Here is a 123,002-nt window from a genome sequence, read left to right on the forward strand (position 1 = left end):
CCAGTGCGACTTCCCCAACTCACTATCCCCACCCCCGCCCCCCCTCTCTTTCTGTGAGTTGCGGAACCTCGCCCGAGAGTGCTTGCAATAAAGTTCATCTCTCGGATCCATTTGCCTCATAGCCTCTTTTCTTACCATCACCGGTGGGAGCAACTTTACAGAGGGGGGTCAGTTTTATTTACAGGCAAGGGCAAGGCAGGCACCTGGAGCCAACCTGTGCAGTCACACAGCATCCCCTCCCCCAGGTCCACACCTGCACTTTTCCTTGGTCACGGAAGTCCTCTCAACACTAGCAAGGACGTAAAAGAGAAGGAATTTATGATATGGGCACAGCAGGCAAAATCGGGGCTGAATCAGGCCTGAATTAGGGCAAAACCAGCCTGGCCTCAGGCTTGCTACCCATGGGAAGCTACCAGCATCCCATGTTTTGTCTTCATTACAGAGGGTGACCTGTCTCTTACTTTGTCTCCCTGGCCACTAACCCCTCCTCTCTGCTCCCCTTTGTCTCCTTTCTTCTGCCAGCATCTTCCATTTGCATAAAGCACAGCTTAACTGGGCTATTGCTCTCCACCAAAGGACTATCCTTCAAATTCTAATTCCCAGCCCTAGGAGAGCAATCGAATTGCTAATGCCGGGGTGGGGGGGAGTGGGGGGGTGGTCAGTAGGGGGGGTTCTACCCAGATCCACTGGGCTAGGACCACACAGGGAGGGAGTCATGTGGTAAAATTAGAGGCACAAGAGCGAGACTGACTCTGAGCAAAGCTGGCCATGAACTTTGTGGTTGGCAATAACGGAATAAAAGACTCATAACAACAAGAATCAGAGCAGACACACGTGGAGGATTTACTATGCAACAGAAGACCATTCTAAGGACTTTACATATAAGAACACATCTGATCCTCACTACAGCTTATAATGTAGCTATTATGTCTGTATGAACATTATTATTCCCACTTTACAGATGGGGAAACTGAGGTCTGGAGAGATTAACTTCCCTAAGTCACACAGATAATGAGTTTTTAGATGTACCTCTATTGAAACTCAGCCTTGGGCGAAAAGCACGGTTTCTCTGTGCTTCTGTTCCCTTCCCGTAAAATGCGGGTATAATTGTATCAACTGCCTGAGGTCAATGAGGGGGTTAAGTAAGAGGATACTGTAAACAAACAAACAAACAAACAAACACACAAACACACACACACAAAATTCAGTTGACTAAATTTGAAGATCTAATTGGCTTAATTAAATGATTCAAGAATCAGGCAGCACCCCATCTGGCAAAGAGAGGGGCATCAAGAGGGGTTGTACCAAATGGGGAGTTTTTATAGGAAGGAGTGTGGGGCAAAAGATTATAAGCAAAAGAAAAGAAAGAATTATTTCAGGCAAAATCACCTTCCCATGGTGGCAAGGCCAAGGGGTTTTACTATGCAGGTTACCTCATCTTCCGTGGGGGAAGGGAGAAGGCCCCTGCCCGCAGATGACCTCATTGGGGCTTATCAGAAAATTCCTGATTGACAGGTTGAGACTTATATTTCTGGGGGAGATTGAAACTGCAGTAAGGGGGTGCCTGAGTGGCTCAGTGGGTTAAGCCTCTGCCTTCGGCTCAGGTCATGATCTCAGGGTCCTGGGATCGAGCCACGGATCAAGCCCCGCATTGGGCTCTCTGCTCAGGGGGGAGCCTGCTTCCCCCTCTCTCTCTGCCTGCTTCTCTGCCTACTTGTGATCTCTCTCTGTCAAATAAATAAATTACATAAAATCTTAAAAAAAAAAAAAAAAGAAAAAAGAAAAGAAAAGAAACTGCAGTTAGGTTAGGTATTAAGCCCAGGTTTCATGACCTGACCTGGCCCAAGCACTGCCATTTGGGACCTGTGGTTTTCTTTTTAACAATGCACTTGGTGAATTGCCTGGTACGTTAGTCAGCTCAGACTGCCATAAAAAAGTACCACACGCCAGGTGGCTTAACCAATACAAATTAATTTTCTCAGGGCTCTGGAGGTTAGGAAGTCCAAGGGCAAGATGCCAGCTCTTCCTGGCTTGCTGTGTCCTCACCTGGTTTCGGGGTCGGGGATGGGGAGAGAAGTGTCTGGGAGGAGAGAAAGAGAGTGAGAGAGAGCCCCCTTTTCCTCTTATAAGGCAACAGCCCTAACAGATTAGGGCCCCACCCTTATGGTCTCATTTAAGTCAGTTATCCCCTAGTAGCCTGTCTATAAATACAGTCACACTAGGGGTTAGGGCTTCAGCGTATGGATTTTGTGTAAACACAATCCAGTCTGTAGTACATGGCAGTGGTGACCATGCTATTAGCAGCCATTATCATGAGGGTCATTACACAGAGCCAGAGCCTCTGAATGGCAGTGGCACTCCCCACCGTCCTCTGCAGGCGATGAGCCAGAACTCCAGCCCCTGCAAGGCCCACTCCCACATTCTCTGCATCGTTAGACCCAAGAGTGAGCTGGCACCTCACCAAGCCCAGCCTCTCTTCTTTCGGGGACAGAAAGCCAAGGCTGCGAGAGGTGAGGAGTTTGTCACCAGCTCGGACCGGAACTCAGGTCTCTTGGGTCCTGGCCCCCCAACTTCTCACCTCTCCTGTTGGGCTATAGCTCTACTTCTTGGGCTCCTTTGCTGTTGGTCACGACCACTGAGCACCTCCTGAGTGACCACAGGCTGACAGAGGCCCTCTCTGGCTTTTGGGTTCTCTGCTAGGAAACAAAGAGAGGGGCCCAGGCTTGACTCCATCAGGGAGGCTCCTAGAATGTGCCCGATTCCTCTACCCTGCAATTCTAACTGAGTATTGTTCCTCCTGCCCTGCTTGGTTGCTTTCCTAGAACTTGCCAGGGCTAAGGCGTTAAAGTCTGAAGCCAGACTGAGAGGTGATAGCCTGCGAGGTTTCAGTCACCGGGTTAGAAACCTGGCCTTCGTCATCAGTTTTTTTAATCCCCACTGGATTTGCAAAGCCTGGAAGGCTCCTGGGCTTCCTGGAGGCCACAGGACTGGGATAGGTCTAAACCCCCCCAGGCCTGCCCACCGTTCCTCAGTGAGAGCCACCTCACTGCCCCTCCAGCTGGGGTAGGACATGGCCCTGAGCGGAGCTTCCAGACTTTCCTCTGGCTCCTCTCCCCTGGCAATGTGTGCTGTGCCAGCTTCAGACACACCTGTCAAAACAGAGCCGGAGGCAAGGAGAGCAGGGAGCTGACAAACACCGTCTGACCCTGCCATGCTTTCCAGCAGGGCTGGGCTGGGCTAGGCTGGGGAGGGACGAGTGGGACACACAGGCAGGCCACTATGCGTGCAGCCTCCCAGGGTATGGCTTGACGTGCAGAAGCACAGTTTGTTTGTTTGTTTCCCTTGCCATCACCTATCCGGTCTCTCTGTTTTCTTTTGAATGCTTCAAAGTGCAAGGCTCTGTGTTTGATGTGGTAGGAGATGCACAAAGTTTCGGGCAGCGCTCTTAGAAAGGACCATCACACAGAAGGCCACCAAAGTGCAGACTGCTGGCCCCCACCCCAGCTTCAGAATCGCAGATGGGGTGGCATATGGATGGCATATGGATGATGGGAAAAAATCCCCAGGGAGTTCCGATGCCCCAAATAAAATTTGAGAACCACAGGTGTAAGAGATACAGAAAGTGAACTATGGGTTTGTTTGGGTTTTTTAAATTTATGTATAACATCTCTTCTAAGTCTCACAAATCAAAAGTATTTTTCATTTTATACATCAGAAAAGAAGGCTTAGAAAAGTCAAATCATTCACTCAAGGCCATGCAGACATTATGTGGATTTGAACCCAGAATTTACAGAAGCCAGCTATAGGGAGCTACTGCTTACAGAATGGTAGGATTGGGAATTTAGTCGGGCCTGTGCTTTGCAGTTGAGAAAGCTGAGACCCGCAGAAACAGACTTGTTCAAGGACCCAGAGCAAGCTATTGACAAAGCTGTAACAAGGCCCCAGAACTCAGGCCTCTCTGGCCCGGCTGCCTTGTCACTAAACACATCTAGGGATTAGGAAGAGCAGTGCAGGAATTAGAGATGGGCGCATGCTTTCTGCTGTGAAAGCTGGAGGCTTCGCTAAGGAGGCCAGGTGCCCGTCTTCAGCCAGGCCACCAGCCTCCCTGTGGCCTTTTCCCTAAGCCCAAGTTGTCCAAAATGGGCACCCAACTAAATCCTCTGGGGTGAGGAAAAAACTATTAAATATTAAAATGTCTACTAATTGTGTTTCATCTATTCTAAGTCACATTGTGTTTCCATGTAATCCGATCTGACATGAAGTCAGCCAGGAAGTTTGGAATGACCAAGAATATGATCTGAAAATGAATTTATATTCACTATCTTTAATAATAAACAGTGCTCTCAGTGCAATTATGCCTTGAGACATTAGCCAAGAATAAAACATAAAAAATAATTTACAAATAAATATTTTTACATATATTGGGACATTTTCAAAAATCCAAAAAATTTTTTCACTAAAGGGGATGTGATAAAAATATTTGAGCCCAACTGCCCTAAGTCAGCTCTGTTGCTTCTGACATTCTCCTTTGTGATAAAGCTGAGCTCTTGACTTAGAAAGAGAGAATCTCCACGTGATGATTTTGGATCTGTAGTCCAACAGTTCCTTCTTCTGAACTTCAAGAACTTCTAAATGCCCTAGACAAGCCTGATTCCTAAGTTTACAACCTAAAATTTGCTTGCTCCCCATCATCCATCATTGTCCTTATTTCAGCTTCCTAGAGCTCCTTCTTCCAGACATGGAAACATTTTTAGAAACGTAATAGGTAGTGTGGAGATCCCACTGAAGGTGTTCACTCATTCAACGAATAGTTCTTGAGCTGTAAGTAACTGCCACATATTGTACTTTGAAAAAAAAAAAAAAGAAAGAAAGAAAAAGAAAAAGAGGTGAGCTCCAGATTCATTTTAGCTTCCTGCCCAAGAACACTTTCCAAGGCACCTTACAGAGAAGTGGGGCCCATACAGAGAGTAGTGGTCTCACTGGCTGGAAGTAGTAGAAGTCAGACTTTGGGGCTGCCAAGGTAGCTGGAATTGGGTATGAAACAGGGCACTGGGCAGGAGGAAGTTGTGCACAGAGTTTCCTTGAATGGTGACTTGAATGTGTAAGGCAAAAATCACAGAGTTTATGAGCCGACTATGAACTGATTTTAGACACACAGTGACAAAGTCTTTCTCAATAATTGATAGAAAAATAAGCAGAAAAGCAGTAAGGATATAGAAAATTTGAACAATACTATCAACTAATTTGACCTAATAATAAGAGACCATTGCGCCCAGCAACAGGTGAATATCCATTCTTTTCAAAGGCAGATAAAAGATGTACCAAGACAGAGCGTACTGTAGCCCATAAAACAAGTATCAACAAAGTCAAAATAATTGAAACCACTCAGAGTATATTCTCTGACCACATGGGATTAAAATAGAAATGAACACAGAAAGGTATCTAAATCTCCAAATAAATGGAAACTAAACAATACACTTTTAATTGCCCAGGAGTCAAAGAAAAATATCATAAGAGAAATTAGAAAATATTTTGAACTTCATGAAAATGAAAACATAATGTAACAGAATTTGTGGGACATAACTAAAGCAGTGCTTTAGGGAAATCCATATCATTAAATACTTACATTAGAAAAGAAGAATGCTCTCTGGGTGCCTACGTGGCTCAGTCCCTTAAATGTTCAACTCTTGATCTCAGCTCAGGTCTTGATCTCAGAGTAGTCATTTCAGGCCCTGTGTTGGGCTCCATGCTGGGCATGGAGCCTACTTAAAAAAAGAAAAGAAAAGAAGAAAGCTCTCAATTCAGTGATCTAAACTTTGACCTTAAGAAACTAAAAAAAGAAAAGGAAATTAAGTAAACAAGAAAAGAGATAATAAAGATAACAAATAAAAGAAAAAAATACAAAGAAAAGTTCATAAAACAAAAAAAAAACTGGTTCTTTGAGAAGATCAAGCAATGGATAAGCCTCTAGTCATATGGATCAGAACTAAGAGAAGACACAAGTTACTAATATCAGCAACAATAGTGGGGCCATCACTACAGATCCTAAAGACATTACAATAATAATAATGACATATTGTGAACAATTTTAAACTAAGTTAAGCCAATAATATCTTAGATGAAATAAACAAATCTCTTGAAACACATAAACTACTACAGCTCACTCAAGGAGAAACTGATAATAATAAATGTGAACAACTCTATTAAATAAACACAATTTTAGTTAAAAAAAAAATTCCCACAAAGAAAACACTAGACTCAGCTGAGCCAAATGATGAATTCTGCCAAACATTTAAAGAAAACAATAATACAAATTCTGTACCAACTCTTCTGGAAAATAGAAGAGGAGGAAACATTTGCTAACTCATTCTATGAATCCAGCAACACCTTGATAACAAAACCTAATGCATATTACAGGAAAAGAAAACATTTTAAGAAAAGAAAACTGCAGATCAATATCTTTAGAATATAGAAGGAAAATTTCTTAAATTTTACCAAATTGAATCCAACAATATATAAAAAGGATAATTTATCATGAATGTTTTATCTCAAGAATACAAAGTTGTTTTAACTCTCAAAATTAAGATAATTCACCATGTTAATGGAAAATAAGCCAATATATTTATCTCTATAGATGCAGGAAAAGCATTTGAAAAAATCCAAAATTCATTTATTTAAAAAAAAAAAACCTCACACCATAGTATGAATTGAATGGCCCTTTCTCAATCTGATAAAAAAAATATCCTAAGACAAAGAAACAAATAAACAAACAACCTGCAGTTAACATCATGCTTAATGATAAAAGATTTAATACTTTTCCCTAAGAGCTGAAAAGAGTCAAGGATATATGCTTTTCTTACTTTGAGTTAACCATGTATTGGTGATCCATGGGACTCTCTCCCTTCCCCTGTACCCCCTTCCCTTACTTGCACACACTCTCCCCCCACCTCAAATAAATAAATAAATAAAATCTTAATAAAATAAAATAAAATGTATATAGGAATATAAATGACATAGAATAGCAAAAAAAAAATTCTTGAGAAAATAACCAATTTGAAGGACTTACATAGTCTGATTTCAGTGATTACTGTGAAGATTTGGTATTCAAGAAAGTATGGTATTGGCACAAAGATGAACAGACAAATGGAACAGAACAAAATCAGAAATTAGCTCAATATTAGTCAGTTGATTTTTTTTTTTTACAAAGGAGCCAAAAGAAAGCAATGAAAAAAAAGAAAGATTCTTCAAAAATGGTGCTGGTACAATTGGATATTCATAGGGAGAAAATATATCTTGACCCTTAACTCATACTACACATAAAAATTAATTCAAGATAAGATGAAGACCTAAATATAAATGTTAAAATTATGGCATTTCTAGAATAAAATACAGAAAAACACCTTCATCATATCTGGGTGACAAAAATTTCTCAGCTAGAACAAGAAAAGCACTAACCATCAAAGAAAACATTGATAAATTAAATTTCATAAAATTAAAATCTGCACATTAAGAGATCCAGTTAAGTAAATGATCAAATATGTTACACATTGGGAGAAAATACTTGACGAATAATTTACAAATAAAATATATAAATATCTCTTGCAATTCAGTAATAAGAAGATAAATAACCCAGAAAAATGGGTGGTGTTTCAGCGAACATCACAAAAGACATTTGTGCATAAAAAGATGGTCAACATCATTAGTGATCAGGGAAATGGAAATTAAAACCACAATGAGATACCACCATAAACCTATAAGAATAGCTAACACTAAAAAGACTGACCAGGCCAACTCTTGGTGAGGATGCAGTGAGGATGAGACTTTCATGGAAGGAATATAAAATAATACAACCACTTTGGAAGATAGTTTGGTAGTTTCCTAAAAAGTTAGACATACACTTTTCATATGGTTCAGCCATTCCACTCCTAGGAATTTATCCAAAAGAAATAAAACATATATAAGAAAATACATTTATTCACAATAGGCAAAAAGTAAAGGAAATCCAAATGTCCATCATCAGGACAATGGATAAATAAGTTTGGTACATCCATACAATAGAATGTCACTCAGCAATGAAAAGGGAAATGTTAATGTTGGACACAAAAATATGAGTGAATTTTAAAATAATTATGCTAAATGAAAGAAGCCATGCAAAAAAAGAGCACATAGTGTATGATTCCATTTATATGAAATTTCAGAATAGGCAAAACAAATGAAAAATGATAGAAATAAGATTAGTGGTTACTGGGGCAGAAGTGGGGTGACTAGAAAGGGCCAGGGAATTGTTCTATGTCTTGATTAGGGGTGGTGATTACACAGGTGTGTACATCTGTCAAAACTCGAGAAATCACACACTTAAAATGTTATTTTATTGTATATAAATTATACATCAGTAAAACTGATTATAAAAAAAAACTAGGATACCATATTTTACTCACTAGAATCATTAAAGTTGAAAAGACTGAAATATCCAGCAATAGTGGAGTGTGAGTGGTAGAACCTCTTTGGACAACCAGTTTGGCAGTTTCTTGTAAAGGTAAACATGCACTTACCCTATGACTCAACACTTCCACCCCTAGGTATTTACCCAAGAGAGATAAAAACATATTCCACAAAAAGACTCATACAAAAACATTCATAGCAGCTTTCATCATAATTGCCCCAAACTGGAACTAGCCCAAATATCCATCAACAGAGGAATGGGTAAATTGTTGTGTATGTTCATGCAATGGATGATGAAATATTCAAAAGAAGAAAGAGAAGAAGGGGAGGAGGATGAGGTTGAAGAATAAGAAAGAAATCAACAACCAAAAAAAAAAAAAAAAGAAATACAAGCAACAACATAAAAAAATACTCAAAAACACTATACTGAAGAAAAGCTACACACAAAAGAGTACATATGATATGGTTCCATTTCTATTACATTTCAGGAGAGGAAAAGCTACTCTATGATACTAGAGATCAGAACAGCTGCAGCCTCAAGGTGTGCAGGGGAAGCACAGGGATTGATGGAGAGGCTATAAGACAAGTTCCTGCTGTCACAGAAACGGTCTGTATGGTAAGAGCTGTGGACTTGTACAGAAAGATATGCATTTGGGGAAACTCATCAAACTATACACATGAGGTGTGCATTTCACTGAAGGAATGTAAAGTAACACTGAGTTTTTAAAAATTATTGAAAAAAAAAATAGAAATTCACTTCCAAGAGCTCATGAGTCAATTATAGGGATGTCTGGCTGGCTCAGTCAGTAGAGTTCACAGCTCTTGATCTTGAGGTCATGAATTCAAGCTTCATGTTGGGTGCTGAGGCTACTTACAAAAAAAAAAAATTGTAATAAAAATTAGGTTGAAATAGACATAGAAAATATTTTAAAGCTATTTTATAATGAAATGTTTAAATCTCAGGAGTTGAGGAATATAGCCAAGGCAGTGTTTGAGGAGAAAACTGGTGGTCTTAAATACTTATATTAGAAAAATATGAAAGGCTAAAAGAAATGAGCTACATGTTCCACTTGAAAAGTCTGAGGTACATCAGAACACACTGGGGGAGGGAAGAAGAAAATAATAAAGTCCCGAAATTAATGAAATAGGAAAAAGAAGTTTTGAATGGAGAGGATTGACCAAGCCAAAGTTGGTTCTTTTTTTTTTTTCTTAAAGATTTTATTTATTTATTTGAGAGAGAGAGAGAGAGAGAGAGAGCGCGCACAGTGGAGCAAACGGGGAGGGAGAAAGAACAGCAGACTCTGGGCTGAGTGCGAGCCCCACGCAAGACTCGATCTTGCCACCCTGAGATCATGACCTGAGCCAAGTATAAGAGTCGAACATTCAACCAATTGAGACACCCAGGGGCCCCAAAAGTTGGTTCTTTTAAAAGACTAACACAACTGATAAACTGTAGGCAATGCTGATCAAGACACATGAGAGAAAGCATCAATAAAAGATTAACTAAGAATAAAAAAGATGACATTAAAAGGAAATGTTATGAACATTTAGTGCCAGTCCCTTTGAAAACTTAAATGGACCAAACAAATTCATAGGAAAATGTAACTCATCAAAACTGACTCAGGAAATAGAAAACCTGAATATTCTGAAGCCATTAGAGACATTGAATCTGTGAGAAAGAAAAACCCACAAAGAAAACACCAGGTCCATGGGGAAAGATTTACAGGCAAATTCTACCAAAACATTCAAAGACGATTCTAATCCAACACAAACTCTTCCAGAGAACAGATAAAATAGGGTTATTTTATCCTATTCCATGAGGATAGAAAAGCTTGTTACCAGAATCAGAAAAGGAAATAGATGAATAGAAGCAGAAAAAATATTTCATAAACAAGGCATCTGCTCATGGTTTTTAAGACATCTTATCAAAGTATGGAACTTTTTTTTTTAAAGATTTTTTATTCATTTACTTGAGAAAGAGAGAGCGCAAGCAGGGGGAGGGGCAGAGGGATGGGAGAAGCACGCTCTCTGCTGAGAGCTCTGAGATCATGAGGCCAAGATGCTTAACTGACTGAGCCACCCAGGCTCCCCAGACTGGGAACTTTTAAACCTAAAATGTAGTATCAATTTAAAAAGTTCACAGCAAAAACCCTTCATAAAGTTGAAAAATGGAAGCTGTTCCCTTTAAGAGAACCAGACATCACATGCCTCCTGATATGATGTAATAGTACACAGCACCACCTGTTAAGTTGGCTTGCCAGAACAAAGAAAGAAAAGAAAAGAAATTTGCCCCTAATTGTAATCAAGCCTCTAGATCTATCTTCCAGTTCACGGCAGCTCCAAAGAAACACCTTAATGCCATCTTCATGATCATGAGTTGTCAACCCAGAATGATTCATTTTTCAACAAATAAATGGCATGGGAAAAGTAGAGTAGAGGAGATGCTGAGATTAAAAGAATCTTAAAATTAATGTTCAAGGAAAAGTTTATTAAAGAGAGAGACTTAAATATATCAACAAAGTGCAATGTTTGGACTTTGGATTTTAATTCAAACAATTCAAACAAATCGCTTTATAAAGATATTTTTTGAGAAAATCATGAAAATTTGAACACAGATTTGTTATTAGGCCATATTCAGAAATTATTAAGTGTCATAATGTACTGTGATTACTTAAAAAAAAAAAAAAAAACACCTCCATATGGGGTTGCCTGGGTGGCTCAGTTGGTTATTAAGCATCTGCCTTCGGCTCAGGCCAGGATCCCAGGGTCCCCGCAATCGAGCCCAACACTGGTCTCCCTGCTCAGCGGGGTGCCTCCCTCTCCCTCTGTTTCCTGCTCCCCCTGCTTGTGCTCTCTCTCTCTGTGTCAAATAAATACATAAAATCTTTTAAAACACAAAAACAAAAAAACCTCACTATGTTCAAGATACCTACCTTGAAATATTTAGAGCTGAACTGATTTGATGTCTGGGATTTGCTTTAAAATATGCCATGAGATAAGACAAATAAAACAAGTGGTCAAACATTGATAATTATAAAATTGGGTAATGGGTGGTACGTGGGTACACGGTGGGTACATTATCTACTCTTTGTCTTTGTTGGAAATCCCCTGTAATAACAACTTAAAAGAAAATAATGATGATGATGGTAACAACAATAAATGTTATTTTGAAAAAGAAAACAAAGAAGGCAAGAGGCTATCCTCCTCCTTTGCCATCCTGGGGCCTCCCAGGGAGACCAGGCTGCTGGTTAAACTGTCTCCAGAACACCTCCTGGCTTTTGCTTACACCATTTCTTCCTCCCAGAATTCCCTTTTTGCTTGTCTTTCCAGATCTAAGTCCTGCCTAACTTGCACACCCAGCTCACAGGCCACTATGGCAGATAGCTGTTGGAGTGACCGAACCCCCACTCCTTCTTCAAGTATCAACGCCTGTCTGTCTTTTCCTTTGGATAAACACCTTTAATCACTTCATGTGGTCCAAGTAGGGTTGACCCCAGTACCCACATTCCCTCAGAGACAGACCAGTGACTCAGGTCTGACCAGCGGGACTACCGCAGCTCTGTTCGCACTCGGTGCAGGAATGGACATGTTACCCAGGCAGGAGAGTCAGTCTCCACATTTTCACTGGAAATATTAGAAAAGAGGTGCTTTCTCTTTGCAAGGTAGCCAGGTCAGAAGACTGAAAGCTTGGAGTGGTTGTGGCCGTTTTCCGAAAAATAAGAGAAGATCCTGCCTAAGAAAGAAGCCACTCTAAGAAAGCAGAGACTAGGACCTGATGACAATTATAATCCCTGAATATAGCCACACCTCCTTCCCTCGATCTTCCAGTATATTCATTAATAAAATGCCCTTGCGTGTGTGTGTGTGTGCGTGTGCACATGCACATGCATACACACATGAGAAAGAGAGAAAATGCATTCTCTTTAGGATGGAGAACAAGGGTGTCTGCTATCACCACTTATACTCAACATTGAGCACCAGGTCCTATAAATTTCATTAAATTAAGAAAAAGAAAGGGTATGGTGTCTGAAGTATTTTTTGCCTTTTACTGTCTACTGATATGCTAACTGAGTCAATATCCTTCATTTTGCCATCGGCCCCTTACCATGAATTTCATGGCCTGACTGCCGCCTGATTCTATACCCACCAGTCTGCCGGCCAGTGACCAAACCAGTCAGTCAGAAAAGGTCTGAAAATCAGAGGCAGTGCCAGAAAGGAGTATGTCTTGGCAGCCTGAAAGGATCCTGGGAAAGAAGTTTGATAAACCGGTTCTGGAAGCATCCAGGGGATCCACAGTCTCAGTGTGGGGTCTATAGGCCCCACAGTTCTATCCAAGGGGTAGACTTGGGGAACAGTTGGAGCTTTTGTTTTCTCAGATTCTAGAAAGCTGAGAGAGAAAGGGCTTTGAGCTAAGCCGAGGGCGGAAGCTCCTGAGGAATGAGGAAGTGAAACAGGAGCTGCTGGTCCGAGTGTGACTACCCTGTGGCAGTTCCAAGCTAAACCAATGCCAAGTGGGTAATGCACTGAGCCGTGGCTGGTTTTTATCTCATGATCATCCCACATTACAGAGGAGGGACCCAGGTGGGTCAGGCCGGCTCCCCAAGTCCCTGTCTTTGGAAACGAAAATCCTATTGTGTTTGGATGTGGGTGTTTAGGCACTGAGAAGACACTCAATTTTTCTAGAACATGGAGGAACCCTAGGGTAGGGGGTTATCTTGTCCAGTCCTCTCAGGGCCCTGGCACGTTGCAGAACCTGGTGGGCCGAGAGCAGGCCCAGATGTGCTCTCTCAGCTCTGCTCAGGGTGAGCCAGATTCTGGGTGGACCCTAAGCGATCCCAGGCAACTCCCAAGACCAATTTGGGCCAGAAAGTTGATTTAGGTTATTTATCACAAAAGACACATACTTCTAGAGACCTGATATCTTTATCCTTTATCCAGAGAGATGTGACCTTTCCCAATATTAGGGCACCTGAGAGAATCCTCAGAAATTGTCCAAGTGCTTTGGAATTGCCAGCACTTTGCTGAGCTTGACTCCATGTTATTCAAGGATGTTTACTGTCCAGTATGTAATAGCAAAAGGCTAGAAATTAACCTGAATTCCCATTCATATTAGACTAGTTAAATTATGAGACATCTACACATAAAATTACAAGGCTGTTAAAAAAACACAGACTTTTAATAAGGCAGGCTGTTAATAAGGCCGTCCTCTAAACTGATAAAGAATAATTTCCAAAATATATTTAAAAAGTTAAAATTTGGGGGCACCTGGGTGGCTCAGTGGGTTAAGCCGCTGCCTTCGGCTCAGGTCATGATCCCAGGGTTCTGGGATCGAGTGCCGCTTCCGGCGCTCTGCTAAGCAGGGAGCCTGCTTCCCTTCCTCTCTCTCTCTCTCTGCCTGCCTCTCTGCCTACTTGTGATCTGTCTCTGTCAAATAAATAAATAAAATCTTTAAAAAAAAAAAGTTAAAATTTGTAAAAAGCAATGTGCAAAAGAACATGTACATTATGCTTTCATTTGTGTGAAAATATAAATAGATACATAGCTGTTTTTAAACATATCTTTGGAAGGATCCATAGGACCCTGATAATAGAAGCCTCTGGAAAGGGGAGCTCAGGAAATGGGCGAGAGAGGTAAGAGCTAGATCTGCCTTTCCCTTTATATTCTTTTGTACCTTTTGGATTTTGTGAATGTATCAAGCAATTGTTTTTACTTTAAAATATAAAAAAGTAAAGAAGCTAGGCTATCTTTCCAAAGCAAGGAATATTTACTTTTACTCCAGACTGGGAAGAGTTTAGCAAATCATCAGTGTGCATGCGGCTTTCTAGGGACCACGTATTTGAATCCCCTAGCTAAGTTTCTCTCCCTTGTCCAGCACAGCACAATCTCTGAGAGTCTTACTTCCCTTTACTGTTTTTTTCCTTTTTCAAACTCTCACCCCCTTCCCTTCTTTTTGCACTTGCCATGACACCATGATTCATTTCGATGTACTTTCATAGCATGCTAACATTTCCAACTAGACCATTCATTCATTCTGATTATAAATGGTGTTGTTACCCCTTGCTAAGAGTAGGGGAGGCTGATTGCACTTACCTGGTTCCTGTCACTCCACATGCCAGTGGCTTCTGGGAAGGCTCTCTGCTGTATTAATTCTGCCTCCTGTTGATTCCTGTAAGTTTCAGTGCCACACTCACCTGGTTCCTGTCACTCCACATGTGAGTGGCTTCTGGGAACACTCTCTGTCTGCTGCATTAATCTTGCCCCCTGTAGATTCCTGTAAATTTCAGGGCTGAATGGCCCTTTTGTTCCCTGAGTGTTCTATTCTTCCTGCTGACCTCATCCTCAATCCCTTCTCTGAGACCTTGGACCCATTCCTTTGTGTGATTCCCTTTCTGGAGTTTTCAATTAACTTTAATCTCTGATCTCCTCAGCTCAATTCTCCTACCCTTCTCATTCTCCTGTGCCTGATCACAAAACTTCCCAGATATACAGGTTTCAGATGGAGATTATAATCTTAGAAAACCCCTAAGATCTGACGATTTCCATCAAGGCAATGCTGGACCATTCCAACTCATGAATCAAGGAACTACATGCTTTTTGACCAAATTTCTTAACAGACACCTTTCTGGGTAGAAAGTACTGCACAGTGAAAAGAGTCCAGATCTGAGCCAGAGAGATGTTGTTTGAATCTTTGCTCTGTCCTTTGCCAGCTGTGTCTTAGGCAAATTACTCTTACTTCATAAACCCCACCTTTCTTTCTAAAACATAAATGTAAGAATCTTTACTTCACAGAGTAGTAAAGAAGATTACATGAATTTTGTATGTAAAGGGTATATTTCAGTGTCTTGGATCAGAACCAAGGTTTAGTGAGCATAGTTCTCTCCCCCTGGATATTTTCCAGCTTCATTTCATAGAAACTATGCCACATAAACTCTCCATAACATATGCAGGAATACCCTTAGTCAGGCATACATATGTAAATCAATTAATATAAGTAATATATGTAAGCCAATTCATAAAATAATATAGTATAAATTTTATAAATAATGTAATATAAATTGATTAACATATATAAACTGATTTACACAAAGATATATAGATCATATACATATGACCCAAGACACAATAATTTTTTTTTAATAAGAAAGCAAGTAGATGGAAAGCATGTTTAGAAGAAGGGAATGAGCAAACAGTTGGGGGAAAGGACAGCTGAGAAGGTGGTGAGGGAATGTGTGGAAATGAGAAACAAACAAAGCTCTGATCAATAAGAAGCTCACCTCCATGATAGTTTGCTAAGTATAAGATGTTTGTGACCTAATTTGTAAACTTAACCCACTCAGAATAACAGAAAACAGGAAGAGAAATGGAAGCTAGCCATAGAAAGAAAGATTTGTGCCTATTTGTGCCTGCTGAAAGGTAAGCCAAAGTAGTTAAGCACATCTGTGTGTCACCTCAGGTCTCAGCAAGATCAAATTACCAGAAGGCAGGGCTATCACTGGAAAAGGGAACAGTGATAAAGGAATACATGTAAATGGAGTGGAAAATATGGTAGGTTTAGGTAAAGTGATCCATCCTTATCAGAGTAGATCAAGGGTTTTCCAAGTAGTCTCCTTCAACACCTTAGCATAAGATACAGACTGAAGTGTTGTTGAGACTTCTTTATCTGAAATTCACTGCATGATTTCCACTTCTGGATATAACAGGGTAACTGATACCATACCAGCCTTCCTGTCATAAACAACCATAAAACTGGACAAAATATATGATACAACTGTTTTCAGACAGTGGATAACAGACAGTACAAGACTCCAGTCCCCAAGAGAGAAAAAACATGCAAGGTGAACTCACGAGCAGCTTGGGAACAATTTTGTAATAGACAGCAGAGGGTTACAGTCTAATCTAAGCAGAGAGTTAAGGTATAATCTAAGTATAGCAGTCCTACTGAGCTGAGGAGTCAGAATTCAGAGTTTGGGGTGGCTAAAGCAACTGGAAACTGCAAGGGCAAGGCAATGAATAAGAAAGAGACATGCATATAAAAGGCCCAAAAGTTGTGTTTGGATTACCCATGAGGCCTTGGATGAAGGCTGTACACACACAGGTAAAGACTAGAACGGATCACCTATGAGGCTAATACTGGGGAGGAGCACCTGCGTGGCTCAGTGGGTTAAAGCCTCTGCCTTTGGCTCAGGTCATGATCCCAGGGTCCTGGAATCGACCAAGGTCCTGGAATCGACCAAGGTCCTGGAATCGAGCCCCGCATCGGGCTCTCTGCTTGGCAGGGAGCTTGCTTCCCTTCCTCTCTCTTTCTGTGTGCCTCTCTGCCTACTTGTGATCTCTGTCTATCAAATAAATAAATTAAATCTTTAAAAAAAAGAAGAAGAAGAAGTCCTGGGGATATTGGAGATCCATAACAGCAGGTGATGAAATGTACAAATACTTTGTTAACATCTTGGGCATCAAGCTGAGACATTAGAAAATTGTACTTTAGGAGTAAGAATACACCCTAGAATAAGTTTTATCTTAGACTCATCCTAAACAAACAAACAAACAAACAAACAAAAACTAAAGCCAAGCTCTGGCAAATGTCTAAGAGACAAAGTTTGGAGGATGATTTCCATGATGTTAGGGAGCTGGGAATAACAAACACTGTAAAAAAGCATAAAATCAAGTCAAGTTTAAAGGAATCACCCAGTGATCGACCCGATTACTATAACAAAAATCAATACTCTACTGAGGATAATAACAGATTCTATAATCTCTAACATGTGGCATCAAGAATATCCAGAAATTACTAGAAGTGCCCCCTATGAAGAACAAAACAAGAAAAATGTGACTTTCGGGGTGCCTGGGTGGCTCAATTTGTTGTGCACCTGACTCTTGGTTTCAGCTCAAGTCATGATCTCAGGGTTATGACGTTAAACTCCATGTTGGGCTCCACACTGGGCATGGAGACTGCTTAAGATTCTCTCTCCCCCTCTGTCTCTCTCTTTCTCTCTAGCTCTTCCTCCCTCTCTAAAAAAAAAAGAAAAATGTGACCACTGTCAAGGAAAAAAATAAGCAATAGAAACTGACCCAGAGGTTACCCAAGTGTTAGCAGACAAAGATTAAAAATAGGACTTTTGACAACAGAAAAAGAAAAAGTCAGAAAAGCTTGAAGACAAATCAATAGAAATTATCCAAACTGAAGGGAAAAAATACAGCAGAAAAATAAACAGAACCTTAGGGACATGGGAAAATGTCAATTTTATATAAGAAATTGGAGAACAAGGAAAAAAAAAAAACTGAGAATAAATAGAAAGAAAACCATACCAACGTACTTATTAGTCAAACAGTTAAAAAACAAAGATATAGAGAAAACCTTTAAAAGAGCCAGAGAATAAAAGACACATTACTCACAGGGGGATAATGATATGAAATATCACTGATTGTTTAATCAGAAGCAGTAGACACAAGAAAAAATGGAATAAGATCTTTGAAGTTTTAAAAGAAAATATTGTCAACATGGAATTTTATATCCATTGAAAATATTCTTCAAAAGTGAGGAGAAAATAAAAATATTTCAGAAAAACAAAGGCTGGCAGAATTCAGGGTTGAATAGCTGCATACAAGAATTGCTAAAAGATATTTTTTCATGCTAATAGGCAATAGTACATAGAAACTTGTATCTATAAGAAGGAACAAGGAGCAGCAGAAATGGTAAATGAGTGGATAAATATTAAAATTTATAGAATTTTTATCTTCTCTAAATTTTCTTAAAAAAGAAACTAACTTCTTAAGGAAAATAATAATATTGTAGGACATTTATAATGTATTTGTAATATATTAGAAGATACAGCAATTGCACTTTGAACAAGGGGAAATGTGTAAATAAAACTGTGCTGTTATAAGGTTATTAAATTAGTGAAATGGGATGTGTGAAGCTGAAGTGTCAGGTGTGAAATAAGAAACAGGAAATGTGAAGTGGAAATTGTGAATTAAAAAGTATGGAGTGGTATAATATTGATTCTAAGTAAGTAGATTTTCATAAGTTAAAATGCTTATTTTTAACCCTAAGCAAGCATTAAAATACAATAGTAAGATGTATAGCCAAGAAGCCAAGAGAAAAAAATAAAACAGAATATTAAAAGTTATTTAATTAACCTTGAGAAGGCAGGAAAGCAGTAACAGAAGAATAGAAAACAGAAGGAATAGATGGAAAACAAATACAAGGTAGTAGAATTTCACCCTATCATAATAATAGTTATATTAAATGTCGAAGGACTAAGCACTCCAATTAAAATTCAGAGATTGTCGGGACACCTGGATGGCTTAGTGGGTTAAAGCCTCTGCCTTTGGCTCAGGTCATGATCCCAGGGTTCTGGGATCAAGCCCCACTTTGGGCTCTCTGCTCAGTGGGGAACCTGCTTCCCCCTCTCTGTCTGCCTGCCTGTCTGCCTACTTGTGATCTCTCTCTCTCTGTGTCAAATAAATAAATAAAATCTTAAAAAATAATAAAATAAAATTCAGAGATTGTCAGGCTAGGTTTTTTAAAAAGCCTAATTAGATGCTGTCTGTATAGAGGTACTTTATTTTTTTTTTATTAACATATAATGTATTATTAGTCCCAGGTGTACAGGTCTGTGAATTGCCAGGTTTACACACTTCACAGCACTGTATAGAGGTACTTTAAATGCAAAGATAGATTGGAAGTGATAAATGGCCAAAGATGTACCATGCCAAGAGTATGCATAGGAAAGCATGGTTATATTAATAACAGGTAAAGCGGACTTCAGACATTAAAGGAGATAAAGAGGAACATGTCAGAATGATAAAAGAGATAATTCACCAGGAAGACATAATACTGTTACACATGTATAAACTTAATAACAGAGCTTCAAAATTCATGAAGCAAAAATAAAAGAACCAAAGAAAGAAATAAACTCACAATCATAGTTGGGTATCTTAACACCCCTCCCTCAGGAATTGACAAATAAGTACACAAAAAAAACCCCTAGTAATTATATAGAAAATCTGAAGCAACTGGAACTAATTGGTAACTATAGAATGCCATGCCAAAAGAGAGCATAATGAACATTCCTTTCAAGGAAATATATGCCATCAAAATAAAACTTATCTTGGGTCATAAGTTAAGTCTCAATAAATTTTAAGAGATTGGAATCTTATATAAAATGTTCTCTGACTATAATGGAATTGTATTAGAAATCAATGAAAATAAGATATCCAGAAAATCCCCCAAATACTTATTAATAATTAATAATACTTATTAATTAAATATCATACTATTAAATAGGGGTCAAGAAGATATCATAAGAGAGATCAGAAAATACTTATTAATTGGTTGATTGATTTTTTAAAGATTTTACTTATTGATTTGAGAGAGAGAGAGAGAAAGTACACACACAAGTTGGGGGAAGGCCAAAGGGAGAGGGAGAAATAGATTCCCCACTGAGCAGGGAGCCCAACATGGGGCTCCATCCCAGGACTCTGAGATCATGACCTGAGCCAAAAGCAAACTCAACTGACCGAGCCACCCAGGCACTCTGAGAAAATATTTAAAGTGAATAAGAAAAATGCAACCTATATAAATTTATAGGATACAGCTAAGGCAGTTTTTAGAGGGAAATGTATAGTTTAAATAACTCTATTGGATAAGAAGAAAGCTGAAAATCAACTTTAAGAAACTAGATATAGGGGCGCCTAGGTGGATCAGTGGGTTAAAGCCTCTGCCTTCGGCTCGGGTCATGATCCCAGGGTCCTGGGATTGAGCCCCATATCGGGCTCTCTGCTCGGCAGGAAGCCTGCTTCCTCCTCTTGCTCTGCCTTCCTCTCTGCCTACTATTGATCTGTCTGTCAAATAAATAAATAAAATCTTAAAAAAAGAAAAAAGAAACTAGATATAGAAGAGCAAAGTCAATGTAAAGTAAGCAGAAGGAAAAGAATAATAAAAGAACAAGAAACAGAAGCCATACAAATAATAGAGTTAACAAAGCCAAAAATAGATTATTTGAACAAATTAATAAAATTGATAAACATCTAGAAAAATTAATAATAAACAAAAAAGAGGACACATAAATTCCAATATAAATGAAAAGAGACTATTACCACAGATCATAAAAACATTAAAAAATAATAAGGGAATATTATGAACAATTTTATGCCAATGCATTTGATTACTTAGATAAAACACACTTATTCCTTAAATAGTACAACTTATGAAAACTAATTCAAGAAGAAATTCAAATCTGAATAGTACTTACTATATGTGCTACAGAAATTGAATTTTTTCTTTTAAGTAGGCTTCACTCCCAACATAGAGCCCAATTCAGGGCTCAAACTCAGGACCTTGAGATCAAGACCCAAGCTGAGATGGAGTCAGACATCCAACTAACTGATACACACAGGTGCCCCAGAAACTGAATTTTTAATTAAAGAAAATTTCCCATAAAGTGAGCACCAGTCTCTGATGGTTTCACGGATGAATTCTATAAAATACTTAAGAAAGATATAATATCATTCTTACGCAAACTGTTTCAGAAAATAGAAGAGAAGAGGAAGCTTCTCAATTCAACTTGTGAGGCCAATACCATGGACTGAATAATTGTGTCCCCATCCCACCCCTCAATTTCATATGTTGAAATCCTAACCTACAAGGTAATGGTATTTGGGAGGTAATTGGTTCATAAGGAAATAGTCATCATAAATGAGATTTATGCCTTTATAAAAAAGACCTAAGAGAAACCCCTTACCCCTGTTACCACAGGAGGACACAGCAAAAAGAAGATTCTGAACCAGGAAATGGGCCCTCACCAGACACCAAATCTTCCAGCACCTTTATCTTAGACTTCCTAGGCTCTTGAACTGTGAGAAATAAATGTCTGTTGTTTATAAGCTACTCAGTCTGTGGTATTTTGTTATGGCAACCCAAATGGACTAAGACAGCTGGTATAAGTCTGATAACAAAACCAGAAAAGGGCATTACAGCAAAGAGAATTATAGACGCATAAACTTCATGAAATTCTTAACAACTGCCATTAGTAATATTAACAAATTCCTCAAAAGTACAATTAACAATATTATCAAATAAAATTCAATAATAGATTTTAAAAAATAATCCACCAAGACCAAGTGGGGTTTATCCTGGAAATGAGAGATTATTTTTAAAATCTGAAAACCGAATTTATAGAGCAAAGGAGGAAACTTATTTAACCTTTTCGAAAGATGAAGAAGAAGAGAAATTTAACAAATTTCAATAAGTGCCTGGTTGGCTCAGTCAGTTGGGTATCTACCTTTGGCTTAAGTCATGATCCCAGGGTTCTGGGATCGAGCCCCTCGTCAGGCTCTCTGCTCAGTGGGGAGCTTGCTTCCTCCTCTCTCTCTACCTGCCTCTCTGCCTACTTGTGATCTCTGTCTGTCAATTAAATAAATTAAATCTTTAAAAATATAATAAAGTTTAATTTCCCAATTATTTTCCTCCTGTTATGTATGTAGAAATGCAATGAGTTTTAGTGTATCAGCTATTTCTATTGGGACATTGATAAATTCACTTATTAATAATTGTCTTCTTGTAGATTCCTTGGGATTTTCTACATAAACAACTCTGCTATCTATGAACAAAGACAGCTTTACATTTTTCTTTCCAATATTTTTTTATTTGCCTTATTTCACTGGGAAGAAACTTCAGCAAAATATTGAATAGAAGAGTAAGAGATGAGATCCTGCCTTGTTCCTAATATTGGAGAAGGCCTTTAGTCTTTCATCATCAAATATAGGATTAGCTGTTGGACAGTTTTTATAGATGTTCTTTATCAAGTAGAAGAATTTTTCTTTCTATTTATAATTTGCTGGGAGTTACTTTTGTAAAATCACAAAAGCCTGTTTAATTTTTTTCAAGATTTTTATTTATTTGAGAAAAGGAGATAGTATGAGAGAACACAGCAGGGAGAGCAGTAGAGGAAGAAGCAGACTGCCCAGTGAGTGGGGAGCCCAACTTGGGACACTAAGCCAAAGGCAGAGGCCTTAACCCATTGAGCCACCCAGGCTCCCCGGGAAATTAAATTTTATTTTATTTTATTTATTTTTTTTAAAGATTTTATTTATTTATTTGACAGAGAGAGATCACAAGTAGACGGAGAGGCAGGCAGAGAGAGAGAGAGAGGGAGGGAAGCAGGCACCCTGCTGAGCAGAGAGCCCGATGTGGGACTCGATCCCAGGACCCTGAGATCATGACCTGAGCCGAAGGCAGTGGCTTAATCCACTGAGCCACCCAGGTGCCCCGGAAATTAAATTTTAAAATGTTACCTAGCAATAGGAATAAAAACATAAGATACATAGGAAAAAATTTATGAAAGGTGTGTGATCTTTATATTAAAAACTATAAGATATTGCTGAGAGAAATTTTAGAATATCTTTGCAAACAGAAATATATATCATGTTCATGGATAAGAAGGTTCAATGTTATTAAGACATCGATTCGCCCTATATTCATCCACAGATTCTATGCATTCCCAATACAATCCCAGCAGAATTTTTTTTTAATTGATAAACTGATCCAAAATATACATGTGAAAATGCGAAGGACTTAGAAAAAGCCAAAAGAATTTTAAATAGGAATTAAAGCTTTTACCATGTGACATCAAGCGTTATTCTAAAGTAACAGTAATCAAGACTGTGTGATAATAGTGTAAAGATAAACGTATAGGTCAATTAAACCAAATAGAAAATGCAGATAGACCCATGCATATATTATCAACTGATATTCCTCAAAGACACCAAAGAATTTCAGTAAGGAAAGAAAAGTCATTTCAACAAATGTTGTTGTTTTTTTTTTTATATTGAAAAAATTATGCTAGACATTACCTCATACCATACACAAAAATTTATCTTTTATGGACCATAGACCTAAATGTAAAAATTAAATCTATAAAACTTCTCAAAGGGAACATAAGAGATAATTTTCAATTATCTTTGCAAAGATTTCTTAGTAAACAAAATTCAGAAGCCATAAAAGAAAAATGTTGAAAAATTATATTTTATCAAAATTAATACCCTCTGTTCTTCAAAATATACCTTTAAGAAAATAAAAAGGCAAACCACAGAATGGGAGAAAATATTTACAATACATATATTAGGCAAAGGACTTTCATTCATAATATATAAAGAACTCTTATCAATTTAATTTTAAAAGGACTTACAGCCCAACTTATAAATAGGAAAAAGACTTTAACAGACGTTTTGGGAAAGAAGATATATGAATGACATGGAAGTACATGGAAAGTGTTCAACTTTACTAATCATCAGGGAAATGAAAATGCAACTCCACTGAGATTTCGCTAGAATGGCTTAGAATGGCTTAAATTTTAAAAACCAACAGTTACTAAATGTTGGTGAGGCTATGGAGCAACTCTCATACATTGATAGTGGGATGGTAAAATGATACAACCACTTTGGAAAAGTTAGGCAGTTTCCTATAAACTTGAGCATATACTTAACAAATAATCCAGTAATTCCACTTTTAGGTATATACTCAAGAGACAAAGATTTGTATGAATATTCAAAACAACATTATTCAGAATAGGAAAAAAACCTGGAAACAACTCAAATATTCATCAATAGGTAAAAGAATAAACATATTGCCATATATCCATATTCCAGAGTAAAAAAAAAAAAAAAAAAAAAGAAAGAAACTACTGATACATACAACATCTCTGGTGAAACTCAAAAACAACCCAAGCATGGGGCGCCTGGGTGGCTCAGTGGGTTAAAGCCTCTGCCTTCGGCTCAGGTCATGATCTCAGGGTCCTGGGATCGAGCCCCGCATCGGGCTCTCTGCTCAGCGGGGAGCCTGCTCCTCCCCCCTTCTCTGCCTGCCTCTCTGCCTACTTGTGATCTCTGTCTGTCAAATAAATAAAATCTTAAAAAAAAAAAAAAAAAAAACCCAAGCAAAGGAAATCAGACTCTAAAGAGCACAGACTATATGATTCCATTTATATGAAGTTCTAGAAGGTAAAAGTAATCTATAGTTACAGAAACCAGGTAAGTGGTTACCTGGTACAGGATGGTTATTGGGTAGGATTGGTTGCAAAGGAGCACTAGGGAAGTTTCTGGAGTGAGGCAAATATTCAGGTTGGTGTCGTTGTCACGTGGATATATGCATTTGTCAAAATTCATTGACCTGTGCCTTGAAGTACGTGCCTTCTATTCTTTATTAATTATGCCTCAATACAGTAGATTTAAAAAAAAAAAAAATCTACTCCTACCTTCTCATTGCCCACAGGTGTTGCTGCAGTGAAATTTCCCAGCCCCACTCCAAGAGCTGGTCTCTACCTTCACCAGGTCCCATGCCTTTATTAGATTACTCATCACATGCTATCATGTGTCTGTCACTCTTTCCAGATCATGAGCTGGTTGCGGTCTGGGACTGACATGACCAACTATCCACATTTTCATTATTAAAACCAGGAGACTCCCAGACAAATACAGGTATGGAGGGATCCCAAGGTTCTGCTTTGATGCTTTCATGCAAACAGGCCCCAAGAGGTGAAGCCAGAGGCAGTGGTAGATTCAGGCCCAGATGCCAAGTTCACTGTGTCCTGCCCATGGCTCTGGCCTCTCTACCATGACGTTGGGTGTTCTGGAAGGCAAATAAACAAGCCCTATTGAGATTTTATGGAGCGAAGACACCTTCCAGAGCTCCATCTCCAGGAAGCGCCACTGTCCGCCATCTGGACTGCCCGTTTCCCCACTCCTGAAAGTCATCTGACCCCAGGTAGACAACAGTTTCCTTTCTCCCCATACCTCCCAAACCTGCTGTCAAGTGCCAGCACTGTCTGAGCTTAGTGCTGACCTTTCAGGGAGCACTTTGGTTGGAAAGTGACTTTAGGTAAACAAAAATAGCCTTCAGGTTTTCCAGAAGCAGGCTTGTTTTCTTCTTCTTGTCCGGGGTAAAAAAATACCCAGTGGGAGGGAGGAGGGAGTGACTGAGGGAGTGACCCTCCCTCCCAGACCTTGGGCCTCTGTCCTCTCAGGCCTGTGCCTCAGGGCCTCCTTTGCCAGAACTCAGTTCTCAGTGGGGAGAGGGGATGGGGGGCTGGGCAGGCTGGGATTTCAACAATGCCACTGTGTCTGGCCACTGAACAGGATGCTTGACCTGATTAGGCTCCATGAGCCAGGAGAGAGGGAGGGAGCAAGGGCAGCCTTGAGAAACTGTTTCCATTCCCACCCAAGAGACTTTTCTTCCCTGTGTCTCTGCCAAGACCTCTTTCTTGGGTGGAAAAGTCTGTATCACCTCCTTTTGACAAAGTCATGATGGCGTTTCTCCCCTTAGCCTGGACAAAAGCTTTGACCTGCCTGTCCTCCCTCTCCTTTGTCTTTCCTTCCCACCAACGAGCTCCCAAACAGAGTGTTTTTCACACTTGCTGCCTCCCTCCTCAGGTCCTGCCAGGGCAAAGCGGCTCAGGAGTCCCCTGGCACCCACATGAAAGCCCTTCCTGTTGAGAACCCACATGGAACCCAAAGCTGCCCACACCCACAGCTCTGGCCCCGGGTCCCCGAGCACAGGGCCACGGAAACTTGGCCACGATGCTTCAGCGGAAAAAGCAGCCCTAAGCCACACAGGAGAGGAGCCTCCCGTGTCCTGCCAGGCAGGGTACATCAAGGGAGAAAGGAGCCATGCCCAGGAACCCTTAGCAGCCCATTCCGCAGCACCTGTGCCTGGGGGAGGACATTCAGATTGCGGGGGATAGTGCTTACGGCAGTGCTTTGAGTTTGTTAGTGCAGGTGGAGGGAAAACAGGAGCGTGCTGCAATTTCCAACACGTTAGCAGAAAAAGTGAAAAGTGAGAAGGTAGGGGTGAGGCCCAAAGGGAAGTGAAGGGGTGTGGAGCTGGGCTGAGAATCTAAGTCTGGTTCTCGAAACGGTGGCCAAAGGCACCCTGCTGGGGCTTCCTTGGGAGAAAAAATCTGGTCTCTCAACCTGGGTGTTGTTACCGGGTGGCACGGCCAGGCCTTACCCGGCAACACAGGTGTAGCCTGAGGAAACCGTAAGCCAGATGGGGGGCCGAGGGGTTGTGATTTGCTCCAGACGGAGTTTCAGCTGCAGACCCAGGGCTCCTGACTCCTAAAGAATCTCCCACTAGATTTTGAGGTGTTTATCCTCACAGGGAAATCTGGGAGAACATACACTCAGATGTCAACAGTATGACCATGGGGTGAACTTTAATTTTTGTTGTTTTTCTCTTGGGTTGTTGCTCACCTCTACTTTCTATTTTTTTTTTTTTTTTAAGCAAAAAGCAAGGGTTACTTGTGTAAAACATTCAAAGGGGAAAAAATAATTCCCACTAAATGACACAATACACATAACATATTTAGCAAAATGAGAGGCTGGCATCTCCTAATGGATATTTTTAGCTTAAGGTGGAAAGGGGTAAGAAAAGGAAGCAGAAGAAAAGAAAAAAGAAGAGAGAGGAACATCCGGAATGAGGAAAGAATCAAACAGAAAGAAAAGAAGTAAAAGAGGGAAGGGGGAAGAAGAAAAGACATGAAGAGTTAATGTTCTCCTGCCAGATTTCTGGGACTCCATGCTGGCCTCCCAGAGAGTAAGACATCAGGGACAGCAAAAGAAATTTTAGTCCATGCTCCTTTTGCTTTTCTTAGGGCCAATATGAAAAACCCTGGCCTGGGCTGGACTAGAAGGAAAGTTCCTGAACTAGCTGTGGTTCCAGGGAGGAGACAGTTAATAGAAGCATTTACAAAGATCCTGGTTTGTTACATGTCTCTGGTTTTTGGAACTGTCTCAGCCTATCTCTCTGTCTGTCTGTCTGTCTCTGTCACACACACACACACACACACACACACACACAAACACAAGCACACACTCACATAGCAGGAAAACACTGGGCCAACTTCCTTCAGAACATCAGTCCTGTTTTGAAATGAGTGCTCTCTTGTCTCTCTCCCAAAGGAGCATGAGCTGGAGATGAAGGACGGGTGTCTTTGCTGCCAGCACCCCACAGGGTAATGAAACCATCCTTGGTGACATCATGTTTTCTGAGTGGATGTTTGTTTCAAAAGCTGCAAAAATAATCTGAACTTTCAGCCCCAACTTCTCCCCAGAGGGCAGTGTCCTCTGAATTGGGCCAAAATAGAGCTCCTACCTCCGCTCATTAAGGAAGTAATTAAAGGGCACCAACAAACTCTCTCATACTTCCCACCCACTTCCCCCATAAAAATCCTCATAGTCTGAATTTCTGTGGATGCCAAGTTCTGGAAGAATGAGTGCAAGGGCGGTTAAGAGGGGAAGGGGAAAGGAAGCACAGGTCTAAAGAGCCTGGTACAGGATGGGGAATGACCCCCATCTGCGTGCCTCTGGGGCTGGTGTCTTTTATTATGGGCACTTGGCTAGCAGGAACCCCACTGCAGGGTGCTGGCAGACACAGGCAGGAGCAGCTGAAAATCAATGCTGACAGTAAAGCCACCCCAGAAGACATTGGAAATTTAATCTCTGGAGGGCCAAGGTTAACATATCTGAGCCAGAGGCCAGAGCCTAGGAAAGCAAGTACAGGTAGAAAGACTAGGTTCCTATCAAACAGGGGCTCCCAGGCCTTGGAACTAGAGAGAGCTTGATGCAGATCCCAGCTGGGTGAACTTGAATGATTTGCTTGGCTTCTCCAAACCTCATTTTCTGCAGAAGAATATGAGCATCCAATCATTTACTTATATGTTTATTTGTTCAACAGCTATTTATTGAGTGCCTACTATGTGCCAAATGCTGTGTTAGACACCAGGGATATAATGGTAATCAAACATTTGTCCCTGTTCCAAAGGAGCTTGGCGAGGATGGGTAGTGCTACTCTAGGGCTGTATATAGGAGCACATAGTAGTTTGGGGGCAAGGAACATCTTTCCCATGGATATGGCATCTAAGCCGAGTTTGGCAATATAGGAAAGAGTTTTTGAAAAGAAAAAAGAAAGCAAAGAGCAACACGTGCATGGGCATGGTAGTAAAAGAAAGCTTGGCTTATCAGAGGAACAGAAATAGCTCAGAATGGCCAGAAATGGAGCACATGTGGTAAGAAGGAGATCAGGGAGGAGAGAGGCTAAAGAAGACAGTGGAGATTTGCTATCTATGCTTGAGTTCAGATTTTATCCTAAGTCTATACTTTAATAGAGGTTTTCAGCAAGGAAATGAGATGTGGCGACAGGACGAAGAACTGACTAAAGGAGAAAAATACACAAGAAGGTGTATACATCTTCATGAGAAGGTGAAAAGACTGTTAGAAGAAGGCTGTTGGAGTGAATCAGACAGAAGACAACAAGAGATCTGACTGTGGAGGTGAAACTAAGGCAGAGAAGGGGCAAACAGAGAAGTTTGAGAGGTAATTTAGAGAAAAAAATCAATGGAACTTGAAGACCGACTGGATGTTTCAGGAATAGAAGAGGCTCTGATGTTGGGTGGAGTAGTAACTATTTTTAGCACTGAAAAGAAGAAATGTGTTAGTGGAGAATGATAATGATGAGGAAAGAGCCATAGACCATGCCGTAGACCCTTGAAGAAACTAAGAATTTAGTAAAGGCATCAGCTAGGGAGGATGGTAGCATGAGGCATGGGAGAAAAATGAGGACATATTTCGGAAACCTGTCTATCTTCAGAATTCTAGTAGCCAGATACTTACTTCTTAAGCAGGAGATAGTGTTTATTCTTGAAAGAAAGAAAACAGAAGAGGTTATGGACTTAGGGATCTAGGCACCAAATAATGAGGGTAAATTTCAGAGCTGGAAAAGAAGAATTAGTTGAAAGTCTGATTATAGAGAAGGCAGACCTCTAGCCTCTTTGTCTTGCCCTGCCTGCTAATGGGCATCTTTTTCCCAGGCAGAAAAATAGGATTCTTTAGAGGAACTGAATGGTGCCTAGGGAAAAAACTTCCAGATACTAATATTCTGGGGTGGCGTGTTCCAAAGAAATGGCCAAGTCTCATCCCATTCACCCTCAAGTGATAAGAAACACGGAGTTTACAGACAACATTTGTAATTTCTCATTCTTAAATATGAACAATCGATCTTACATATTCATAGAGGTATGAGGCCATAAAACAAGAACAAGGTGCTATGCAAAAAGAATAATCATTTGATGAGAAAGAGTTCTTAAAAATTAATAGATAAAAAGAAAACATTAAATAGAAGGGTTAGAAGATAGGATTGAGAACATTTCTGAGGAAGTTGAATATAGAAATAAGAGAAGAAAGATAAGGAAATTGAGGAATTGATTCAACAACTGACTAACAGAAATTTCAGAGAAAGAGAAAACAGAGAGGAAGAAATGATCAAATAAATAGTATAAGAAATGTTTTCAGAACTAAAGAGTACATGCCCTGGATTAAAAGAATCTGCCAGGAGCAGAACAAAGAATTTGAAAAGATCCGAACCTAAAAGTTTGATCCTAAGATTTCAGGACATCAAGCATAAAGCAAAGAGCTTACAAGCTTCCAGAGACAGAAGAAAGAAAAAAAAAAAAATACATACAAAATATAAGAATGGAATTGGATTCTTAAATGTATCTTAAAATTATGACAGAAAATTGTTTTCTATATCCAGTTAATCTATTAGCCTAGTGTGAGAGGAAAAGAGGAATGTTTTCTGAACATACCAAGATTCAGAAAATTTAGTTCCCATCAAACTGCCTTAGGAAACTATGGGAGAATGGGTGCCAGTAAAACAAAAAAGTAAACCCAGATAGGAGTCATAGATTCCAGGAAATGGGATTGCAACCTAGTGGAGTAGTGAAAAAAAGTCTCAGAGGACTTTACAGCAGAACTAGGATATGAACTCTCCAGACTGGAGAAATACTGAGTTCTCATAAAGGGAGTTCTCTAGAAAACAAAACAAAACAGAGACCCGACAATATAAATGATATGGAAGATTATATAGTGGAGCTTCCAGAAAGAAGTATGGAAATTCTGCAAGCAATAAAAGAGCAATTAGTAACTCCAGGAAAAACAAAAAACTATACAAGAAAGAGAATGCAATCATAGTGTGCTACTTGACTCTGCCACAAACAGTATTTACAAGATCTTAATGATGTAAACCTTGATTACTGATATAATAAAAGAAAAAATAGTAACTTAACTATATTAAAAAGATGGAGACACAACGAGTGGGAAAGGTATTAAGAGAGCCAATATTATATACTATCATAACAGAAATGGCAATAAATATATTGTGTCTAAAACTGACATAACAAAAAAAGCAGTATTATATTATTTTTATATTGTAGAATTAACTACCAATAGAAATGGGTGGAAGTGGTTGTCTAGGTGGTTGGTGAGGAAAAGGTTTTGGAATGTAGGGAGAAGTAAAACAGATGGTTACTGTTTTTCATTAGACTTTTAAAACCACATACAGATGTTTCTTTTATACAACTTTTAAAAAAATTTAAATGTAAATGAAATAGCAAAAAGGAAATGTGAATTCTCTTTCCCATCCCTCCTCACCACCCACCCCTCCTCACCACCCACCCACCCACACACATCCTTAGAATGTGATGAGACCCCAGCAAAGTCCCCTTGCATTTCAGAATCAGGAAAGGGGAGAAAGGCAAGTTGCTGAAAATGCTGACAGTCTATGATTGTCTTCTGGTCAGAGGGACAGAGATGAAGATGGTAAAGTACCCAGCACAAAAATCTCCTCAAGAAATGTCAGTTTTCCTTTCTCCCCACCCCTTGAATGAGCACTTGCCATATATTTGATTATTTAATTAAAGAACACAGTTCAGAGAAAGGCAAAAGATCAGGCAGAACAGACTCCAAAAAGCAGAAGCAGTCTTAGTGACCATGTGGTTTACCACATGGTTTCTAACCTGTGTGATCATCAGAATCACTTAAGGAGATTTTACAAGAAAAGATTTCCCTTCTCAAGACCTGGGGTCACTTGGACTCAGAAAAGAGGAGTAAGTGACCAGGCCAGGAAGAGGCAGGACTAGAACAAGATCCCATCTTCTTGGCCACAGTGCACACCCATCTGAGTTTCTATGCCACCCGGTTTTCTCTTTAATGGATCCCATTGGGTCCAGAAAGCTCCAACCATGCACTTCTTTGGATAATGTTACTGACATTCAGTGCTAGGGCAAGGGTAAGTTTTGGGGGATTGCTGCTTCAAGTCCCATGGACTTTAGCTCAGACTCACCTGCCTGCCCTGGAATTCCCCCAGACCCAGAGGAGCAGTGGAGCTCCCTTGCCAAGTAAACAGCTGTTTGACTTCCCAAAATGCCCTTTTCTACCCAGAAGCGTAGGATGCTGGCCCAGGGTTAGAGCCAGAAAATCCAGCTGTGCCATTTGCATGACCTAGTGCTAATGCATGGTTCCAGCCAACTCTGATTCATATATTTAACCACTTGGGCAAGATACCACCCACTGTCCCTCCTTTATTTTCTTTCTCTAGATCTCCCTCCGAGCAACTGGTTGGTGGGCTGGCTCAGCTAGCTGTAACCCAGGATGTTAGGATCCCCGGGTCAGCAAATTCAGTAGTATGTGGTTGCAGAAAATCAAAAAGAGATGTCTCTTCTCACATATCTTATCTCAGATATTTGAGCCTCACAAGCAATTTTTATGTTTGTCATTGGAGACTCTAAGTCCAAGACCCTACCTCATCAACCTCATCTCTTGTTTCTGCTCCCTTATTGTTGGGTGGAGAAAAAAGAAAGGTTTTCTGTTCAAGAAGATACCATTAACACAATATGACAGAGGATCTCCTGCTCCCCTCAGAAGTGGTAGGAGGCAGGCTAAAGGAGGTCCCAGAGCCAGAACAGGCTAGGCAGAAATCAATGGGTACATTGGGTTTAGTTACATTTAGATATGTTTATTATGGAAATTTATTTATTTATTTTTTAAGATTACTTATTTATTTATTTGACAGAGAGAGCACAATCATGGGGAGCAGCAGAAGGAAAGGGAGAAACAGGCTCCCTGCTGAGCAGAGAGCCCAATGCAGAGCTCGATCCCGAGACCCTGGTATCATGACCTGAGCCAAAGGCAGACTCTTAACTGACTGAGCCACCTAGGTGCCCTTATTATGGAAACTTAAAGCATAAAAAAAGTAGAGATCAGGGGCACCTGGGTGGCTCAGTCATTTAACTATCCAGCTGTTGATTTCAACTAAGGTCATTCTGGCAAGGTCGTGAGATCAAGCCTCACATAAGACTCCATGCTCAGCACAGAATTTGTCTAACATTCTCTCCCTCTCCCTATGCTCCTCCTCCTCCCCGCACTTGCACTCTTCTCTCAAAAAATAATAATAATAATAAAATATTAAAAATATAAGTAAAAAATTGAAGAACAATAAACTACTATGAATTTTGATTTTAATAAAAGAAATCAACTCATGGTCATACGTTTTTCAACTGTATCATTGCCCACTCCACTTCTCATCTCCACAAATGGATTGCTTTGAGGCAAATCCATCTTATCACAAGATTCAGTCAGTGTTCAAATTTTCCCCAAATGTTCACATCACATTTGGTTGATATGTCTCTTAAGTCTCTTTGAAACTACAGGTTCCTGCTCCCTTTTTTCCCTTCTGCACTTCATTTGTTGAAGAAACCAGGTCACTTTTCCTACATAGAGTTTCCCATATTCTCAATTATGCTGGTCACATTTTTTTTTAAAGATTTTATTTATTTATTTGACAGAGAGAGATCACAAGTAGACGGAGAGGCAGGCAGAGAGAGAGAGAGAGAGGGAAGCAGGCACCCTGCTGAGCAGAGAGCCCGATGTGGGACTCGATCCCAGGACCCTGAGATCATGACCTGAGCCGAAGGCAGCAGCTTAATCCACTGAGCCACCCAGGTGCCCCGCTGGTCACATTTTTAAAACCTGTTCTTCTGTCCCAGATGTTTCCTATAAACTGACAGATGCACACATATGAGGTATGATTTTTGAACAAAAATACTTCATAGGTGATATTGTACATTTAGAGGTACGTTATATCTACTGATCTTTTTGTGATGTTAGTGAACATGGATCATTATCTGGATCCACTAGCTCATATGGGCTTTGCAGAATGACGATTTTATTATTACATCTTCACTTACCAGCTGGAATCCTTACAGAGGGAAGACTTTATCTCAAATGATTATCCCCGATAATGGTATAAAATTCCTATGGGAAAGGCAGATTAAATTCTTTTTCTCCTTCCTCCTTTTTTTCCCTAGTATCCAGAATATGTTGATCCTCCCACTATATCATTCAAGGATGACTTATGAGTTCTTTTTATTGTTTTTGTTTATGTTTTTGTTTTTGTTTTTATGAACTCATGGGCTTCAACAATTTGGATGTGTTTCAACCTATTGCATTTATTATTCTTATTTGTGGTCAAATAGTCCCATCTTTAGCCTCTTCAATTTTGTTCCTGAATCCTTCTGACCCAAACTTACTAGTCATTGGTATGACTTTCTAGTCATTAGTATTGCTTTCAGGAATGATAAAAATTGTTCTTGGCTTATCTTGTATATTTCCAGTCTTGGACCTATATTCCAAGACTCTTTAAGGGATTTTGATTCCTTTTGGTGGAATATAGTATTTAGAATTCATAATCTGGGCACAGGAGGCACTCATTGCTATTGGTTGATCACCGTTTCTGAATATTTTAAAAGATTTATTTATTTATTTTAGAGAGAGAGTGAGAGCAGGAGGAAGGGGCAGAGGAAGAAGGAGAGAATCCTCAAGCAGACTCCCTGCTGAGTGTGGAGCCTGATGAGAGGGCTCGATCCCAAGACTCTGAAATCATGACCTGAGCTGAAGTCAAAAGTGGGCCACCCATGTGCCCCTACTATTTTTAATGGATAGAGCCAGAAAATACACATATTTTGGTGCTATTGCTTTTAGTTTTGAAAAAAAATTCAAACTTATGAAAAACTTGCAGGTAAACTATGAAGAACTCCACCCACCCCCAAAACTGAGAGTAAATTTCTGGCATGAATGTCCTATAACTCCCAAAAGTAGTATTTCCAACAAACAAAAACATTTTTCTCCATAAGCACAGTACAACCATGAAAATGAGATTGTTTCGTCATGGTCTCATTGTCTTTTATAACAAGAGATCCAGTATAAGATCACACACTGCAATCGGCTGTCATATTCCTTTAGTCTCTTCCAGTCTAGAAGAGTTCTCCATCTTTCCTTGAAATGCATGCCCTTGACATTTTTGAGGATTATAGAGCAGCCATTTTGTGGGATGTCTTACGGTTTGTATTAGTCTGATGTTCCCTCATGATTAGATTCAGGTTGTGCATCCAGGGCAAAAATATCACAGAAGTGACATCACTGCATCCTATTAGGCGACACATGATTTCAATTTGGTGAATTACAAATAATGTTTGTTTTGATCATTTGATTAATGATGGTCTCTGCTAGGTTTCTCCATAGTAAAGTAATTCTTTTCTCCTTTGTAATTAATACACATTTTATGGAGAGGTATTCTAAAAACTCCTTATCAAACTTTCAATTTAATCATTTATACATTTATATTGTATAGACTCAATTTCTTATTTTATTAAATGGGTTATAATCCATTGTAAACATTATTTAGTTTGGTGCTCAAATTGTCCCAGATATGGTCAGTAGATGCTCCTTCAGACTAGTTCTGTGTCTCTCTGACTTGTACCCATTATGTCCAGGTTCATCTTGTTTTTTGCCCATCCCAGCTGTGAAATAAAGCATTTCTCCAAAGAATCCAGTTTATTTTAGGGTAGAATCATATTTGGAAAACAAGATCAGGACCCTAGATGGGCTTATTGTTTTCTGGGGTGTCTGCATTCTCAGAACTTCTCTTGATGGACATAGCTAGGGAATACACACACACACACACACACACACACACACACACACACACACCTATATTTATTTCTATTTCCATAGAGTTCAATTCCAATCTAACACCACAGGGTCCATTCTGCTTTTTCCCTTTCTGTATTTGTGATATCTTTTTCCAATGGTTGGACAATTGCTCCATTATCCATAATGTATTTATTCATTGGGTCAATCCCCCACAATCTTCCATAGCAGCTGCCACTTCCTCTCCTATGAGGATCCCTCTGTCCACCCTACTGGGTGCCGTTGACTACCTGGACACCCTCTTCATCATGCCCAACTCCAATACCCAGTGTCGGGCTGCTCCTCTTCACAGGCAATCTCCTTGTCTCACTCAACTCTGACCTGGCACACTGGCAGCCCACCTGTCCACAGGGACACCCTCTGCACCCCCTGGGCTCCTCTGTCCCCAAGCCCCAGCGTGGACACCTATTTTACTCCTCAGCTCCGCATTATGGTTTTAGGAGTGAATTGTTCAAGAAAAGAAATGAAGGGAGGTGCCTGGGTGGCTCAGTCAGTTAAGTGTCTGCCTTCAGCTTCAGCCCAGATCCCAGGGTTCTGGGATCAAGTCCCACATCGGACTCCTTGTTCATCAGGGAGTCTGCTTCTCCCTCTGCCTCCCTGTCCCACCCTGGCTTGTGCTCTCTCTTGTTCACTCTCTCTGTGAAAGAAAGAAAGATGAAAGGAAAACAGAAGAAGACAAGGAAAAGGAGGGATCGCTATATTTTTTCTTTAAATAAAGAGAAAATACTTCTTGAGTATATATAACATTTCCAATTCAGATTTAGGGAGAGTACACAATTTTACTTAACTTCTTTGATTCTATATATTTATCTGTTTCTCTTAAGCCAAAAATCTTGATTCCTGACATCAAGATTATTAGTTTGTTTTTTTTTAAGATTTTATTTATTTGTCAGAGAGAGAGGGAGAGAGAGTGAGCACAGGCAGACAGAATGTCAGGCAGAGGCAGAGGGAGAAGCAGGCTCCCTGCCGAGCAAGGAGCCCGATTCGGGACTCGATCCCAGGATGCTGGGATCATGACCTGAGCCGAAGGCAGCTGCTTAACCAACTGAGCCACCCAGGCGTCCCAAGATTATTAGTTATTTATTCCACCTTACTAGATAGTTAGTAGTTTCAGAATAATCAAACCAATGCCATTACAAATAATATGGTGAAACAAGTTTAAGATCTTTCAGAGTTCTTTTTATCCTTAGGGCACTTCTGACTAAGAGCGTACAGACAAATTATTATGCTTTTTAGGTCAATTAAAATATTATACTCAGTGTGATTAAGCCTCTGACTCAAAATGTGGTTATGTTTCATTTGCCTTTGTATTTTAAGAATAATTAGAGGGAGAAAAGAGAACCGAGAGTGGTAAGAAATTTTGGCAGAAACATCTCTCTGAAGGAGGCTACTTCAGGATGGGTGCAGGATAGAGCAGAGACATTCAAAAAGTTGGATGGTCAGAAAAAAGGATTCAAGAGCCACAAAAACCCATATAAACTCTTTTAAGAGGATCTTAGCAATATCTACCAACATATACTTGAAACCTTACTACCATGTAATATTTTACTACTCAGTAGTCTTACCACATAAATCTCTATTTACATACAGAATTACCCTTTGACCCACAAACCCCACCTCTAGGAATCTATCCCAAAGACACAACACCAGCATAAATATGAAAAGATATGTATTCAAGACTATTTGTTGCAGCTCTGTTTGTAACAGTAAAAGATTAGGGATAAGATAAATGTCCATCAAGATGTTGAGACAGGGTAGCCTGGATGGCTCAGTTGGTTAAGCTCCCAGCTCTCGATTTCAGCTCAGGTCCTGATTTCAGGGTCTTGGGATCAAGCCTCATGTTGGGTCCCACAATCTGTGGGGAGTCTGCTTAAGGATTCTCTCTCTCCCTGCGCTTCCCCCTGCTCTCTCTCTCGAATCAATAAAAAAAAAAAAAAACTTTAAAAAAAAGATGTTGATACAGTCATGAGAACATGGAACCATGAGGAGTCATGATAAACCAAAGTTTGAAGAAGCAGAAACTGTGGGGAAACAGAATGATGGGGTAGAAATACGGGGAAAGAAGAGAAGAATTGGTTCAATTGGAAGTTCTGTGAAGCTAGTCAGGAACTGTTTTAAGTCATTACAGTATCTCAAACACCTAAAATGGCACTTGGCACAAAATCGGTGCTCAATAAATATTTACTGATAAATATATAAGTTAGCAAGGTAGGAAGAAAGAATGAACCTAACAGAGAGATGTGGTGACCAAAAACAAACAAACAAAAACAAAGAACAAAACAAAACAAACAAAGAAACCCAAACCAAACAACTATGCAAGCCACAAAAACAAGAAAAAGAAAGCAAGCTTTTCTTCCCTAGTCTACCGTGTTCTTAGCGTGCTTGATTCAAAACATCCTGGGATCCAAAGATCTAACTCAGGAGTCAAGATACTATCTGCCCTCTTATACTAGCCCCTGTCTTCTGCAATTATCAGAATCAAAATATGTCATCACACTTTTAGCTTTTTCCTGTTGAAGAGATAAGAAGTGACACCTCTGTGTAGTTTAAATTCGCATTTCTTTTATTATGAGTAAAGTTGATCATTTTTTTATATTGTTTTTTAAGTAGGTTCCACTCCTGAAGTGGGGCTTGAACTCACAACCCAGAGATTAAGTGTTGCATGTTCTACTGACTGAGCCAGTCACACACCCCTCTTTTCCTATGTTTAATGTCCATTTGTTCTTTTCTTTTTTGGCCCCTTACTTTTCTTTTTGACTTCCTGATTTGGGAGAGCTCTATATTGTCTTTGGGAACACGACAATCCTGTCTTAATTACTTTATGACCGATTGGAATCAATCCAAGTGCCTATCCAAATGGGACTGATTAAATAAACCATGGTACATCTACAGAATAGAATACTATGCAGTCTTTTTTAAAAGAAATATACTAATAAGAAAGATCTCCAAGACATTTTAGTGAAAAATCAAAATGCAGGCCCATATACATATACACACAGCAGACACTGGCTACTTACTTTCCAAAATGTTTCCCCTTTTCTCCTGGCACCGCTAAGCAGCAATTCTCAACCTCCATTGCAATATTGATTAAATTGTGGCCAGTAGAATGTAAGCAAAAGTGATTTAATGTCACTTGCAAGCCTTGCCCATAAAACTGTCCAGGGGGTCATTTGCCCTTGTTTCTCTTCTTATTTGACTGGTTAGATCCATAGGATCTTGAAGATTTTTCCAAAGCTTTAGTGGATGGTAGAGCTACTAACTAGAAGCAAAGTTCTTGAAGGCCTATATGATTGGCCAACCAATACCAGACTGTTGTGAGCAAAAATTAAATCTTTTTTGAGATGTAGGGACTATTTGTTATACCAGACAGCTCACACTGATTATAATTATGCTACCTAAGTAGTTCATTTTATGCATCAACTTGGGTAGGCCGGGGTCCTCGGTTAGCTTATCAAATAGCCATCTAGATATTGCTGTGCAGGTATTTTTTTAGATTGATTAACATTTAAATCGGTAGACTTTGAGTATAGGAGTTTACCCTGTATAGCTCAGGTAGGCCTCATCCAATCAGTTGATGGGCCTTAAAAGCAAAGACTGAAGTCCCCCAAAGAGGGAAGGCTTCTGCCACTAAACTCGAACACAGACATTTGCCTGAGTTTCCAGCCTACTGACTCATAATTGCAACATCAGCTCTTGCCTGGATTTCTAGCTTGCCAGACTGCTCCACAAGATTTCAGACTTGCCAGCCACACCCCACAATTGCATGAGCCAATTCCTTAAAAAAAAAAAAAAAAGGTGTGTGTGTGTGTGTGTGTGTTGGCTGAGATGGCCAGTAATAGGGAGCCACACAAACATCGCATTAGAGCAGGTGGGAGGCCCAGTGGTTGGCTACATGCATGAGATTGAACAAATAACTTAATAAATTGAGGACAATGGGAATCAGGTTTCTCATTGACAGAGACAATCGGTGTACATATGAAAACGAAGAAAGGAAGAATGAACCCTGCAGTATAGATTAAAATTAAAAGTATCAGTGTGAATTCATGGTTTAATAGATAGGTAGATAGATGATAGATAGATGATAGATAGATAGATAGATAGATAGGAAGAAAGACGATAAATGGATATGCTGAGAGGGCTTGAGAGCAGAATTCCCCAGCAGAAATGAGCATGTCTGGCTCAGACATCTCCATGGCCCTGACCTTTATTTTTTTTTTTTAATTTTATTTATTTATTTATTTGACAGAGAGAGAGATCACAAGTAGACAGAGAGGCAGGCAGAGAGAGAGAGAGAGGGAAGCAGGCTCCCTGCTGAGCAGAGAGCCCGATGCGGGACTCGATCCCAGGACCCTGAGATCATGACCTGAGCCGAAGGCAGCGGCTTAACCCACTGAGCCACCCAGGCGCCCTGGCCCTGACCTTTAAATACCACACTCTACTAAGAGGAACCAGGAATTCATGAAAAAATGACTGATTTCAGGGCTGGGGCAATGGAAGTACAAGATGAGCCTGGAACTTTTCTTTTTTCTTTTTCTTTTCTTCTTCCTCTTCATCTTTCCCTTCCCCTTCCCCTTCTTCTTCTCCTCCTTCCTCTCCTCCCTCCTCCTCCTCCTCCTCCTCTGCCTCCTCCTTCTTCTTCTTCTTCTTGTTCTTCTTCTTCTCCTCCTCCTCCTTCTTCTTCTTTTTCTTTTTGTAGTACCAGAAATTAAGGAAATTCTCAAAGAATGATAGTAGTATGTAAAAGGACATGGAAACTAGCTAGCAGGGGCTCCTGTGTGTCAAATCTGGAACACTTCAAGCATCAAAACCATGACATTAATAGATTTTTTTTAAGATTTTATTTATTTATTTGACAGAGAGAGAGAGAGATATCACAAGTAGCCAGAGGCAGGCAGAGAGAGATGGGGAAGCAGGCTCCCTGCTGAGCAGAGAGCCCGATGCGGGGCTCGATCCCAGGACCCTGAGATCATGACCTGAGCTGAAGGCAGAGGCTTAACCCACTGAGCCACCCAGGCACCCTGACATTAATAGATTTTAATCCATTTCTTAAAATAGGAAATCCACACTGATATATGTACACAAACTAATAAATAGATGGGAAGAAGAGAAAGCTCTTTCATATAATAAAAAGACCTAATAAATACAAAAGAACAATAAAGTTTAAAAAAAAAAAACCCAATTCACAACCACCAGAGGAATAATTAAATCAGACCAAAACAAAAATCGACAGAGGTTAAAACTAGTAGGTGAGAGCGGAATAAGAAATAGAATAATCACAGAGTCTCAAAGGATTGCCATACCAAGTACCTTTTTGGTACAAAGTAGGAAGAACATAGATTTCCAGTGGCAAAACCTGGCAGACCTCATCTTAATTAAGTGATTAAAGCTAATACCACTAGGAATGGAACAAGTCAAATCACGTGAAATCTAATAGGGTGTAACAAGAACACAGCATCGCTTCTGTGCTATTCCTGCCCCCCAAAATGCATAATCTGGGTCTAATTTCAAGGAAATATGACATGAATCCAAGTTGCAGGATCTCCTACAAAGGCTGGCCTTGTAATCCTAAAAATATATGTCTAGGGTCTGAATTTCAAAGAGGACCTGTTCTGGATTGAAGGAGATTAGACAGGTGTGGCAGCTGGGTGTGACGTGTACCCCAGGACTGCACTGGGGCCCATGCTAGAATATCTCCAGGGCATTTGGTGTAATGTAAGTGGGGGCTCTTGGTGAAGTTCTTTGTAGCATTTTCGCAACCCTTCTATAAGATCGAAATGGCTCCAAAATAAAATAGAGGTGTAGATGTAGCTACAGATAGATGTAGAGATGGAAGTGTAGATGTAAACATTAGAATGATACCAAAAAAATTAATTAAAAAGTAGTAAGCTAGGACACCAGCATATGGGAGAAGGGATGGTTGGAGTCAGGCATGAGGACAAGACTTCCAATGCATACCTTTTCACATAATTTTTATTTCAAACCATGCAAGTATTGCTTTACTCAAAAAATAAACCAATTTTAAGAAGTGCAAAACGCAACTCCGACCATGTCCCTGTTCCACCTAAACCTTATCGTGGCATTTAGTTCTGTCTGTCCTTCTGTCTCAAGCAAGCTTCCTTGCTGTACTCGTCTCTGTTCACACCCCTGCAACCTTGCCCCCGGCCCTGACCCTCCCTCAGGTTCTATTACTACTGTTAACATTTATGGGCACTCAAAGGCACTCAGGTTATGCCGAGCACTTGGCACATACCTCATCTAATCCATGTGCTTCCCCCGCTGTGGCCTTGATTCCACGGAAGACCCTTTACTGAGAATGTTCTTCCATACCCTGGTAGATTCCTTTGAAACCCAGCCCTCCTCACTTGTTTGAGCTTCTGCCACCAAAATGTCTTTGGGTTTAAATGATAAAAGGCACAGTCCTTGCCCTCTGGGGACAAATGATGGATTACCATTTACTTTGAGAAGTGCTAAATAGAGATCATTCCAGAAAACCAAGGAACACAGAGAAAGAGCAGGGGATCAGGGAGAGTAAAGCCTTCACAGGTCAGGCAGGGTCAAAGTAAGAGAGAGGACCAGGGATCCTCCCCAGGAGAGACCTACAGGTTGGGGTTATGGAGATTATAGGAGATGAGCCGTGCCCCACCGCTGGGTATCATCTGGGTGAGAAAGTGCGCCTAATTCCAGCAAACACTAATCAAGAGGTGCTGAGCAGCCCCAGTAATGGAGGCTGGGTCTCCAGCCTTGCTCAGTAGAGTCCAGGGGAGCCTGATGGTTCAGAGGCAGCAGAAGCAGGATGGAGCCAAGATCACATCCTCAGGCCCAGATTTCCTCCTTTGTTCCTCATGTGAGCTTGAAGGTCTGGTCTTCTCAGCACCATATTTGAGCGTGGAAGGAACAGAGGTAATAGGTGCCCTGGGCAGGACTCCATTCCCTCCCTGACTACCATCCCAGCCCACAGGATGGTTCGCTTGCCACAGACTGCCTTTTCCCTTCTTTCCAGCCATGCCAGAGCTCATCCAGGAAGAGGAGAGATTTCTCCCCCAAACGGCTCCATTTCTAACCTCTTGTGAATCTTGTCTCTCAACCAAGTTTGGGGTCTGGTGGGCCAGGGAGGTGGGTGGGTTAGTGGTTTAGGGATATGTATATGGGGTGGGAGTGGGGAGTGAGGGTAGGCCGTTCAGTCTGGGCCCAGGACTGGATGGATTCCCAGTTTTGGGGAGCCTGAAACTGATATGAGGAGGAGGAGACAGTTTTTAAGAAGAGGAACAGAACATAACAAATGCAAAAATATAGACCTTGGGTATAGGTCTGTGCAAGGACACAGGATGGAGGTTACAAAGATAGTACTGGCCAGGGAGTCAGGACCCTGTTCCAAACCTGCCTCTGCCACTCCCTAGATGGTGAAATTAGAGCACATTTCTGTCTAGCTCGTCTCTAAGGTCCTTTTCACCTTCCTTTCCTCCTTCATTCATTCAGTCGTTTCATGAACAAAGCTATTTAAAAGTCACCCAAGCCCCTATTACTTTTTTAAGAAGCCTCTTCCTGCCTCACATTAAATGCAACAAAATGCATTCGTATCAACCATTAAATATATACTCGTATGTGCTGTGTTCTTAAGCTTTTTTTAAACTTATAATAAGTTGAGGGGTGCCTAGGTGGCTCAGTGGGTTAAAGCCTCTGCCTTCAGCTCAGTTCATGATCCCAGAGTCCTGGGATCGAGCACCGCATCGGGCTCTCTGCTCGGCAGGGAGCCTGCTTCCCTTCCTCTCTCTGCCTGCCTCTCTGCCTACTTGTGATCTCTGTCTGTCAAATAAATAAAATAAAAATCTTAAAAAAAAATAAATAAACTTATAAGTTGAACTTCTTCAACTTCACTTTTGAAAATTTCATTCATTTGACAAATATTTCATTGAGCACCTAGTATGAGCCAAGCACTGTTCTAGATGTTGGGGTACAGAGTTAACTAAAATCCCTTCCCTTACAGAGCCTACATGGGGTCAAGCTCCACAAATAGATTAAAAAAATACATATATATATATAAAATGTATACACACACATATATATGTATATATATTTTTTGCTTATATATATATGTGTGTGTATATATATGTATATATATGTATGTATATATATATGTATGTGTATATATATGTATGTATATACATATATGTATATATATAAAACATATATATGTATGTGTATATATATGTGTATATATATGTATGTATATACATATATATATATATAAAACAGCAGATTGTGATAAATGCTAGGGAGAAAAATAAAGCAAGGGGGAAAAAAGCAAAAAAATAAATTTGAAAAATGAAGCCAGAATGGGGGTGAGGTTGGTTTATTGCCCATGAAGTTCCCTGGGTTTCAGCGGTTAGTTTTGGCCCGAGGCCAGTATTAATAAAGGATCCCTGAAGTTAGCCCTAGGAAGATAACATCGGTAAGACTGGAGTTCTTGCCAGGAACTCAGGATCCTGGAGCTGAGCCTTGACTCAGAGATAATTCAGATGTTGGTTGGCTCAGATAAACTCGATCCCTTTAGAGATGTGTATTGCTAAGTTACAAGCTTAGAATGGAATGTTTATGAATGCTAAATTTCAGCATAAGGATGGCATCCTAGAATAACATTTGTAGACCCAGTTAAGTATATGTATATTAGATTGTGTTGGTGCCTATTTCAATTTGGAAGCCCAGATGTGCTTTTAAAGGTGTCGCCGATTTCCTATGCCCTGGAAAGCTCGCGGGTATTGTGCCAAGTAAATTATCCTGTTAATGAACTTCTGACTTTGGGCAGAGGCTCCTGTGGGCATGGAGGTGAGTAAAGACCCAGGTAGGCCCTGCTCCAGGGTACTCATCATTTACCTTCCTATCGACTTTGGGCTTCTGCATTTAGAGATCTGCAAAGAGATCTCCACCCCATAGGGGGATCTGAGGCTGCAACAAGATCACTCCTGGTCCTCACACAGACCCCCCAACTCTTTGTACCTTCCTCTATATTATCCTCAGCATCTCTCCTTGAAACACGCCCCCCCCCCCCCCCCCGCCCACGGCCACCAGCTCCCCTGCTAGGTCCTGCAACTCTCCATTTGGCCTCAGCCCATTCCTGAAAGTCTGACTCCCAGAGCTGCTGTCCCTGAGCCCTGCCATTCCAGCTTCATTATTGCCAACTTCCATGCCTTCTCACTGCCTTTCTCTCTTTGGCCCCTCTCCTTCATAAAGTGGTTTCCACCCTGTCCTTTGGGGACATTTGGGAAACCCACTGCCATCGCATTCCAGGGCCATGCGGAAAACTGGCTTGTCCCCTGCTACAACATCCAGACCATTAACTCTTTGCTGTCCCCTGCTCCTCCTTGGAAGATCATGCCGACTGGCTCTAGTACGTTCCCTTTCAATCCTAAGGTGTGGGCCTGGTGCCCTGATAGTCAGCAGTGCTTACCCTCAGAGGGGTGCCCCACCTGAGCTTGTTCCCATATGCCCGACCTCTTCAGCCACAGGCAGCACCATTTTCTAGGACACATATCACCTTACTCCATGCATCTCCTACTCAGGGCCTTCCTTTCCTACCATAACCAAACTCACCTCTCATTAAACCCTCAGTCACATAACCTATCCATTTTCCCCACTCCCTTTGTTCTACCTGATTTCCTTCCCCTGGGACCTGGAGCCCCTCAGCCCCTTTGGTGTTGCCCCCACAAATGGCCTAAACTCCCCTAAATTTACCCCTTAGTTGGTGCACGCTCAGCCTGAGACTATTCTGCCTTCCTTCTCCTTTCCTGCTCCTTGGCTGGGAGTTGGCTGGTGGAGAGGGTTATCATTCCATGCTAAACGGACCAACTGCAAAGTCATCCTATCTCTACTCTTTCCTTTTGGCAATCTGATGCCTTTCTCATAAAAGCACACTTTCATGACTCCAGTCACTATCTCAATCCTGCTCCTTCACCCTCAAATTTTATTCCCACTCCTCTTGCCAATTTCTGAAAATGTCTTCATCTGCCACTTTCTGGAAGCCAATCATTAAGGGTTTTGTCCTCTTTGTGCTAAAAATGCCCTCCTTTTCCCAGCAGATTAATTTTGTTCCCTCCAAGTCATAACTGCCTGGCCCAGGCGAAGGACATTCCAGGTACTGAAACCTTGCCAAGGGAAGTCATGCAAGTGTTATTTGTGAACGCAGAACTCATGGAAGGCAATAGATTAGAAAGTGGAGTTCTGATTTTCTGAGGGTCAGTGGTGATGTCCTACAACTACAGGCTTGGTGAGCTTGCCATCATTCTCAGGGAGGATTACAAAAGGGCTGCTTTAGGTGATTTGGAAAATGTCACAGCAATTATTAGGAGCTAGTACAAGTTCTTTAAGTCTCATTTTGACAAGGTTGCTCAACAGGTAAATCAAATGCCATAAATCTATTTGATCTGGATTTCAAACAAGGTGTTTTCTGATACCCAAGTAAGCAAGGAGAAAAATATGGTCCGTATTAAAGTAAAATTAAGATGATTAGTTACTGGGAGAGTGTGCCCAAAGAGTGCTGAATAATTGATTAATCTATCAGAAAGGATGGTTCTAGAAGTTTGCTGGGAAGGTCCTAGCCTGAGACCATCTGCATTCAACGTTTTCCCAAATTTTTAAATTATAGTATAGAAGGAATATTTATAAATAGGTAGGTAATATTTGTAGAAGGGATTATTTTGGAGTAAATAATTAAAACCAGGATTAAGTTAATGAATTCAAACAAGACAACTTTAATAGGAAAAATTCATTAAAAATATATTAAGTGAAAAAAGCAAATCATTGAAAAAAATTTCAAGAAGATTCTAAGTGAACATATCTTTCTATACACTTCTTTGTGTATTTGTTACATTTTACAGAAAAAAAAAAAATCAATCCAACCATCCATCAGGCCAAAGTCCTCGAATCCCAAAAAACTCCCCCAAGCCCCAACAATCTAATCACCATGAGGTGTGGAAAAGACTTTGGGGTTGACAGTGTTAGTCAAAGAGTCAGCTGATCAAGGCTACATGCAGAGAAGACAGGTTTCAGCCCCGCTCTGCGCAAACCGCTGGGGTTGGGGCCAGGGACTGTGAATCTTTGGGGAGCTGCTCCTTCCCTGGGTGTTAGGCAAGTGACTGAGTGAGGGGCGCTGACCCCATGTGATGTGAGAGGTCATCTTCTGTCCTCAGAAACCTGTTTTTCTGCTAAGGGGACACTTAGGAGCAATCCCAGGGGGCAAAAGACAAAATGATGGGTAGAAGTCACTGAGACCTGTGTGGCTCCATAAGTAACTTTCTAACAGACACGTGGCTTTAGATTTTTTTTGAAGATTTATTTATTTATTTGAGAGAGAGAGAGAGAGCACCAGTGGGAGGCACAGAGGAAGGGAGGGAGAAAGAGAATCTCTAGCAGACTCCCAACATTGGACTCAACGTGGGGCTTGATCTCATGCCCCTGAGATCATGACCTGATCGGAAACCAAAAGTCAGGAACTTAACCGACGGAGCCATCCAGGTGCTCCTGGACAAACGGCTTTAGAAAGTACTGAGCTTCCTGTCTCTGAATGTTTTCATGCTGACACTGAAGGAGTTCTGTAAGAGGATGTCGTAAAGGGCACAAAGAGATCCATCGCCTTTGGTGACCTTCAAGGTCCCTTCCAAACTCCATGGCACGTTTCTATGAAAATCCATTATTCTATGAAATCTGTGCATGAATGCCCGTCCTTACGGGCTTTCCCTTAAAGCTAGAGGCTGAATCTGAAACAAAAGAAGTCTGTTTTTAAAGATAAGCATTATGTTTTGACAGCCATTTTCTTTTTAAATCAGTACATGGTATTGGTTTAGAAGATTTAGGCACCTTCTACCCCACATTTCTAAGATTTCAGTGGCAAAGAGCTTTGAGACCCCTCCCTCCCGCCCACCCAGACACCAAAGCAAAGCTTTTCCAGATGTGCTTCAAGATTCTTGGTGCTGGAGGGATACCTGAGGTCCTATCTTCCTCCCCCAATCCAAATACAAGACATCGATACAGACTCACGAGTTGACAGCTGGAACCACAACTGGACAGAAGCTGAGACCCGTGCTGTTCTCTCCTGCCACCTGCTGGCCCTTCCCTTCAGGTCTTGATTCTGCAGCGTTCTGGTGGTGTCCGTCCAGGAGAATTCATTTCCAGGAGGCCTAGAGGGGAACAGGAGTGTTCCCTGTCTCTAAGGGGAAAGCCTGGATGACTTCCAGTGGTTCCTCCTCATTCTAAGAAAATTGTAACTTTGCAGATGACAATGACTGGAAGAGACCTTCAAACCTGTTGTAAGTCAGCCCTCGATTGATATCCCACGGACAGGACTGATTTGGCGCAGGAGTGTTGGGTAATTTTGAGCTAACATACACAAACGACTTAAAAATCAGATTTGTGGTGTAATTTGCTATTGGATAGTCACGAAGTCGCAAAGCTGAGAGCAGCATGTAGGTGAGTACGCCCACATTTCAGTTGCAAGCCACGCCAATAACAAGAGGACAATAGCACCATCACAAAAGTCCCGCACCTGCCCTGTCTACTTTTCCAGTCTCTGCCCCGCCTCCTTCTAGAAGAGCTGGCCACTGGGGAAGAGGGAAGCATTGGGGGTGGTGGTCGGGGGGAGAACTGAAAGAAGCGGTGACCTAGCTGGTGGGCTGAAGTTTTGAATTATATTTGGGATTCAAATGTTTATTTAAATGGCAACACTTTTTAATACCTAAAAGGACGCTCTAATTTTAAAGGGAATCTGTTCCTATTTTGGACACTTGATCAGAAAGTCCCAGAATCTGATCTCTTGGCCCAAGACGTCATCAAAAGGTGGACAGGGGAATCCAGAGTTCTGCCAAAGAAAGACCTAGAAGGAAACAGCCACTTCTTTCTTCCTGTGCTATCAAGCTCAGCCCTTCTAATGAATCGGTTAATAAAACCTCGTTTCCCCATGGCAATTGTCCTGAGCTGAGAGGCAGCTGTCGCCTTTAGAAGCTCAAGCTTGGTCCGCCTCGCCGGCCCTCCTTCCCATTACCTGCCTAACCCCCACAGCACTGGAATTTACCTCACTTGTAGTCCATTTTCCAGTGGGCAAAAGGAAGCCCAGAGGGGACAGTCTTGTGCTAGTTCACATAGAAAAGGAGCTGAGTTTCATCCTAACATCCAAACTCTTAAAGGTAAAATCCATGGAAATGGTGTCTGGTGTATGGCTCCCTTTCCTTCACGTTCCTGTGCCTATCCTCAACCACACTAGACCTTTTCTCCCAACCCTTGGAAGGGGCGAAGGGGAGCTGGGGCATGGGGTAGCCAAGTTGCAGGGGTTTGGGGCGCGGACCTCCTGAGTCATTTGAGGCCAGTTCTGTCCCCAGCCCCTCCTCTCCCACCCCCAAGCACCAAACTTAGGTCAAAGCAAGCAGCTCTCTTCCTTCCTCGTGTTCCTTCTCCACTAAGCTCAGGCTGAACTGGTATACAGGAGATCCTCGAGAGGCAGCCTGTCCAAGCAGACATTGTTTTGTGGGTGGGGACACCGAGACACTCTTAACTCTTTTGTTCCTCTCTATTTCAGACCTCATTACCCACCCCAAAGCCCCAGGAACCCGGCGAGATGTCTGGGAAGTGGCTGGGCCTTTTCTTTGGGATTAGATGTCCCAGGAGGCAAACACAGAGAGAAGCCCCTCGCCCCTCCCTCCTTAGCTGAGCCTCTGCTACATCCAGGCCCAGCTCAGCTGAGTCCAGAGAGAGAAATTCTACCTTTGATAAAAAACCGTTAATACTTGTTGCCTCCAAAAAGGGGGAACTGGGAACATATCACTCTGTACCCTTTCCTTAAGTAGACTTTATTTTTTTAGAGCTGTTTTCTGTTTGCTGCATAATTGAGCAGAGCTACAGAGTGTGACCATTTACCATCTACCCCCGCCCCTACCTACACACAGCCTCCCCCAACATCAACTTCCCACCAGAGGTGTCCATTTGTTACCATTGATGCCTAGCCACTGACACGTCACCATCCCCTGGAGCCCAGTTTCCCTTAGGGTCTAATTCTCGGAGTCCATGATGTGGGTTTGGACGAATGTCTACTCACATGTGTCCACCAGGACAGTATCCTACAGAGAACTCTGTGCCCTCTGCCCTTTTATACATTTGGAATTCTGAACCAAGTGTCCCTAATTCATATAAGGGAAAACAGTTTGAACATTCTTCCCAACTCAGAATGACAGGAGATCCTGGGGTTGTGGGGGTTAGTCCTCCAGGGGAGCTCGTTTGCAGCACCTGGAGGCAGCCGTGGGCAAGATGAAGTGAGGGAGGTTTTGTGTCCCTGTACTCTCTTTAGTCCCTGCTATTCGAGTTGTCTGAATACGAGCAAGGAAGAAAAAGTCCAGCTAATCAATGTATTGTGTTGTTCACCAGGGTTTTACGATGTTACAAATCTTCAGTCGTTGTCTGGTTTTAAACATGGCGGATAACACTTTTTACCATGGCAGAAGAGAGACCGGGCAGGGCCTCACTTTGGGGGTGAGGGACAGGAACCTGGACCACCTTCTCCCTTCTTGTGGCAAAAGGAAACATTTTCTAACCATGGGCATCCATAAAGCTTTCTCTGGGACGAAATTTAAGCTTTGTCTATTTGAGACCTTCCACCCATTTCCAGACTTTTTTCCCCCCATGAAGCATGTTAATAACATCCTGGAAAAGGCCAGGGAGAAGGAATTTCACAGTCCCTGAGCAGACAGCTATAACTTTAACTTCTCATGCAGCAAAGGCGGTGGGAAGACCAGGCTGATCCTGGGCAAAGGCAGGAACAGGGGAGACCAGGCCTGGCAGGGTGGTCGGAGAGGCCACAAAACTTGCTTCCTACTAGAAGCTCTGGAAGCACCTGGGGGAGACTGGGGCATGATGGTGGATAGGGACTGCCCAGGGGATGCTTTCACATCCAACATTCAGCAGCCTTGGGAGGTCTCATGCCCATTTTGCAGATGAGAAATGAAGGCTCTCAGACGTGAGGTGGAGACCAGCAAACAGCAAAGGCAAGGCGAGCAGGGCCCAAGGTTTCACGTGAGGTCTGGAGCAGGACTGTCAGCACAGAGGTCCCCACGGTGACGTTCTCATACAAGCCAATGTATAGTGGCTGGCTGAAGATGGCAAGTTACCATTCTCATTCTTGGCAGAACCACGTGGTCAGACACACTCTCACTGGCAAAGAGGTCGAAGTCATAGCAGTCCATGGTCTCAGAGGCCAGGGGGATGGCCGCCTGGATATGAATGTCTAAACCCTACAGCACGGGAATTTACCTCGCCCTTGTCCTAGTCATTTTTCGGTGGGCAAAAGGAAGCCCAGAGGGGAAAACTGTCTTGTGCTAGTTCACATAGAAAAGGACAGAGGTAGGAGTAGGGGAGATAATGAAGTGCTGGGAATCACTCTCTACCTTGAACATCCTGTTCAGGCCCAAGTTCCATTACTCTGCACAATCCTCTTCCCATGGGCCATAGGGCAGGGATGAAGGAACACTGGAGCTTGGAAACTCCTCCAGAGGAAACAGGAATTCAGAGAGGTTAACTAAGGCACCCAAGGTCGCACAGGACACTGGAGGCCATGAAGATAAAAGTCCAGGCCCAGGTCCCAGGCTGGGCTGCCTTCCAGGCCAAGGGAAACAGGGTCAGGGCATCCCCCAATTGTCGCTCCAGTGTAACCTGAGCTACCAGAGCAAACAGAGTAAGGCTGAGCACTCCAGAGCCATATCCGAGTGAAGGCTGGCAAGTGAGGCCAAGCAGGGAGTTGCCCCGAGGAGGGGAGTTTTGAACTGGCTTTAGGAATGAAGGGAGAATGGACTAGAAGAGTTCCAAAGACTAGCAATTCTAGTTTTGAAATAAGTTATGGAAGCCTCGCTGATACAGAGGACATTTTTGATAAAATGAAAAAGTTGGAGTCTTGAAGTGACAGAACAGAGCTAAGGGCTTCACACCCGAAGAGAATTCTGGCAAGGCTGAGCTGGTGTAAAGGGCAGCCTCTAGCAGTATTTTTCTCTTGACCTTCTTCGGTCTGTAATTTTGACCCGTTGACCCTGGATTTGGCCGAGGAGCTAAAAAGGTTTAAGACTAACGACCAGCCTTTGACAGCTGAAAGATCCTATTCTCAGAAGCAGAATGCAGGAGTGAGAAGCACACATTAGCCTGCTCTCTACGAGGCAAACCCCAAAATACCAGCAGGCGCGCGGGCGCCTACGGCCTCAGGCAGGCAGGATGTGAAATGTCAGACCATTAGTCTTGTATTTTTACTGCAGTGGCTACAGGATGGGGTTGAGGTGGGAATGAAAATGCATGCTGACTTAAGAGAGTTCTTTTCTTTGAGCCTTAAATATCGCCACCCACTCACCAGGCTCGGGAACGAGTAATGGCTACGGAAGATACTGAGGCTGAGCCTTCGTTTCCCCTTGGCCTTCATTCCTTGGCTCTCAGCAAAGGCAGAAAATGCCAGGTCAGTGGCGACCGGTGCCTGCCAGCAGCAGAGAAGTTTCTTATTTCATCTGGCTCCGAGACAGAACTATAGTCACAACCACTAAGGTGGGAAGTTCCTGCCATAAGTGATACTGTGAGATCGGAAAGGCAGAGGAAGCCATCAACGTGAGCCAGAAAGAGAGGTTAAGTCAATTCTAACGGTAAACCATGGGGAGCATGTGCTGTGAGATTAGCTATTTGTATTTGTAGTGTATTCCAAATATATGCACAGGTCTCCACATTTTTGGTATGAAAATTCTGGTTTCAACCTATATTCCTTGTATCAGTTAATTTACTCAAATACTGAAATCCAAGAATTCTCATAGCTAAGGCAGTTCAAACCAAAAGGATCTAGGTTTCCCTGACTAGTGAGAAATAGGACTCAAAAACGTCTTCTAATAGTCATTGAAGAATTCAAGTATGCTTTTGCAGCTGGGAGACATCTGAAGGTTTCGGTGGCTCCCCTCTAACCCCAAGACCTCCCCCTGCAAAGGTACTCAGTTACAGAACAAGCACCACTACAAAAGGGGTGAATCTGTAAATAACACTGGTCCAAAGCCCCTACATTCATCAAGGATACTATTCCAAGGCACCTGGGTGACTCAGTCCGTTCAGTGTTCAGGTTATGATCTCAGGGTCATGGGCTCGAGCCCCGTGTTGGGCTCCTTACTCAGTGGGGAGTCTGCTTCTCCCTCTCCCCTTGCCCCTCCCCCCACTTGTGCTCTTTTTCTCTCTCTCAAATAAATAAATAAAATCTTAAAAAGAAAAAAAGGAGGAATACCATTCCAGCAAGTCTTCAGAAGTACAGCCTCATCCTGGTCAAAATCTCAGCAGAACCCCCTAGGAATTCTGGAAGGTCGGGTATCAAGTTGTAAACTTCAAATACTAGCACTTAAACATCATGGCCCTTGGGCTCCAGGCTTTTTGCTTCTCTTCCTGGAATTCTTGGGCAATCTTCCCTTCACCCTAATTTGCTCTTTTCCTCCTGCTAAGGAACAAAACTGACTGTTTGAAGGGCATCATTTTAGGCATCCAAGAACCTCCTTCTTCCTACTTGCCTAAAAGAAGTATGCACATCCCATCAGTGAGACAGAGGCTTGGGGAAGCAAGGTGAAAAGTAAAATCCCCCCCACACACTTGATTCTACTCAAAACTATAAGCTTTTATTATATTTTACATATCATTCATCCAGGACGCGATGAATATGCAGTTGGCATCTTCTCGCTTGTGAAATGACACAGTGCGAATAAAGCCTCCTGCCGTGTGCTGGGCCTGGGCAGGCAGAAGCTGGAATGGGGCCCTGCCTGGGCGCTGGCAGCGGCCTCATTTCTGAACTGTCACACTTACTGGATGGAGTTAGATGGGTTGAGACTGACATTGAGCTTGGAATTTCAGTTTCTAATTTTACACTTTGGATTGTAAGACAGTTTGTTTTATAGTCTACTTTAAAATCAAAAGGTTGCCCACTCACTTTGCCATCACTTTGAGTATGGGATTTGTTATTCACCAAGCTGTATTTGTAAATCAAACAGAGACAAAGCACACTTCAGTATCACAGCTCAGGAAAAACTGGGAAGGTGGTTCTATTTCCCTGTCGGGCACACTGTTCCCCAGAACCTGTTCCCACCCAGAGAACAAGGGCTTCGCCTCTCAGATGCAGAGGCGGCAGGGAGAGCTCTGGTCTCCAGCTGGAGGCTACAGCTGCATTCTTTCTCCTCCTGCTCTGTGTACGCCTGACACCTTCCTTCCTCAGTGGGGAGACTATTGGCACTGAGCAGTTAACAGGCTCACCAACAGCCATGTTTTGAGAAAGTGTTAAAAATAAAACAAGAGGGGCGCCTGGGTGGCTCAGTGGGTTGGGGCCTCTGCTTTCGGCTCGGGTCGTGGTCCCGGGGTCCTGGGATGGGGCCCCGTGTCGGGCTCTCTGCTCGGCGGGGGGCCTGCTTCCCTCTCTCTCTCTGCCTGCCTCTCTGCCTGCTTGTGATCTCTGCCTGTCAGGTAAATAAATAAAATTTTTAAAACAAAACAAAACAAAACAAAAAAACAACAAAATGAACAGGAGCTACTGACAGGGTTCAACCGAAGCTTATTGCCTATTCTGCTAATAACCACACCTTCCAGACTTCTGGAAGCTTCCCAACATGTGTTTTAGCACCGGCACTGTGACGGAGCTGCCTTGCCCAAAGATTGTGACCCCAGATCCACAAAGGCCATTAAGAAATGAATTCTAGGGACGCCTGGGTGGCTCAGTTGGTTAAGCAGCTGCCTTCGGCTCAGGTCATGATCCCGGCGTCCTGGGATCGAGTCCCACATCGGGCTCCTTGCTCGGCAGGGAGCCTTCTTCTCCCTCTGCCTCTGCCTGCCATTCTGTCTGCCTGTGCTCGCTCTCTCCCTCTCTCTCTCTCTCTGACAAATAAATAAATAAATAAAATCTTAAAAAAAAAAAAAAAAAAAGAAACGAATTCTAAAGCTGTGAGAATAAAAGAGCCGAGCTTGTGAAGCCAATTAAATAATGTGACCCTCACCAGCATGCCGCTTGGAGCACAGGGCAATGAGACACAGGTAAAAAGACACGCCCTTAGGATGCACGGATTTGATCAAGGGCACAGCTCATAAAAATAACGACCTGGAACTTTCCTAGAGGAAGTTTAGCGAACACGCCACTAGCAAGAAATGAGAGGGCTTCAGTGCCAGCAGCGTGACATGTCAGTCCCGAGCCAACATCCTCAAAAGAAGAGGTCCTTGTTCTTTCTGGGCTCATGGACGCTGGGGAAAAGACTGCCCCCTACCCGGAGGCAGGGGAGATCAGCACAGAGCAGCTCAGGAAGTTGAGAGAGCTAGGAAATCGATCTGGGACAATTCGGAGGAGAGGCTTTGACACTTTAAACCAGTGTGAGGTAAGAATGAGGACAGGTTTAAAATTTGGACCCCAGGATCTCGCACATTACACCAAATATAGATGTCTGCTTCAAAAGCTCTAATTCCTCCTGCTGTAACGGGGCATACACAGGAGTCCTTCAGAAGCACTGGCAGGCTAGAGTGACACAGTGAGGCCCATTCCAGATGTTGGCCACAGCGTGCAACGAGTGCCTGAGGTGCTAAACTGGAGCCCTACTAGCTCCCACAGAGGGTGGGAAAGGGCTTCCACCTTGGCCCCATGGTGGGCATGTGGGGGAGAGACACAAGGGGCAGCGAGGGAGGAAGAGGGTACCCTTCTAGAAGCTGCCATGTTGAGCCTCAGATGGACAAGGTTCTCTTACAGTCAGAGCAACCCAAAACCAGCATGGGGAAGGGGATAATGAGCAAATTCTGAGAGTTCATATATTAATGTCCTTCCAAATTAAAAAAATGATTTTTTATTTTTACATTTCTAAAATCACAGAACTCCAGGCTGAATGTTATCAGACACATGCATGCACACACACACACACACACACACACACACACAATCTCTGATTTCTGGAGTCATCTCCCATACCCTCTCTCAAAATCTGGCTGAGTTACGCCTCAGGGTAATTTTCCAGTTCAACCCTACACAATGATTTGGGATAAATAGAAACACTGAATTACCCACAGTTCCAAAGTGCTCTGACAGGATAACTTTTGCTGGGTTGGAATACAATTAACAAGAAAAAAGCTGCATGTGGAGTTCTTTCTGGGTGTGGTTAAAATGTGAATTTGTATGCCTCCTGACCCGCAGGCTTTGTTCTCCTCCCCTCTCGCTGTTTTGTCTTGTCTCTTCCTACCAGGATGGCAACAAAAATACACCTTCTATTCAGAATCCCACTGGAGAGTAGGTGGTTCAGATGAGCAGTCCTGTTACATATTAAGTTACTGGGCCTACAGCTGAGAAATCTGAACTCTGAGGATACAACTCAAAGTCAATATTATCTCAAGGTAAATAAACAAATTACTTAGCTGGCCCCTGAAATGCTTCGTTGTCTCTAAAATCATAACCCCAACACGGGACTTTTGCCTTCTGCTGTATCCCAAAACAAAAATCAGGTAACCTGACATCCTCAAAATGATTCAGATCATGCTGTCCTATTTCTCCCCTCAGTGCTGAGAAATGGCTCCAGAGCCTGGAAGTTGTCACGTATGTGGTCTGGGTTACTCGGTGCTCAGGTAAACACTGCCACATGCCTGACCTTGACTAACACAGACTGCCTCTCTAAGCATGATGGTAACTGGGGGGAGGCCCTCGCTCAGAGAAAGTATGAGGAAGGTAGAAGCCAGGATGAGGGGAGAGCTGAGGACAACGCTGCTAACACACTCACACGACATTGGGACAGGAGTACTGAAGCCGCCAGTCTTCTGAAAATGTCACTATCACCTTCGAAATGCATAAGCTTTTTTGTTCTAGTCAGGACATCAGGGCCAAGGGCAACACTCGCATATATTGCTCACCGATACATTCTTCTTAACAGAAGTGAAGCTATTTTAAGAATAGGAAAAGCTTTTCAAGACATCTGTTTTCAGGGACACACCAGAGTAACAAATACTTCTCAGGGCTGGTTTGTTCTAAAGTCTATCCCAAGAACGAGGGCAGCCAACTTTCATGAGGTACCAAGACAGGTTTCAGCAAAAATATTTTCACCTTCCTAAAGTTATATGCCGTTTTTCAAGTCCAAATATATTATAAATATCTGATCCTTTTCCGTCGGCAAAGAAGGAAACTTTTTTTTAGACGCCAACGTTGGTAATATTTGTGTAGAATAAAGGTAGAATTTTAGTTGTGTTTTTTTTTTTTATAACACCAAACACAGATGAAATCAAACCGTCTGCAACTGTCCCGAAATTCACATCTTTCAAAGGTCCTTTCCTCCATTCACATGAATTCATCTGAATCATTGCCATCCTGTAGGGAACAAAAAAGTGCAACTGTAAAAGCCTTCAACATAAACTACTCAAATTTTAAAAATATCTTAAGAAACAAGCTTCCTGATGTGTAACTGCAAAGTTCAGAAAATAAAAGTAAAAAGTAACATCATTAAGTTCACTCACCACTTCTCTACCTTAAAGTAGGAGTCGTTTAGACTAGCTGGATTTCTACGGTGTCATTATATGGCCTGAGTTACATAGCCACAAGTGACCAACAGTTTCTAAGTTATGAAGTAAAGGCCCACCCAACCCAGGATAGGACGGAACAGGTGTGACGAAAACAAAATGGGATTGCTCCAACAACAGCAAATTAGGAATCCAAACAGATCCTGCTTCATATCCTTTGCCAACGATGCTGCCAATAGGCAAACACATTTTTGGCTTAGACGCTATTATTCTGAGCCTCGAGGTTGTCACAAGATGGATTTTTTTTTTTTTTTTAATAGGAAAAATGATTAGGAAGTCATGGGCTAGGTACTAAATTAGGTGGCCTGCCAAGTTTTTGATTAAGAAACCTTATATGATGGTATACATTTGAAAGGCCCTTGTTTTATTGTGTGGCTTAAAGACATCATTGTGTGGCTTACAGACACGTCCTAAAGACCAAGGACAAGAGTAGAGCCTGACTCCTTTTTGATCTGTTGCACACCCTGAGAAAACTGCCCTGGATGCCACCATTCACTAAGTATCTAAGTTTGGGACATTTGCTTGAAAACGTCACAACCTCAATATATCACTTGCTGCAGCTTCTCCCTCCCCTGGCCTGACACCTGAGCTGTGAGAGAAGGGGAGGGCTCAGGCTTCCAGGTGTATATGCTCTACTCCCCCTTACTACCTCTTATTAAAAAAGGGCAAGGAAACAGGAAATACAGGCAGGAAACACTGGTTTCTGAGGCCCGCTCTGATCTCTGGTTTCATTCAGTAGTTCTCTCTGTGCTTCTCATCAATGAGCACAACAACCTGAGGCCATGGCAAAAAATGCCTTAAATAATTGTATGAAGAGCAAACTCATGTTGGCATTCTATGCACGAACTGGAATTGAGACTGCCTTAGTGTCCTACGCTGAAATCACAGCATTAGAGATGTTTGAAGAGTCACCATCTATCTTGGAAGGTCCATATTAGATTCCGAACACTGAGGTAGAAAAATGCTCTAAGATAATTTGGGTTGGTGACAATGAAAATGTGTCACTCCCAATAAAGGCTGTGAGTCAGATTTTCAGAGTGTCTGTCCCATGTGTCTGAGGATCTGTATTTGGGAATTACAATAACTTTTAAATATACATCTGAGATCTAAGACTTTATTTGGACAATTTAATTTTTTTTAGAGAGAATGAGAGAAATGGTGTGTACAAATGGGGCGGGGGATGGGGAGGGCAAAGGGAGATGGGGGAGAGAGAATCCCGAGCAGGCTCCAGTGCGGAGTCAAACGTGCGTTCAATCCCACCACGCTGAGGTCATGAGTTGAGCCAAAATCAGGAGTTGGACGCATGAACAACTGAATGACCCAGTTGCCCCTATTTGGCCAATTTTTATATTTAAGATTCCTTTTAAGAGTCAATATGGGGGCGCCTGGGTGGCTCAGTGGGTTAAAGCCTCTGCCTTCGGCTCAGGTCATGATCTCAGTGTCCTGGGATCAAGCCCTGCATCGGGCTCTCTGCTTGGTGGGGAGCCTGCTTCCCCCTCTCTCTCTCTGCCTGCCTCTCTGCCTACTTGTGATCTCTGTCTGTCAAATAAATAAATAAAATCTTTAAAAAAAAGAGTCAATGTTTTTCAATATAGCAAATAGATTTCCTGTCATCCACCTATAAAGTGATAAACAAATAAACTGAATTGAAAGGAACTGTTTACTGATACCAAATTTAAAAGATTAGGAAGAAATGACAGATTGACAAGGATTATACTAAATAGGAGAGCAAGAGCTCAAAATTAAAACCTTCAGAGTGGAGACTATTTTTTCCTGATAAATTTATATAAGCCACACAAAAACTCAAGTCCTATCTTATATAAACACAAAGCTTTAACTAAAGACCAACCGATCACGCGGCCAAACTGGATCACAAAAGGTCTGTATTCCCGCAAGAGGGTTACAAGGAGAATGGAAACCGCTTCTTCAGCAGTACTGGGAGAAAGATCTAAGAGTCCTTCCACTACAAGGCAGAATAAAAACACCCAGTACAAAACTTCCCTGGAAACACGAATCTGATTGAAACCTGGAGCTCAGCTCAGGGACAGGGGAGCAAACAACAGACAGACAGGAACAGCAGAGCAGTTAGAGGAGTCCTTTGTCTATAAATCCGCCTCACTAATCCTGGAGCTTTTAACATCAGCCACTACTCAGATCATGTCTGTGTATATATGTATATTTGCGTGTGCATGTGTATTAATTCCAAAATATCCAAAATTTAATAATCCACAATGATGGAAATGAAAATGCCTAAGATTAACATAATACAGGTGCCAGATTTCTGCTGGAAAGTAGTCTCTAAATCACAGAAAATTTTTAAGCAACAATAACCATGACAAAGACAATGGGCTGAGGGTATGTTAAAGACTTCTGTTTAACTGTTTAGCTGTTTTAAGGGTTCCAAGAAATCTAAGAGTAGTTTCCAGAAGGTATTAAATACATCTCATCATCATTAATACTGAAAGTCTGTGGGAAAAGAGCAATTAAGGACTATATTGATGAGAAGCAACAATGACCATTTATATTCAGAGACTAAGAAACAACTTTCACATATATGCCCTTGTTTGAATTCTAGTGCAGACGCAGGAAGTCATTAGGTCTCCCTTCCACTGCTGATGAATACTCCCTCAGAGAGGTTAAATAATTTTATTAGGCTTATCCACTTAGTAAATGACAGCTTAGGGCTCTAACCTTCAAGTTCAAGGCTGTATTTAACTACATACTACTACTCTTGAATTTTTCAGGAATAAATTACAAAGCTACAGCTCTGACTCATAAGAGAACCCCATAAATTTATTTCTTCACAGAGACAGGAATAAGAATATTGTTCTTACTCGTTTTTAGAAGGACACTGACATATGAACAAGGTATAAAATACTACTAACAAACCCAACTGGTGAACTAAATATGGGGTTTGACTCGCTGACCTTTAAGGGATCTTAAATTCTGTTAACTGTTTCTAAGCATCAAAGGAAGTAGTGTTTAATATTATTTTCTGTGATGGTGGAAATGTTCTATTTCTGTGCTGTCCAATATGGTGACCACTAGCAACACGTGGCTAGTATGACCAAGAAACTGAGTTTTTAAAGTACATTTTAATTAAGTTTATTTTTTATTTTAATTAAATTTAAATGGTAACATGTTAACTAGTGCCTACTATCCTGAACAATAAGATCTCAAGCATACATAGTTGACCCTGAACAACATGGGTTTGAACCACACAGGTCTACTTTTACACAGACCTTTTTCAATAAACACAGCTCAGGACAGTAAAAGTATTTTCTTCTCCCTATCACTTTATGGTCTTTTCTTCTGGTTTACTTTATTGTGTGACTACGGTATGTGATACATATGACATACAAAATATGTGTGTCAACTGACTATTTACGTTTATGGGTAAGGCTTCTGGTCAATAGTTAATTTCTAGGGGAGTCAAAAGTTACATGCAGATTTTCAACTGTGTAGGGGGACTGGTGTCCCTAACCCCCTTACTGCTCAAGAGTCAACTGTATTTGTAAATTATAAAATATGCAACATAGCAAATATATCCACCCAGTTTCGATTTTCTACAGCCTGGTAAGTGGTAGCTAAATTGAGCTATCTCCAGCCACTTCCAAATAAATTTTGGGAACAGAGTAGTCAGGGACAGTAAGTCCCTGACATAGTTCCAATAAAATCATTAGCTGCTGATGCTAAGAAAATTCTTTCTGTACTATAATCTGGATCTCCATTTCTCTTTATCTGAGGTCCTGAGGAACATGAAATCAACCAATGTTGTCACCTAGACTGCAGGAAAGATCTTGGGGTTAAGACTTTCCTTTTGTGGGGCGCCTGGGTGGCTCAGTGGGTTAAAGCCTCTGCCTTCGGCTCAGGTCATGGTCCCAGTGTCCTGGGATCGAGCCCCACATCGGGCTCTCTGCTCAGCGGGGAGCCTGCTTCCCCCTCTCTCTCTGGCTGCCTCTCTGCCTACTTGTGATCTCTGTCAAATAAATAAATAAAATCTTAAAAAAAAAAAAAAAGACTTTCCTTTTGTTTTTTAATTGAAGGTAAGGATTTTGTTTTCAGTTGTTAATATAGAAACAACAGTCACATTAATGTAGAATATTAATAAGGGCCCTTCCGCCTGCTACAACTAGGAAAGAGGGAAATGAGCAGGAAAGTTCCGAAACAGACCTGGACATCATAAAGAGTGCAACGATCTCTTTCCGTGAGGTGACCTACTTAAAAACACATTGCCCCGCTTGCCCTCTTGCTCCAGGGAAGAGGGGCAATGCCCAAAGAATGCACCTGAGTTGCCAAGTCATGTCAGGCCATCAGCAACATGTGACTCAATACTGGCTAGTCACCCGATTATTAAACAATTCTTTATTAAGGCACAACACTGAAACAAATAACTTGAACATACCTGATTTGAAGACATATTCTCAACTTTCATTAGTGATGAATAGCTCCTAGAAGAAAACAACACATTTAAAATAAGGTCATCCGGGGGCATGTGGGCAGCTCAGTCGATTAAGCGTCCTAATTCTTGATTTCAGCTCAGGTCATGATCTCAGGGTGGTGAGATCGAGCCCCAAGTCAGCTGGGTGTGGAGCCTGCTTACGATTCTCTCTCCCCTTCTCCCTCTGCCCCTCCCCACTTCTCTAAAAATAAAATAAAATACAATAGCGCTATCCAGTCAGTGAGTATTTCATGAACATTTACCATGTATCCCGCACTGCTGAGGGTCCTTCAGAGGAAAATATGATCCCTGACCTCAAGGAGATTGCAACAAAAAAAGGGTAGGTATCTTCGAACAGTAAATAAGATGTGCACAGCACTTTATAATTTACAGAGTGCTTGGTCATACTCATTTCATGTCACTTCCACACTAACTGTGAGGTGGGTGGCGTTAGTCAGATGAGGAAACCCGTCTATGGCCAAGAGCAGCTCAGACTCCTCGCTAGGGCAGACTGCGAGGGCTGTGGAGGCTGCAGGAACTCGGGAGGTGATGCATCCAAGTGGGCAGAGCAGGGCTGCTGAGAGGCTCTCTTCTCACGTGAGGCGGAACCCAAAGCGAGCCCAAGCCATACAGGTGAGCAGTGGAGGCAGATCCAGAGATGGCAGGAGCAAAGGCAAAGAGATGGGTTTTTATAACGACATTCCACGCCAATTCAAGTGGAGTCTGAGGACAAAGTAGGGGGAAAGTAGGCTGGATGTGTGGGGCCCAGTTATGTTGTCCAAACTGCATGAACTAACACAACGTGATCAGCAAGAAGCCACAACATGAGACGGGAGCAGAGGAGAGATGTATGAGAGTCAACAAGTATTTATTAAATATCCGTGATGTGTAAAGCCCTGTGCTAAGCCTGGTGGAGGATGGGATGGGAAGAAAACAGAACCTGATGAATAAGACAAAGCCTAGCCCCAAAGAGCTTACCAGGAGAGGAGATCTGACCTATTCAGCCATAAACATGCAATAAGTTCAGTTAAAAATACACAAAGAGACAAAGGAAAAATACAGAGACAAAAGGAAAAGGAAAGTGAGACCAGTGTTTTAAAAAGAGTAATCTGTAGCAGGCAGAAGAGAGGGAGAAGGGAAGTTAAGGCAAGGAGATGAGTTAATAATAACAACAGTATTTACAATTTACCAAGTATCCTTTGTTTGCGAGGACCTGCATTCTATGCCTCATAAATTACTGTCAATCGCCTCAACAACCTTATAAGGCAAGGGAGAGTCTCATGCCTACTGAAGACCTAGGAGGCAGAGCCGCGGACCTTAAGGAAGTCGTGCAAGGCCTCCCAGCTAACTAGGGGAGAAGCGAGCCTGAGAACCCACATCCGACTTCCGAGCTCACACTCCTGCCGTCATACTCCATTCAATCTGCTGCAATATCCCCCCAGCAAGGGCACGAATCCAGACTGTTCCAACAGCTGTCCTGATAAGAAGAGAAATCTGAGAGGAATCAATGATAACATCAAGGTTTCAAGCTTGGGTGACTTGAAGAAAATAATGCTACAGTTGAGAGAAATGGGCATATGTTGCAAAGAAGGTGTGCTTGGTGTGGGACATGTTGCACGTGAAGGGACGGAGAGACATCCAAGTAGAGAATACGCACTGTAGAAACGGAAAACTGAGAATGAGAGGGAAGAACAGTCCTGGTCAGTGACGACCACCTGGGAGACCTCTGGAGAGAGTGATCAGGTGAAGCTTGTTGGAGGAAGTAGTATCTCTAGGAAACACACAGGCAATACCGAGAAGCTGCATGAGCAGAAAGAGAGAGGCCCGCTGAGCATGAAGTGGGTAGAGCAGGGAATCTCAATCCTGGCTACATTTCAAAATCACCCAATGAAGATGGGCATCCACGAGCTGCGTTCAAGAACCACTGGGTCCGAAAGCCCACTTCGATGAAAGCGACACACAGATTTACCCTTCATAAGGCCACACCTGTCCTCTGAGCTCCACCCCATTCATCCATCTGCTTATCTGACATTTTTTTGGATACCTCAAGGTATTTTCAGATTCGTAGGTTCCTTGGCAGCTCATGGTCCAAAACCAGTTTGGTTCTTTCCCAGTATCCCCCGGCCCAGAGAACGGCACCGCCATCCATTCCAGCTCACACCCCAGAAACCAAGGACTCACTCTTTTCCCCTGCCCATCCTCTCCAGCCAATCTAGCTTCAAATCTTATAATTTTATCTACAAAATTACTTCTCCCCAGTCCCTTTCTCCGTATTTTCACAACACCCCTGTATTCCAAGCTACCATCATCTGTCGTGTGGCAATATGCCATAGTTTCCTAACCAGCCTAGTCACCCCCACCTGGATCCCCTTCCCTTCATGTCAGTAAAATGAGTTTTCCAAAACACAAACCTTATCATACAACCCCCTGCTTAAAAGTCTTGATAACCTCACGAACGTCTGATGAGGAATGAAGACAAACATGACCAACAGGCCCTGTGTGCATGGGCACTTCGATCCAGGCATTCGCTCACTCCTGCGCTCCACACATTTGGGCCCGCCTTTCTGGCCCTGTGTTTTGCCTTGCTCCCTCCCATACAGTCTTTGCACACCTAGTTCCCTCTGCTTAGAGCCCTCTTGCCACCCAATCCCCTTTTAATCAGCAAACATAGTTCTGATCTTAGCTCAAGGATCACTGTATCAGAGAAGTCAAATTCAGTTATTTATAAATCCATAATATATTAACCAACCACTCACTGCATATGCAAAGCACCAGGTCACACATAAGAGATACAAAGATGCATATCAGTGCCTCTTTGAAGGAGCTTATCATTAAAATGGAGAGCTATGGCACACAGAACATTATAGAAAGCAGTAGTGCTCATATGTGAGAAAGAAACAAAAGAAGGTACAATTAAAGCAGTCAATTCTACACTGGACTATATCATCTTTTAAATTAATGGTCTTGCTGTTGCCTCTTCTACATGTTGCCACTAAACTCATCCTACAGGTCTACTACTTCCTAATATCCTAGGACACCTATAATGGCTCCTTATCACTTACAACCTGAAATTCTGTACCATGCAAAACCTTTTAAAATCACTCTCTGATGTGCCTATTTTTTAAATTCTTTTATTTGCCTATATGACTTTGACTCTGGCCTAGCCAACCTGCTCCTTTCTTGCCTTACAGGCAGCACAGTGTGGACCTCAGGACTCTAGGCTTGAGTTAGAATTCCTGCTTTGCTACTTAATAGCTATAACCTTCCAAACATTGACCACCTTGCTAAAGTCATCTTTGTCCCCAAATCAAGTGCAGGTTACTGTTCAAACTGATGATCCATTCACCTGTGACTAACCATTTCACCCGGGTCTTGTACTTGTCTGACTTTGAGTACCCGAGCCTTGGATTCAAATTCGACCTCCCAGACTCCCAGTTTTTAAACTGGGACTGTAGCCACAGTCCCTACCTTTTTCTTTTCTGATCTGTTACTCAACTTATCCTCTATTAACTACCCTTCTCTATTATTTCCTCTGGTTTCAACAATCACATGGTAGAGCTTGACTTTGACATTGATGTTTTAACACCACAAAGCCCAAATAAGTGAATATAAGGCTGAAAGAGACCGGCGAGCTTTCATTTGCAGGCAACCATGCATTCCACTGCACAGATGAAACAACACTACTAGGACACACCGAAGGAAGCCAGCGATGCTCTTCCCCAGCACCTGCCAATAGATGATGGTATCTACTGGGAGACTCACAGGTAATCTGCCGAAAGATTTCTCCAAATGCCTGCTCTCTCAAACCAAATGTAGACTGAGTAGAAGCCAGTCTGCTTCTCTCACTCTCAAGGTCTCGTCTAAGACACTGACTACTCTGAAAGCCTGTGCTGAGTCTCTGCTGTCATCTCAGCTTGCTCAATGTATGGCTTATGGTGTAGTGGTCACGGAAAGGAAGGAACCTGTGAGAAGGCTTCTTCCTTACACCATACCCTACACAAAGATTCTCTAACCCCAAGCCCCATAAGCTTCTAGGCTCACGAGGCATGAGTCCAAGGAGCTAACGAGTAAGATGGGTAAGTGAGAATATGCAAAGTCTAAGGAAGGGGAAATTTTTCAAATGGTTTGGATGAAGAAAATAAATGGTGAGCAGAGGGTGTTAATATAGTGCCCTCCCAACAACCCAAATATTGCTAAAACCCATCTAAGAGGATGATCTTTATATAGACCTATTTACATTATCAGACCGTTCCAGGTTCTGCATGCTCAGTATAAAGAGTATAGGCTCATCGGCAAGAACAAGATGGAGTTCTGTCTCCAGGGGCTACCACTCTTCACTGTGGAGCAGGAAGTCGTGCCTTCCACAGGGTGGGCTGGGCTTTGTTCACTGCTGAGCTGAGGGCTGGACAGGATCCAGACTAGAGCTCAGAGAACTTGGAGCTGTATAATGGCAATTCCATCCTTTGCTTCTCCTGGTAGACATTGGAAAGGAGAAGCTTATTGCCATTCTTGTTCAACAAGTTGAGAAGAGAAAGGGACAAGAATCTAAATGGCTTTAGACTTGGAGGGAAGTGGGCTATCTCCGGATATGAGGCTGTTGAGTATTTCTTTGCTGCAATCATCTGGAAGCACTGGGGAGAACTTCCGGGAGAAGAATATCCCTTGGTTTCTCTGCAGAATCCCCTGCAGACTCTCAGTTTCTTAGGCAATCGCACCAACTGAAGTGGACATTCCCTACCAAAAGGTCCAAATAAAAGAACCATCTGCCAGTGAAAGCTCATGAAATTTTCATTGTCAGACAGCCAAGGGAAGGATGGAAGGGGAATGTCAGACAGCCAAGGGAAAGACTTGAGGATGAGATGATTCTGTAGGCCCACCACTAGAGCTCCTGGGTGGAAGAGTCAAAGGTAGAAACACAGGTCATGGATAAAGCACTATAATGTATAAAAACAGATTCTAAAGCAGGTCAGAAGCTTAGAGCTTATGGCTGGAATTTCACAAAAGCTGCAGGGCACAGCATGCAAACAGGCAGGGGCTTGGTGGGTTGCTGTGTTGGTTCCCTGCACAGCAGCCCTGCCTCACATCCTCCCAGCCTCGGCAGTTTGGAAAAGTAAGTCACTGTGGTAGCACAGGTTTCACGGGAACAAATATATCAGTCGTTTTTCGTCTTCTCAGAGCCACAATCATTCATTAAAAAAGAAAGCATCAGGGACAAAACTGTGTAGAAAAACATGGACTAGAAAAGTGATTTCCCCATTTCGTTCACTTACACTTTCCTTTTGATAAATACGGGCCAGAGCAATATATGATAAAAATCTGTGTCTGAGAAAACAAATGGAAAAATTACAGGTGACAAGGGATAGCTTAGAATATGGGACTGGTTAGATAAATTTGCTTTTGAGGCAAAAATTTCATTCAACAACGAGAATTTTTTTCCCCTCAACTTATGTATTTTATGGGTTGTTGATACTATAAAAGAAAATCTGGGAGATATGAACATTGTGTTTTAAACTAATAAAATCAAACATACAAAATCCCCTAAATTTTACTAGTACACAGCTTGATTTGAAACAAAAATGATATACATTTCAAGATAAATTCCCATATCTAGAAATTTCTTGATTCATATGCAATAAATTTTACTTTAAAGCTGAATAGACTGATCAGAGGCAGAAGAGAGTAGTAATAGCATGTTATGAGCTTGAGAATCAGAAAAACTAGCTATGTAACTTTGGGCAAGTTACTTAACTGCTTGTCAGACTCAATTTCCTCTTCTAGAAAATGCAATTAATAACAACATTTGCCTCATATCCGTTATTGTTAGGGTTCAATGAGATAATGGAGCTAAACATAGTACAGCGTTTGGCAGATGACAAGGGTCCCAAAATGCTAGCCATTCTTTCTCAAGTTTTCAGGTAAATTAAGTGATATTATATTCCTAACCTATTATGTTTCTAAACAAAATTGTTAGATTTAGAAAGGGTACCAGCAGGTGTGTTTTCAATCTTTTCCCCCCCTTCACATGAAAAACAAAAATGAATAAGCTGCTCTCAATCCCACATTGCTCAAAATCCCACACATTTTACTGCGCTGATCGAGCTGATAATTTTTCTTTCATTCACGACACAAAGCAGACTCCCAATCTAGGTCAAACCCAATCTGTGCATTTGTTTGTCTCATGTCAGCAGATTATAACTCAGGATAACACTTCTGGAGTTCTCCATTTGAGTATTATGTTTTCATTGAAGCCACTTATCCCACTTTAGCAGAACCCCCAAAAGGGGCACATGTAGGCAGATAACTAAGAAATACCAGTACTTGATCATTATACCTACTCCAGGACCCAACACTCTTTCTAATCATCCAGCGTATTGCAAGGAAACCGAGTCAGGACATGGCAAGACAGCTCATTTTGATCCTATACCTTTCGCAGAGGCACATCAGTATCCTTTCTTCCCCCCTTTCTTTTCGGTATACTTAACACAAATGGTATCTATGGAGAACTGTGGGAAAATCTAGAAATCCTGTGAGTAGAAGTTGTAGGATTAAATTCCCTCTTTGACAAAGAAAACCCAGTAGTCTCTTTAAGTATAAACTATACATCAATTATAGATTCAGAGTGGTGGGCAGAATAATGATCCCACCTGTAGATGTCCACATCCCAATCCCCAGGACCTGCAAATATGTCACCTGGCATATTATCTGGCAAAAGGGGCTAGGCAGATGAGGTTGGGTTAAGGATCCTGGATGCAGAGGCAATGGATTGTCTGGGTGGCCCCCATGTCATCACACTGGTCCTCAACAGTAGAGAAGGCTGTGCTCAGAGATGGGGCTACGACTGTGGGGGTGTGTTTCAGAGATGCCATGTGGCCGGCTTTGAAGATGGAGGAAGGGGCCACAAGCCACAGAATGTGGGTGGCCTCTAAGAGCTGGAAAAGGAAAAAGAGTCTTCCCTAGAGCTCCAGAAAGGAACACAGCCCTGTTGAACCTTGGTATTAGCCCACTGAGAACCATGTTGGATTTCGAACATATGAATGGATAGAACTGTAAGATAAGAAATCTCTGTTATTGGGGCACCTGGGTGGCTCAGTGGGTTAAGCCGCTGCCTTCGGCTCAGGTCATGATCCCAGGTCCTGGGTTCAAGCCCCATGTCGGGCTTTCTGCTCAGCAGGGAGCCTGCTTCCTCCTCTCTCTCTGCCTGCCTCTCTGCCTACTTGTGATTTCTCTCTGTCAAATAAATAAATAAAATCTTAAAAAAAAAAAAAGAAGAAAGAAATCTCTGTTATTTGAAACCACTGAATTTGTGATAATTTGTTACAGTAGCCACAGAAAACTAATACAGTCAGTATTCTCATACACTAGAATTTTAGGACCCAAGCTATATTTTAACTACTCCTTATCATTTTATTTACTCATTTTTATTTGTTTATTTTTTAAAGATTTTATGCCTAATTTTTTTTTAAAGATTTTATTTATTTATTTGTTAGAGAGAGAGAGAGAGCATGAGCACAGGCAGACAGAGTGGTAGGCAGAGGCAGAGGGAGAAGCAGGCTCCCCGCCGAGCAAGGAGCCCGATGTGGGACTCAATCCCAGGACGCTGGGATCATGACCTGAGCCGAAGGCAGCCGCTTAACCAACTGAGCCACCCAGGCATCCCTATGCCTTATTTTATTAGGTAGGCTCTACACCCAACATGGGGATTGAACTCAACCCCAAGATCAAGAGTCACATGCTCTACTTACTGAGCCAGCCAGGCACCCCGTACTATTTATCATTGTAAAATGTAGTGCTTTGGAGTAGGCCTCATTACATTAATCACTTCCAACTTTCAGAATGTTTTTCTTTCTTAAAAAAAGAAAGCTGAAGGCAGTGGCTTAACCCACTGAGCCACCCAGGCGTCCCAAAAAACAGATTTGAAGAATTACTAGCATTGGAGCACCTGGGTGGCTCCATGGGGTAAGTGTTTGCCTTCGGCTCAGGTCATGATCCCAGGGTCCTGGGATGGAGCCACATCTCAGGTTCCCTGCTCAGCTGGGGGCCTGTTTCTCCCTCTCCCCTCTGGCTCTCAACACCCTCACCCTACCACCCTTGCTTGTGCTCTCTCAAATAAACAAATAAAATCTTGAAAAAAAAAAAAAAAATTACTATCATTGGTCTTCAGACCTAAGACCATCTTACTCAACTACCACAGTGAGTCAATGTTAAACCCTTAACATAGCATCTTTTCTTTTCCTGAAGATGTTTACAAACCAAACTCTAAAGATAACCTATGACAGTTTAAGAATAAAATTAGCTCTTTTTATTTCACACACACTCATATCCTACCCCTATAAAAGGGAGCCATTTGACTACTGCATCAGCATAACTGCCCTTTCCTAGGCTGTTTCAGGCCCTGAGTCTGTCATCTGTCCTGCCCTCCACTGGTCTAACCTTCCTATGGGCTGGTCCCTGATGAAAATCAGCGGCGATGAATCTCCTCGTTTAACACCAATACTGCAGCTCCAACATACCTAAGTTCGTCCATTTCCCGCTTCTTCTTCATCTCTTCCTTCTCTCTCCTTTTCATTTCCTGAATTTGGGCTTTTTTCTCATTCCTCTCTTCTCGGTCTCTGCATTCCTTCTCTGCCGCGAGGTCTGGGAACCGCTCCATTTTGGTCTTTTCTAATCTGTTCAGGATTTCATTCACTTTCTTCTCCACAGTCACAATTTTCACCTTTGAGGGAGATTTGGGGGGGGGGGACAAAACGGAATCTTTATTGTAGGATCCCCCCGCAGAACAGAGGCGATGTTTTCAAGGAGCCGAGCAACCCAGCTGAAAGGGATCCAGAAGGCAGACATCATGCGGAGCCTTCAACCAAGGCAGGAGCCGGCAAAGCCCGGGCTCCACTCCGCCCCCCTCTGGCGGTGTGCAACACTTACATCCTTTTGCCTGTGAAAGCCTATCTGTCCCACGTCCATGTCAGCGGTTTTCTTCAGGTTAGACCATGGTGTATATACCACATTCACGTTGTTCATCTTGCAGCCTGCCAAGAGAGACTGTCTTCAACATGCAGGCCAGAGGATACTGAGCAATGCGCTCCCTCACCCACTGGCCAATTACCAAAGTCCAACAAAGGGAAAGGCAGCGCGAACGGCCATGGAGGGATTCAAACCACCAAATACTTTTTTCTTGAACGCGCCCATAATAGGCAAATGATAAAGGTGACCAACACGACTCAAGCAGAACTATTATGAAGGAAAGCAGGGGTCTGTGGCTCAGCTTCAGGGACTTCCGAGACTCCCAAATACTGATTGCGAAATCTAGGATACGCATTTTTTAAAAAGAGAAATGGACTAAACAGCTTTCCCTCAGATTCCCAATGGAGTCCTTGATTCAGCAAAGGCTGAACATTGAGATAAAGCAAAAAACCACGGTCTGAGATTCAAGAGACTGGCATGTGCCCCGGCAACAACACAAACTGTCTGTGTCCCCTAGAGAGCATGCCCATGGCTCCCGGAATCTCAGCTGAAACAGGAGGCGACTGGACTAGCAGAGTTGTTTGTTTGTTTCTCTTCACAGTGGCCCCCCTCTTTTACCAAAGAAAATGTATCAAAGGAATAAAAGCAGAGATGCTCTGGATGAAAGGGGTGCCGGGTACCCCATACCCCACTCATTCCTCCTACCACCTCCACCTCACATTTCCCCTCTGCCCGGGACTGCTTCTCAGGCATCTCGAAGAACCTCAGTTTAGTCACTGGTCTGGCACTCTTTAAGGCCCTCTTCAGTACATTACAGAGTTTATTAAATCACCATATACAATGGAGAAAACTGGTGCCCAACTGCTTAAGTGATCAAAATTAACCTCATCAAAAATGGAGCAAAATAGTACCATGTGCCTCCCAACTGTAACACACAAGATTTCACTTAAGTGATATTCCTGACTCAAGTGCAAGTATCAGACCAACACATATTACAGGATATCCTACAAGTGGTTTCCATTCAAAGGGTCAACATCTTGAAAGATAAAGAAGTGTCTTTAGAAGCAGGAAAAAATATACAGTGGAAAAAGACCATCTCTTCAATAAATGGTGCTGGGAAAATTGGACAGCTATGTATAGAAGAATGAAACTCGACCATTCTCTTACACCATACACAAAGATAAACTCGAAATGGATAAAAGACCTCAACGTGAGGCTGGAATCTATCAAAATCCTAGAGGAGAACATAGGCAGTAACCTCTTCGACAATGGCCACAGCAACTTCTTCCAAGATATGTCTCCAAAGACAAAGGAAACAAAAGCGAAAATGAACTTTTGGGACTTCATCAAGATCAAAGCTTCTGCACAACAAAGAAAACAGTCAACTAAACAAAGAGGCAACCCACAGAATAGGAGAAGATATTCGCAAATGACAATAAAGACAAAGGGCTGATATCCAAGATCTACAAAGAACTCCTCAAACTCAACACACTCAAAACAGATAATCACATCAAAAAATGGGCAGAAGACATGAACAGACATTTCTCCAAAGAAGACATACAAATGGCTAACAGACACATGTAAGAATGTTTATCATCATTAGCCATCAGGGAGATTCAAATCAAAACCACACTAAGATACCACCTTACACCAGTTAGAAAGGCCAAAATCAACAAGACAGTAAACAAGTGTTGGAGAGGATGTGGAGAAAGGGGAACCCTCTTACACTTTTGGTGGGAATGCAAGTTGGTACGTGTAGCCACTTTGGAAAACAATGTGGAGATTCCTTAAGAAATTAAAAATAGAGCTTCCCTATGACCCTGCATTGCACTACTGGCTATTTACTCCAAAGATACAGATGTAGTGAAAAGAAGGGCCACCTGTACCCCAAAGTTCATAGCAGCAATGGCCACAGTCGCCAAACTGTGGAAAGAGCCAAGATGCCCTTCAATAGACAAATGGATAAAGAAGATATGGTCCACATATACAATGGAGTATTATGCCTCCATCAGAAAGGATGAATACCCAACTTTTGTATCAACATGGACAGGACTGGTAGAGATTATGCTGAGTGAAGTAAGTCAAGCAGAGAGAGTCAATTATCAGATGGTTTCGCTTACCTGTGGAGCATAAGGAATAACACGGAGGACATGGGGAGATGGAGAGAAGGGAGTTGGGGGAAACTGGAGGAGGAGACAAACCATGAGAGACTGTGGACTCTAAGAAACACTGAGGGTTTTGGGGGTAAGGTTGGGGAGTTGGGTGAGCCTGGTGGTGGGTATTATGGAACACACATATTGTATGGAGCACTGCATGTGGTGCATAAACAATGAATTCTGGAACACCGAAAAAAATTAAATTAAATTAAAAAAATAAGTGTCGGGGTGCCTGGGTGGCTCAGTGGGTTGAGCCTCTGCCTTTGGCTCAGGTCATGTTCCCAGGGTCCTGGGATTGAGCCCCATGTTGGGCTCTCTGCTTAGCGGAGAGCCTGCTTCCCTCTCTCTCTCTCTCTCTCTGTCTGCCTCTCTGCCTACTTGTGATCTCTGTCTGTCAAATAAATAAATAAAATCTTTAAAAAAGAAAAGTTCTTTAAAAAAAAAAATTAGCGTCTTCAGGTTAAAAGAGACTAGAGATATGATGAATAACTATAACATATGATCTTGGGTCAGGAAAAAAAATGCTATAAAGGGATAGTAGTGGGACAACTGGGAAAACAACTGGGACTGTATATCAAATGATAGTATTCTATCCACATGAAATTTCCTGAATAAGGTTACAGTAATACAGTTACTTAAGACAATGTTCCTGTTCTTAGGGCATACTAAAGAGTTATGAGGTCTAGAATTTTTCCATCGAATGATTCAGCTAAAAAAACAAATAATTAGAACATTATAGAGAGAAAGCAAATACATATGGAAAAATTATTGAATCTAAGTGAAGGGCATATAGGAGTTGTATTTTTTTGGCAACGTTTCTGTAGCTTTGGAACTTTTTTTTCAAAATGAAGATTTAAAAAGATCTCCATGTGCATGGTGCTATGGGAGATCTAAACATGGATCAGACAATGGGTCTTGCCTTCCAAGACTAAAGGAAGGCAGGTAAGTATGTAAATCACTACTATGAAAAACAGAACTCACCACGGCGCCTGGGTGGCTCAGTCGGTTAAGTGTCTCCCTTTGGCTCAGTTCATGATCTCAGGGTCCTGGGATTGAGCCCCGTGTCAGACTTCCTGACTTCCTGCTTAGCAAGAAGTCTGCTTCTCTCCCTCTGCCTTCCCTGCAACAGACACCCCCTCCCCTGGTCCCCACTCTCTCTCTCTCTCTCTAAAATAAAGCAATCTAATCTCAAAAAAAAAAAAAAAAAAAAAGGGAAAGATAAGAAAAACAGAACTCATCAAATGCTACTTGAAAGGTAGAGGTAAAGTGCTCCAAGAGGGCAGTGATCACCCACGCTGGAAGAAGGCAAAGGCTCCACTGGATCAGTTAATACAGTTTAGTGGTTTAGACAGAAGACTTTTAGGTCAGACTGACTTCAAATGCACCTGCTGCCACACTTCAGAGCTCTGAGGACTTGGGCAGGTTCCTTAACTCCCTTAAGCTCAGCACCCTCATCTCTAGAATGAAAATAATAATGCATATCTCAGTAGAGTTGATAAATGAAATAATCTGTGAAGTTTTTAGCACAGTGCCAGGCATGTAATTAACGCTCAAGGTTAGCTATTAGTACCATTACTACAACCACTGGGTGGACCTTGAACCTTAGCTTGCATCTAGACATGAGATGACTGACAAGGCAGATAAAACTGAGGAAAGAGAAGACAACATAAGCAGAGGTGTAAGGGAAGAAAACAGCCAAGACATGCTTTGGCTGGAGGGTGAAATATGTGAAGGGAAAAAAAGCCTGTAGTCAGAGCATAGATGCTTAACTTCCAGCTTAAGAAGTCTGGACTTAACTGTGTAATTAAGGGGAGGCATGTCATAGAAAGTATCTAAGCTTTTAGAAAGTTTAATCTGGCAAAGGAGTCTACGAATAAACTGCCCAGATTCCATGATGACAAACAAGTTTAACTCAATTTCTTGGTCCCGAGAGCCAGAGGTGGTCAAGCAGGGGGTTGGGGGGTAGATATTTTAACCACACAGCGATGAAAATGGAGCAGCTCAGCATCCTCTGCTGTCAATTCCTGGGTGAGGTTCCTGGGCTCAGCTACTTGTTCTGCTAAGAGAGCTTTCACCGGGGAAAGCTGAAATGGAAAGCAGCGGAAGGAAGTGTCAGAACTCTTCTGTCTTTTCTGTCTTCTCTAAAACTAGTAAACTACAAAAAGAATAAGAAGAAAGAGGCCACGCCCAGAATAAAGAGTCCAAAGATCCCTTAATAAAGTCACATCTCCTCACCAGGGGCATGGAAAGGGGACAAGATCACGTGAAAGAGGTTGCAACACACAGGAGGATAATGATTGTTTTAATTTTATTATTTTTACTTTAATAACTGAAGCTCGTGACTGGAAATCTTAAGAACTCTGTTCTGCTCATAAAAATGGAATGTCCTAAGACTAACTGCAATTTAATGATTTATGGAGTTGAAAATCACTGGCTCTACAAGACCAGACTTCTACTTTCTTTGGCTCAGTATCTGACTCTGTAAAGCTGCCCAACTTAGATTTAGGAAACCCTGTCTAAGTGATGAGGAAAGGGTACACTGGCCAGCTCTTATCCTATAATCTCCAGCCCTGGTACCTGCTCTCAGTTATGTGTCCGCCCTCTATCCAAACCATATTACTTTCCAACCCTCTAGATCATCTCATAACCTCACATCTCACCAAACTTACCTCCACTCTATCTAACTCTATGTCCTACACCCCAAAATCCAACCTACTAGCTCAACCATTCTTAGCAGACTATCATCTCCTGGCTTCCTTTTTAAGTCCCACTTCCTCCCCCAAAATTATCCTTCTTGACCTGTACCGACTACTGACTGATTAAATCTACTATTGACAGAACTAAACAAGCACCAAACCCAGAATTGCAGGCCTCCCCTAAAACAGGCCAATTGTTCTCAACCCTCTGTGCACATTACAATCTCCTGGAAAACAATGGAAAAATATGGATACTTATGGATCACCCCAGACCACCTAAATGAGATTCTCTAGGAGATAAAAAGATCAACAGACTTGATATCTTCACAATATACAGGGAGAAGAAGGAATGAAAAAAGAGAAGGAAAGAGTAGGAAACAGGGATATAGAGGTTTGAGTTCTAGAATTTAAGTACAAATGATGAAAAGAAAGACATCACACAGCATTAAAAAATAAAGCCTTGAGACAATCTCTTGCTTAGCTATTAACCTAACCTCATTTCCAGAAGCTTTCTTTCTTTCCTTTTTTTTTTTTTAAGGATTTATTTATTTGTGTGTAAGAGAAAGAGCGAGTCACTAGTGTTAGGGCAAGGGCAGATGGAGAGACTATCCAAGCAGACTCCCACTGAATATGGAGTCCCACAAGGGACTTGATTTCACGAGCCATGAGATCAAGACCTGGGCCGAAACCAAGAATCAGATGCTTAACTGATTAAGCCACCCAGGCATCCCCAAAAGTCTTTCTACGAACAACACCAAGGATAGGCACGTCTAGACAAGCTTCCAGTCAAGGTAGTGAGAACACGGTAGAAAGAACTGAGAAAGGACTGGGAATATGAGAGTGGTGGAGAGATTAGTTTTCAAGTCTTGGACAGGTAGCAGAACTGCCACCTTAAAGAACAAAACAGGGGAAAGGTATATTACAGATTATTCGTTTGACTCATGCGAAGTCACTGACATGTTTTCTAAAATATATTCAATTTCAGACATAGACATTGGCATTAATTCTGAAAACACCTCTAGGAAAACTGACCTTGAATGCTATTGGCCTTCACAAGATGGGCACAGTCCATCAGGACTTCCTTTGGAATGTCTTCTATCTTCTCCCCCTGGAACATAAAAATAAACCAGATGGTTCACTACCTTGTGACTGATCAATACCAGAGCACTTAGAGGGCTTTAGTGCCTTACTAGGCACAATTAAAAGCAGAAGGTCTTCACTGTATCTCTGAACACTGAAAAGTGAAGTCTATATTATGGGAATGTTTGAGAGAAGGCAGTACAAGTAATATGGAAAATAATAATACTTAATAAGTGGGGGGAAAGGGTATAAAAGAAAACCACCAAAATACTAGCTGGAATTATGTCCCAGGTACTTTCTCCTCTCTCGTTACTTTCTTCTCTTCATTCTTACTTCTGGAAATATTGTAGGGAAATGGTGCCTATTTTTGATAATTAGAAGTCTTCTTGGCTGAGATCCCTACGACCTTCCTCTCACAGAGATATCTTATGGTCTTGGGTCTCAAATGTCATTTGAGGCAGGTCATCCACCAGCCTTAATTAGGAACCCAGCTCTTTGTGTGTTCGATAGAGCCACCCACCCTAACGGAAAAATAATATTGACTCATTTTTCTGTACAAATACTGTAACAAAGTCCAAGCTGAATAAGCAAAGTCATTCCAAAAGAACAAAAATATTTCAAAGGCAGAGCAAGCGGGAATCACCTCAGTGCTGGCTACAACTAGGCATGGGACTAAAGCACCACTTCTGTATGGGAATGAAATGTTCTACCCACCGAAATAACTTGAGATAAAGTTTATTCCAAGATGTTTCTGAATTTTGTTTTGTTTTGTTTTAAAGTGGGGATCACTCAAATAAATGAATTTTAACCAAAAAAATACATGATTTAAGTTTGCCACTACTTCAATGACATACCTCATGCTAAGCAATTCCCTGACCACTTAAAGAAAGGATTCTGAATTTAACATATTAATAATACAATGTCATTACTAAGACCACCAACCATTACACTAGGCCATTAAATGGTGATAGTGATGCCTTCAGAAGCTTCTAAAATGCACAGAAGGACATTCTGTTCTAAATAAATTCAAATGAGTAAGTAAAAAAAGAGCTACCACTTTTTAAGTAGCCACCATGTGCCAGGCACTAAGTAAACAGTCATATGAAATAGACAGCATTCACTTTAGCAATGATGAAAATGAACTTTAGCAAGGTTAAGTAACTGGGCCAGGGTCCCCCAAATCTAGTAAGTGACAGAGCTGAGAGACAGGCTCTCTTGGCTGAGACAGAGCTGAGACAGAGCTGAGACAGGCCTAAGCGTTGTAGCAACTGACCCCAGGGTACAGTGCTTTCAGAATTCTTGTGGAAACATAGGTTCTTGATCCTTGATGTTAGGCTACATCCTGATATCCCTTCTTATTATCTGTGTCTGTCACTATGGCTGAAGCGATCTCATCTTTCTGTTGGCTACTTCTAATATAATATGAGCGGACTTAAAACAATCTTTCAGCTTAGCATTATGCATAAAGTCAGAGTGAACTGACTGGAGAAGTCTGAGGTGCTCTCAATATGTAAATGTCAGAACTGTGACTGTGGGCTTTGTGCCATCTCTGACAACGAGATAAGAGACCTCTAGATAGGTGAGGGTTTTCTACAGGTTTCTGAAAGTCAAAGAAGCCGAGGAAAAAACACTGCTGAAAATCCATGATCTTCAAGGTCTGGGTTGAATTGAACTGAATTCAACAACCAAAAAGTTAACACATACGATGCTTAGCATGTGCTAGGCGTTATTCTAACTGCTTCAGTCATTATTCTAACTGCTCAGCTAATCCTCACAATGGCCCAGGAGGACAGGCACTGTTAGCTCCTTTTACAGATGAGAAAACGGGCATAACAAGGTGATCTCCTCAAAGTCACACAGCTAGAGAACCACGGCTCACCTCCAGCAATCTGGGTCCCCAACCACTTGGTCTGACTCCAGCTCCAACACTCACTTAGGACCTACTAAGTACAAAAGGCTATGCCATTTACTGCAGATTGACCAGGTAAACTTCCCTAAAGAGTATGTATTTTTATAGAACACATGACGTGCTTCCAAAAGAAAATGAAATTAAACTTCTTCTCAAACAAGGAGTAACTGGTGGTAAATGAACTTGGGGCTACCACTATTACTTCTATCTCCCGACAAAGCAGAGTCTAAAGGAAAAAAAAAATTAATCCAAACCAAAGGGAAACTTGGTAACACCATACTCTTACTCTAAAGTTAAAATAGTTCCAAAATGGCAAGAAGTTGCCAAGGAGAATCCAGACTTTTGTTCCATCACAGAGTTCAATCTTCCTCTTTTTCCTTTACAACACAGTTCTCAAAAACAAACAGTATAAATAAATATGTGGCACACTGTTTAACCTTGCTAATAAATTAAGAAGTAAATATTATTATAATCATAATGAAATAGCATCTTAAATTTATTAAAAAATTGTCAAAAGATTGCTATTGTTTTTAAGCTATAAAATCCCAGGAAAGATTTGGAAAACCTGTATTTATCAGGTAGCATTTTAAACTAGTGCAATTATTTTTAGAGGGCAGTATCTTTTGGCTCAGTGATTCCATTTCTGAGAATCACTATAAAAAACTTAATTCAAAAGAAAAACAGAAAATGGTTCATTAAAAAAAAAATTTCTTGTTGGTAATTCATAACACCGAAAACCATAAAGAACTCATGTTCTGACAAGAGAGGTTCCGTATTAATTGTGGCACAACATCTATCAACTCAAAGCATCCAGTCAAAACAATAAATATGAAATACAGTAAGATGAAAAAGCTTATCAAACTGTCATTTTAAAGAGTAATATAATTAACTAGAGGAACTAACAATTGTTGCATAATACAACAGGATGGAATATAAACTGAGACAAAAAAAAATCTGAGTGCGTGGCATGACATCACTGAAAGGCATCGGGTAAAAAACGGAGCAGCTTACAAATAACTTTGGAAAACAGTATTTTGACTGGAAACTGTAAGGCAAAAAGATAAAAATAATTGCATATAAACACTCTACTTTAGTTGATAAAGTTGTTTTGCATGGGGAGGTATCTGAACAGATCTGAAACCACTTATACAAATAATGGAGTTGAGTAAGCAAATAGATGGTGGATCGTGGGAACCAGGCTTCTTGCTCTGGGAAGGAAGTAACAGAGAAGCAAGGAGAAAAGGCTAGAATGGCCTCTGTAATAACAGATTAGTCAGAGACATCAGTATGAGCTCATGTTTAGCTTAAAATAGATAAAAATGGAGACACAGAAACAAAGGTTTGTAGGAATTACTAACATGTGTTAGTATACACACATGTAGTTCCTAGCTCTGTAGCTGACATATACATACATGTAGTTCCCAGACCTCGGAGAGGGCCCAGAAGCAATGACACTCCTGGAGCAGTGAGCACACCACGTCCAGACTTGGCTTCTAAGTACCATTCCCCAATAGAAGGAATCAGCATTCCTTGGAGAAAGGGCTGATTCTAGGACTGTGCAGGGAAAATATAAGAGAAGTCCACAGAATCTTAGCGAGCCAGAAAGTAAGGAAGTGCTCAAAAACAAAAGGATGGGAGCATATCAAAGGAACACAGAAGCCAGGCTGAAAGAGCTCCAACCGAAGCTGGGACAATTTCAGCAACCAAATAACACAGAACTGGTTTATAACCCAGAGTATAAAATAAACATATGAGTCCACAGTGATACAAATAAATTACTGTATTAAATATACAGGGGAGAAGAGGTAAATCTTCCTTATATATGTAAATACTCCGCCCACTGCAAGAAGTAGAGCTTAATTCCATCCCTACCCCCTTGAGTGTGGGCTGGACTTGATGACTTGTTTCCAAATAACAGAGTATGAAAGGGGGGGGAGAAAAATAACACTCCAGTGGGCAAACCTCACAAACACTGGCCTGGCCAGGAGATGAAGGTTAGCCACGTCAGTGCTAAGTTCTATCAATGCATGTACCCTTGACATGATGTGATGAGGAGGGTGCTCCACCTTTGTGCTATTTCTTCCTCCAAAACCCAGAACTCCAGTCATGAGGAAAACATCAGATAAACTCAAACTGAGTGATATTCTGTCAAGAACCTGGCCAGTGCTTCTTAAATTGTCACGGTCATGAGAAATACGGAGAGTCTCACATTTGCAGTGTGAAACTGCCACGTATGAGAGCCTAGGCAGATGTGACCATTAAACACAGTGTGGGACACTGGGCTGCTTCCTGGGACAGAAGGAGGACATTAATGGAAAAACTGTGAAATCAAAACAGAGTCCAGAGTTTAGTTAATGGTAATGTACCAATGTTGGTTTCTTGGTTCTAACCAATCTGCCATAGTCATGTAAGATAATCACAATAGGGGAATAAAGGCATGGGGTCTAGGGGAACTCTGTGCTATCTCTGCAACTTCTCTCTAAATCTAAAATCATTCCAAAGTAAGACATTAAAAAAAAAAAGTAATACACACAGCAAGTATATATGCCCTATGATTCAACTGTATAAAATGTAATATATGAATGTAAAGATATTAGAAAACTAGCGCTTTTATGTTACTAGGAGACACTGCATTTTTTTTCCCTTTACTATTCTAATGCTGTTTTAAATGTCTCAAAGAAACCCCTAATAACTGGGAACATCAGTCCTCAGTGAGGCAGGAGAATCCCATGAGTGTGAGAAAAAGGAACCACATATGATCTCCACAGGAAAAGACAGAGGTCCAGAACTGTCAACTGAAATGAAAGGGAGAGGAAGCAGAGGTGACAAACCACACAGCTGAACTGGCAGGATAATTATGCCAGTCAGGGCAGTGGTTCTAGCTGGGGTATATGGACAATGCCCCCTTCCAAGTATCCAAAAATCACCAGACTTTCCCTTAAGTGATGTTCCAGGTCAGGGGTAACACATCTCTTCATTTGCTCATTTTTCAACTGTTATACATATTTATTACTTTAAGCAATTTAAACTGCAAAAAAAAAAAAAAAAGGACAGAGGACAAGATAGGATGTTCATCCCCAGAGAAAAAGTCATGAGTCTACGTTTAAATCCAGTTACCTTATGTAATCGAAGGTATACATGAGCCGAAGAGAGTTTGTCCACATGAAACCTACAAAGAATGAAAACCACTTTTAGCAAGAGGTATAAGACAACCATCTCCTCAGGCCCCTTGCATTTAAAGCATTCCAATCCAGAAAGTATTAACTCAGTGCTTACCACATGCCAAGCACCACAGGGAGTATAAAACACAACCACCGCCTCTAAAGGCACTATCAACTGGGAGAGGTAAGATAAACATGAAAAGTTCTGCAGCTGTGTGAGACGAAGTGCCAAGATGAATACCAGAGAAATGGAAATACCCTGGAAAGGGTGATTTTTCCAGTGAGAAAGAGCTACCCATGACCAAAGGCTTCTATGAAGGACTGAGGTTTAGAGAGTCCCTGAAGGAAGCAGAGGACTTAGAGAAACACAGGGAAAGGAATTTCAGGTGAGGAGAGAAGGGAATGAAAGACGTCATCAAGACTGCCGTGTTGCAAGCCTGGGAGACTGGTAGGACCACAGGGGGGAATACTTTCTGGTTGGAGAAGACACCAGCTTGGGAAAAAAGATGAGAGGTTTGGTTTGAGACATCCTAAGTTTCAAGGCATGGCAAAACAATCCAAAGAGAGGCACAGAGTAGAGTCATAAAATGGGTCAGACCAACAACTCATCCTACCTCACATCTGGCAATGGCCCTAATACAGGCCTTCTCAGAAAGCATGGGGCATACCCTTTATGATACTGCCCTAAAAGCATTTGGAATGTCCTCCCATCTCAATGTCCCAAATAAAACCTTACCTTTTATTAAGGCTCTATCACCCACCAATGTAATGAAATCTTTCTAAACTTAATCCCTTTCTCACCTAGTCTAGTGTTTAAGGTTTTCATATTAATAATTCACCAAATAAAGTTGACTTTCTCTCTTTTCAACATCCAGAGATGCCCCCAGGATTCTAGCACCAAACAACAGTAACACATGATGGTCACTTTGGGATTCTGTTAACTTGAATTGTCTCTTCCTTAGTCCATAACGTCCCGGGCTGTAGAGTTTTCAGTAAAAACCTAAGGAGGTTCCACTGCATCCCATTATGTATTTCTGAAGACATTTTCTTAGCATTAATGTATCTTTCAGAAGTGAAAACAGTCACACACTCACACCTAGTACAAGATGCAGATAGCATGATTCTACATAAATGTTAAGATTATGGTGTTCCTAATATTCTTTTCAACAAATTAAGCATCTTGTTAGTCACTGTGGATACAGAAAAATAGTACACATTTTTGGCAATCAATGATGACTCTAGGTTTGTTTTTTTTTTTACTTTTTATTTTTTTAAAGATTTTATTTATTTATTTGACAGAGAGAGAGAGAGCTCACAAGCAGGCAGAGAGGCAGGCAGAGGGGGAGGGGAAAGCAGGCTCCCTGCTGAGCAGAGAGCCTGATGCCTATGGATCCCTATGCTAGGCTCCATCCCAGGACTCTGAGATCATGACCTGAGCCAAAGGCAGAGGCTTAACCCATTGAGCCACCCAGGCGCCCTCTAGGTTTTATTTTTAACCATTACTGCTAGCCAGAAGTGGATATTGATTTTTCCCCAACTGGTTCATTTACTCATTTGCAGTCCCATATAAAAGATTGCTACTGATTATCGTCTTCAGCTTGGCCTTTTCCATTGGGAAAAAAATGTGTTTTTTGCAAATCTAGAAATTCTCTATCTCATTACTCTCTTTCAGAATCTTAGGAAAGACCCCATTAGGAAGCAAGTTCAGCTGAGAAGTAACTCCTCCCATTCCAACTTGTTTTAAACCACTTCTCCACTTACAACTTTTTCCCACATACACACAGTAGTTTAATTGTATTCTGATTTCCCTTAAGAAAAGGTCTCTGATATGGAATTTTGTCAAAAGAAGTACACAAATAATTCAATGTATATCTAATCCCAAAACCCACACGGGAATATATCACTGCTGATACACAGACCAATTCCATGCTGGTAGGTTAACCTCTATGAGGGCACAGGGAATGCAGGGAAATACAGGGCTTGGTTGAACCGTAAAAACGAACAAAAAACCCCCCAAAAAGCCAGCTCTACAAGTTTCCTTAAAAAAACCCTTCCAAACCTTCTAAAATGTTTACTCCAAAAAGTTTCAATTATGCCCCGTAGTTCCCTAGTTCCTTCTTGTCCTTGTTATCTTCCTCTCTCTTAACTTCATCCCTGTTTTCTTTACTGAATGCAAAGACTAGAAAGCTCCATAAATGAGTGTCAATGACTGGGAGATGCAGAGATGCAGACCCTCAGAACTGAGTCATTTAACTCCTCAAAGTGGGGTCCCTGGAAATAGTGTTCACTAGGGTGTCTGGAGGCAATCTATTTCTATTTTTCTATTTTCTTTTGTTTAAAGATAAACCCAGTTTCATTCTCATTTAGTCCCGGGAAAATCCTTTGCTAAAAGGTGCCTCAGAAGGTTTTCTGGTATAAACTCAGGTAAAGTTCCAAAGTGTACCTTGGAGAGACACAGGTTGGAAAAATCACCTTGGAATGCTGATCAACTGAATCATTCCTAACATGCCGAGGAATGTTCCCACGATTGCCAAAACAGTCCTGAAACTGAGGGCTGGCTATTCCACTTTACATTAAGCCCCGAATAGCTTCTGAACGTAAAAGTCCATCACTTCCAACAACAGTCATTAGTCTCAAGAGTTGGTCAAGATGGGTACCAAGGTATCTATAGACATTAATTTGGTTAAATGGCATTCCAGGAGAGAGTAAACCATAATGAAATAAAAAACTCAACTTAGAACACATAGGGCATAGAAATTTCTCTTCCATGTATTTAATTTTTTAAAAAATTAAGGTAAAAGGCTGTGGTAAATTGACTTCCGTGGTACATCTGAATACTCTGAATGTGGCACCTTTACTAGGCAAGTATTTACACCTCAAACGTGACATGTTAGAAATTCACAGCAGATAACTACATAACAGAGGCAGCCATTCTCATCTCCCTTGACGGGATCTGGAGCTCTTTGGGTTTTAAGGACAACTGAAATAAGCCAGCTCAGTGATACATCCTCAAAATGGAGATACCAGAATGCAGTTATTGCAGAGAAATGTCTAGTAGAGATGACTGCTAGAGAGGCAGAGAGTTAATCAAGAAGTTAATAAATATTTATAGGATACGTATCCAGGCCAGATGCGATGGTAGGTAATGGGACGGGATAGTAAGTAAAGTGATCATTGTCCTCATGAGGCATATAATCTAGAGTTCCAGGAAGGTAAGCAGTACTCAATCCAAAAGCCCCTTGGCAGTGCACACTGCCCACCTGAGGTAAGGGGGAACCAAGCAGTGTCTACCTTGAGGACCCCTAATTTTTGAGTTCAGAAGACAGGCCACTGTGCTGGAAGAGGGGGCAGATTGGGGGGGGGAAGACTTTAAAATTCCTCAGGTTTATAGTGCCTCCTGGCTCCTGGAGTTCGGACTTCAGAGAAGACAGACAGGAAAGCATTTCCTCTTAGTCATGAATTACCCCCTCCATCATGGGGTAGACTGAAGCAAGAGAGAAGGCGCCCTTTGGTGGGTACCTGCAGCTGGGCCTGGGGGTTCTGAGGATGGCTACCTCTGGGGGGAGCTTAAGTTAACCTCTGTGCAACAGTCTTCCTATTAAATGTCCAATGCTGTCCACTTTATTGAAACTGAAGCAGCCCTTCTAAAAAGTGTCTAACCTCTGTCTCTCTAGGGAATTGAGTGAAGGATCCAGGCCCACACTTAAGAGAAAGGAGGTCCAGAGAGAGCTGCAGCAATGGCCCGAGGGAGGAAGGAAGTCACCCTTAGCCAGAGAGCAGCAGCCGAAGGGAAGAAAAAAGTTGGTACTTCAGAACTCCAGCCAGCTGGGGAAACAGCAACAATCAGAGCACATCTGTTCAGTGTCCCAGAGCCTTAGTTTCTTCATCTGAAAATGGGTATAATACCAGTAACTCTTTTACAGGGTTACTGTGAAATTAAAGGTATTAATACAGTAAACACCTACCAGTACTTGGCATATAGTGAGGTATTCCATACATATTCGTTATTACTATCATTAAAGCAAATAGGATCTGTGTGCTTATCTTTAGGGACAGCACTGCGGGGAAGGGCAGTGTTTGTGGAGTTGTGGAGACCATATCCTGCTCTCTATATAGAATTAGGCTCCAGGAAGAATAAATGAAACAAGATGGGATTGGGAGGGAGACAAACCATAAGTGACTCTTAGAATCTCATAAAACAAACTGAGGGTTGCTGGGGTGAGGGGGGTCGGGAAAGGGGGTTGGGGTTATGTACATTGGGGAGAGCATGTGCTATGGTGAGTGCTGTGAAGTGTGTAAACTTGGCGATACACAGACCTGTACCCCTGAGGATAAAAATACATTATATGTTTATTAAAAAATAATAATAAATAAAAAATTAAAAAAAAAAAAAAAAAAGAATTAGGCTCCAGGAGAGACACATCACAAGAGTAGAAGCTGAAGACAGAAAAGGAATGCAAACTGAGCCCAACAGTGTTCTGTGAAAGTCATGGGAGTCCATGTCCTCCTAAAAGGTTCAAGGTCTGGGAGGTAGAAATGCCCATATGGCATTCTAAGGCAGTCAGAAAAAGAAAAGAATTCAACTAAAATGAAGGAGTTTTTTGATCATTGGTCATAGTCCTTTGGGCTGGGTTTTGTGAGCAGCAAAAATAATCCTGGAAGGGGGCAAAGAAAGTAATTATTATGTTTTAAATTTCCAGAAAATATTTTAGAGGGAGTAGAGGCTGGATCAAGATGGTACTAACCTCATGAGGGAGTTGGAAAGACAAAGGGAAGCCAGACTCTGTTTTCTTTAAAGCTGGACCTGGTCGGATGCTCTATCTATTCCATCTAGAGGGAAGCTTCTATTTTCCTCATTGCAACTTGTGAGGCCCTCACTGATCCTTTGTCCTTTCAGGAAGAATGGTCTGAGTGTGTGAGTGAGGTGGTCTCATTAGCCCACTATGAGAAGACACACATGAGGTTAAAGGAAAGCCTAGGTTCCAGAGGCCTCTGGGGTCATCCCTAGTTTACAAGGCAATTGTAAATGAGGGGAGCTGGCAGGCAGCTACTTACCACAGACCATTCATAAACAAAATGCAAAGCCTAAGTTCTAGGTTTCAACATAAAGATCAGGTGGGCTGGCCAAATCTAAAAAAGTAAACAAGGCATAGAAAGCAGAAGCAAAATTATTTCTTACCAAATATCTTCAGGCCAGCCATGCTTTATTAGATCTTCATCTATAGTGAGAAACAAGAAAACAAAGAAAAGGTTAAAAAAAAAACCTGTCAAATGAAAATATGCCAGAGTTTACAGTAAGCTGTGGAGTGGAGAAATACCAAGCCTTTCCACAACCGTTTCTCTCCCTTAATGGAGGAAAGAGTAATTCAGAGAGGCTCTGATGCTTGAAAACACAGGAAAAAGAAAAATTTGTAAAAATGGTTTTTACATTTGGGCCATGATAATTGTTATTATTTTTATAATAACACTTCTAAGAAACTTTAAAGATATTTCTATTAAAAGGTAGTAAAACTTCAAATCAGAGCACCGAAGAAGTTAGATGAGGTCTTACAAAACTGATGCACTGTAAGAAATTTATTTGTTAAAATGGTTTTACTAATCAGCGGACCGCATTTTACTTTTTTAAAAAAGACCTCTCAATTATAAAATTGTAGGACATTAGAAGATACAAAAACCACCAGAAGTATAAAAAAGGAAATAAAAATCATCTAAAATTCTGTCACATACAAAAGAAAAATAAAATCGAAGAAATAGCTAGAAATTAAAACTGTCTCTCTGGGATGGAACATGGGTGTTGGAAAGGATAGGGTGAAAAACAAATGTTTTTATGATACGCATTGTTACTATTTGAAGTTCTAAGCTATGTATTTGTTAGAGCAAAGTAAAATAAAAAATGAAAAAGTTCTTTGGAAACAATGACTACTTAATTCTATCATGTGAATAAACTTTTTACTGTTCACATTTGGACTGTTCTTAATAATAAATGCTTTAGTAAATATTTTTAAAATAAATATGTCCATATTCCTGATTATTTCCTTCAAGCATATTTATAAAAGGTCAATTATTCCTTCAAAATGTATACTTTAACATTTTTAAGGCTAATAATATATTATCACTACAGAAAAATAATATCAATATACACTTCCAAAAGCCACATTAATAATTAGAAACTAATTGTGTTTAATACAAAAGCATTACTTAAAGTATCAGACACAAGGCTAAAAACTGTAAGGTAAACAAAATGATTAATGTGATGATTTAAAATGTACTCAAGAAAGTATAATCTATCTAACTTGAAAGGGGTATTCATTTTCCAGAAAAACAAAGGGATGACAAATCTTGGATGAGGGTACTCTTAGATACTGCAGACACCATAAATTTTCTGAAGGGCTTCCTACTAGCTTAAATGGGAAGCTGAGCCAATAGCCAACAAGTAATCAAAAAAAGTAAAGGGAAATACAAAAACCTCTTTCCCTCAGCCAGGCCATGTTTGGCTCCCTGGTGACACCTGCTGGCTAATAAAAAGAAAACATCTGAAAGCTTTTCAGTAAAAGAAAATTATTCAATTAAAAATTCACTTGTGTTCCACGTAGTCACTTGTCTGAAGTCATCAAGGCTGTTAGAAATAAGTATGAAGTTCTAGGAGCACAAGAGAATGGGGTGTTTTAAAAAAAATTTAATATTTTCATACAAAGCTGACTAGGAAAACGGACACCTCCAAATATCTCCAAACGGTCATGGGGGAAAAATGTACTATACATAGATTTCTTTCTACAAACATTTTAAGGGCAGCAAAACACCACTCCAGTGGGTTCTGGAAAGAACCTAAATTTACATCTGTCGAATCTAAATTTATGTCTATAGATATAAATCTGTACATAAAAGTTTCTACAATGGACATTCCTTTAAATGGGCTACAATCAAGCCCATCCTAGCTCTTCCTTCTCCACGAAGCCTTTCTGGTTCTCTCCCAATCACACTTACTCTCTGCCTCTCTACTGCTACAGCACTTACTCATACCGCTTCAGTGAACCCATACTTTGTTTTTTTTTTTAAAGATTTTATTTATTTATTTGACAGACAGAGATCACAAGCAGGCAGAGAGGGAAGCAGAGAGAGAGAAGGGGAAGCAGGCTACCCACTGAGCAGAGAGCCCAAGGAGGGGCTTGATCCCAGAACCCTGGGATCATGACCTGAGCCGAAGGCAGAGGCTTTAATGCACTGAGCCACCCAGGAGCCCCTAACCCATACTTTTTAAAATAGGCTTCATTTTTAAGAGCAGTTTTTAGATTCACAGCAAAATGATCATTATTTTTTCGTGTGTGTACCTCTCCAGCTTTAATGCTGGGAAAGCACAGATTACATCTTCCCCTTTGGCTACTCAGAGAGGGTGGCATGTGGACCCACACAGATCAGCCCCAACAAATAGTAAACTAAAATGGAAGGAAAAGAGAGACATGGTGGGACTGTCCCTAGCACAGCTGCCTTGAGAGCTCGTCAATGAGAAGCAGTATCAATGCAGTCCTTCATTGTAAGAAATAAAGTTTCCTGCCCAGAGTCATACAGTGCAAAACCCACACAACCGTATGGAGCAGCTTTAGGTGCTTTAAAGCTCCTTTAGGTGCTTCTCAGTAACCTAAGTCTTGGGCTTGCATCCTCAATGTAGTAGAAAGAAAAGTAGATTTGATCAGGTATGGATCTATATCTAGTGTAGGTAACCAGGACTGGTTCTAACTGTTCCTCCTTGCTCAATGTACTACAAGGAGACAGCATCCTCTTCTCAGCCACATTCATCAGGAGGATGCTATGAAAAAAATACAAATTACCTATGATGATGTATGAGTTACTAAGAGAAAGAGAAAACTCAAGTATTAATATACAGCAGATTGCTTCTCCATAACTCACACCAGAGACAATGTCATAAATTCAATACAAGGAAAAACTGTTTAAAAATTATTTTATTCTGTTGTTTTCAGGGTTTTCTTTTGTCTTGGATGGGATGTAATAGTCTTGCTATTCTCATTCTGCTTTATACAACCAGTATTATTGCAAAGTTCTAAACCATTTATACAGATCTGATTAATAACTATATATATTTACACAGCTATTACATGTATCACATTATACATTTTATATATATTACATTGTATGTTATATTAGATATGTGTATATGTTAACTATACATATAGTTAACTATAGATGTAGAATTCTACATCTACATATACTATAGTAATATATAACATTACTGTTCTCTGACATTTTTTCATTTTTGGCTTTGTTAATTTCATTCATGTCAAATGTCTCATAGTGAAGAATGTTATACTTGCCTCTTTTAAAGAATCAAGTTTAAACTGTTCTCAGTTTCAAACTGCACCTGGAACAGACTGATGGTTTTAGGGGTGGCGGCGGGGGGGAAATAAAGCAATACGTGGAGGTTAAAGAAAAGCAATTGGAGGGAACTGGCCAGCTCTCAGAGTCCTGAGGTGGTCACCCAGCCATGGAACAGTCCCAGGAGCAAGAGGAGCTGGTTCTGGGGAGCTAAAGAAGCTCCATCGGTGACCCCTACCATTGCTGAGCGCCCACCCCAGGCCAGGTGCTTTACTCAGGCTCTTTATTTAACCCTCACACCCCTGCAAGGCAGCACTGGCCCATGATCCTCTTTGTACACCTCAGCAATGTGAGGTTCAGAGAGGTAAAGTGACTACAGCCAGTCTGCTAAGAGCTTGCATTTTAACCCACATGGGCCTGAATTCAGAGTGCTTTTTTCCAAAACATGACACAAACCCTGTGAGAAGAGCCACTGTGTATTCTCCAAGCTTGAAGAAGAGAGGTTCTGTCAGGTCTCCAAGCTCCCTTGCTGCATATCTTTTCTCCCTCAGCTCAGGGCTGTCAACTCCCTGCTCCACAGCAAGACAGCTCACCTTCGTTTTCGTCTCCCTCCTCACTCGGGCAATCAGAAGGCCACATCCCTAAAGCGGTTTTCCCTTTCAAACTTTAGTTTACATTGATTAGTGGGTCAAAAAATTAATATAGCTGGTTGAGTCTAGCTTTGTAAAAATCAAACAAAACAAAAAAGAGGGCACAGCAAAAAGTATGGGCATTTTTTGTAAATTTTTGTTTTAGTTACATCGATGTGTACAGTGTGGAATAATGTATTTCATTCTGAGCAGAGTGATCAACAAAGTTTGAAAAAATAATGTTAACATTTTGTAACTCAAAAAGAGCCATCTTCAGCCTCAAAAATCCTAAAAGTATGTTTCCTCTATTCTTAAATGTGGTAAAAACATACAGAAAATGATCTTTACAACTAAGTCACACATGATTTTTACTTGATACAAATTAGCACAGGTTAACCTCTGATTCATATCACCTTATATCAGATACCACAAAACTCTTAGTAAGAGTTAAGTTTCTAATCAGCAACAAGTGGTCCAATAGACCCCAATATTATTTGATATAATTAAATCCCAGGAAAGTTAACCCACTGGAATGCCTTATAATGGGCTTAATTAGTAGTAATTAGCTGAAAACTCATATCTGACTAACCAAGGGCGGGTAGGGGAGGAGGCAATTAACACTTACCTGCTGGAAATTTCAAAATCAAATGCTTTTGAAAACTTACTTTCATATTTATCCTTTCCCATGTAAATAGTGTAAGCAGATGAATTAACTAAGACAAAACAAAAATATAAAAAAGTTAGATAATTTCATCCCCAACAAAACTGCCTCATGGGAAAAATACGCAACAAATACTTTGATTAGGGGTTGGCAACACATGGCCCACAGGCCAGATTTGGCCCTTTTTTGGAAGCCTGTATGCTAAGAAATGACTTCTACGGGGCGCCTGGGTGGCTCAGTGGGTTAAAGCCTCTGCCTTCCGCTCGGGTCATGATCCCAGGGTCCTGGGATCGAGCCCCACATCGGGCTCTCTGCTCAGTGGGGAGCCTGCTTCCTCCTCTCTCTGCCTGCCTCTCTGACTACTTGTGATCTCTGTCTGTCAAATAAATGAATAAAATCTTTAAAAAAAAAAAAAAGAAATGACTTCTACATTTTTAAGGAGTTCAAAACACAAAATGAGGAAGAATAAAGCTAGAGACTGGATGTGGCTCACAAAGTCTAAAATATTTACTATGTGGCCCAAATAGGAAAATTTTATTGACCCTTATACAATGGATACTTCCCTACTTTCATCAGGGATAGAGTTCAATAGAATTCCAGTTCAGCCCTATACTTTTGCCTTCTTCAAAAGAGTAAAAAAACAAACAATTTAACCTTTGCCTCAACCATTTAAAAATGGGCTCCTATACTTAGCTGAGTTTTTTCATAATTTTATTTTGGCAATATTCTCTTCCAGGTGAGCTGCAAATTATAATGCACTATCCCATTCCAGGAAAAGACAGTTTGTCAATTATCTTCAAAATCAGTGACTGAGCCCTGATTACACATTAGAATCACCTAATTATGTCCCAGGTCCATTAAAACTAACCAAATCCAGATTTCTGGTGGATAAGCAATGGTGTATTTTTTTTTTTTTAAAGGATCTTCAACTATCTCCAATGTGAAATGAGTGTTAGGAAATACTGCCTTAAGCCAAACTGAATATTCTAGATATGGCTTACCTTAGAAATGACATTTGTTTTACTGAGCTAGTGACTTGCCGCAGGCATCTTCCATCTAGGGTCAAACAAAAATTTAAGTTTCCGAAATTGAAATTCTATCTGGGCACTGGGTTTCCAAGCTAGTCTACCAAAACTTGTTTGACCCCATCTGGATCTAAACTCCTGAGTTAATAGTCACTGGGCCCCCAGTCTGGGCAGCCTGTTGGCTGTCATTCCAAGGCACAAACTAGTACATATGAGTGGAGCTCCGAAGGCCAGAGGCAGCACTCTCATTTATATATATATTTTTTAAGATTTTTATTTATTTATTTGAGAGACAGAGATCACAAGTAGGCAGAGAGGCAGGCAGAGAAAGAGGAAGGAAAGGAGGCTCCCTGCTGAACAGAGAGCCCGATGTGGGGCTCGATCCCAGGACTCTGGGATCATGACCTGAGCTGAAGGCAGAGGCTTTAACCCACTGAGCCACCCACGTGCCCCTCATTTATAAATTTTTAAATAAATTGCCTGTACTTTCAGTAATGAGAAACTCCTTAAAATATCAATCATAGTTGCTCTCTTGGGGCGGGAAAATCCCATTTCCTTCAGTTAACTGTTATAAATACCATAACCCAAATTACCTGTAAGTAGTTGAGGGAACTATCTGGAAAAGAGAGAGTATTTGCATTGACTAGTTGACAGAAATACTCATCTATAATTGAGAATTACATTAGCTTGGTAAGACCTTAGCATAGCCAGAACAGCCATTATAACAAATGCCAGAAGTGCAGGAATAAAACCATTTCAGATTGTCTCTGTACAACCCAGTGTTATTGTACGTGTACACTCTTTGATCCTGTAATGTCACCACTAAGTATATACTATAATTACTCTATCAAGCAATGATGTTCGTTTTACAATCTAAATACCCATTAATTAAGACTGGCTAAACACGGTAGAACATACATAAACAAAATACCACGTACCCACTGAAAACAAAAGGCAGGAATTAAATAACAGTATTTTTGTATACATATGGCAAGATTCAATTTGTAAAAAATGAATATATAGTTGTATATTCAGGTTTACAACCATATGCTTAATATATGCATATATTTTCTTTATATGTATGAGAAGATATACATATAACTGTTACCAATACTTACCTTGGCTAGTTTGCCTACCAAATATATAGATGGTTTTTTATAATCAGAAGGAAAGTAATTTTTCAAATGATTAAAATAAAATAAAGCTGTTTGTGCAGGCTAAGCCACCTAAATTGTAGCCAAGAGAGTAACAGACAATTATTTGGATGGTTGACCTATAAAATGAGGTGATTAAGAACATAAGTCAAATGCAAACTGAGAGGCATTCTACAAAATAATTCTTCAACAAAAGCATCATGAAAGACAAAGACTAAGCAACTGCTCCAGATTAGAACAGGCTGAAGAGTAATGAATGACAACCAAATGCAACAATGATCTGTAATGTTCCTTTGTTATAAATGCATTATTAGGACACCAATGAAAACCAAAAAAAAGCTGATGAGTTAGTAGTATTGCTGCAATGTTAATTTCCTAATTTTGATAACGAGGAATGCTTTTTGATAACAAAACATCTTTGATTTTAGGGGGAAAAAATCCTTAAGTATTTAGGGGTAAAATGTGACTTACCAAAAAATGGCTCAAGAAAAAAAAAGTGTGTGTGTGTGTACACACATGTGTGGAGAGAGGGAGATGAAAAATAAAGAGGGAAGGAAAGAAGTTCTAATGTTAGAATTTGGGCGATCTAAGAGGTTATAAAGGAAATCCTTTATTATTTTTGTAACTTTTCTGAAAGACTGAAATTAGTCAAAAGAGAAAATTAAAAAAAAAAAAAAGGAAAATGACTGCTCAGTAAGAAATCTGAAGGAAGTTCCCGTGTATGTTAAGAGGGATAAAGGAAAAGTAAATTGAATTACTCTAGTACTTTTGTTATTCTTGCCCAAAGAATAAGGTTGATTAGTATGGAATATAGTCATCTTAAAAGTAGAGAATTCAGGTGTAGCAACCAATCCAACTTTAGAGGCTCTGAAATAATTTCATTAAATACAGATGCAATCAAAAGGTACCAGAAGTACAGATGGACTTATGAGCCAAGTGCAGATACTGTATGGGTCCATAAATCAGATGGTCTTGAATTTGACAGTGGAAATACAGTAAGGCTAATGTTTCATTATTCCATTATGACAGAGCATGAAACACGAATTAAGTCAAACAGATTTTAGTCAGATACTAATTTTAAAAGGAAAAGCAATAACTTTGTATTTTCTCCCCATTTAAAAAAAAGTTTTTATACAGTAAACCCTAAGTTGTCTGAAAAGCTTGGCAAGTACTTTCCTGGAATCTGTATGTTCAAGTTGATTTCTCTAAAAGGATATGTTAAAGTTCTATTACTATTTTACTGACAAAGTTATAATTTTTCCACTAACTTTGCAATTTTATTTTTAAAAATTTCTTTATTTATTAGAGAGCAAGAGAACAACAGAGAGCCTGGAGGAAGAAGATGGGTAGAGGGAGAGGAAGAAGCAGGACCCCGGGATCATGACCCAAGCTGAAGGCAGCCGCTTAACCGACTGAACCATCCAGGCGCCCCTTTGCAATTTTAAAAGATTTGCTGCCCAAGTGCGTTTTTGTTAGACTTAAAAGCCAAGTATTTTTCCAACGGGAAGCAGTTCTGACCTTATAATGGGAGCCAATGAGGAAAACATGACCCATAATCTGCTACAACACTGCTCTATTATGGGCATCTGTGTAAGTACAAATAGTGCTCAAAGAATTTTGAATGGCTTTAAGGAGAATAAATTAGCTAACATAAAATACAAGTAGTACCTATAAAGCCCGCCTGTATTTTTTATTTCATTGTTGGGCTTCTTCTTTGGATACCTATATTGTTGGGAACTCTCATGAGTGGAGAAGCTAAAAAGAGATTGGAGTTAGGACAAAGTCAGCAAGCAAAAAAAAGGGAGGATGCTATTAGGGGCCTATAACAGCTTTTCAGGCTAGTGTGAATTGTTTCTGATAATTTTAATAATATGGGTAAGACAAAACAACTATATAAAGGCAGACAAATGGCTTATGGCACACTGTCAAGTCTAGACTACTGAAAAAAATTAGATGGGACAGTGTTATGGAATGAGGATGGGGGCAGTCTGTGAGCAAATTCCCTGGGCCCTAATGTTCTCATCTTTAGAGAAAGTATCACCTTACTCAACAACATGAGGCTGGTTTTGCTTCAATCTCACGTATAACAAGCAAGCAGAGAGAGTAACAACAGAATAGTATGTGCTGTGACTAAGTCAAAAAATACCTTTATTCAATAAGCATTTATTAACTACTATAAGCCAGGCACTAGACTGCCCCTGTACTCAAGAAGCTTACACTCTAGATTAAGCAGACAGCATCTAATACCAAAGATACACAGGGGTTGTTAAGGGGGTTCCCCAAAGAGGTTTAGCTAAGCAATCTCTGGGTTAGGTTGGGAGAGGCATTTGTAAAAGATGGGCCAGAGCTGTCTTAGGGGAGTTAATGAGATTGATCAGGCAAAAGGAACAACATAAGCACAAAAAACGAGGTCAAGACATAGCATTTCCTGGGAACTAAAAGCACCCTTTCCTTGGCTGCCAAAGACAAATCAGAAACACTATCATGTGTCAAATTTTGAGATCTGGGACATCAACTCTAGCCAGTGAGTGGCTGTACCGCCACTCCACGGTTTTGTTTTTTGTTTGTTTTGTTTTTTACTGTTTTCTGTTGCATTCCAGAACCTACAACGCTATCCTAGAAGGGTAAGGCGCACTTCCTGGAAGGCAGTGTGGTTGGCAGGTAAGCCCCTTCTCTCTCCAAGTGGGTAATTACCAGGACCCAGTCAGAATAAAGGTCAAGCAGGTGGAGGTGAGACCTGCGACGGGGGTGTGAAGAAGCCCACAAACTCTGCCCAATTCCAGGTAGCGAAGGGAGGTCTTCCCGAAGAAAAAGAACTCCCGGATGCAAAGACAGCAGGAGTGATGGTCCATCTACACTCCCCCAGACCCAGACAAGGGGCACAGGGGGACGACAGGGACGGACACAAAGTGGGGACCGAAAGGGCGCAGGAAGAAGCCCCCACTGCCGAGGAGGAGCAGCTTTAAGATGAAGTTCAGGCTGAACAGCCGGGGGTCCCGGCTTCGGAGCCCCGCTGTAGAGCAGGGACGGAGGAGGTCACCGCGCCCACTCACCGCTGTTGCTGGTAAAGTAGAACACCATGATCTCGGCGGCGGCGCGGGGACTCCAGCGCGCAACAGCAGCACTCAACTCGCTAGCTCAGGATACCAGAGAGAGGAGGCCTCCTGTTCCCCGGAACTCCTCGCGCACTTCCGGCGGACGTCGGGTCGCGTCATAACGCCAGCCGTTGGCGCCATCTTTAATCCTGGCGAGTGGGTGAGTGGGGGAAGGGTGCGGGCGGGCTAATAACGTTCACTGGTTTGGGGGTTGAAGAAGGAAAGTAGATGGAGCTAGGACAATTCGTAGTTGGAAAACGCAGCAAGGAAATTCTATCCTCTTAAAAGAAAAATGCCTTTGGCCGACGTTGCTTTTAGAGTCACCACCAAGTGAGCGGTCTTATCTTGAGGCTTATCTGTTGGTTGTTCACTGCTACCCATCACCCCCTGATGGGCTCCGGGACAGCAGAAACCACTGCCTCCTTCACAGTCTTCCCTGCGCCAATCACGGTAGCTGGCACGTAGTAGAAACTTTTTATTTTGAAATGAACCCAAATGCTTCCACTATTCATATTCTAGCTCCGCCACTTACAAGGCGTTTGTTGGCCACATTCTGTGCTTCACTCACCTGATCTGCAAAATGAAGATGAATACAGCAACTAATTCATAGGTTATTTTTCCAAGGTGAAGTAAGTTAACAGGTGTAAATGGTTGTAAATGGTTTAGAACATAGTGAACGGTTGACTAAACTGATTTGTTAATGATATTCCCAGAGGCATATACTTCTTGGGGTTTGGACTCAGGACTGTTCTGCTGTAAACTCTATGATGGGCCATCCATTACCTGTGTGATAGGGCAAATTCCAAACCAATGAACCTTAGAAATATAACTGCTTTTGTCACATGGGAATAATATTACTTATGTAAAGCTCCCCAGCAGTTAGTTTTGACCTGATTGTTTCTCTTCACTCCGACAGACTACGTTCTATGAAGAAAAGTGCATTCTTCAACCAAATTTATTTAGAACTAAAAATGTGCCAAAGACTCTACCAGGATCTGGTGACACAAAGATAGTAACAGTAGCTCACAGCCCATGAGTACTTTAAAACCACAGGGCTTCCCAAAGCAAGAACCTAGCTATATCCTATAAATAGTAATTGTTTTTGGGCCCTCAGTTTTAGTTTCAGTAAAATGGGAATGATAATACATATCTCACAGGTTGTGACGAGAAGTAAATGAAATAAAACTCGTAAAGGGTGTGAGACTGCCCGGCACGTCACAGATGTTTAGAGCCAAGATTTATTTATTTATTTATTTTTTATTTAGGTTGAAAAATAAAAAAATGAACTAGAAATCTAACATATTACTAATAAAAATAGTTAATGAACAAAGCTTCGAACGTAAAAGACAGCTGCCTCGAGAATCTTGGGAAGGCTACTTTACGAAAACATGCTAAACCAGTAACCCCAGAAGGTGCCACGACCTCAAGAGGGTGACTTTATCTGCCGAAAACTACAATCCCCAGAATGCATCTAAACCAGACCTAGGGAACGGAATCCGGCGCTCCCGCAAGGGATTATGGAAGGTGTGGATTTCTTGCCTGAAGAGAGCGGTTCACCTGCCAAGGGCGGGAGAATCTTGGAGACCCCCTCCCGGATAGGCGGGGCAACGGCTAATGAGCGACCAATCACCGAGCCAGCCCTTGGAGGGTCTGAAAAGCGGCGAATCAAAACGCAGCGGCTTCAGCCTTCACGGGCGCGCGGTAATTTGAATACAGTGGAGGAGAAACGGGCTCCACTGGAGAGAGATTCCCGGCTTCGAACCTCAGGTGAGGGCTGCGGGGGCCGAGGCGCGGGGCGGAAGACTGAGGAGAACGGGAGATTCTGTGGAACGTGCGGGTGAATGTCAAGGAAAAAGGGCTTTAGCTGAGGGCTTGGCGCCGCGGCGGCTCGAGACCGAAACCTCTCGGGGGTTCTCCGCACTTTGAGGTCACCGGGTTTCCATTTTTCTGACTTAGGGTTTTCTTGTCTTTTTGCCCTGACAGGGTTTGAGGACAGGCGCGCTTTTCTGTCATACCTTTCTTCATTCCTCTCCAGAAGAGTCCTCTCTTAAGCAGGGGCTCGACCTCTGAGTTCCAGAGACCCCGGTTTTCTCTTTAACCTTGAAATCCTGCCTGTGTTTTACTTTTTTTTTTTAATGTACCTAATCCGAAGGAAGGAGGAGAAACTACTGAGCAACATAACCAGGCTCTCTCATGCTCGAGAATTAATGTGCAGGATTGTGTTTATTTTCAGCAGCGGGAGGAGCTCCTAGTCTTTTATAAACAAGGAACAAGCGGCTTGCTCTAGGCTCCTCAGGAAGATGGGAGAGGATTATGCTAAACCCATTTTCTTGCATGAACTCTGAAGAAAAAGCTAGAAACGGTCTCTGCCTTCACTGAGCATTTGGGCTGTTGAGGAAGACAGTTAAACCACCAAGAAAATGTGTTAAATGTCGTATTAAGGAAGTGTGGGGTCTGGTGAGGGAAATCACAGGAAGATATCCCGGTAAAGTATTTAAACTTGGTGTTAATTAATCAGGCTAACTAAAGGGGAAAATGTGCCCTGAAATGGAATTTAAAAAAACAAAACAAACAAACAAAACTTCTTCCTTGGTGGGATCATTTTCAGCTTGAAACAGATGTACTAATTCTACTTTTATTTCTTAATTGCTACTGTGAGGCAGTGTTTTCCTTTTTTTTTTTTTTTTAAACCTTCACGGTTTAAATATTTATTAAAGTGATTTTCTTTTTAAAGTACCTCATCCATCAAAAAAACTTTTTCAGACTCTAAAAGTATAATTTTGATACAGTGACTTTTATACATATTGGATTAATTTGGTTGTTATAATTTTCCTGTTGCTTTTAGGAGTTCAGTTAAGAAGATGTCAGCTTTTACTCCAGGAAAAAGGAAGCAGCATTCTTCAAACTATGAGAAGTGAGTTTCATCCCGTGGTTAGAAACTCCCAAGAAAGTAAAATCCACCTTTTTTCTTTCTTATATTTCCTTTCTTTTTCTTAAAATCTCCATTATTCCACTTGTCTACTTGTGGCTCTAGCAACATTTTAAATTCCAATTCGAATCTGGAAATACTGTAAACTTTCAAAATTAATTATTCAGTGCCTTTGGAGAGAATCAGGAAGAGCTGTTTTCTCTGACTTGGAAATGTATGTTAAATCTTTTATTACCTTCCTCCTTTCTGTTCTCTTATAATAATTAACATAGTGGTTTTCATTCAGTACTCTTCTGTGAACAATCCTAGAAAGTCTGTTTACTCACTGCTTACTACATGTCATAATAGGAGATAAATTACTCTGCACAGAACAGGCTTGAGAGGGTCAGTTTATTACATAGAATTAATAATTTTAGGGAACTTGTAGCCAGTTAAGCCTGGTGAGCTCTGAATATATGACCAAAACTTAGAAATAGGTTTTAAAGCAAGGGCGTGCCACAATATAAAAGCTTTTTTATTAATAGTGTTTGTTTTTGCAAGCATTATTGGGAGTTTACTTTTGAAAAATATTTGAATGCTTTGGTAAAGACACAATTTGATAATCCTGTTTAATAGATAATGTGTATGGATGGATGTTTGGTAGAGAAGATGTATTATTTTTAGTATGACATACAAATATGGTTGTTTATTACTTAGCAGTAGATTGCCATAAAATTGAAGCAAGATGATACTTAAAAATGGACTTTGTTTCTTTTCATAGCCTATTATCAGACATTCCATCAAAGAAATTAATTCTGGACTTTGCTGAGAATATACTTCCATCACCTGATCAAAATTACATTTGCCAAAGAAGTGATAACAGTGAAGAAAAGGCACATTGCTCTCAACAAGGCCATTTCCTTTCAAGTCCACTCGAAACAACTAAAAAAAACAAATTTCCACCTGCAAATCAAGGTTCGCCATTTAAATCTGCTGTGTCTACTGTATCCTTTTACAACAAAGACAAGTGGTACCTCAACCCATTAGAAAGAAAGCTGATAAAAGAGAGTAGATCCATTTGTCTAAAAACTAATAATGAAGACAAATCTTTTCCCGTTGTGACAGAAAAAATGCAGGGAAAACCAGTCTGCTCCAAGAGATTGAATAAAAAACCACAAAAGAGTTTAACTTCTAAGTGTCAACCAAAATATAAATGCATCAAGCCTCTATCAAAGAATTCCAAAAATTCCAAGCAAAATCAAGTGGCCTATAAGCCAATTATAGAGAAAGAGAATAGTTATTATTCAGCTCAAAATAATCTGAATGCTCCTCGCGTTCTAAGCCAAAAAGTCAAACCGCAAGTTACGCTTCAGGGTGGAGCGGCATTTTTTGTTAGTAGAAAAAAGCCCTGTCTTAGAAAATTGTCTCTGGAAAACAAGCCATCATTGGGACTCACACAAAAGAATATATCAGAAGTGATTGAAGGTTCTGATGTAGAGACCGTCAGTAAAAGGAAAAAATTTGAGACAAGGCAAGTGCCAAAGTGCTTGTTACTAGAAAAAGAACCGAACGTCGAGCTGCTTCATGCAAGAAGTAAAAATGAAGAAAAATTAATAAAGGTAAAGAAAACCAAATATGTAACTTTAAAAATAACTGAAACTTCAGTATACGCAATATATATGTATACATAACATGGTTGAAAAAAATTTTATTTTATTGTCCAAAGCACTGTTTTATGAAGCCAAATAGTATGTTTAATCACCATAAAAGAATATAGGGGCAGGGTGGAATGATGGGATTTTTGCTCTCTTTTTTGGCTAAAGGAAACCTAAACATTTTCTTGCATTAGGTATGCATTTCGTTAAATCTCCTTATTGCTAAAGTCCAGAGAAGCTTAGCAATTTTTACTTGGTAGTATTTTTAGAAAGTCGAAATAACAAAACCAGGGTAGTAGTTTTTCAGTGTATGAGCATATTGCTTTGTTTGTTTCAGCTCATTATTTAAAGTGCTAGATTGTAGAACATTTAGAGAAGACAAAGTACAACTTTTTTTTTAATACCTTGTTTTTGCTGGCTAAGCCATGACATTATGATTTTACTAATTCTTCCTATTTTTTCTGTCAAAAAACACCCCTATATCTTGACTGGAGTTTTGGGTTTTAGTGATATAAGTGTTTAAGTTTATCAAAACTGATCAGATTGTATACTTTATATCTGTGGACTTTACATAAATGTACCTAAGTTTTTAAACATGCACAATTCAGGGTAAAATTCTCAATTTAGCAAAACCAAGTGGTGGTGTGGGGGGTAGTTTCTGCATTTCCACCCATCCATCTTCTGGTTAGTATTCTCCCTATCTGTTTGGTAATAGAGAACATTTATACAGAGACCTGATGAATTCTCTGCAACTGTCTTTTTTGCCTTATTTTCTTTTCTGAACTTCCTTTTGAGGGGCTGGGTATTGGGTTCTGTCTAGTTTTCAGTAATCTTTGAGAAGCTGGGTTTTTGTGCATCTTAAATTTGTGAAACTGAGCTCTGCTCAAGATTCTCAATATTGCGTTAAATACCTGCTAATAGTATTCATCTCACCTAGCCAAGAATGAATCCTCTTTTCATTTGCGGGTACATCACCTTTCCCCAACTCATTATGGTGCCCTGAGAAATGGTGAACTGAAGTGTTGTCCCATTTCTATTGAGATGTAATGGTCTTGAATAAGAGTTCTACTTTGGGGGCGCCTGGGTGGCTCAGTGGGTTAAAGCCTCTGCCTTTGGCTCAGGTCATGGTCTCAGGGTCCTGGGATCGAGCCCCACATTAGGCTCTCTGCTCAGCAGGGAGCCTGCTTCCTTCTCTCTCTTTCTGCCTGCCTCTCTGCCTACTTGTGATCTCTGTCAAATAAATAAATAAAATCTTTTAAAAAAAAAAAAAAAGAGTTCTACTTTGATCAAAAGGGGTTTTTTCCTTTCCCCCCAAGCTACATATTCTGAGTCTTACCAAATTAGTAGTGTTAGTGAAATACTTGAGAGTGTTTTCTACTTTGCTTTTACCCCCTTCCCTGCTACTGCCCAAACAGGTAGGATTTGGAAGTCTCTCCAGCTACTCCAGAGTGGTTTTTGTTTTTTGTTTTTTGTTTTTTCCCCTTGGCTGCCTCTTTTTAAGGTTCATGACAGAAGGTTGTTCCTTCCAGTTTGGTGGCTGCTGGGATAATTTTTGCCAATTTTTTTTTTTTTTTTTTACTTCATTATCATAGAAGGGATGTTTTATAATCTTCAATCTACCATCTTTACCAGGAAATGTAATATGTTTTTGACAGGATGACAATTACAGTATTAAATATGTGGCCTCTATCTTTTAAAAGATTATGTACATTTAGTAAACAGAGAGGAAATTTCCTTAAAGTAGTCTGAAAATTGATTTAAAATCAATTTAAAAGTGTAATTTATAATAAACTTGATATTTTGCTTTAGGAATAAATCTATTGGGATTCATTCATGAGATAGAAAATAATTAAGAATTATAACTTTCCTTTAATTTTCCCTATTCATTATTTTCAGGATTCATTAGATGGAGTAGTTTCTTTAAGAGAATGTAAACCTAATGAAAATAAGTGTTTTCCTTCAGAGGATTTTCTCAGTGAAAACAAGGCGGGTAAGTAAGAGAAAACTTCTCCAAATGAGTTTATTTACTTGTAATGATAATTCATGTGTCAATATGGAATTATATACTGTAATATGTTGTGGGGTTTTTTATTTAGTATGTGAGCTTCTGTTTTGTATCTTTGTGTTTATCTCAGTGACACTGTTTTCAATGGTAAGCAGTGCGGTGCATTTTGAAGACAAGGAGAACTTGGGCTGGAATTTAAGACAAAATACTGATGCATAATTGGTCTATGGGATTTGGCCAAGTTACTTAGGCTCCTTAGAACTTGGTCTTCTCATCACACCTACCCTACCTATCTTTTACCCAAAATAATAGGAAGGAGTAAAAACGATTTATGTTATATATATGTGATCAAAGCCCTGTTGTAAATAAGCATAATTTACAAAACCATAGAAAGAACACTGAATTGGGCATCAGGAACCTTAGGATTTTGTCTAGGTCTGCCACTATTTAACTGTGTGATCTAGGGAGGAGATGTCTAAAGTAAGGGGTTGGTCTTCATTTTCAAATTTCTTAGTTCTGAAATCCCATTACTAACTCGTGGTGTCATTGTTCAAATAAACAGTATTTACTAAACTATGAATATACAGACAGGTTAATTAACATTTTATTTACCAACCAGATTCTTGGTAACTTTACCTTGTTGGTTATATCTGTAATTTTGGAAATAAATTAAATTCTAGGAGTATATATGTTGACTATAATGTGAAAACTGCAGTTTATAGGAAGAAAACAAAGATAAAACTAAAAGCATAATCTGGAACAATAGCACGTAACAGGACTTAATGATATACACAGAAGGATTGTTCATAATGATAATTCTGAAATACACTGTTAATAACTAGTATTTAGTAGGTGCTGAATTTGTGCCAGGCAGTGCTAAGTGTTTAGTATGGGTTGTGCTATTATTGATATAATAGAACATGTAACTGAACAATAATGGTTTTCTCTTTGCAGTAGTTATAATGTTTTCTTTTAAAATAAATTTATTTCAGTACACTAAGTCCATTTAAAGAAAAATACTTAATGAATAAAAAATAATACAGATGGCATAAGGATATGGTAAAATTCATAAAGGTAGTATACAAATGGTAAAAGTTTAATTAGTACTTCATAATTAGTTTATCATTTCTCACAATAACCCTAGGAAATGGGTTTGTATGCCCATTTTATAGAAGAGGAAAGGGACTTAGGTTAAGTAACTTAGCCACAGCGGATCAGACCTGTTTTGGCCTTGTTTCCAGAGAATGAGCTCTATTTTTCAATGTGAAGTTTAAAGTTTGCTTTTTTCTACGCAGCCCACTTGCAACATATTTTTCTCTAGTCAATTACTATTTTAACTTCGGTCTTTAAAACTTTTTTTTTTTAAGATTTTATTTATTTATTTGATAGAGAAAGCAGGGAGATTGGCAGAGGGAGAAGCAAGCCCCCGCACTGAGCAAGGAACCCAATGTGGGGCTCGATCCCAGGACCCTGAGATCATGACCTGAACCTAAGGCAGACGCTCAACCGACTGAACCACCCAGGCCTCCCCATTTTGACTTAATTTTTATGAAAAGTGCTGTCAGGTTTTTTTGCATATGACTGCACCATTTGTTGACTGTCCTTTCTCAGCTTAATTACCTTTGCTTCTTTGTCAAAAGTCGGTTGGCTGTATATGTGTAGGTCTGTTTGGTGCTCTCTGTTTTGTTCCATTGATCTGTTTGTCCTTTTGCCAATACCATATGGTTTTGATTACTTGTTGAGTCTTGAAATCAAGCGATTTGAATACTTTGGTCATATTAACGTTTAAAATTTTATGATTTAATGCTTTGAGTTTATGTTATAAATTATTGTCATTTTTTTCCCCTCCCAGTTTCTCCTGAGTCCATTGTTTATCCCATCTTCAGTGTGTCTCCAGTCAGTACAAAAAGGTGGGGATTGCTCTTCTTTAATGTTTAAGTTGTATTTAATTTTGGGTCCTCTGGGTATCTTTTTTTCTTGCGCTCTTTAATTTGGAGAATATTTTTTTTCCTCCCCACTAAGGGAATATTGAAAATAAGATGAAATCAGGTCCTGTCATAGAAACTTCATAAGAACCTAAGAGATGAGAGAAGGGAAAAATCTTTATGGGTTTGAGCAATAATAATTGTTAGCATTTTTTTTAAATAAAGATTTTGTTTATTTGAGCGAGAGAGAGCATGAGTAAGGGAGAGGCACAGAGGAAGAGGAAGAAGCAGGCTCCCCACTGAGCAGGGAGCCTGATATTGGTCTCAATCCCAGGACGCAGAGATCATGACCTGAGCCAAAGGCAGACAGATGCTTAACCAACTGAGCCTTCTAGGCACCCCATTTTGCTAACATTTTTATACAGTACCTGACCCATAGTAAATAGTTTATATCCTTTATCTCACTTGATTCTTACAGTAACCTAGAAGGTAGGTAGTATTAATAATTTCATTTTCAGCTGAGGAAACTGATAGTAATTAAGTTACAATTGCACAACTCTTAGGTGTAACAACTTTTAGTAGCCATGATTTGAATCCATATCTGAATTAAAGCCCGTTCAGCTATATTGACTTTCCTAGGTGATAATATATTAATAATAGTTCATGTTTAATAAGCATTTATAACTTCACGATGTAGGTACCATTATTACATTATTACCCCATTTTATAGACTGGGAAACTGGCCAGAGGAGTGAGTAAATTGCAGCAGTTCAGTGCTCTTATAAATGCCAGCTGAAGCTACCACTATCCTAGTCAAAGCTAAGACTGGGATGAGGGAGCATTGGCAGGTGTGAGCAGGATAGGTGGAAAAGCTCTGGAAAAGAAGTTTCTTATAGTCTGAACATCTTCCTAAGTAGTTTTGCTCCTTCTCTCCCCACTGGATGATAAATAGCAAGGTATTGAGCAAGGAGCTTGTAACTAGGTTCTACTTTCAGAACACCTCAACTTCTGTCACCTCAGAGACTGGGTTGGGTAGACAACTTTCCCTCTTCAAAGACCATATTCCGGGTTTTTGTACATTTCCATTTTTTCATCTATGTCTTCTTTCATGACTATTTATTGCGAATTGAAACCTGCCACAATTGGCTAATAAAAATATATACACTAATCTAGCCTAAGGAGATAATAGTATACTATTGCTTGGATTGCTCAAAATTTATCTTTATGTAGGACCCAAAAGGTCAAATCTCATCAATCCCTTGTAGTTTAACCTATGATTTTTAATTTAGGTAGGTTACAGATTCTCCAGGCACCTTGTCTCACATTTATTTTTTGTTCAGTCACTCATTTGGCCAACATTTATAGAGTACTATGCGGTACTGAACTATACTGAGTTTTGGAGCTGTAAAGATAAATAACAAATAGTCCTATCATTGAAGTTATGGTTGGAGGAAGACAGGATTTAAATGAGTACATGTAATAAAGTGTTAAAATTACTAAGATAGTATAAGGGGGTGTGCCTGGCTGGCTCAGTCACTTGGGCATTTGCCTTCGGCTCAGGTCATGATCTCAGGGTCCTGGGATTGAGCCCTGCATTGTACTCTTTGCTCAGTGGGGTGTCTGCTTCTCCCTCTGCCCCTTACCCCTTGCTTGTGCTCTCTCTCTTTCTCTTTCATAAATAAAATTATAAGAAAAAGAAAGAAATAGATTGTGGTCATACATGCAGGGGTGGGAAGAGCTGAGTTCCTTAGCAAAATTTGCATAAAGAGGAGGGGTTAAAGCAACCTAGAGAATGTGTTTTATTTTGCAGGTGTGTACCATTAGAGGTATGTCAGGTCAGTTTAAAAGCATCATATCTAGCATTTTTTTTTTTTAAGATTTAATTTATTTATTTGACAGACAGAGATCACAAGTAGGCAGAGAGGCAGGCAGAGAGAGAGAGAAGGGGAAGCAGGCTCCCCGCCGCCCAGAGAGCCCGATGTGGGGCTCGATCCCAGAACCCTGGGATCAAACCTGAGCTGAAGGCAGAGGCTTTAACCCACTGAGCCACCCAGGCACCCTATATCTAGCATTTTTTAAAAGGAATAATGCATCTCTCACAGTTACTTATTTACAGTAAGTTATTTAGTGGAAATTTTTTGTTTTTAGTTTTATATATGTGTCTATATTGGTCAAAATGTAAAATACATTTCTTACCATAATGCCAAATCAGTCTGAAAAATATTCTTCTAGTCAAATGATAACAGGGTTGGTTGGCTTAGCCTTAAAGCACTGGACAGGATTTTTTCTAGTGTTTGTTTGTTTAACTTGTTAGTTTTCTCTGAATCTCTTGCTTTGGGCCCTTGGTTTTTTCCTGCTAATTTTCTTTTACCTCTACCCTCCACAGATTCTTATTCCTTTCATTCTTGGAAAACCAAGGTCCTTTCATTATAAGACAAGAGTTACAAACTTGGCCTACAGAGATTGGTGAAGAGTGCATACCTCATCTAAAAGAGCATGCACTCTATTAGTTACATTCTTTGAAGAAATAGTGGTCTGGTGATCTTATAGTGTCTCTTGCAATATTGGAAATACACATTTTTAAGTGAAGTCTTTAGATTTTGAAATATTGGTAGCTAATCCAAAGTTTTAAACATTGTGTAAGCCAAACAAAACATACCTGCTAGCTGGATTTGGCCCAGTTTACAACCTCTGTAAGCCAATCCCAACATTCTTTCCTAATGAGAACAGGTTGCCTCAACACCATCTATCCAGCCAAAATATTTTTTTCCTAAGTATTTGAGAATAATGGAGTGGTGCATTTGGTATGAGGACAAGTGAATATATTAGCCTCACTCAGCTGCTCAAGTAAAGAGTTGTTAGATCATGAAATGCTGGTGGCTGACTTCCTGTGGAACTGTGAGGTTCAATAATAAATCTGCTTATTTTGTATGGTGTTAGGAATTTCTTTATGCCTACGTGGGTAGTATTATGCCTACATGTCCTAAAATTTGGTAAAGCAAAAAAAAAAAAAAATTTTTTTTTTTTTTTTTCACTTTTTAAGAAGGAAGTCAACTTACAGCTATGTATGTATATCTGATACTTTCGGTGAGAGTCCCTTGGATTTTGAGTTAGAAGACAAGGATTTGTGTCTTACTGCCATTCTTTACTACCCTGCCTGGATGAAACTACTGATCTTCTCTGAGTGGGTTTCAGGTTTCTTATTGTTCTGAGCCATATTCATTAAGTTACTGTCAATAAAGAGCAATAAAAATTGCAAGGTTCTCTGCAAGTATTATGTACATATATGTTTTCATTGTAAGTCCTTAGACATTTTTAATTTATTAAATAATTAAATGCTATTAAGTATTAAATAATAATTAACTTTCATTTCAAAGATCTTTAGTTGACGAACAGTCTTCTGTGAGATCCATCATATCTGCTAACTCCTTGAAACAGATCAGTGAGCAGAAAAGTACTAATACCAGAGATACAAATAAAGGAACAAAAGAGCAGCTCATCATTGTGAGTAAATTTAAAACAAAGCTCCTCCTGTTTTGTGGCTCTTACATACAGAACATGAAGTCAGACATCTTGGCTTAGCGTAGTTAACATGGTTTAGAGACATTTTGAGTTTTGTAAATGCCAGCTTTGTTGTAGTGATAGCCTTTAAAGCTAGTCGAGTAGATTTTCAGACTCATAATGTTAGACAATGCTAGTAATTTAGTAGAATACTGATGAATAAGTGGTCTCCAGATAAGGAAAATTATTGGTGATCCACAAAAGATGTAATGAGCATAGCCACACTGTATTAGACCTGGGCTTGGCAAATTATGGCCGTGGACCAAATCTGAACTATGGCCTGTAAACTAAGAATAGCTTTGACGTTTTTAAAGGGTTGGCAAAAAGAAAAAGAGAAGAATATGAGACAAAAAGAGCCTAAAATATTTTCTGTCTTTCCCCTTGCAGAAAAAGTTTTCCAGCCCCAGTATTCATTCAGAACTTGGTGTTTTTAGTAGCATTAAGTATTGCCTTATGAGATAAAATGGAAATTAATAAGCCATACAATTGAATATTCCTAACTATCCTATAGTCATGAATTTATCTGTGCTTTTTCTGATCTTTTATTATGTATTACATTTGTTTTTTTTTTTATTAACTCTTAGGGCAAAGAATTTTAATATTCCTAATCACTTAAGGAAAAAGTACTATATAACGAATATACAAGTACTGAGATTTTTGCCCTCCCCTTTGAAACAAGGCCTTTTCAGATCTCTCATTTAAGAGCTTAATAAAGAGGCTCTATTGTTCATCTTAACTATTGCCTTTATGATTTGATTCCTTCTAGAACTATGGGTCCAGGCAAGGAATCTTGATTTTTTTATACCATCAAAGAAACAGTTTCATTTCTTTCATCAATTTATTGCATTTTTAGGTTTCTTCTCATTCCATTATTTTTAGGAGATGGGGGAAGAGCATATAGTAACCAGACTTTGATTTAGTATTTCACTCATGCCGGCATAAAAGAAAAATAGGGAGAAATTTGAGTGAGTGGTTACATGAACTAAACATAGAGCTATTTGTGATATGTTTAAGATAGGCTTTCTCTTTTTCTTTTCCCACATACAGGACGCAGGTCAGAAACACTTTGGAGCCACCATGTGTAAGTCTTGCGGCATGATCTACACTGCTTCCAGCCCTGAAGATGAACTGCAGCATGTTCAGCATCACTACAGATTTCTGGAGGGCATCAAATACACTGTAAGTCAAAAATAGTCTTTCAGTTTGGTCTAAAAGTAAAACTGCCTTAGAAGATATATTTCTTTTAAAAATAAATATATATGTGTGTGTGTGTGGGTGTGTATACATATATATTTTTTCTTTTGCTTAGATGTTGAAAAGGCATATATGATCCATAAATAATACCATCTGTAGTTTTATTGTCTTAATATTTGAGGCTGATGATACTCAAAAGCTGAATTTTAATAAAAGTGCCAGTTCAAACTTTCTATCCTAATATAAGAGAAGTATTGTTCTAGGTTGAGTGAACACCCTATTCCTAAGTCTAGCCTTTTGAGCAGAGCTGAACGATGAGGATACAAAACTCAAAGACTTGAGGAAACCCTCACTTCCCTGGACCTCCTCACTTTACTTTCTTCTTTTTGGATAGTCTGACTTCTCCAGACTCTTTCTTTTCTCATAGGAGAAGTTCCATCTTTTTATTAAGCACCTTTCTAGTCCAGTACATCCTGTTATTGGCTTTGTGACAGTTCCTGCTACTCAAATGCATTTCCTTTTTTCCTCTATTTTTAGTGTGGTTTATTAAAACTGCTTATTCTAGCCCTCCCCCACCTTCCTACTGCTATTAAGTCATCATTTTTTCTCTATATTGCTATGAAGGGCTCTTTAATTGACTTCGTCTTATTTTGTAGTAAATTATGTACATGTCTCCCACTAGGGTGTCAGCCTCCTGAGGACTGGCATTTTATTTTAGGCATCTTTTATTTCCCTTCTCACATTCCTTTACATGGATTGTGTCTTTTTTCGTAGCATTCATTGTTCATCTTTTTGTTCTCTCCAGACTATTTGATGGTTTTTTTCCCCCTTCTTCAAATTAAACTGTGACTTTTTTTCTTTTTGTCAGGGCTGGAAAAAAGAACGTGTAGTAGCACAGTTTTGGGATGGGAAAATTGTGTTGGTCCTGCCACGTGATCCAAGTTATGCTATTAGAAAGGTATGGAGCATTAGTTTTTTAATCCTTATTCTCCTCCTACTCCCTCTTTCTCCTCTCACCAAGAAATCAACCTAAGTATAAAATACCATTCCTAAGAGCTAATCCACTTCAGTGCACATGCATGTATGACTTTCATTCTGGTTTATACAAAACTAAATTAAAAATTATAAGACAAAATGTCAGTAAAAGATTAAAGAAAACAGTTATCTGTTTTATCTTTTACCTTCATTTTCACTTATGAAAGATAAATTAAGCTTTTTAATATTGAGAAATTGCCCCCATAGTCTTTTTCTGTATTGGTATTGTCGTTTCTTGGGCGGGATGTTGTGCCCCCAGTAAACAGTGAATAAAGCTGAAACAATCTCTTCTGGCACTTCCCACTCCTTGCTCCCCCAGGAGTCTGCATTTCTTTCCGCTGAGAGTGATCTATAAAATCGGTTTTTCAGACCCTGTTTCCAGAGTGACAGATACATACATCAATAGTGAAGTAATTTAGGGAGTGTGTAAATTTAGGAAATAGAGGTAAAAGAGGCTTAAATGATAGTAATCATAAATTAATCTCTTCTCATGTCTAACATCGTTAGGTAGAAGATGTCCAAGAACTGGTCGATAATGAATTGGGCTTCCACCAAGTTGTTCCCAGATGTCCAAACAAAACCAAGACTTTTCTCTTCATATCTGATGAAAAGAGAGTAGTTGGGTGTTTAATTGCAGAGCCCATCAAACAGGTATGGTATGTCTTTTAAATTATTGTCATAACATGTGAGCAAAATAAAGCAGTTGGGTGAAATCTCAATAAGCATTTTAAGCATGCTACCATTAATGACTTTTTTCCCTACTAAAGTATTTTTGACCATGTGGATAATTGAAGTCATTTATTTCTATTAGATTTGGTATTTTGTCATATGTAAGCAGAGTAAGTCAGTCTTATGTTCGTGTAGTCATCTCCATACCCGGGCTGTAAAATACAGGGATTTTAAATGAGCAAATCTATAGAGCCCAGATATTGAACATGTGGCTTAATGCAGGTTAATATATCTGGCAAAATAATTATTGTCCCTTAATTAGCATCTATTTTAAGTGCTAATTAGCAATGTTCTTGAAGAAGAATTGGCAAACTTTCATCCCATGGACCAAGTGAAGCCCACCACCTGTTTTATAAATAAAATTTTATTGGAACATAGCTATGCTTATTTATTTCCATATTATCTAGGGTTGCTTTTGTAACAGAGACCACATGGCTCAAAGTGCCTAAAATACTTACAACTTGGCCTTTCACAGAAAAAGTTTGCCAACATTTGTTCTAGACTAGAGAGTTTTTGCCTTCAAGGAGCTTACAGTATAATCTTTAGCTAGAGAGAACTGTAGTTCAAATGTGTTCTTTTTACCTGATCTTATAGTATTCTACCCTTATGTCTCCTTTTAAAAATACTGTTTCGGGATGCCTGGGTGGCTCATTTGGTTGAACGGCTGCCTTCGGCTCAGGTCATGATCCCAGCGTCCTGGGATCGAGTCCCACATCGGGCTCCTTGCTCGGCGGGGAGCCTGCTTCTCCCTCTGCCTCTGCCTGCCTCTCTGCCTACTTGTGATCTCTGTCTGTCAAACAAATAAATAAAATCTTTAAAAAAATAAAAATAAAAATAAATAAAAAATAAAAATACTGTTTCAATGTCTTAAAATGAAATTAGCATAAATTTATCCTTTACCTTTGTATAGGTCTTCCTTTTCTCCTCTCATTTCTACAACCTATTTTTTTTTTTAAAGATCACATGTACTTATTTGAGAGAGAGCATGCGCACAATCGGGGGGAGGGGCAGAGGGAAAGGAAGAACCAAATTCCTGGCTGAGCTGGGAGTCGGCTGCAGGGCTCAATCCCAGGACCTTGGGATCATGACCTGAGCCAAAGTCAGATGCTTAACAGATGGAGTCACCCAGGCACCCCTCATTTCTACTATCTTTATTGTTCTTCCTTATTTTCTTTTTTTAATCTGCCTTTTCATTGTGCATATATGTGATACCCATAAATATGTGTGTGTATGTGGAAATGTGTGTGTGTATATATATGAGATATATACACAATATTTGTGTGTATATATATGAGATATATACAGACATATCCACATATACTCACACATAATATAGGGTGTCTTGTGGGTTTATCAGAAAATGGAGAGAAAAGTTACTGGTTTGTATTAGTGATCAATTTGGCCTTTTCTTTCATTTTAAGGAAGTAGACTATTTATGTAGTGATGATAGGCAAATACAGCCAAATATATTCTCTTCTACTTTTTATTTCTTACTTCATTCAAAAGCAAAGTTTTCTTGATGTTAGTTAAAAATTAAGTACCCACCTATCAGAATAGCTACATTTAAAAATAGTGACAATACCAAATGCTGGCAAAGATGCAGGGAAACTAGATCTTTAGACATTGTTGGAGGAATGTAAAATGTTAAGACTGCAAAACATTTGGCAGTTTTTGTTTGTTTTTTTGTTTTTTTTTTTTAAGATTTATTTATTTCAGAGAGAGGGAGAGAGTGCCTGAATGTGCACCCAGTAGGGAAGGTCAGAGGGGAAAAAAAGAGGGAGACCCAGTGCCAGACCCAGTGCCAGTGCAGGACTCGATCTCACAACCCTGAGATCACAACCCAAGCCAAAGCCACGAGTTTAACACTCAACAAACTGCACCACCCAGGCACCTTGGCAATTTGTTAAAAAATTAATCATACGTTTTTCATATGACCCGGCAATCCTACCCCTGGGCATTTATCCCAAAGAAATGAAAACTTACTCTACACAAAAGCCCATACCTGATTTTTTTTTTTTAAAACAATTTTATTTATTTGACAGAGATCACAAGTAGACAGAGAGGCAGGCAGAGGCGGTGGGGTGGGGGGAAGCAGGCTCCCTGCTGAGCAGAGAGCCCGATGCAGGGCTCGATCCCAGGACTCTGAGATCATTACCTGAGCTGAAGGCAGAGACTTAACCCACTGAGCCACCCAGGTACCCCCCGTGACTGAATGTTGATAGCAGCTTTATTTGTAGTAGTCAAAGCCTGGAAACAATGAAAGTATTCTTCAGTAGGGAATGATTACACAATTACACAACTGGTACATCCATACAGTGGAATATGACTTAGCAATAAAAAAGAACAAACTGTTGATATATGCAACAACTTGGATAGATGTCAAGCGCATTGAGCTAGTGAAAAAAAACATGATCTCAGAAGGTCACCTGATGTATGATTCCACTTAAATGACATCCTCAAAATAACAGAATTATAGACATAACAGATTGAAGTAGCCAGGCCTTAGAGCTACTGAAGGGAAAAAGGTGGGTGACACTATACAGAGGCAGAAAGAGAAAGATCTTTGAGATGATACAGTAGCTCTGTGTACGGGTTGGCTGTGGTGCTACTTAAATGAATATACAGGTATGATGAATTGTTCCCTGACATGGAACTATATGCATACATTATACCTCTGTTAATTCCTTGGTTTTGTATTGTATTTTTTCTTTTAAGATTTTTATTTATTTATTTGACAGAGATCACAAGTAGGCAGACAGGCAGGCAGAGAGGGAGGAAGGAAAGCAGGCTCCCTACTGAGCAGAGAGCCTGAAGTGGGGCTCGATCCCAGGACCCTGGGATCATGACCTGAGCTAAAGGCAGAGGCTTTAACCCTCTGAGCCACCCAGGTGCCCCTTGATATTGTATTATAGTTAGGAAAGATATAACCACTGGAGGAAACCCAGTGAAGGATACATTATTTCAAAATAGAAAGTTTAAAAAAATCCTTAAATACCAACCAAATTTCATAGTATTAATTAATATGCAAAAATCTTCCTTAGTTTTATCAGTTTTTTTGGATATCATAAATATGGTTGAGGCTGGAAAGAATGGGAGAAGTTTATGTACTGGATTAAAAGTAAGAGTCTGAGGGTGCCTGGGTGGCTCAGTGGGTTAAGCTGCTGCCTTCGGCTCAGGTCATGATCTCAGGGTCCTTGGATCGAGTCCCACATCGGGCTTTCTGCTCAGCAGGGAGCCTGCTTCTCCCCCTCTTTCTGCCTGCCTCTCTGTCTACTTGTGATCTCTCTCTGTCAAATAAATAAGATCTTTAAAAAATAAAAATAAAAAAAAAAGTCTGATTTTTATAATTTTTTAATCAAAAGGAATTTCATAATGGTATATAATACACTAGAATGTAGGAATATCTCAACACCACTAGTTTTTGTTTTTAAGCATTGTGTGACTAAATGGATAAGAATTCAAAAAGTATCAGAATTTTAACATTTTTGGTGAAGGTATATAACAGGATTAATTTTAGATACTTAAGTTTTCTTTAAGGAATGGCTTTTAAAAAGAAATATGAACACAGCTGTTTTTGTTAGCTCTAGATGTGTCTGTATATCATTGCAGGCCTTCCGTGTCCTTTCTGAACCAACTGGTCCAGGATCCCCAAGCTCTAAAGAATGTCACCGGGCTTGGCAATGTTCAGATGTACCAGAGCCTGCAGTCTGTGGAATAAGTAGAATCTGGGTCTTCAGACTGAAACGAAGAAAGCGCATTGCACGACGATTGGTAGATACTCTCAGGTAAGAAATAAAATAAAATGAATCTAGACCCAGATTAGCTTTCCCAGAACCTTTCCCAGCTCGTGAGTCAAAGGGAATGAGTCAAAGGGAATGATGTTGTTAAGACACCTTTGTTTAAATATTACCAAAGTCAGGCTAAGGCAAGTGTTGGCACTGGGGGGAAAACCCAGTTTAGGGCACAATATTCCAAGTGTGAAACATGATAACCCAGAGCTACTCAAACTACCTGTGGTGAAAAACTAGCTTAATTATATACCAACCCTTTAATAAAAACAATAAAATGAGATGAATTGCTAGAAAACGAGAAATATAAGCCCAAATTTTTATTAGATTCAACAGATGTAAATAAAAGTTAACATTGCAATAAATGCAATTTATACAAACAAAATTTAAGTTTAAAAAATAACTATAGAAATTGTACTTGTTCATTGACTAGTGTGTGACCAGGTATAATTAATGAAGACTTTACTATAATTCACGGGTGCAACTAAATGTAAAAGTGAATTAGCAAGGCAGCCCACAAAATGGGAGAAAATTTTTTTTTTTTTTAAGATTTTATTTATTTATTTGACAGACAGAGATCACAAGCAGGCAGAGAGGCAGGCAGAGAGAGAGAGGGAAGCAGGCTCCCCGCTGAGCAGAGAGCCCGATGTGGGGCTCGATCCCAGGACCCTGGGATCATGACCTGAGCCAAAGGCAGAGGCTTTAACCCACTGAGCCACCCAGGCGCCCCGGGAGAAAATATTTACAAATCATTCATTTAATAAGGGTCTAGTATATCCAGTATATATGAAGGAACACTTACTACACAACAATAAAAAGACAGGTAGCCCAACTTCAAGATGGGCAAAAGATTTCAGTACGTAGTTCTCCAAAGAAAAAATACATATGGCTCCTATCAGGGATTTGCAAACCCAAACCACAATGAGATACCACTTCACACTCAGTAGCGTGATTATAAGTTTTTTTTTAAAGGGGGAAGATAACAAATATGGGTCAAGATATGGAGGAAATTGAAATCCTTGCATGTTGCTGATAGGAATGTAGGATGGTACAGCTACTGTGGAATAGTCTGGTAATTTCTCAAAAAACTAAACTCTTAACTGTATGACCCAGCAATTCTACTCCAAAGGTATATACTTAAAAGAAATGAAAGCATGTGTCCATATAAAAACTAATACATGAAGCTTCATAACAGCATTTTTTGTAAAAGCCAAAAAGTATAAATAACCAAATTCATGATTAACTGATATATATAATGTGGAATTTCCATGCAATAATACAATGGAATATTATTTGGCCACAAAAAGGAATGAAGTATTAACCTGTACTACAACATGGATGAACCTTGGAAATGGTATGCTAATTGGGAAAGCCAATCACAAAAAAACCCATATTGTATGATTCTATTTACAAAAAATACCTAGAACAGGCAAATCCATAGATAGAAAATAGACTAGGAGTTTCCAGACTAGAGTTTCCAGGGACTAAGGACAAGGTGAGTGGTGAGTGACTATAGATAGGTACAGGGTTGCTTTTTGGGGTGATGAAAATGTTCTGGAATGGATATTGGTGGTAGTTTCACTGTTGTGTGAATATACAAAAAAAAACACTGAATTGTACACTTTTAAAGGGTGAGTTTTATGATGTATGAATTATATCTCAATTAAAAATAGTGATTTGCTATTTTAAATTCCCAGCTGCACATTTTCAACTAACATTTAATTATTTGAAGTTTCTTCCGTGACAGATGAACTTAATTTCTTCCTTCTTCATGTACCTACCTGATCTAGGTTGGCTGGATGAGTTTCGCAAAACTTACTCTCTTGACCCGAGATAACAGGTTACAATCCTGTTATCTTTGACCACACTTTGACCAGACCAGGAACCAGGCTTCGAGTAGCACTTGTCTAGAATTTTGAGTCCTGTACACTTTTTAAAAACAAAACCACTACGGGATCCAGTGTTGGGCCATCATCCTACTCCCCTACACATTCCTTATAAAGGGGAGCAATGAGAAAAATTAGTGTCTGTAAGATTTTTGACAGTTAATTATGAACTATCTCTATTTTCTGTGTATTAAGAGATGCATGCCTTTGGCATGGGGAATATGAGGCCGTCTTCATAGGGGAATATGAGACCGTCTTCATATGGGAATATGGGGAATAAGACTGTCTTCACCAGTCCGTAGTATGGTGCTTCTCAAATGTAAACGTGCGTATGAGTCACCTGGGGATCTTGTTAAAATGCAGGTGTGATTCAGAGATGCGAGTGGGGCTTGAGAATCTGCATTCCTATGGGGCTCTCAGGGGCTGATGAGTGTTTCTGGTCTGTAGATAGTACTTTGGGTACCCAAGCAATAGGTTATCCATAAGCAATAATGAATAAAAATTACATTGCCTTCAATGAAAAAATAAGAACACTTTCATTTGAGAACATCTCTTTCTTTTCACGTCCATGAGTTAAAGCTACAGGCAGCATAATTGGCAGCTATCTTGTCTAAGAGGAACTTTGGGCTCAACTCTCTCATTTATACAGGCAATACATATTTAAATCTTTGTAAGAGTCGAATATTGTTCCTAGTTTTATCTAAGAAGCAACTGAGGCTCACCTGGGATTATTAATACACGTCTACACTGATAGGCAAATAGAAGGACAGAGTTAGGGCTCAAACCCACAGATCTAATGTTCTTTCCATAGCTGATACCACTTATAAAGATAGTAAGACCTGTTCAATCAAACCAATATTTTGCCTTGGATTCTAGTAAATTTAGCAGTAAACTTTGTATGAAATTGCTTAGTATACCATATGCTTGTATCTTCTAATTGAATCCAATCTTTAGTTTTTTATTTTTTGAACTAATTTCAAGCCTATAAGAGTAGCAAGAATAGTAAAAAGAAACCCTTATTTACCTTTGCCCAGATTCATCAAGTTTTAACATTTACTTTCTTCCTGAATTATTTAGAAGTGAGTTATATACATTATGCCTCTTCAGCTCCTCTTACTTCAGTGTGTATTTCTTGAGACCAAAGATAAAAGGTAGTCTCTTTCATAAGCATACTTCAGTCATCAAACACAGGGTATTGAATGGGAATGTAATGCTTTCATGAATGTATAGTTCATATTTCTCTGTTGGCATTTGTCTCAAATGTCCTTCATAGCACTTTTTTTCCCTGCCAGGATCATATTGCACATAATTGTCCTAGCTCTTTCGTCTTCATCTTCCTTCACTTGGACCAGTTTCTTAGTCTTTGTCTTCTATGGCATTGAAGAATTTGAAGAGTACTGGCTGGTTATTTTTGGAATATCCCTCAATTTTGTTGAATTCTTTTAACCATTTGATTTTATAACTGTTAATCCTAGCTGAGCTGGGTCAGGAGAGTTGTGGTCAAATACAGGTTAGCTTTTGCCTCCTTAAAGCTCTGAGCGTGTGAGTGTGGTTGAGGAGAATAGTTGTTAAAATTATTGATGGTGGTTTTTTGGTTTTAATGAACTGTGGCTTTTAGTCAGCAATATTATTGTCTATTCATTGCTCATCACCATGGATCCCCCAGCATCAGCTAGATGGTTTTTATGGTTCCTTTTGCCTCTCAGCAGAATTTTTTCTGGACCTCAGTTTGCTCATCTGTGAAATGGTATCATTAAACTTCCATCTCTAAATCTAAGGCATTAAATCTCTTTACCATTTAATAATTTTTATTTTAATCATGGGTATTTAAGGGGATTGAAATTTTATAATTGGATTGCTTTAAAATAAATTATAATGATTAGCCAGAATTTTAAGTTTGTTCCACTGTTAAATTATCTTTTCCTCTTTAGGAATTGCTTCATGTTTGGCTGTTTCCTCAAGATTGACGATATAGCGTTTTCTGACCCAACACCAGATGGCAAGTTATTTGCAACCAAATACTGCAACACCCCTAATTTCCTTGTATACAATTTTAATAGTTGAAGTCAATGTCTATTATCGGACAGTTACTGTGTAGATGAGTTCAGACAACCCCATGTCATATAATGTGAACTATTTGACAAATATCAAAATAAATCTGTTGAGACACACATACACACATAAACCTGTATCAGTTTTGTTCCTTATGAATTGAAAAGTGAGGGATAAATTTGTTAAAAATTATCTGGGGATTCAAAAAAAAAAAAACTTTTTGGATAATATATACTGACTAGCACTGGAATCCTTAATTATGAAACTGTGTAGCTATAGCTGGAAAATGGTGCCTCCTACTAAAAACATTGGCAAAGCAAGTTGTTTCCACAGATACATGACCATTTTATAAAGCATACTTTTGCACCAGGATTATCTCATGCCCAATCAGAAGCAAATAGCAAAATTTAAAGATGGGCAAATAATTTCAATGCCTGGTCTTTAAAGTTAATTCCTGAATTCTGTATAAAGTGAGAAAGTTCTCACTTTATAGGTATCAGCTGGAGGAACTCAGTTTGAACAGATATAGAAAGTATTTTGAATTTTTAATTTGTGAGAGGGCTTTTCCATCTTTATGGTAAAGAATGTACAAGATTTCCATATCCTTTTATGTAGAACAGAATTCTGTAGCTTAAGGTTTTAATCCTTTCAAAAATCCTATTAAGCAAAATGTACCTGTCACTGGATCTGATTACTGATAAATGTAGTAATTGTACTGTTGTCATTTCATGACTTTTGGGAGTGTGAAAATGTTCATTGTGCTGCTTACCTTCAGTGCGCTCGTTGCTGGGGATTGATGGCGTTAACAGAATGGACCCCCAGTTTTATTAGATGATTCATATGGTTATATTTTTAATATGTTTGCGTGTTTAAAATACATCTGACTTGTTCTGAGTCTGGCAAATGTGCTGACAAAGTCAATAGTAATATATAACTGAGGTCAGTAAATCAATGTATCTAGGTGGAAGGGGCAGAGAATGTGATGACATTATGTAAACACATCAGTATGCACACATTTTTCTAGTATAATTCTTGGATACTTACTTTGAAGAGCAAAGAATATTATTTTGATTCTAAAATTCATGTAACTGCTTATCTGGTGGTAGGACTCTAGGGAAATAGTTTTCCAGATTATAACTCTAGAATCAGTTCATCTTCATTCTTCTATTTGCCTGTAATTTAACATATTCCCCAGACTTAAAAGCCTGGATTCCAAAAAGAATGTGGAAGTGTTAAAATGTCTGTAATATGCAAACATTTTAATGTTGTTTTCTGCACTGCTGTTTTAAATATTTTATTTAAAAATTTTATTAACATTATTTTGCTTGCTTAATGCTTTGTGATAAATCAATTAAAATTACTTTCAGTGTTCTCTGTTATCTTTTTTTTTTTTTTTAAGATTTTATTTATTTATTTGACAGCAGGAGAGATCACAAGCAGGCAGAGAGGCAGGCAGAGGGGGAAGCAGGCTCCTCACCGAGCAGAGAGCCCAATGTGGGGCTTGATCCCAGGACCCTGAGATCATGACCTAAGCCAAAGGCAGAGGCTTAACCCTCTGAGCCACCCAGGCGCCCCTCTGTCTGTTCTCTTATACAACCAAATGTATTGATTTTCTTTCTAAATTATTTTTGTGATTATAGAAACAGTACATGCTCATTGATTGTAAAAACCGATCATTGGAAACATATCCACACAAAAACCTGCCCAATGGAGATTTATAGCAGCTTTATTCATAATTGCTAAAACTTGGAAGTAATCAAGGTGACCTTCAGTAGATGAAAGTACATCCAGACAATGGGGTATTACTCAGTGCTAAAAAGAAATGAAATATTAAGCCCCCAAAAGGCACAGAGAAACCTTACTCTGAATTAATGAAAGAAGCCAATGTGAAAAGTTTACATACTGTATGATTCCAACTGTATGATTTTCTGGAAAAGATAAAACTATGGAGATAGTAAAAACATCAGGTGTTTGTAGGGAGGGAAGGATGAATTGGTGGAACACAGGATTTTTAGGACAGTGAAACTAGTCTATATGATACCATAAGCGTGGATACATCTCAAACATTTGTCCAAACCCATAGAATGGACAATACCAAGAGTAACCCCTAATTTGTCAGTGTGGGTTCATCAGCTGCAACAAATGTCCCACTCTCATAGGGGATGTTGATAGTTGGGGGAGGCTGTGCATGTGAGGTGGGGAAAGGAGTATATGGAAATCTCTGCTTCCTCATAATTTTGCTATGAACTTAAAATTGCTCTAAAAAAATAAAATCTTCCTAAAACAAAATTTAAAAAAAGGATAGCCTGAAAAATTATTATAACCAATGAGAATGACATATAAATGTAATATGAGATCCTAGAACGGAAGAGGACATTAGGTGAAAACCAAGTAAATCTAAATTAAGTACTAAGTATACTTTAGTTAATGTATCAGTATTGGTTCGTTGGTTTTTTAATTGTGACAAATATACCCACGTAAAATGTTGACATTTAGGGGAAGCTGGGTGTGGGGTATATGGGAATTCTCTTTAAAGTTTTTCTATAAATCTAAAATTTCTTTAAAAGTTTATTTTTAAAAATGTACACCTCAGTTATCAAACAACTTCATAGTTACTACCCTGGTTAAAAAAAAAAAAACCACTCTCAGAAGTCTCATGTTCTCTTCAATCATTTTCCTCAAATGTTACTATCCCTTTTTTTTTTTTTTTTTAAGATTGTGTTTATTTGAGAGACAGAGTAAGAGAGAGAACATGAGCGGGTGAGGGGCACTGGGAGAAGCAGACTCCCTGTTGAGCAGGGATCCCCATGCAGGGCTCGATCCCCAGACTCCAGGATCGTGACCTGAGCCGAAGGCAGACGCCCAACTGACTGAGCCACTCAGGTGCCCCTACCGTTGTTTTTTGTTTTTTTTTTTTGTTTTTTTTTTTTTTAAGACTTTATTTGAGAGAAAGCACAAGCAGGAGGAGGGGCAGGGGTGGGGGAAAGGTAGAAGCACACTCCCTGCCATGGGGAGCCTGACTTGGGGCTTGATCCCAGGACCTTGGGATCATAGGATCATGACCTGAGCCAAAGGCAGATGCTTAACCAACTGAGCCACCCAGGTGCCCCGTAACTATCTATTGATGTCTCAAATTTTAGTCTGTTTTTTAGCTTTATATAAATTGAATATGTTGTCAAGATGCATCCATGTTATTCCATCTAGCTAAAACCGATTTTCATTGCTGTATATTCCATTATAGGAATATACCGTAATTTGTACTACTGTTGATGAGCATCTTTGGTTGTGACTACTGATCTATTTATTTTTGATTTGCAACCTTTGTCATAGATTGTGTCCAATATATGGGTCTATTTCTGCCTGTTTATTCCCACTAGCCTTGTGGGTTTTCCTTATGCTAGTACCACATTGTGTTATTACATTCTTGATGTTGGTATTATAAATGCTCCCACTTTTTTTTTCCTACAAGAGTATTGGTCTTGGGGCACCTGAGTGGCTGAGTCAGTTAAGTGTCTGCTTTTGGCTCAGGTTATGATCCCAGGGTCATGGGATTGAGTCTCACATCCCTGAATTGGGCTCCCTGCTCAGTGGGGAGCCTGCTCTTCCCTCTACCTGCTCTGCCTGTTGCTTGCCCTGCTTGTACTCTCTCTGACAAATAAAATCTTAAAAAAAAAAAAAAGTATTGGGTCTATTCTTGGTCCTTTGCATTTTCATGTACAGTTTACAATCAGTTTAAGACTCTCAAAAAGCCATCACCAATTTAAAAAAACAACTGTTGGGATTTTACTAGAATCGCATCAAATTGTATTGGCCAACTTGGGAAGGATTGCGGAAGCTATTTTATCTTTTATTTGTACACATGTTCTATTTCCCCATTTATTTAGTTTCTCTGTAATTTGGGGCTTTCAATGTTAGAGAAATTACACAATGTTCTTGTGTAATTTATATAGATTTTTTTTTTAAGATTTTATTTATTTATTCGACAGAGAGAGAGAGATCACAAGTAGGCAGAGAGGCAGGCAGAGAGGGAGTGAGAAGCAGGCTCCCCTCTGAGCAGAGAGCCCGATGTGGGGCTCGATCCCAGGACCCTGGGATCATGA

General features: G+C 40.4%; 2 protein-coding genes across 3 annotated transcripts; one reads left to right on the forward strand and one right to left on the reverse strand.

The window, feature by feature from the left end:
* Window positions 1-46,798: 46,798 nt before the first annotated feature.
* LOC111154769 (coiled-coil domain containing 25) lies at window positions 46,799-96,242 on the reverse strand. Of its 2 annotated transcripts, XR_002641106.1 has the most exons (11): window positions 96,123-96,242; window positions 90,895-90,942; window positions 86,452-86,491; window positions 81,229-81,280; window positions 76,155-76,230; window positions 70,232-70,335; window positions 69,823-70,025; window positions 61,277-61,322; window positions 56,583-56,662; window positions 47,347-47,486; window positions 46,799-47,066 (listed from the first exon to the last, which is right to left on the reverse strand). XR_002641106.1 is itself a non-coding variant. In XM_022514671.1 (9 exons), the coding sequence occupies exons 1-9, from the start codon at window positions 96,148-96,150 to the stop codon at window positions 56,633-56,635; spliced, it is 627 nt and encodes a 208-aa protein (XP_022370379.1). In that variant the 5' UTR covers window positions 96,151-96,242; the 3' UTR covers window positions 56,543-56,632. The 2 variants fall into 2 exon arrangements, 1 of the variants encoding a protein (XP_022370379.1); XM_022514671.1 differs by lacking the exons at window positions 46,799-47,066; window positions 47,347-47,486 and having other exon boundaries at window positions 56,543-56,662.
* A 1,424-nt stretch (window positions 96,243-97,666) lies between these two features.
* On the forward strand, window positions 97,667-120,171 carry LOC111155124 (establishment of sister chromatid cohesion N-acetyltransferase 2). The gene is made up of 11 exons (XM_022515192.1): window positions 97,667-97,931; window positions 99,010-99,078; window positions 99,854-100,691; window positions 102,624-102,717; window positions 104,585-104,642; window positions 108,035-108,161; window positions 109,266-109,397; window positions 110,281-110,370; window positions 110,955-111,098; window positions 114,786-114,961; window positions 118,782-120,171. The coding sequence occupies exons 2-11, from the start codon at window positions 99,026-99,028 to the stop codon at window positions 118,912-118,914; spliced, it is 1,845 nt and encodes a 614-aa protein (XP_022370900.1). The 5' UTR covers window positions 97,667-97,931; window positions 99,010-99,025; the 3' UTR covers window positions 118,915-120,171.
* Window positions 120,172-123,002: the final 2,831 nt, after the last annotated feature.

This window comes from Enhydra lutris, unplaced genomic scaffold (assembly GCF_002288905.1).
Source record: "Enhydra lutris kenyoni isolate GAN:26980312 unplaced genomic scaffold, ASM228890v2 scaffoldscaffold3, whole genome shotgun sequence".
Lineage (NCBI taxonomy): Eukaryota > Metazoa > Chordata > Mammalia > Carnivora > Mustelidae > Enhydra > Enhydra lutris.

Bases quoted from the DNA above. Each gene is read 5' to 3' on its own strand.
- LOC111154769 (XM_022514671.1), bottom strand. From the start codon at position 96,150: ATGGTGTTCTACTTTACCAGCAACAGCG. The intron at 86,492-90,894 runs GTAAGTTTTCAA...TTCTCACTATAG, and splicing joins GGGAAAGGATAAATATGAAA to ATGAAGATCTAATAAAGCAT. The intron at 61,323-69,822 runs GTATGTTGGAGC...GTTTTCTTCTAG, and splicing joins CGGGAAATGGACGAACTTAG to GAGCTATTCATCACTAATGA.
- LOC111155124 (XM_022515192.1), top strand. From the start codon at position 99,026: ATGTCAGCTTTTACTCCAGGAAAAAGGAAGCAGCATTCTTCAAACTAT. The intron at 104,643-108,034 runs GTGGGGATTGCT...TTCATTTCAAAG, and splicing joins TCTCCAGTCAGTACAAAAAG to ATCTTTAGTTGACGAACAGT. The intron at 108,162-109,265 runs GTGAGTAAATTT...TCCCACATACAG, and splicing joins CAAAAGAGCAGCTCATCATT to GACGCAGGTCAGAAACACTT.